The sequence below is a fragment of the Rhopilema esculentum genome, chromosome 16 (assembly GCF_057945365.1).
Source record: "Rhopilema esculentum isolate cy_ngs chromosome 16, ASM5794536v1, whole genome shotgun sequence".
Classification (NCBI taxonomy): Eukaryota; Metazoa; Cnidaria; class Scyphozoa; order Rhizostomeae; family Rhizostomatidae; genus Rhopilema; species Rhopilema esculentum.
In genome coordinates this window covers 6,882,181-6,997,136 of record NC_142830.1, presented here as the reverse complement: position 1 = coordinate 6,997,136, position 114,956 = coordinate 6,882,181, and the positions used below count along the sequence as shown (strand labels likewise).

Here is a 114,956-nt window from a genome sequence, read left to right as displayed (position 1 = left end):
TAAACATTTTGCCGCGGTATTTAGTTTAAAGTAAAGGGAGAATCCACTGTTCACTTATTTTCCTAGGTCTGTTGCCTCTTAGAGTATTTAAGAATTTTATTAAAAGCGCAGCCTTGTGTGTGTACCGCAAGCGTAGCACTGTGCGAGAGGTCCCAACATGGAGAGACTTGATCACATTCTCGTGCTGATGTAGTCGAACAATAGGTTGTTCGATCCAGTCTTTTTCGAGATCAGTGAATGTGACCAACCTCCGCCATTTTGAAACACACAACGTAGCTCATTTAGGGGTAATTCCTGATGCTCTTTCAGGTTACGTGTTCAAAATTCAAAGTGAGCTAAAAAGATCAATAAGTGAGAACCGAATGAAACGCTCACGTACACAAGCAGTAAAAGATAACGAGAACAAACTATCGATAGAAATAACTCTCAAATTACACAGCACCCTCAATTAACATGCCTCGGATGTATCTTGGATGAAAAATTTAGTGAAACAGTAATGGCAACAAAAGTGCTGACCAAAATAAACAACCGATTCGCTTCCTATATAATAAAATTCCCTAACATACAATGTGCGAAGATTGATTGGTGGCAAATGCCCTCATCCAGCCGCACTTTGATTACGCATGCTCAGGACGGTACCTTATTCTAAAAAAAACGGTTTTAAACCAAAAATTTCAAGGCGACCATTATGGAAATTTTACACGTATATTGCAATCAGTTTTCATTTCTGGTGGTAGAAAAATGCATAAAACTTCATGGGTTCGACATAAAATTTATTTGGTTGAAGCACGAGAAAATAAGTTTTGTAACGCACCAAACATAATTTCACACTTGTCTTTCATAACGGACAATTATGAAGAACGTATATATCAAGAAAAGACTCGCAAGATGAACTGTTTAGTAACAGAATTTTCCATCATTCACACCTTTGCAAAATCTTTCATCGAACTTTCAACTGCGACTAAACAAAACTTGAAACTACCAATTTTATATGCTTACTTATGATTTATTAATAAAACATTTTAAATATCAACTAAAGAAGTGAATTCAAAAAGGTAGAACAGACATAATAACACCTTGATAGAAATTGATACTTTTCAGTTAAAAATATGCGAAAAGATAGGGGCTTAGGTCACGACAGGAGATTCCAGCTAGGGAGCCCTGCTATATACAGTAAGGGGATGGTCGCTAAAGGAGATTTTTTCAATAGGCCCACTTTGAAGATGAGAACAAGATAATAATTGGCTGAAACAATTTTCGTCTGCAGTTTGTATTTATGCCTAACCATATCCATAGTAACCACGATAAAACGCCACTAAAGATGAAACGAAATAAAGAAAAAAACTGCACGAGTACCTTCACAATGGGGGCCGAGCATTAAGAAAACAATCAATTTTGCAGAAAGGGTAGTGTTCAGAGGCAACAAAAAATTCTGGAACTTCATGCTGAACTTCACAGCTTAATCGTTGAATGCTATAATACTTTTTATCAAAAACCAAATTAATTTATCGTTGTTTGAGCCATATGGTTGAAATTGGTAAGAACTGGGCAAAATATAAGCTAAGCTTTAGAGCAGTCAAAAATAGGTTGCACCAACGTGAATTGTGGTGGTTATGTTCTAGTTAAGCAAGCGAGCGTTTTCATTTCTTTTGAAACAATATACATTCTTTTTTGCCGCATTATTCCTTTTATTCGATTGACAACTCTGTTACAGAAGCCTAATACAAATATCCAAAAAGGCAAAACAAACTTCAGTAAAAGGACATTTAAAAATTCTGTGATTGAGAATAAGCTTTCCAAAATTTCCCTTTCCTCTCAATGTAAGTTTGAGGACACTCTCTGATTGAGTTTTTGACTCACAAAAACACGAAATAAAATTGCACGATTTAACTGCCAATGAACATATAAACGTATTTTACGACTTTAATAGCTTGACAAAGAAATTTGGAAATATTGACAAAACAAACGTCTAGGCACAATTTTTAGCATGGATATCAATTCATAGAGAAAGAAGGGGTCGCGGTTATCGATTAAGATTTGTTTGATTGGCTGGGATTGTTACCGTGAAATGTTTTAACATTGCCTATGGCCAGTAGAAAGGGGGTTGGGACAGAATCTTATGCCAAAGATAAATTTACAGAGAATTTACAGACACCCAATTGTAGACATTCTTAGACATTTGGAAAAGGTGTACCCAAATCAAATCTTTCATTTGAAACATTCTCACTGTGCACAAAAGGTGACGTTTGTCGGAAATTCAAAAACACTTCCTGTTTAATAAAAGTTGCATGAATTGAAGTAGCATGTCTTGCGCGGCCATAATCATCAGAAATGCTAAAGCTCTTGCAACAACGAAAGCTAGCGTACAACATATGGACAGCCATCTTTCTTCGTTTCAGCTGGAACTAACGTAGAAGAACGGCAAGTTAATGCCTGCCACGTGCGAATTCCAAGCGGAACTCATGCCAGGTATTGGTAAGTGTCCTTCTCTCCTTCCACCCTGTCTAGGTATTCCTTTTCAATTAAAATGTCGATGCATTTCTGCAAAGAAATGGCATCGTAATAAGACGAGCTGTTGTGGACTAGTCTGAGGGGGAGGGGGGGGGAGAGGACTTGTTATCTGCATTTTTCATACCTTTTGCCTTTCATGATGCGTTTGAAACAGGGCCATATATCGACAACCGAGGGTCCACAGCTTTCAGTTAATTCAGGCACTGGCTAATATTATTGTAGGACATACAGAAAGTACCAGAATACAAACAGCATAATCTTGATAACATATTCGCGATATCAGGAGCTTGAAAATATTGTGGAAAGCTAAAGGGGGATGCACAAACAACTCCAGTTATAAGGGGTACGAGTAATAGGGGGTACAGTTGAAGGGGTGCGAGTTATCGAGGGTTTTCGAGTTATCGAGGGTTTTCGAGTTATCGGGGGTTCCAGCTATCGGGGGTTCGAGTTAACGGGGGTTCCATCTATCAGGGGTTCCAGCTTTCGGGACTACACTGTTATCTCTACCAACGTAATGGTGTATAAAAGATTTTGAACCAAGAAGTTTGCAACAAAGGATTTTTGCCACTACCGCCTATGGGCTTCGAGCTAAAAGAACTCATTTGTCTATTAGACATTTTGCTATTTTGTATTCTTGCTTTAATGTCGAATTACCTTTATGACGGGTATTCGTGGCTTGAACCTCGAAGAAAGCTGATTCAAAACTTCTGTCAGCAAATTCTGATGTTTCATCATTTTCCTCATTTTCATAATACGGACAATACAAGCCTAAAACATAAGATGATAACGGAATATTGCTTATCTAGAAATATTTGCTTAATTGCTTACAATGGTGGAAAAATCGTGTACGGGAAACTGAGAGTACGAAAGCTATTGTAAACAAAACAACGCTAATATCAGCAATGCGGACACTTAGAGCTATTACCACAAAAAAATACTTATTCCTGCCTTTTTAAAACAATTGCTTTGTGCAATATCCGAAAAAATACTTGCTGGCTGTCTTACCTGAATTAGGAGTTTCCTATCTTCCTCGATGTTTCTATGGGTCTGTTCTTCTTCTTGCCTTTGTTCCGTTTTCATTGGTACATTTATGTTGACACGAAGTTTTTTACTGTAAACGAAAATTTCATCGTTGAAAATGCATTTAAGATTGAAAATGATTCGACCAAAGCCTTGATCTATGATTCTTATGTTAATGAGCTTGTTGAATAATATTACTACATTGGACGGCTTTTGAAGCTTTAGATAGCATGACATGTCGTAGGTTGCCCTAAGCAGCAACAACGAAAATCTTCAATTGGAAAGTGTATTTATCGTTAAAATGTTTCTTTGTCGAATTTATAGCAAAAATTGACAATGGTTTGTCCAAAAAACAAAATAACTTACTTTTTATATTCCTTAAAGAGGCGAATGACTGACTTAGGCTCGATGTTAGAAGATTCATCACCCATTGTTAGTTCATCACAAACCTTAAAAAGAAGACTTCATTTATACAAAAATAGCTTCTAAAAATATCAAATCACAGAATCTGTTTGGGATTATGATAAGCGTAAAGGTCATTAAATGAAAAGTTGCCCTGTTTAGTAGAAATTTTAGTAAAAGTTGATTTACTTTTCTGGTGTCCTAAATTTAAAATATTCAACAGTTTATAGTTACTTGAACGAGCTTATGAAACAAAAATGATTTTTTTCTGATGACCCTTGATTCCTTTATTTTGGACGTGACAAGGAGAAATCCACTAAAGTTTTGAGCTAAAATCGGTTGGAAAAGCTACAAATTGTTTAGAAGGTAAACTTAACCAAAAATTTAATAGTTAAAGGCTTGGACAAGGAACAAACTTAATAAGTTAAAGGCTTGAACAAGGGACAAACTTAATAAGTTAAAAGACTAAGCTCTAGGCTTGGATAAGGGTCAACCAGTGATAAAAGCAGACAACAAACATCCCTAGCAGTGAAGCCACTAAGGTAGTGTCTACAGCCTTCTACAAACGTACTTTTATCAGAATATTGTCACTATTTTCAAAGGCAGTACTTAACTGCTAATAAAAACACAAACGAAAATCTTCTCAAGCTTATAAACAAATCAAACCATACTCACCAAAAGACGAACTTTCAAAAGAATCGTAAGAACTTGGGTAAGAGTGTCCTAAAAAGTGCAAAATTACTAAATTAAAAAAAATCAGTGGATGACAAAGACTGGATCTAATACTTACAGATGATTTCCAGACTTGAAACGTGCCTGTTTCTCCTGCAGACTCTCTTCAAATTAAACTTTGCACTTAAAATAACTGCGATTTTTAACTTTAATCAGCCTCAATTGAGAAAATACCCAAAGGATGGTGAACTCATCAACAATAGAGGTTTCTATCTTATTTTCCGAACTTAAATCATAATTTGTGTACAATACCTTGCAACTGATCGTCTCAATTATTTAAATCTAGGCGTGAATTGGACGCCTATTTGCACAAATTGATTTGAATATTAGGATAAAATCATCATTGAATGATCGAAAATTGTTCAGTGACGTAGGAGTAAAGCACTTGCCATCTTCATTTGCGTATTTTCTTGAATTTGTTCGACTGTATAACTGTCAGCATGATTGTACATCAACAGCACGGAAACCTGGTAAGTTGATGCCTTCAAAAAGAAACAGTTAAATATTTACTCTTTTTTTTATTTTTTTGATATATATATATATTCGGTATAAAAACTTACATAACAAATTACCTAAGGCAGTACGTACGAACTACTAAACTACATTACAAGGACGGAACCCAGGAGGAGCAATATAACATGACTGCCCCCTGGGATATGACATGTATCTAAATATAACTAATAATACTACATATACATATACTAATTTATAATAAAACATACATATTAAAATACAACACATACATATTACACAAACATATACACTATTCTTTTAACTGGGTATGTGGCATTCACCGGTGCGAAGTTGAGCATACAAATTCATTGATGAATTTTCAGGGCCAAATTCTCTCGTACATGAAACTGTAGCATAATACAACATCATCCTGAGATTACACTGAATGAATTTAAACCAGCTTTCTAATCATACCGAAAGTGTGTTTTTACTATAGAAAGACGCTGTATTGACAATGTTTGAATGCTTCGCAGAGATGACATGTAGTTCAATAATAATGATACGTCATCTAACATCCAATCATTAACTCAATCCAATAGCCAGTTTCCAATGGCATTTGCGTAATAAATCAAAATAGCAAACTCTAAAACTGTTCTGTTTAATGTAAAGAAACACGTGGGAATTTTACCTGCAATGTGTAACGGTTTTTGAAGCAGTTTGTTACAAGTTCCCCCTGCAAAGCAAAGGAAATCCTTGAGCAGTACATTTCAGGTATATGACATGATACTTGTATATTTATAGACGAAAGTAACTTACATTGAGGACAGTATACAAGTGGACTCGATCTGGAATTGTCCATTATGGAATGATAAAATGTCATCTCCGTTGGGTTTATCCAAGGTATTACAGTTTAAATGTTTTGACAAACAAAGATAATTGACACACAAGTAGCAGCAACTGACAGTACCTACGACCAACGACCAACTCCTAAGCGTTTAAATGCTGACAGATGAAAATTGATACAAACAAAAACTCCTGACCTGTAAGCTATACAGCTTAACTTTGCTGAAGTAAAATGTTCTCGTGTGTGCTTGGTTTAAGGAAGATTAAGAAAAATAAAGAAACAAAATCGATTAAAACACGAGGGAGCTTGGTTTCAGAGCAATTTGTATACGTTTGCCATAAACACTATTTGCAATAGAAAAGGTGCATTCCGGGTACCTTTGATTGAAGATAAAGCCAATGTAACTTTCTTCCATTGTATGATGCGCCATAAAATGTAGTGAACCGTTGGTAGCTTTTTTCAAGCTAGAATGGACAACAAGAGGATAGGTAAGATAAATACACATGGGGCGGTTCAGCTCTTTAAAAACTATCTGAGACAGCTGGGCTTGCTTTGGAAAATATATCAAGAGATTTATTCGCAAGAGATACAGATACACATTAATAAAAAACCGTAAACTGAAAAACGCTTCTAAAGTAAATATATCATTTCAAACTATGAAGAAGTGTGTTTTTAAAAGAAGAAAAATGTTTTCCTAAACATTTGAAAATACCATCTTACAAATACATTTGTTAAAATGCCTGTATCTCGACATGTTGTTCTCTTGTAGTTTGTTCATTGTCCTGAAAGCATCTTATCTTGGCATGTGGACTAATTCAATCTCTATGGCTCTTTCTGGAGAGTTCACAAAAATACCTCACATGGTTGCAGACTACTCCTTTTTGTGGATTTTAGTTCCTCCATCTAATTAATCCTAAACTTATTCGAACGTTTCTTAAACTTTCAAAGGACTTTGAAAAAAATCCTTCTGGAGAATTATGTAATACAAAGCGAAACAGCTGTAATTAAACACAATACCGTACCTCTACCGGTAAGTTAAAAGTGGTTCCTTGCTGAAATGGCCAAGAACTGGAGCTCAACACTTGGACGCTGAAATCGACTAAAAAAGGCGTATTAAGATTATTTACGAGATTTCTTGGTCAATTCAAATAGCTGTATTCCAGATAATATAGGCTTGTTGAACAGATTTCGTAATTGTGCAGATAATAATACATTCGAAAAAATTCTTAAGAAAGAATGTTTATCAAACTTTCATTCTTGGCAAAAATAGACATCTCATACCCCTTGGAATCAACGACTTTCATATGTATGCATCATGGTTCATATATAACAGCTATCTATAATCGCGATTCACCATTTAAATAATCTCCTTTTTATAACAAAAATTTTCTAAAGTAAAAATTAAATGACAAATAAACTTGAGACAAAAAATAAAGTGAATTTACTTAATAATAAATCACTGTTGGGTATATAAACGATCGCGTTACTGGTTCTAGAAACAATTATAAAAAAACCTGAAAAGTCACTTACTATCCAACATCTCTGTTTTCGCCAAATGCTTTTTAAAACTATCATTTAAATCTCTACTGACATTCATGTCTTGAAACATTCTTTGCAGCTTACCAGTATACTCAAACCCGCACAGTTGCTAAAAAGAAGAGTGGTCGTAACTAATAGCTTGTAAATAATGGCTTTAGATTGGTTTTCATTCTGCTACAAAAATATGGGAAAACATGTAAGAATCCACTTGCATATGAAAAATAAGTCAAGCTATTTACTATGCACGTATAAACTAAGATAAGACTAACCTTTAGCTTGGAAATCATACTAGCTTCGGCATCATCGGATGCAGAATTCTGGTGTACGAGCCTTTTTGCCAACATACGCGAATAAAACTTTTGAAATACATCCTTGTCTTCTATGTACTTAAAAACTACCATCTACGGAGAAATGAAATAAAACTGTTAAAACTTACTCAACCATTCATTGGCATGAAAATATCTTTATCTTTTGGGCTGCTTTCAGTGACGCTGACAAACTTACATAAACGGAAGAATCGAATATTTTTTTTACGCTAACAAAATCAGAAATAAAAGCCATCCAAATAATCAACACGACAATTTAGTAATACAAATCCTAAATCTAATTTTGGACTTAGTTTGTGCCAAGAATGGGAGACATGGGTGTCAGAGATAAATAAAGAGTCTTGATTTTTAAAAAAAAACTAAATGGGAAAGGTTAAAAATGCAACTTGTACAGGCTGATGCTAAGTAAAGAGGAGCATTGCTGAACAAAACTTTGAAAATTGAAGGCATCGTTCCAAAACACTTCAGCTTGAAACAATTGTACATTGGCAATTAAAGACTCATTGCTAACAATGGGCCTTTGCGAGCGTGGCGACGATCCAAACAATGGCAGTAAACTTCTACAGATCAACCAAAATTGATTTCAGACTGTCTGAAAATGCATTATGGTATGCTTGCGCAGCGCAATGGCTCATTGTTAGCAATGAGTCTTTAAAGAATGCTCACCACTGAGTTCAGTATATCCTCAAGCTCTGTTTCTTCTGGATTCTTCGCACTGTTGAAAGAGCAAAGTATTTTGATAACAAATAGAAATAAAAAATTTATATTTCTGATTGCCGAAACTTGATTCATTTTTATGATGAAAACTAAACTACAGTGCAAACTTCATTAACATACGCCTTCAAATGAAGAACACCTCTGAATGGTAGTATTAAAACATTCGCTTTGAAACCCTTTCTATAGGGCAAAAGCTGTTTGGAAGCAATCTTCTAGCAGCAAATATGTTATTCAAGCTTCCTTCTTGCAAAAATTGATCTAAAACAAAGCCTATTGTTGTCATTAACTTGAAGGGATAACTGCTCAATTCGGATCACGTGTTCTCTTCTGTTCTTAGTTAAGTGTTTCATGATGGATGCTCATTTTGCAATAACGCAAGAAAATCTTACTTGTTTGACCTTCCATACATTCTACAACTAAAGGTAGGCTAAAATTTTATGATTTGAGAAATAAGAGCTCTTATTCCCTACATTGCCTAAAGAAACTAGATATTTACGAGGGGAGCAATCAGAGTGAGTGTTGCTTTTGGAACTGGACAAACAATTTAACCTTACCTTTTCTTAAGAACAGAATCACAGTATCGAGCCAACAGTTCTGGTGACTTTGAGGAAGAGCCTACTTGCTTCGTGACAGCGTTTGCATTTATGCATCGTCTGCAAGCCTGTTCCGAAACATAATGCGTGTGTAAGCAAAAGGTTATCTAAGTTTCAATACATTTCTTCCTTCAGTTCCATTCAATAAACCAAAAAATGACGAAAAAAAACAAATACAAATTCTAAAGAAAATCTATCCAGGAAATTGATGGGGGGGGGGGGGGGGGGGTTGGGCGAGCGAAATTCAGACAATGATCTGGTAGTGGAAAATAAATTGGAAGGGGATATGATAAAAAATGATGGGTTCAGAATTAAACGACATAAAAGATACCACTTTACACGGAAGTAGAAAGAATAATATGCGATAAACGATTTTGTGTATAGAAAAAAATTAGCTTCAACTCCAAGGCAACTGTGTACAGCTCCGTCTATAAAGCATTGAGCACTAAATGACAGACAGGTAAAATATAATTGTCATCATAACGCTATATAGATAGATAAAACAATTCCCATTTTACGTCACAAAACAAATCAGAGAGAGAGAGAGAGAGAGAACCAGTAAAACTCCTTTCAAAAAAATTCACCTTGTCAAGGGCTGCCACGAAACCAGAGTCATTTTTGAACGCGGTTGAAACTAAATTGTTGTATTTCGTATGAACATTTAAAATTGTCCGAACGTACAATCTCGGGTCCTGCAAAAAAAAGATTTGATAAACCAGGAGAAACGGTAGTCCTTAAAGCATTGTGATATTCGCAATAAGTCTCTTGTGCAGAAATTTTATATATTGCCATCGAATGTCCCTTTTATCAACAGACTTCGTGGTAGCTGCATTTCCTATTCATTTGAAGGAAAACATAAAAGGCTAACACGATCTCACGAGAGAGACTTTCAACATTTTAATAGATTCCTTCCTCAAAGAAAAATAAAGAATATATTGAAATTATTGCAGATAAATGGCATACGTTTACAGCAGTATCCACACATTTCGCTAAGGCCTTCAATCCTTCTGAATGTATGTGCTCTTCAAGAAGTTCTTTCAAGTTGTCAAGGCCATGGGGTATCCGATGAACTAAACTATACATTCTACCAAGGTCTGAAAATGAACAAAATCTAATAAAACACAGGCGTAAACGTAGGTATTAACTACACCACTCAAACAAACGAGATGGTTAAGTAAAGAATCTCTAATAAATCCAAATCTTTATCACAAAAGAGAATTGCGATGGAGAACATATTCCCAGACACATCATTCACAGTTACAGGCTTTGCAAAACGAAACACAAAAAGGATGCCAACAAACCATCGTCTTTATCATCTTCTAGAAGATTCTTAAACTCTGTATAAAACGTTTCTAGATGTTTCTGTATTAACACTTGTTCACATCGCTTGGCGAGCTAAAAAGGGCATATATTTGTAAGAATAAAGTGCAAAAGTCGGTCATAGAACTGAAAGCATGGAAATCTATGGGGCTACCCTGAGTTTAAAGTTCACGATAATATGAATAAAAAGCGGTCCTAACATCCCTTTTCATTGAAAAATCATTTAGATATCAATATTTATTTCAAGCTAAATTAAACGAACGTTAAAAGCTTTGCCACACCATCTCAAATGAAAAAGATACCTCAAATACCGACCTAGATGCTTAATACTGTTACAAGCAACAGCTAATAATGTAAACATTTAGAAAAAACTTCGATGAAAATGATCTGCTGATTCCTAAATCCAAACTTGTCGAAGTAAAGTCTGAGCATCGTAAATTTGAATACCCCTTTTACTCAGGAAAATGATGATCAAACAAATCTGTTGAAAGAGTTTCCCGACTCACTTCGCTTTCTGTGCTCGGATGAAGATAAAGTTGGACTCTGTTTTGCTCCTCTTTCAGTCGAGCTTCAGCCTGGCGAAAATTAAGTTTTGATTATTAAATGATCGTTTAGATATAACTTCCATCAGTTCATAACCGTAGTCACTAAAACCTTTGGCGCTGGTCTGAAGTCATACTAAATTCGAAATATATTTTACGATAACTTGCAATCATGCCAAAGCCAGGATTGGTATAAGATTGTTGACAATGTCATCTAATTTTCTTATTTTTAAATACGTTATAAATATGCATTTGCTTATAAAGTCAGATCAGCTAGTAACTCTGTATGGTATTATCCAAGTCTCATGATCTAATCCTTTTCCAGAAAATGTAACCAAATATAGCTGCTGGTAACACAACCATTAGGCTCTAACGAAAGAGAAATCTAGAATTTGAAATCGATTTTAAAAACAAGGGTCTGCAAGTTCTTTCGGGGGATACATGCAAACCATTATTAAGCAACATCTTTGAGTTAAAGTCAGGACAAAAATTAACCTTTTTCATGTATTCTGTCGCGGGATTTTCCGAGAGGAACTGCATACTTTCTTGACTGTAATACTCCTCCGTGGTCTGCAGGAACACCGTTTCAAACGAGCTCCGGTATACCGACAGTGATGGGCCTCCTGTTAGGCCAGACTCATCCTCGTTTATCCCAAGGTGAACTAAAAATGCGGAAAACACCTTAGAAGAATTTATTCCACTGCTGGACAAACAACATAACAAATAACTCCAAACATTTAGACGCTGTTTGGTCGCCGCGCCCAACAAGCAAATTCAGTTATCTGTGGGATTCGGATATGCAGAATCTACATTAAACTTCCCTGCAACCCTAGATTTGAAAAACAAAACACTATGAAAAATCTTTTAGGCTAAGACTTGCCTAAACGCCTCCTCGCTTTCCTTCCCTTCATAAACTTAATTGTTTCCCAATTTTCACGTCACTTGACAGATTCTCTATAAAATTTTCTTCAAAATTAAGAAAATTTTCTAACCCTCTTTTATATAATAAACACGCTAAGGTGAAAGCTCGAAAAACTGTATCAACAACTGTCAAACGCAAATAAGACAGTCGATATTTTGGTTGCATGGATTCTATTCCATCCCTCCTCTTAATGAAATACAAATGCACAAAAGAAGCGAAATAATAAGAAATTGTATCACAAAAAGAAAGGTTAGCATACCAAAACTGTCGATGACTGCAGAAACCAATCTTGTGCTTATAGTTTCACCGTTCCGCTCACGTGCAATCAGATTCAATACAGCGTTGGTTACCTAAAATTGATTCATTTCTTAGGTTTGTCATGATAATGTAACAAACAGTAAACAAAGAAATCACTTCAAAGTTACTAAGCTAGCATTAGGTTAACTGATACTAGACAGTTGATTCGTTAACAGCTTGTAAAATTTATGATCACAGATTCTAGGTTACTTGAACTAAACTTATCTTTCAGTTAGATTTCTTGCAGTGTTCTCTAATAACAGAATGTTTCTTGATAAATTGACATTAAAGGCCATTCGATTTATGTGATGATATTTTGTAAAAGCGATACTGTGAAAATAACAAAAAAAATTAAGTTGGCTAATATCCACGATGACCCTACCTTTGTATGAAGAACCTTGAATAGAACTTCTCGCCACGTGACTAGAGCAAGCTGAGAAAGCAAAAACAAAAAAAATCATTTATTGCCACTGCGAAGGAAATACCAGAAAAGTGATAAAGCATAAGGAAAAAGAAAAGCCGTCCTTTACGTTCGAGTCTTAGTGTCAAAGCATGCATCTGAGCTTATGAGCAAAGACGCAAAGCTTTTTTGCGATTGGCAGATCCTATCCGGGAAATTGTTCGTGAAAAAAATCATAGGAGTACATTTTGACAATGTGATATCTTGATTATTTTAATTGTTATATAACTTCTTTGTTATCTTTATTGTTCAGCAATAATTGATTTTCACAAGACTGTACTCGACTTGTCCCTTGTTTTACGTTGACAGAGCTGGCAATACCCATGACTGACTTTCAACTTTAACAGTAGGTGAGATCATAGTTGCAGCTAATAGATGTATGGGGATGGAAGTCAAAAGAGCCGAAAAGCCCAGCATCTATACTTAACGCGACAAACCTCCTTTGAACTGCTAGTATTATATCTACGCAAAAGGCGATCACGGATTGGAATGATTGGTATCTACCAAAAAAATCAAAGGAAGAAGAAGCAAAGAAAGACCAGGTGTTTGCTTTGTTAAGAGATTGTGCTATGGTTTGGTTGTGGAGATTCATGACAGTTGAGATTCAGCAAGTGCAAGAAGCTTAGAGAGAAAGAGCACATGTGATCTTTGTGGTATCCTTATAAAATGTAAGGTATTTTCAAAAATGGCGATAATGCCTTGCAACAACAGGAAAGGGTCTATGTACTAGCATGTACTAGCATGTGGTCTTAACCAATGAAAAACTCCCGTTGATCTATTCTGCAAGTTTTAGCATAAAAAATGCATATACAATTGTGTTGCTGCATAAACACTTACAGAGTATATCTTGTAGACACCCTTCCGCCCCTCATCACATTCTCGTCTGACCCAGTGTCGGTTGAGATATCCACATATACCATCAAGAACTTTGCTTGAGAATTCATATCCTTCCCATTGTTGTGTGTAAAATGTCAGCACTGATTCATTCATTAAGTCTTGCCCTTGCTAAAATACAAACAAAGAATTCTTGAGAAAACAAGCTTTAAGAAACCAATTCTGATACTCAGTTCCCAGAGAAATGACTTCGAGTTGACTATACGGGAATAATAACTGCCTATAAAGTGGAGAAAGGAAACCTTTTTCTTTTAGATACAACAATTCACAATAATTCCTTTCAAACTGAAGCATATCATTAGACCCGTTTATATCTTATGCACGGTTTAAATTTCCACTCATTTCAGATCTGGAAACATGCTTGATTACTTAATTTCTTATACATCACAAAATCAGCATATCAGTATGTGTTGTTTTATAGTAAAAAAGATACTGTCAAGGATACTGATTCTGAACAATAATACTTATCAACCAAAGCTAAAAGTTCTCAAACAATACAATAGTCACAGAGTAACAGCTACATTTATTACCAGTTAAAATAGACATAGAAACACGATGGCAGAGGGGACACCAACCACTCCACTTTTCAGAACAGAACAAAAGTGCTGATTTGCCCCTTATTGGGGTACCCTTTTTGCCTATGAATGCAACCACTTTTCAAATGCTTCCTTTGTCTATGCCAGTTATCAACCTATCATATTCTAACTAATATTCTACTCCACAGGTTGTTGTTTACACAAATTATTTTCTATCCAATCATAAACAACTTTGATTTTTTACACACGCAAATAATTGTTCATAGATTAATACGTTCAAATAATTATCATAGATTGTGGCACAATCAGAATAAAAGGCTTAACGCTGTTGTAAAGACATCTCATTTTATATATTTGATTCCTGTAGACTGGGCGTATAAAACGGCAAGGATAACATCTCTCCAAACGTTTTGCCACAGAGATATTTAGCTACCTTACCCTCTGGTAATGAGAGAATGAATACTTGCTGCGTTTACCAAATATGGGCATTTCCCAAACCAGGGTTACAGCTAATTTTGAATCACATGCACTGCCGCCTTTCCTGTATCTACCTTTAGGCCTCCACCCTTATTTGACTTTGAAATAACAGGATTCTATTATAGTAGATCAGATAGGTCTTTCAGATCCTTTCACATTGAACAAAAAAACACAGGGTATTCAGGATCAGACCTGCTGATAGCTTTTCTATATCCTATCAGGGCAAAAATAAATATGGGAACCATGATGGTGTCTTTAAAACTGTGATTATATTTTTAAGAACTTAATAATAACTCTTAGCGCCCTCCAGCTAAGACCTGGGGCAATCTGTTCCTTGCCACCCCCCTCTCATTCAGGTTTATCACACAAGGCAGATTTTCTGAACCACATATCTTTGTTGCAAAACACTGTATGACCAGCTCTTGCATGCAGCTTGCATGTAGAATGAATTTAAGAAATTATGGATGCTATTTCATCTCAATAATCAATAAAAATCATATTACCTTAAGTAGATTTGCCAGATAGTTTTTCATAAAATCTTTCAAGCGTTTGTACAACTCAATTCCCACAAATTGAGCTCCTGTTGACAAGAGATAACAAATTTAATAACTCGTCAAAAAATGTTTTCCTAAATCAAACCTGCAATATAGCCAAATATTATCAGGCTTTTTGCAAAAAAAGCATTATTTGCTTCAGTGCCCAATAAGCCAGCATTTTAACAACTGCACATCTTAAATAAACAAAACAAATTTGGTAGCCATATTTGCCAAGTGTCAGTCCTGAGTAAGTGTTAGATCTTTAAAAGTAAAACATAAAGGCAGAAATTCAGAGACAAATTAATGATTTCCTCTTTGGAAAATAGAACAACTGATAAAATCAAAACATTTAGCTGTGGGGCATATAGGGTTTTAGTAGTAGAAAGTGCATGTCTAATATACAATAATACATTGTGTTAATTTACTAATAAACACATAACTTTTAAAGCTCTTTTAATTTTTCTACAGCCAAATGTACAGTTTCAACAACTAATGTACTTAATTTTTGGCAGCAAAAATTTATAATTTTTGGCATTCTTCCTGATAAGACAAAAACTCATTTTTCACAGTTTCCGGAATTTAAAAAAATCATAGAAATAAGAGAACCCATCTGATATTTCATACAGGAACTAATAATATAACTTTAATGTCAAAATGGACTTCAAAATTTACCAAAATCTACAAGGTTTAGGCATGCAATCTAATAGTGGAAATACAAAGAGGGATGAGAAATTAAGTGATTTATTAAGCAAACTACACTTGCGCTTGAAATGTTGGTGAAGCAGGAAAATCATTATTGGCCTTGGATTTTGGTCGAAGGTTATGCTTCTACAGCTATTTGTTTTTTTTATTCAAATTCAATGAGATAAAATGTTGTTTTGATCAATTTTCAGCATTATTTGGTCCTTTAATATCATTGCAACAGATTGGAAAAAATCTATTTGACAACTTGAGACAATTTTTTCCCTTGAATTCTGTTGCAACATATCCAAAAGTGGCCTTGCCATTAGGCTAGTTGAAGCAGCAAATATTTCTACCCAAGAATATTAGCCTATTCACTAATAGCAGCAAGCGAAATCAACAATTAACATTTTTAGACACTCAAGCGCAAAGTAAGTATCTTTGAATTCTTTTAAACAAAATCTCTCAAATTTGTGCAAAGAACAGCATTTTTATTGCAAATATTTTACAGATACTCCTATCACCAAAGCTTGATTTAAATATATACTTTTGCAATCAGCAATGTTGTTAAGAAATAGGAGAAAATCAAGAGGAAAAACAAAACTCTTTAGTACAATATGCTACAACTATTTTAATTTGAATATATAACTTTATACAGTTTTTTAACTTTGGTTTACTAAAAAATTTAGTGGATGTACTGACATCTTGTAACAGGTGGTGCAATACTTTTTTAACATAAGTTTATATGGAAAATGAACTGATACAGAAACATTAAAATATGATGTGGCATAGCTATACCTGTTTGTCCTCCTTTCTTCTTGTGAAGTTTTCCAGCAGCACCTTGATTGTTCACACTTGTGCAATAGTTGTAAACATGGCTGATTTAAAAGTCAAGGTGCCAATGAACAAAATATTCATAAAAAACAGCACAGCAAAGTAGATAAATAGCATGCTCAGATAAATCCATACATTTCAACTGACACTCCTTAGAGCATAAATGTCAGAAAATGACTGAAGGTATATAGAAATTTATATTTGAGATGTAAATAAAAACTCAAAAGTAATTTAAGAGGAAGAACAGGGATCAGGTCTTTGTTTGACTAATCTGCATTAATACCAATTCAATTCAAAATTTTTAGTTGTTTTTGAAAATTCAAAATTTTTAGTTGTTTTTGAATTTCTGTGCAAATGGGAAGTTGGATAAGTAGAAAGCACTAGTCAGCAAACTGTTGATAGAATAAAACAGCATGTTCCAGTAAACATCAGGCAAAAAAATCAAAAAAATAGAACAGACACTGCATATTTGCAAAGAGTAGATTGGCCAAATAAAATGTGAATCTGCCCTATGTTAACATTTGCTCAAGAATATTGAGCGCACAAATATATCCAGTGATTGTAAATTCAAAAGCATCAGTCAAGCTAGGTTATCTTCCCAGTAAGGTGTTTTGGAATCTGACTACATCAAAACAAAAGGATCCCACTTGTAGAAACACTCTTGAACTCAGTGAAAAGGTTAGCAGTAACTGATTGAGAATAAACAAGAAATCTTAAAAATAAGCCATGCCAAAGGCTTATTTAGATTTAAAGCTATGTTGACACAATTTTCTAAGTAGAACTACTTGGCACATTTCAAAAATTTACAAATACCAAATTATTTACACTTTACAAGAAACCTTTGTTGGTCCTATTGAGTAATCTTCAAATTTTGAAAATAGTTTGTTTATAAAGATTAGAGTCATGGGCTATTTCACAACACTGTTACTTAACAACTACTGCAGGTCATGAATTAGGCAAATGTATTCTCTCAAATTTTCTAACATTCATTTAAGTGTTTGCCAAGCAAAAAAAGTATAATGCTTTTAGCATTCGGAACAACCGTAAATAAAACAAGCAAAACTTGAAAATTAATGTCAATGGAAAAAAAAACAATTTTCCCTTAACATAATAAAATCAATAGCTAAGTGTAAATTTATTAATTTCATCAGTTGGTACTCCCCAATTGCAGTCATTGTGAAATTTGATTCTTAAATACTTTTTTCCTTAAATACATTATGAAGTAGTTAGAATTTTATTTTGCTATTTACCTTTGTCTGGAGGGGGCAGCTACATAATGACACCTTTAAGAAATCTTAATTCATAATGGTGTTTCTAAACAAATTGGAGTTTGTATTCAACTAGCAGGGAAACATTAAAATAAGTTAACATTATTTCAGGCAATTATTTATAAAAAACTTCATTAACATTGAGTGCCTCCCTCTACAATTGCAGTTGCTAAACAAACTGAAAAAACAATTTTTAAACAACCATTTTACATTTCATTTCAAAAGAAATCAATGAAATTTTGTGACTTTCCCTTATATTTAATTGAGATATATGCTTTTCCTTTTAGTCTTCACTTATTACATAATCTGAGAAGTGACTTAAGAGTTAAACTTTCGTGGTAACAATATATTTATCAATTTAAAATGCCTTGAGACAGCTTGGATATAAATATTTGTCTTCCCTTTATTGTTATGGAACATTATAATAATTCATAGAATTTGAAATGAAAAGATACGTGTATAATTGCATGTATTTCGCTTTCCCCATGTCTTGTGTCAAGTAGATTTGCTGAATCCCTTCCTTCAGATCATCCCATATTTGATCTAGGTTTGTTGTTCTCAAACCTCTAGGATTTTGGCCAGCCATTTGTGCCTGCTTCTGAACGACTTGGACTAATACACGGCTCACTAAAGTTCCAATGTCATCAGAAGTTTTGAGTACGAAAAACCAATTTAAGATTTAGATAGCCACGCTAAAATTTGTAGATGAGAATTCAACGGTTCAATGCAGCGTTTTCTTACACTTCAAGTCTCTTTAATATTATTTTTCGAATCTTGTGACGCGGGCAAGCTGTAGCTCCTAGACAAAATAGGCCTGTCACTAGGCCGTCGACGACTGGCAAGCGGGGTTGTGTGATATTGTTAAATGAAAAGCGCATAAGGTTTGCCAAAAGAATTGCCACTTTGTCCAAGTGTGTGTGCTTAGTAGACTTCTGGTAAACTAGAAGTTGTCACTAAGTTATTGCAGGATGTTTCAGGACAAAACTTCTTTCAATCATGCTCCTCCTGTCTCCCCATTTCCATAATGGTGTGGTAACGGAAAAGAGGCTTGGACCCTACTTAGGTCTTGCTGACTCAGCGCGTTACGGCAAGCTGCTTACGTACCCTCTTTTCTATAAGAAAAACGCTATAAAAAACGAGTAATGGACAATCAGTAAAAATTTAGAATCTTCGAAACTAGAACAGGTACTGCAGAGCGTTGATAAAGGTTGGGAGGGGGTCTTAATCCGAATAAAGAGACTTGACTTGTGCCCTTTGCTTTATTCTTCACATTTTTGATAACATATGGGGAGGGATATAACCCAGACTCCACTGCTCTTCGATGCCCGTTGAAACATTAAAAAGCAATTAAAAATGTCTAGAACTCAGAAAATTCATGAAAAACGACCAATAGGCCCAATATGATTGGTAGTTGGCGTAAATTGTAGACACAAAAAAGGAAAATGTACTCTCCCCCTCTAATTACAGCACCAAAATGGAAGCCAATTTCGTAACGAGCATTTTAAAATAATAAAAACATTGACAAAAGTCTTTGTTTTGCAGTAGTGGAAACTTAGGACTCCATTGGCATGGACTCCGACGCAGGTTGGAAGGAGGGGCCAAGAGAAAGTGTGACAATCAAAACAAAAGTTTTTGTAAAAAAGGTCTATTGTTTTGCAAAAAATTGAGGGGGCCTTGGCCCCCCGGCCCCCCTTCGTTGGAGGCCCTGATTGGTAATATTCTCTATAGGCAAGCGGCATTGATGGGCAACCTCAACGGTCATGTGCTCGAGTTTCTGATTGGCCTATTTCGATTCATAACTGGGTATATATTTCCTAGCGTAGATATTTTGATCTATGTTCTGACGTTTTAAAAATTTGAAGAGTGTCAGACGAAAAGCTTTAGTTTACTCAAATGTTTGCATTTTTTAAAGCCATTTTTAAATTTAGTACAACCAAAAGACTGTTGAGTAGTGGGAACCTTCCCCCTCGAAAATGACAAGGTGAGATAACAGAAAACAAGCCGTTTCAGCAGTTACAGTGTGGAATTTATTTGCTTTATCATGAGTCTTGTGATAGAGAGCGCACAAAGTCTCTATTGAAACTGCGTTAGCTTTTTTCACTGAATTTTATATATTAGGTCTTGATATGTTTATAAACAGCTTCTACAAAATGTTTATGGGTTTGAAAAGCTTGTTTTCACAGATCGTATTTGAAACGCTTGTAGGCTTCAAAACTCCGTGAAAGATTTAAGCATTATTCTAAAGCAAACGTTTTGTTGATTATTCTTTCAATGGAGGATGAACTTTTACGTGGGTCTTTGACACTTGAGCTGTAAGCAACAAAATTTTAAAGCAAGCGTTTTGTTGATTATTCTCTCAATGGAGGATAAACTTTTACGTGGGTCTTTGAGTCACTTGAGCTGTAAGCAACACAATTTTAAAGCAAGCGTTTTGTTGATTATTCTCTCATTGGAGGATAAACTTTTACGTATGTCTTTGAGTCACTTGAGCTGTAAGCAACACAATTTTAAAGCAAACGTTTTGTTGATTATTCTTTCAATGGAGGATAAACTTTTACGTAGGCCTTTGAGTCATTTGAGCTGTAAGCAACACATTATTTTGTTTGACCTCTGAGTCTGGTAAGGAAGTCTTCACAAAAAACACTTCCGGCAAGGACAACAAAAGACACTCCATGATGGCTGGCTATTGGCCGAAGAAGTGGGTTCCTGACAATGTTGCAAAGAACTTTAATCTGGATTTTCTTTAGCAAAAATTTATTTTAACACATCGAATCAAAGATGGTGTGCGACAGCTTACTCTTCATATTTCTCACTGGCCTAATGGCTCATGGTATGTTTTCATTTTGACTTTCTTCTTATCATTATCTCTACAAGCAAACATAAAAAGGGGAAGTACTAGCTCAAGTTATGTTAATTGTTCCCATTCCATAAAACAACGTCGGGACAGAGGGATCTTGCAAATGTTCGTGAGAATTTATAAATGGTAGTGCAAAAAATTATTCGCTTAGCAGTAACAGTTGCTTAGACAGGGGCGGATCCAGAGCAAATTTGAAGGAGGGGCAGTTGGTAGTGGGGGTCCTGAAAAATTTGCTAAAATTGGTGACGAGAGTTCGCTATATACAACAATTTCAGATCCATTTTCAGAATAAACAACATAACTTTGAGATAATCTTTGAAGAAAATTAACCGGTCGGTCTCAGAAACTATTTCACCTGATTCTCATTCGTCAAAAGGGGCGCACAATTTCCAGAAAGGGGGCGCCAGACTTGCTTTAACTCTTTGAGGGAGGGGCAACTGCCCCTATTTGCCCCCTCCTTGAATCCGCCACTGTGCTTAGGAGATGTTCTTTATTTTTTCTGTATATGTTAGAGCGACTTTGAAAGAGGAGTGAGTCATTTTAACCCTGTTTATTCCGCATCAAAATGTGTTATTTTTTCCTGCAAGATAGTTCCCATTTATAACTGTGCACTTTTGAGAAATAATTGCAAACAATAATTTTTTGTTGCCGTGTATCTTAAATCATTGGTCTCGCTTACAATGTTGTTTATTATCAACCTTACATTATGAATAGTACAGTTAATCACGTCAACTTTTTTGTGTATGTTGATGTACTCAAGTTACAATTACATTTGTATTTATATTTGTATTTGTTTCTACCTAGCATCCAAAGGTAGTTTTTAAGACACTGAAAAGCATATGCTTATCTTCGTTTTGCTTTGTTGGACTGGCTGGAAGATCGTTTTGTGCATCTATTTCAAAATATTGCAGTGTTTCCCAAATCAGCGCAGCCCATAGAGAAATAAATAGGAGGCAAAATGTTTTGAAATTAACTTTAAGAGACAAAGCCAAAATTTTTGGTTGTTTTCGGAACTGAAATTTTTGACGTACACTCATTTTTTTATAAGAAACTGGCTAAAAGAAATGAGTACTGGATAGTCAGAACAAATTAAGACATTTCAGTACTCGAAGCAAAAAAATTAAGAAACTATTATATCGTAATAAAACTGTCAACAACGAAATTTTGTCAAATCCAAGAACATGATTGCCCTGTTGTCCAAGAGTTTAAGACACAAGGTATAAAGATATACTTTCCACATCTAAATACAGCATCGGAACGGAAGCGAATCTCCTGACGTGATAAAAAAGGTCACTAACATTTCAATACATCATTTGAGTATTGAAATTTCCAGAACATTAAGAAACTGGAATACTCAACATCGACCTTTGTTTATTATAAAACAAATGAGTGTATTTCAGAATTTTCGCTTTTTCGAAATGCGGCGAGGTCGGTTTTCAAAAACTTTCTTTATTTTTTCTAACTTAGGCTCTATCTTTCTCTACAACTTTTAAGTTATTGCAAAGGCATGTTTGTTTTGATATGGTGTTGCAAGGTCGATAGCTCCTTAAAGTCAGTATCATAGGTGCAGACTTGGGGAGGGGGGAACTCCGGGGCTTGAGCCTATCCTAAAGAAAATTTTGGGGACTCAGCCTTCCCTGAGAAATGGAGAAGTTGGCTATCAATTTTTTAGACTGCCTAAAACAAAAGGATTTCTGGAGATTTTCAGGTAAAACAATAGGATTTTTACGAAAGGTGTACGAGATTTTCTTAGAGTGATTTGCCCCTCGAAAGAAATCATATCAAGTGATTTAATCATGATCAAGTGATTGTTGCAAAAATTTGTTTTTTGTAAGATAAAAGATTTTTGGAATTCGCCCTTACTCTCAAAAGTACAAAATCTAATCAATTGTTAGTAAATAATCCTCCTCCTTACCTGAAACAAATTCAATTCATAAATCCTTAAGCATGGCAAGGCTAATTTCCCTCTTTTAAACTAACATTTCTTTATCTTCTGAACCATTAGTCAACAAGGGCAATGCGCAACATCGAAATAATTTCCTGATGATGTCCTCTTCGACATTGCTCATAAAAATGACATAAAAACAAGAAATTGTTCTTTTTTACAATACTTCTATAAAAGCCCTTGATGTTTATTGGAGGGTGGGTGTTTGTTTTACAAATTTGGTTAATGGGGACGTTTATTGGAGACATGAGGGTGTTTAATAGATCAAATATTGCACCCTCCATGAATACAAGCCAAGATGCAAATAGAATTTAACACATAGCTTTTCAGGCTTATCGCCAGCGGCGTTAGAAAAGAAACCTTAATCGCGAGGATATAAATTTTTGAAGTTGCTTGGCCTTCGGGACTCCATTCGGATCAACAATTCGTTTCATTAATAAAAAATCGTATATGCGACTGATCGCCTATTTCTCTGGCCCCACCCCACTATTCAAGGATTGCATCAGAGATATATCCATACCGTAAATCCTCGAATTAGCCCCCTGTGGGCTTATTTATTTTTGATATTTTTGGATGGAGGCTTATTCGAGGGGTAGGCTTATACGAGGGGGGCTTAAAAAATTACTGTAGGTATTAAGAAGACATTATTAAAAGACTTGTTTATTTTAGTAGGAATTTTTTGTGAGCATTTGATTAATAACTACCAAAATTTGGAATTTGTTGTCATAATTCAATAAAACGCTAAGGCAACCTCAAATGGCAAAAATCATCAAATTGAGAGGTCCAGCTCGAGAATTTGCGGTAGCAGTGGAGGCTTATTCGAGGAGAGGGCGGGGGGTTATTGACAATTTGTAGCTCTAGGATGGGGGCTTATTCGAGGAAGCTTTTTCGAGAAGGGGTGGGCCAGTTCGAGGATTTACGGTATTTGCATATTATCATCAATGGTCCCGTTGCCCCCTTTGACATTATGCCATTAACATTTTTGTAAGAAACATTTCTACAAGATGTTGTCGAAAGATGCAAGGGGCATGAATGATGAAGAAGGGGTCCGGCGGCACCTCTCATGCATATTCTTTGATAGAAGATGCAAAGGGGGCAAAATGCTTTTTTCTATAAAATGATCTTGACATTCACCTTCGCAATTATCAAGAAAATGTAGTTAATTCACTTTCTGACTTTCTGACCAAAGTGAAGTACTTTTCAATCGATGTGATATTGTTTGGATGAAGGCGTGTGAAGGTAAGACTTTTCAAGTGCCAAAAGTTAGCTCATTTTCAACAGATAAAAAATATAACTATAGGTTTCAAAAGAAGGCCCCTGGAAAAGATCACAAATCAACAAAAAAGCATGTTAGGGGGTGCTGTTTTGCACTTTTTGGCAAAGAACGGTGTGCCATTTTTGCTTTAGCAAATCAGTGCAGTCTGCCTTTAGATGACAGCAAAAACTGTTACCACTGAGCCAACGGGTGACAACGACAAATTTATTTGCTGACAAGTTTAAAATTCACCAAAGAGCACTCCTAGATGGCAAAAAACTCCTCGTTTTTGAGATGATCAATTGTTCAAAATGACCTTTTACAGTAGCTCAGCCTCAGGTCGTTCTTAATTTGTTCTTAACTTTTGACAAATTTCGATGCTTATGTTCTTATGAAATTGTTCTAATTAAAAAGAATGTATTCAAAGGTTTCATTAACTTCATCTCCATATAAGGCATATTCAAATCATAAAACCCCAAACAAACGAAATTTATGAAATTTGTGATTTAGTTTTCTATATGAAGATTTATATCATATAATCGTCACAGGTGTCATTAATTCATCCATGCCTCTTGGCTTCTACTCTAACATTGTCTGTCTTGGTTATTTCTCTTTATTAACAAGTTTGGTAATATCCACTGAATGCTAGAAAACGTTGACATATTTTTCTCAGGCACTGTGGAAGTCATCACTAAAATTCATTATACTTGTATCTCAGATTCCTTTGTTTTATAAAATAAAAACATAATATCTATTTTGTTTAATCGGGAAAAGCACAAATTTACTTTTCAGACCTATCGCTTGCCAAAGAGGCGTATGGAAATGCAGATCCATTCAACATTCCTGGTATGTTTAGGAAATCTTTTTTATACTATCTCTAATGCAAACAGGTTTTTCAGATGTCAGAAGATTTATTTCGCCTTTGGAACAAGCAATAGAATTGACAACAACAACATTAAAACAAAGAATCAGCAACAGCAACAACAATAACAACATCAGGTCACAATGAATTGTGTTTATATGTCTATTATATCAAATTCTACTCCAGATTGCGTTGTCTATTCTGACTTAACAGTGCTCGATGCGCAAATACACAGAGCAATAGATATAGTAGAAGATAGGCTAGAAATGAGACGTTTAGTTCTCTGTCACTCCCAGATTCGTGCTTGTGCACTCATCAGACATATTATATAAAATTCTATATACTTATTAATTGTGTGAACTTTTAGTATTGTACTTAAATCCTATCAGAGCTCAAAGTTTTTCCTTAAATTCGAAAAAGTTTTTCACAATCCATTTCAAAAACAGCTCTTTGGCAAGATGAATGCATTTTACTGGAAATTAAATGTGTAATTTTAGAAAAGGATAGAAGCGCCTTCAAGTTGGTTTTGAACTGGACAACGCCAGATGTCTCAGCATTTGCAGGAGGTAGAAGACCTGGATCTGCCACTGAAAACCATCGTTGTCATCAGATAACGGCTGTGCCAAGACATCTGACCTTTATTACCAGGTATTTTTTAAGATTATTGTTCTGGCAACTAATAATACAGGAACTTTGGAGCGTTGAAAGAATTGGGGGGGGGGTCTAGTAAAGGCCCCAAGCCCCTCCTGCTCCGCTGTACCTGTAATAAGTAGCTTGGATTTATACTCATACTTACGTTTTTAAGTCCTCATTTTTCTATGGATGTTTAAGCTAGCACTCAGCAGAACCACAGAGCTGTAACCTCCTGTCATGTAAAAAAGAGAATGCATTACTTCGATCCAGTGGTAGCACCAGCCAGATGGATTTGGAAGGGGGGGGGAGAGGGGTAACAAAATAGAAAATCTGGGCCACAATTTTTTCACTGTAAGAAAACGCTCTTTTACCATAGAATTTTAAGGAAATAAAAATTGTGGGGGAAGCGTCCCACCTTCGTTGAGTCCCAATCAACTGGACAGGACCTGTTTTAAGGCAAAATCTTTTATAGCTCTTCTATATGCAACAATAGCAGGGGGTATTGTTTATTTGAATACAATGTAAATTAGTGGCGCCGGCCACTGCCAAAAGCATTTGTAAATAAAACCCACAAAATGAATTTTACAAAATGAATAAAAATAAATGTTGCAAAACGAATCAATCATATTTGGAAAGTAATATCATATTGCACATGCATTTTATTTGTCATTATTTATATCTATTTTTGTTATTCAATAACGAAACTTAAGCATTTGAACCAATGGTTGGGTCCCACTTGATTTGATTCAAGATTAATGACAAGGACTTAGCGAATATCAAATTTGGTTTAGAGCAATGCTTTTGAAAGACAGTCATGTTCCTAAAGTAGAAAGAAAGCGCTGAAAACCGCAACGAAAAGTGCTGGCCTCTGTACAATGTTTCACGAGACTTCTAATCGAAATAGAAGACATGAAAATGAATCTATACTGAATCAAGGGCCAAGGTAGTAGGTCTCAGTGAGGCTCTTTAATTTTTCACGATTGCATTTGTAAGGGCGTTACCAAGATCCTGCACAATATTCAGAACACCTTCCCCTCAATCAGACTGTAAATGGAAAATTTTTGCAATGTTGTTTGTGAAGAATGGAAAAAGACATCTTTTCTGTTCTCCAGGTACAACCACTATCGAAAGTACACTCATGCCTACGGTATTCCAATAGTGAGCACCAGCGCCGTGCCCGATGCTGCTTTGAAGCGTGCTTGCTACGTTGTTCGCTTTCTTATGGCTGACCGCAGGGTTTTGCGAAGATATTTGTACACATACTACGGGCGTGTTGGTATAATGGGTGCGAGAGAAGGTAAGTGAAGTGCTCAAAGAACCAAATCAAAATTTATTTTCCCCTTTAGCGAGTATCTAAGGTAACTATGGGCTCTGATGCAGGTTGGAAAGTAGAAGAGGCAAGGGAAAAGTTAACAACCATAGCAAAAGATTTTGAAACAAGCTCTATTGTCTTGCAAAAAAGTGGCTGGGGGCATGGCCCTCGGCCCCCCTTCGTCGGAGGCTCTGGGGCACATGCATGTTTGAAATCTAATTTTTGTTGTTTTGGTCTAGAAAATTATGTCCAATTTTGAACTGTTCTCTCTGTGCTTGTAGTGACTAGGTTTAGGCCTGTTAATCTCGGTTACCTTTCCTTCTAATTCATTCCTTCACATTCTCACATCATAGCACAAGCATCCTTTTCGCAATTCCTGCTGTCTATTTTCCCTTTGCCTTGCTATTCACTACATTACATTCATCACCTTATTCGCCCTTCCGATCATTTGTTTTTCCCCACTTAATTTGTTTTATTTTTTGTAAACAACTGTCATTTTGAAAATGAGAATAATCACGCAAAAGAAACTGAAAAGATGGACATAAAGGGAATATTACTGGCCCAGCATCAAGCTGTAGTTTTGTGCAGCCACTGTGAATTTGCACTGAATTTGGCAGTGTTTTTTAGGTCTTTGTAAGAAAAATTACTAAGATGGAAAATGTCAATGAAAAAAGTTGAAAAACTGTCAGAATTGAAATCTTCATCTTTAAATTAGTTTATAATGAAACAATCATGTTGTTCGGACCGTTCGGTCGAGAGTTACTTTGTTTTGAATATTTAAATATTTCTTTAGATTTGACCGGAATTTGCTGCTGCAGTGGAAAAACTTCACTTGAGTCAGCCCGGGCTGAGTGGGCCCAGTTTGAGTCAGCCCGGGCTGAGTGGGCCCGGTTTAAGTCAGTCCGGGCTGAGTGGGCCCGGTTTAAGTCAGTCCGGGCTGAGTGGGCCCGGTTTAAGTCAGCCCGGGCTGAGTGGGCCCGGTTTAAGTCAGCCCGGGCTGAGTGGGCCCGGTTTAAGTCAGCCCGGGCTGAGTGGGTATTATCATACTTTATCTTATTCACACACTTAATGATTTTGCATCGATAGAATTTGCGATATAAATGCTGATGTTGATGTTATTAAATTACCTATACTATTTCTTTACAATATTTTTACTTTTATATTTGGAACGATGGGTTTTTTTATTAGAAACAATTATTTGGCAACATACTTGTAAAAAACCTGCTCCCACACAATCTTACATGGAGCCCTAGCAACAAGTGAGGTACAGTGTCCTTCAGTACTGCCCTCCAGGGATGGCACCAGCGGGGGTGCTTGGGGGGGGGGCAGGAGCTCCCCCAAAAATTCATTGAGCCCTCCCGTCGGCACTTAAATTTTTTAAAATTTTTAAGTAATGTCGGCACTTTCATAACTTCCATTTCGTGATTTTTTTAATTTTCATTGTTTGATTTTTTTTCAATTTTTTTTTATTTTTTGAACTAGAATTACCACAGCGGAAATGGTGTTGTATTACATCTTTGTGGGTGATACACTCACTGTCGGTACTCTGACATTACAGCCCCCCCCCCCCAGCATTTCTTTTCTGGCGCCATCCCTGCTGCCCTCATCCCATTCATCTGACACGGTTCTTTCAAAATAGGTGCAACATCAATTCCTGAACATAGGCATTTGGGCAGGTGGTGGGACACTCGATCAAGAGGACTTGGTGGTACACTGCACATTCCGATCTCAACTGGCGCTGAAGAAAATCTCCTTTGTTACACGAGTGATCGCTACAGAGTCGAAGATATATTTCTTCACGAGTTTTCCCATGGAATACAGGTACATTCATTATTTATTCACAATTAATTACGGTAATCACTTTTTCAAATAATTTTCTTCATTCTATTTTCTAGTTTTTATTCCTTCTAAGCACAATTTTCCATTAATTGGAGTCTGGATTTTGAAATCTACTTTGCAGCTTCACACCTTTTTCAATTTTTTTTCCATTGTATCTTCCTGTCAAAATGCTAGTGTAGAAATAATTTAACTCAGCGACACTTTTACAATCAAACAATGAAATTTTAGAATTATTATCTATTGTTCCGATACCTTGAACTTCAGATATATTAATAATGGTAAACACTTTACCTGAAGAAAGCCATTTTTGGCAAATCTGGAGATTTATTATGCTTCACCCCTGCACAGCACCGTGACTTTATAACAGCATTTGTCTGACCCATCAATACAGGAAATATCAATAAAAGGAGGTGGAATACCTAGTTACATGAGGAGATTGCATGCAGCATACAACAGTGCAAAGAGAAGGGGGCTGTGGAGAGGGACATATGCAATAAACACCGTTCAAGAGTACTTTGGAGAAGGAGTGCAAAGTTTTTTCGATGTGAATGCCTATTCAGCCAGGCCAAATGGAGTCCACAACCATGTCAACACCAGGGCCAAATTAAGGTCGTACGACCCAACTTTATTTCGACTGCTAAAGGAAGTTTTCCCCTGCATGAACATCTTTCACAAGCGATGTAATAAAGGTAATTCAATTTTGAATCTGTCTATGAGTTCAAACATCAACTTTTTTAATTGCTATTATTGCAACTTGATTACTTGTGTCCTAATAGACTATAATATCCCTTTTTCTATTGTTTCCCATCACTTTTTATTCTCAACTTTACTCCTTTATTTGTTTAATATGGAAATGGAAAAACCGACAATTTAAATTATAATTCAAATGAATTGCTAATAATGTTTTATATATCCTAGTAGTAGTTTCACGCTTTAAAGACCTTTGTTTATTCAATTAAACCTTTTAATTTGCAAAGGACAACCAGGGTCGTTTAGAATGAACTGCGATGGAGATGGCACTCCCGTAACAAAAAGACCCGTTCGGCCTGTGACGAGACCCAAGCCAAAGACAAAACCAAAACCACGTCCGACAACAGAACCGATAATGCCTCCTATACCAACCGAAGAACCAGGTTAGTCTAGCCAATCTCTTTCTGTTGCTGTTAAACCACACAAAAATATGAGTTTATTTTACCGTCAACTTATAGGATTCAATCCTAATTGTCAAGCTTGACTATTCCTTAAAAGCACCCTTCCAATGTTCTTAACCCCTTTTCTATGGCTATGAAGAGACACGAGAAGTGCTGTAGAACAGGAGGACAAAGGCTTAAGGAAAGCAATAACAAAATAAAGAAAATTGCTAAGTTTCGCAAAAGCAAAAGGGGAACCTCCCTCGTGGGCCCTCGTTTGCCTCGTGTTCCGCTATTGTGAGGCAATGCTTTAATGGGAGAGAAAGCTCATGAAGCCACGACTCTCAACAATTAGTTGCAGCTCATTTAGAAAAATATCATAGGTATATATAGAGAAAGAATGACAGGTGTTAAACATTAAAAATGTATGCGGATAATGAAGTACCCACAAAATCTACTCTTATGTTGGTCACACGAATGCAATTATTGATATGTGGTGAGAAAAAGATTTATAGCAGAAGCTCTGGTACCAAGATCAAATTCATAGAAGTTACTCTCGTTTTTCCTCGTCAAGGCACAGAAGAGTCAAATTTACATTGCTTTTAAGCAAGGTCATTCAATCTTCATCTCCGTCAGAAAAATCAGCATTCTTTAGCAAGCTTAGTGAATCTCATCGTCTCTAGCTGAAATGGATATCTTACTTGGGAAAACATGTTAAGAAATTAGGTTTCTTTCTTGTCATATTTATCTTTTTGGAGCATTGCTAGAAAGGGACGAAGCATATGTTATAAATCCAGGAATTCTATGATCAACTGGCAGCGCGTGTATTCAGTAATCAACCACCGTTGTTAGAAGCAGCAAAATCAGATTGAAGATGATCGAATTGGGTATGATGTGTGACGTAACCACAACAGAAGCAAGAGACTTTTGCTGATACCCTTCTTAAATCGTTTTTCTGAGCAGAAGCTTAAAAAACGAAAGATTTGAGAAACATAGCCATTCACTAATTATAGTTTTTATGTGTAACTGTAATCACGTGCTTCTTATCAACGATAAAGTTTTTATTAATTATTCTTTCTCCTTTATGACCGTATCTAGTTCTTCTGTAACCATTAACTAGAGAGAAGAGTGTGTACTACCTACTTATGATCATGATCAATGCTTTGCATATTGATTTCAGAAAGGTGCTCTTCTTTCTAATTTAGCTTGTGAAGATAAAAGTCAATACTGCAAACGTGGATGGCAGAAATACTGCTTGAATAAAAAGTACAGAAAGTCTATGAAGAAGCTTTGCTTTAACACATGCTGCTGCGAGCAGACAGACAGTAACAAGAATTGCCCGGTTTGGGCAAAGGCGGGGTACTGTACATCTAACTCCGGGTACATGCATAGATTTTGCAAGAAGAGTTGTGCATGTATTTAAGTTGCAAGAAACTTTGAGGGAAGTTATACTATAACCATATCTATTTTTATTATTTCTACAGTCATTAATCTTTTTGATATTAGAAAATCTGGGTTTTGAAAACATTAATGCCTATTTAAGTGTTTTTCTATATTACCTCTTATTGACTCCTGTAGAAGGAGCTGGGTATCAATTTTAAGGCGGACAATGGATATGCAGCGCTCAATGAGATGAAATGCCAAAATGAACTAAAGTAAAATTAAAAGTACCTAATTATACTTTTTGCCTCATTTTCTGAAATTATTTAAAATGATACCTTTATTTTACAGAAAATAAATCCTTAATTAAAAGTTCCATTAAAAATTGTTTTTGCAGCACTACTTCTATGAAGAAATTGCACGTATCGTTAATGTGATCAACTGCAAAATAGGGGTTAATCGATGGATTTATTCTAAAAGTTACTCCATTTCAGACCCTTGCACTCTTGCGCTCGACATTTTTAGAGCTTCTTGAATTTGACCACATTATCTGAAAGAACAGCATAAAATACCTGCAAAATCAGTAAGTGATGTTCAAAATTGGCCAGAGAAAGATTTCAAGTTTGCTAACGGATTACTGTTATTCTGGCCTGGTCCATAAAGCTATGAACCAAGAACAAATTACAGAGGTTGGATAGGGAAAGGGCATGTGTTTATTTTGCCATAACTCGGCCAATTCGTACCATATTCAACTGATTAAGTACATTCAGAAATATTTCATAATGCTCTTTCGGGATCTAGGGTCAAAATTGAAAAATTCTAAAAGTAGATTTTAGTGACGTCATCACTTCGGTAATTCTATTCGTTGGCGTCTTTAATTGAGAGAGGCTTCCTGGAGAATCCGTTATTTGGATTTAGTTGGATCAGGATTCAGACAACAGAATGTTTCAACAGGTGAACTTGTAGTATGAAAATTAGCATGCAAGTTGACGTCTGGGAAGTATGATATTTTGGCTTTCTTCACTTTTGTTTTCTTTTGACAAATCTTTTGCATCATAAAACAAACAAGAGATCAAAGTTTTGCTACTGGCGTAAGGTATGCCTTCGATTTTAAATTTAGTCAATTTCGTAGCTGTGTGTGCCTTTTGAGTTTGTTTGATAAATCAATCAAATCTTTTCCAATTGAAGCACCTAGGCTGAGATTTTTTAATTAGCAGTGCACTGTTTCGTGTGGTTAAAAGTAAACTTTGACGACGCACGAATTTCTATCAAAAGAGTAAGAGACACAAGAGCTTTTAGAAACTCGTTCGAAGCATTTATTTGCTAATGCAAGCAATGAATCAGGTCATAGAATGCTGTATTCGATCAAGAGAGAAAGCAAGCTTCAGGCAACTCTGCAAGTAGCTTTGCTCTTAGATTTGTGCAAGTTTCGTGGTATGAAAACTTTTATTCATAATTCACTGAGACAATTCTGAAAATAGTAGGCAGTGTAAGCAGCCAGATATTGTGGTCTGAAATCATTTTATTTTGATCTTTATCAACTGATGCCACAGCTTTTGTCACTAATATTTAAAGTCCTTGGTCCTGCAGTTTTTTCTACTCCTGTTTTTCTATTTTCAAAGCATTTGGCCAACTTTAGGCTGTATTTAGACGAGAAAGTCTAAAGGTTTCCAAAAACATTTACAGAAATTTGTGTGGTAGTTCATAGTTACATTAAAAAGATGAAATAGATTTTTATCTAGAACACTAGTGTTACACACTGCTTTCTTGTACAAATATGTAATTTCACAGTTAACATCTTATCAATTTTTTGAAAATCATCAACCTTTATCATAATCAGGGAAATTCTTAGATACATCTTTTTCGATGCACTGAAAAATAGTAAGATTAAGGATTTGTAAACAGAATATCAGCATTCTTTAACAAGTTTAAACAGGTGTTTGAAACTGCTTTAACGATAGTTCAAAAATCGAAACAATGTCTAGTGATGAAGGAGTAGTTTCATTGATCAAATAAGGCAAAGAAGAAACTTGGACACATTTACTTCTTAAAAGTTACGCCATCGAAGATTTGCAGCGTATTAGTTTTTCCTTAGATGATAGGGCAGGCACGGTAAATGAAGAAGAAAGCCTGTCATCATATAGAAAATGCCTCAAATTTTCTAATTCAATTTAATCTTTCTTGGAGATACAAAAAGAAGACAATGAACCTTTATCATTTTTTTCACTTTCTATCAAACATTTAATATGGAAGAAAGAAGTTGCATGGAAACCAGATTGAATAAAATCTCAAGTAATTAAGGGGCCGCAAACTTATCGATTTTTCCCCCAACAACATTGTTTGGACATTTGGGGGGGGGGGGGTTTCAAGACGTTTTTAAATTGAGATTATACATCGAAAAATGGTCTTATAAAAATAGATCACAACCTGTAAAATCTGAACGTTGTCTTTGTTCAATGTCTCTCGTTGTCAAAATGAACTATCTAATATGGTCGGATCTTAAACTTTTTTCTAAGGTTGGCCAACAAAAAAAAGAGACTCAGACCATAACATAAGAATTTTTTCTAATTCAACTCAGCAATGACGTGAAATCATTTTGCAATTGAACTCAACAATAGTACGAGATCACCTGAAACACTATCCTGGTGGCGAAGGTACGGCAACGTCGACATTATGTAAAAAGGACTTCCCGTCAATAATATGCAGTGTCATTGGGCTCGACAGGCTGCTCTGTTGACAGTGACTTTAATATGAAATCTGTTATATATTCCTTCCTGCACGCAGCATCAAGTTCTAAGGCAGCTCTATACAAATGCATTTTTAGCTTTTCAATGTGATCAACGTCACTTCTCTCACAATCGTTTAAATCATCTTCCATTTCTTCCCTGAGCAAATGATGGTCTTTGATAGGAATATCTTTGTGCTCAAAATCATTTGACATTATCATTAATCCACATGAGATCGTATTATAGGAATCAGGAAAATCGTGATCAGGTAATCATTCTCCATGTTGATTTTGCGGATTTGATGATACCCTGACACCGTAGGAGCACCGTAACGTATCTTGTTCATGTTATCGGTACTTACAATTGTTGTTTCTTCTTTGAAATATTCAGCGAATTCCCGTTGCAACTTTACACGCGACAGGATAAAGTGAGAATCCCCAATATTCCCTGCCAGTATTATCTTTCTTCAGAATTGTGGCATTGATAATAACTTTATAACGTGCAGCAGCATGATTATCTTTTCTAACTGGCATGAAGAGCCATCTAACTGTTTGTTTACTGATGCCATGTTCCTTTAGACCAGGAAAAATCTTAAGGAGATACTCTTTGATTTCATTAATAGTAACCCCAGAACTAGTTATGGTTGATGTGCACCTGCGCTCTTGCGCATGGAATCCATGAGACTTCATAAATTCAGTAGCAACATCGACAGTCGATGGAAATATTTTCTCGATTCCTCTCTTCTCTTTGAATCTCCCTTTTTGACAGTCGTCCGTTGACTGCTCAGTCAAATCACGTCGATCGTCCTAACGTTGGGTTTCAAAGATTTGGTTTAGTTCTTTGCAATGGAAGTCAATTTGGTGAACGTTGCCCAGAAATTGCTCTTCTTTAATATGCATTATGGGCAAGTGTACAATGATTTGCTTTGTTGCTGTCTGTGGAATGTATCTTTTACACCTTTCTGGGAGATGTAACTTTAATTCTTTTAGACTTACTACAGTACTAGCCATGAGCACTGCTTTTTCAAGATAATTCGCATTCATTTTAAACACAATGTAATTATTCTCGATGTCTATTAAATAACATAAAGCAGCCTCCCAAGAGCCTGTGTTGCTACATTGTATTTCAATGCCACTGGAAGGTTGAGTGTAAGAAGGGGCAGCTGTTTGGAGTTGTTGACTTATTCTGCATCTAAGACTAGCTAGAATTTTTGAATTATCTGTTTTCGCTTTCAATCTAAGCAACAGAGAGATGACATCAAGAACTTTGTTTCGTTTTTCAACCGCATTCTTCGCCAACACACTAACTCCAACGACAAATGTTACATTTATTGATACCAAGTTAGACAGATCTCTCTTAATTGACTCTGAAATACTTTTCACTTCCTCCAAATACTGATTCAATTTAGACTCACGTTTGTACTGCGATAGGTCCATGTAATTCTCAAACAGATTTGTAAAAATATTCCATGATTTCGCAGAATCAATATTTGCATGAACAATTCCTCTTCCCATATCGATTCTTCAGTCATAACATTTGAAGTAAACATTACATTACACATATTTTTGAAAATAATTTCATAACAAGGGATGAATCTCGATCTTTCAGGAATGTCTCCTTTTCAACTGTGGCAAAGCTGTCAGGGGTTGAAGGGTGAAAAACCGTTGCGGCAGATGTTGATGCTGAAGCCTGCTGTGTTGGAGCTCGTTTGTTTGCTACAGGTTCTTTTGCTTTAAAAGTGTCGAGCATCTATGCTTGACGCTCTCGCGGATGGCGCTGTGCAGCTTTTACCATGAGATCATTCAAGGCCTCTCTGTCATGCTTCAATTCCTTCCAATTCTTATTCCCTTCATTTTGATCAATGATTGCCTAGACTTTCCGGAACCATGAAGGAAGGCATATGCATTAATAAATTGTTGATACTCTCTAGTAGGTTGTTTTTAAACGTTCATCTTTGCGAACGTAATCAAAGTGCTGCTTATTACATATTACATCGCTGTCCCTGTTGTTAAGTTGTACTGTGGCTGTTAGTTTCGTTTCCAGATGATTCTAATGCAATTCTGGTGATTTTGATAAGCAATCTTATGTTATGCAAAACTGACACGTACTTCATACCTCGGATTCAAAGAAAGGCCATTTCAGTATGTCCCTTAGAGGAAGCCTTCGTGCAAGATTGCATCTCTTTGCAGATAATTTTGCTGTCAGGATCGTTCTTAGCAGTGAAATTTGATATGAATGTAGGGTCAGTACTGCATATGATATGAATATAGGTTTGTATCACCACAAAGTCCCGGCCAGTAACATGCACAAATTTCGCTTATATCGATATTCAGGTCCTGGACGTTTTGTGGGAAGTAGATGGGGGGGGGGCAGTCTAAATGAAAACGTCCAAGTGACGTTGTTTGGGAAAAATCGATTTGTTTGCGGCTCCTAACTATATATTATCGAAAGCCAGTAGGCTTTGAAAATTGTTGCACTCATAAGTAGAGGAGTAAAGAACCTGGTTAGTACAGGCTAGAAGTAGCCTGATCATGGTTTGACGTATTCAGCTATAAAATGATATCCTTTTATTTGCTCGATGCCAGTGCTGTTCAATCAGATCGATGCAAGACACGAGGTGTGATTATTAATGCTAATCATAACTGTCAGCAAACTCTTTCATAAGGCTGGAATACCTATTGTCAATATTGTGCAAACAGGCTTTATAAGCAGGATTTCTGGCACTCTATAAAAGATTTAGCTCTTTGAGATTTTCACTGAAAACAAAAGGTTTCAATCACACTTCAGACTCTGCTTGAATTCCTTGTCCATATACAATTCTACGTTGTATGTTGATGATGTTTTAGCGACATATATTCCAATCACAGCGACTTAATAAGACATTTGCAAACTAATGATTACCAAGAAATTATCAGCGACTTATTTCTTTTTTTACTACTTAAAAAGCAACAAATGAACATCATGATATGCAAATAAATTTTTAACCTTACTGTTTTTAGTTTGTTCAAGATTCCTGCAATATAAACAGATAGTTGCGTTTTCTCGTTAGTTTGTAAACAAATCTAATTGTAAACATCATATTCGAGCTATCTTGTTCCAATTTATGCAATCCAACGTCATAGCTTTTTGTCAATATTAGTGGCAAAAGGACTTATATTACGATGCTATCATTCATTCTTAGAGCTTCAACAATTCTTATTTAGAAGAAGAAGAAGAATTATAAAGAGAGAAATAGAAGACAAGAAGCAGTGGAAGAAGAATAAGAAGCAGAAGAAGACTGCAACAAGAAGAAGTAGAAAACAAGAAGGAGAAGTAAAGGAGAAGATAACGAGGGGGAAGTTTTATTGAAAGAAATGAAAGATAGATCGGCAATCAATGGCCAACAGTTATAAGGACTTTTCCTCTACTAGCCTCTACAATCAATGACTAAGAAAGTGAAAGTGTAAATCAAAACGACGTATGTCCTCCACTTCCGGGACTGATACAGTTGCTAATCATATGAGTTTGACCTATCACCGTGCCTCATTCGATACGTTGTCGTTGAAAAGCAAGCGTGAGAAGACTACATTGATATCTTAGCGAAAATACACGAAGAAGCTGTAGAAGTCCTAGATTATAAGCCACATTAGATTTTATCCAAAGACGCAAAAATCTTGAAATTGCCCCTGTGAGTTGCAATTTCGAGTCATCTGGCGCCATCCCGTTTCAAATGAAAAAGTATAAACGGATGGGATTTACTGAAGCTTACATGTAGCAGATATGTTTTACGTTTCCTTCATACTCCTTATTATTTTGATTGTGCTTTCCTTGACTGGCAACCTGCTGGTGATCCTGTCTGCTGTAGCGAATAAAAAACTACGGAAATACACACACATCTTAATCCTGAACCTTGCAACGTCGGATTTTTTAATCTCTTCTTTTTCGCTGACGCTGCGTCTCGTCCGATTGTCTGATACATACGGTTTGATAAATGTACCAAAAATTTCAACAAGCGCGTTCTGTAAATACACAACTTGTGTAACGATCACATTATTTGCTTCATCAAATTTTAACCTTCTTCTCTTGACCTTCGACAGATATTGTGCCATCAACCATGCTTTGGCTTACAAGCTATTTTTCAAACGTTATCATATGTTTTTCTTGATCGCGACAGCTTTGATATTAGCGGTGGTAGTGGGAGCTGTACCGGCGTTCGTCGAAGAAGTTCTGCGGGAAAAGTCTTTCAGCAATCGTGATTCGGCTTGTTTGTTTTCTTCGGTTATCGACCCAGGCTATAATGTTTTTATAACAATATTTACTTTCTTTGCACCCCTCATTGTAAAGATCGCTTTGTATATATCAATCGCACGAAAAGTCCACAGTTCCCATACTGCTTATGATGTCTCGAGAAAGAGGAACAAGAGGATCCGCTCTAGTTTGACGCGCGATGTTATCAAGCGCAGAGAGCGGCATATGGCTATGGGAATTCTTTTTTTACTCGGCGCTCACACTGCCTTACTAGCGCCGATTGCTATTTTGGATTTCGTACGCATATTCGGAGGGATAAAAGCACCATCATACGCAATAGAGATATGCCTTCTTCTCACTTACACGAACCCCGTCGTTAACGCACCGACGTATGCGGCAGCAAGCAAGGATTATTATCAGACATTCCGAAATCTGGTCTGTTGTTTTGGGAATCAAAGCGTCTTTGAAATCTGCACGAAAAACAGAACAACAAATGAAAACAATGTTTCTATGGAGCATAGAGGGCGCAATGCTGATGGAAATGATATTTGGCATATTTCGATGAAGAAACAAGACTCACATTCTCTTTGATATAGATTTATTTAGCTCTTCAAGGGTCTTTTTTCATTACGTTCAAATTATTCATTAAATTTAAATGGACTCAGTAGTATATATATTTTTCTATAAGCTTTTTTTATAGAAATAAGCGACATGATCAACACTGTGTTTATAGCATAAATATACTTGTTTTAATAGAACTGAACTCGTGTAAACAATTCACACGTTTCATTGAGAAATTTAGACTGATTACAAAACTATTATTATTTGATTGTCTCAAAAATTTAATGCTTGAATTTAAACAATGTTACCAAAAAACTATATTGTGGTGAAAATAAGGGAATCTTTAATTAGTTCAAACAAAAACGATCCAAGTAATTTCAAATATGCTGAAAATTAGAAAGTATTGAATAATGTTTAACTTTTATATACAGCTGTTATTTTAGGCGTTGTTTTATTTTGCAGCAACAAAAGAAAATAAAAGTTTTGTAATTTCTGATAAAAATGCGAACAGTTTCCTAGAAACTTAGTAATCCCAATAATGAATTGCTTTAAAGAAACATAGGACCAAGAAAATGAGAAACAGAGCACAACGTTCTCTTGTACCAACAGTTGCTTGTTATGTGATGGCTTTAAAGATCTAAGTGAAGAATCAGCAGTAGGCTTTATGAGTGAAAAAGCTTGTACCATAGAAGTTTTAGATACTCTTCTGCCTTACATACATAACCAGCAGATACTTCAAGTGATGTCTCCAGAAGCAATGGTCGACGCATTAGATAGCCTTTTGCTGTATATTTAGACTGAAGTAGCCATTGGAGTTTATGTTAACTGAACTGGTCTTGTGCAGTCCATAAGCTGGATACGTAATCATAATATACATAGAAGAGTGAAAAATTGTTTTAATCGATGTAATCCTATAGGACCTAACAGTGACTAAACCAGGAAATATTTGAAGGGGTGTGACTGCTTATAAAAATTTACAATATCTCCCCTTCTAAGACTGGCAGAACGAGGTTGAACGGTTTCTAAGAAATATGAAATAGAAGAATTTGATCCCTATTCATAACAGTACTTTTGCATGTTAACTTCATGAAAGTTCTGCTGGGTTTAAAAGACTGTTCTCCTGGTTTTCAAAGAGCTTGGTCCTGAATTTTTGCCAGGGACACATCGGCATACCAATCTACATGTATATCATCTTATTAAAGAACATTGCTCTTAACACCATCAGTATTCCATTATTTAACCCTTCCACGGAGTTTTATCATTTCTTAAATGGGTCTATTGATAATTTTCCTAATTTTTTCTATGACTGTGTAGATATTAAAATGTTATAGTTTGGGGTGTTTTAGAGCAAGCTTGTCAGCTTCAAACAGTTTTTTCTTATTATAAGAACTTAGAGAGGTTTCATTTTATTACACAATTACACAATTTGATGAATGTGATAATTTTATTGGACAATGAACCCATAAATTCTTGGAATGACTGACCATATGAAATTCGACAGTTATAAACGGCCATATATATTTCCACATTACATACAACCTGGCATCCAAGCTCCAGATATTCAAAGATTTAGTTGTATTGAAATATCCGCCGTTCAAATTCCTATTTTTATCACTGCAGGCAACAGCTTTCCCTTTGACAACATTTTCCCCGCTACTGTTTATGTTTCTAGTTGTCATGGTTGCCCAGTTAATAGCTTCGACAAACCGATGCGATTTGATTGGCTTGTAGTGTTTGTTGTCGGACCACAGTGCCACGGCAACAACAACATAGACAGAGGAGGACATCTTGAAGTTCTCGCTGGGCTTTAAATTACTGTTTCTAATTCGCTGGTTTATGATTGAAAGCTAAGAAGATTAGGACTTCTCTCCAGACTTTTAATCTTGATTGATTTTTAGCGGCAAAAGACAAATACTTTAACTTTAAAACTGGACGACCTGCCAGACAATCAAATTGTCTAACTTCGTTCGCGCAAGAGACTTCCAAGAATTGGGTAACATTTATTTGTTTACAAGTGGACGAGTTGTTAAAGCAAGCAGATAGATTCAAGTATGTCAGAAGAAAGTGTGAAAGTAGCAGTAAGGGTTCGCCCTTTTGTATCCTTCAAATCGCATGATCGCCATTGAATTTCATATTATAAACAACATGCTGCTACAAACTAGATGATTTGATTTAAGGCAAAAATATTGCACTAAATTACGATTTCATCGTGTTTATTAATATATTTGCCATCCATCGAATTTCTATATGGAATCAAGTTTCGTAAGTAGCAAATTTTGTAAAGAAAATTTACAAATTTGGCTCCTCAGGCAGATTTATGTGTTTTGAAAATTAAACAAAATTATGACATCCCTTTAGTACTTTAACTTGATTGAAGTATGCAAAGTAAAAATTGCATCTTGCACCTTCCAAACAATTACTTTAATGTCAATTCAAGGACATCAGCTAAAGATTTGTGTTTATAGTCTCAATATAAGAAATCAACTATTGATTATATGTTGAGGAAAAATGATAAAAAAACAATATTTGTAAGGTTTGTGTTATGTGCTGAATGCAATGCTACAATTTGTATTAGTTGCCTATAACAAGTTTTGCCTCACTTTCTATATCACTCAGGGCATTATTGATATCAGCCGGTCTTTCAAGGATACTTTTAAAAGCAGGGACAGATTTAGCAGGGTGTGTAGGGGGTGCGACACCCCCTAATATTTCTGTGTCCTTCGGTAAATTTTAATTCATTTGGTAAAAATCATTTATTGGCACACAGTAGTATCAAGGTACCACCAATATTTTACTTTATTTATTTTTTTATCAGAATTTATCTTTTTATCAGCAGCATAGTGGTGGGGAGGAATATTCTGAAACGATTTTAAGCTAATCTCAAGGGTGTCCTTGCAAAAAATTTCTGCCTCCTCTATTGAGACCCTCCTGTATATCTCTAAAGGATGTTCAACAATCTCCCTCGTTTTTGGGCTTGCAAACGTCCTTCACGTTGTTGAGACAGCCCCGAAAAAATAACAACTAAAATGCTAAAGCAGTTCAATCATTGAAAAAAACTGGATTCTAAAATGCTTGTCGTGGATTTTGCTCAAGGAGAAAGGACTTGGTTTAAAACTTTTGAATACTGTTTATTATTTTTAGATATTTGATTACAACTTTGGAAAATTACTTGTTTCATGTAGTGCTTCCCCCCCCCCCCCCCCCTGAAACAGTTCGATATAAACATTAGTGGAATAGTGAAGGATATAGACAGCTGTTGAATATGGTCAGCCACAAAATGCTACATATGACTTTGTATAAAAAGAAATTGCCACGTAAAAATGCCATAGCTTTTCCAAACGCATTTACAAAATGGGTGTTTTCCCCAATTTCTTAGCGGTCTGGTTAGCAAAAATTTTCTCCTCTTTGCTACACCAATCTTCCAACCCTGGCTACGCCACTGCTTCATATCATCTTTACCTTAAAGCTAAAAACCAAATTTTAAAATGGGCGTTTCCATTATTTACCAGTGACCTGATGGGGGGTTCACCAAGATTATTGTCTAACAACCCGCCAACCTATGTTGCTTAAATACGCCCCTGTTTAAAAGATATAGGATTACTATGTGAAAATAAAAAAATATTAAACTAATAGTCCATATCAGAATCTTTCACCTTGACGCATCAAATAGAATAAGAGAGAGCGAGGCAGGAATGCAAAACTGATCATTGACATGAAAGGAGCAACAACTACAATCTTTGATCCACAAAATCCAGACGACTTAAAAGAATTCACATTTGACTATAGCTATTGGTCTCATGATGGATCAAAGGAGCTTGAAAATGGGTATTTTGGTCCAGATGGACCAAACTCTAAATATATTGGACAGGTTTGTGCAAATTTCTGTACTTTTTAGTTAACATTTGATTATTAAATGGGGATTTTTTCAAAAATTGTAGCATATAAACTTCATAGAAGTAGAGTACTAGAGAAAGGCACATTGTCAGTGAGGGGAACAGCCATTTTCCTTTGAATGGATAAAGTGATCAGATTCTCTATTTTTCTCTTGCCCCTTGAGTTTGTAGTTTTGCTCATCTGACCTGGGGGGCTTCCAGGTCTTGTTGGGCTTCAAAGCAAAAGCGAATTTTTTTAAAAAGATGCCCAGAATATGATTGATTGGGAAAAAGAAAATGTGATAAAGAGACTTTTCCAATTGTAATTATGATTATCTTGCCAGATTTTTACCCTCATTTGGAAATCTTCATCAATTTTAGAAAGAGCTCTTCAGTGATGTTGGAGCTGGTGTTCTTGATAATGCCTGGTCAGGATATAATACATCCTTGTTTGCCTATGGTCAAACTGGCTCTGGAAAATCATGGTCTGTTGTTGGATATGGAGCAAATAAAGGTAAACTGCATTGCATGAACCACAAAAACAGTAAGGAACAAAATAAGCTTGTAAAACTAGTATATGATGAGCTGAGTATCTTTTCAAAAGTTGTGAGCTCCACTTACATTGAAAGTAGTAACTATATCTTAGTTAAAAATTGAATATAAAAATCTAGTATTGTTTTTAGATGTCAATAAAACTCATAATGTATTAAATATTCTATTGTAGGCATTGTCCCTATGTTTTGTGAAGAAATTTTTAATGGAATACAAAAGAAGAGAGATGAAGGAAGCAATGCAGAATTTGAGGTAAGGATTTCATCAATGATTAATGAAATATTCATTCAAATTTGTAAAGAATCAGTAAATGTCCTTATTGTACAACTCCAAGGCATCTATTGTGAGGTCTAAATGTTAATTTTTTTGAAAGCTTTTGATTTAGGGTTTCAATTTTTCCTTTCTCTTCAGAATCTATCTATTCCATACTATATATTCCAAACTTGAGGCAAATCTTTCTAATACCTTTTATATCTTTTTATTTTTCTTTGAATATCTGCCAAGTTCCAGTTCCAAAATTTGATTATTACATATAAAAATATTTGTAGTGGGCCTTCTACTTACATGATTTTGGTGTCTTGTTCAGTAAGAATGAATATCATATCATTCCACTTAGGTTCTGTTCAGTATGCTAGAGATTTACAATGAGAAAGTACGAGACTTGCTGAATCCATCTACTGGTAAAGGAGGTCTGAAAGTACGAAATCACCCTAAGAAGGGGTTTTATGCTGAGGGTCTCAGTGTTCAACCAGTAAAGAATTATCAAGACATAGAAATGAGGATGGAAGAAGGAACAAAGAACAGAACAGTTGCCTCTACCAACATGAATGCAACCAGCAGGTAACCACATGAATATAGATAAAAATTGATGTCTCAAACTTAATAGCGACAGGACAGTGGCAGAAACACTAAGTTGTGAATTTGTTTATTTTGTGCTTCAGCAATTTGGCAATAGCAAATAACATATTTTCTTCTTCTACAGTCGTGCCCACACAATAGTGGGAATAACATTTACTCAGAAATCAAAGAATGAAGCAGGACAGGAGACAGCTAAAAAGTCAGTTGTCAATCTTGTAGATCTGGCTGGAAGGTTTGTGAAGATTTCTACCAATTTTTGTATTATTCCTCTTTCTGCAGCATGAATGAGCAAAGTGATAGACAAGATTTCCTCGGATGAAGAGATCTTTTTAGCAAAAGGGCTACTACTTATAGAAAATGTAAACGCTGTTTTGTAATTATAGTGTTCAAACCAAGTGTCTTCCATCCTCTGGTTATCATAAAAATGTGTTCTTATGTGGCACAGCCTCATTTGTATTTGTATGTGAGGGTCTGACATAAAGCAACCATTTTTTAATCCTTGTTCTGACTGACTGGTGTTTTATTTTCTAGTGAACGAGCAGAATCCACTGGAGCCACTGGGGATAGACTCAAGGAAGGAGCAGCAATTAACCAATCACTTTCGTCATTGGGAAACTGCATTGCTGGTTAGTTTTCTTGAAATCATGTGAAATGTAGTCAAATTGTCAAAAACGTCGATGTTCTGAAGGAAATAAGCGCTGTCCATCAATAGTGTCCAATCAGAGCCTGCATGAACTTGAAATCAATGGAACGTATTACCGAACCAAACATATTACGGAACGGAACCAAACATATTACGGAACGAGGGGTCTGAAAAGTCTCAGGAGTGTCAAATAATTGCATTTTGTTTTATTAGCATTGAACAAACACATAACAGTTGTGCATTGAAACTGTTTTCACATTATCAACTTGAAACCAGCACTACACACTCTTTACATTTCCAGTATCGAGGTTGCTTTTCAACCTAAGACTGCTAATTAGTTCAATTGCTTATTAACCATTGCTCATCAGATGGTTGTAGTTTTTTTACAAATTGTTAATCGATCTAGTTTACCTCAAATGACCCTAATGAGCCTCGCTGTATCAAAACAAATATATAAGTACAGTAGTAAAACGTATTCAAGAGTTGAAGTATCAAACATTCTAACGTCTGGATTTCCTATTCTTCCTTCAGCTCTTGCAGATCGAGCCGGTGGAAAAAACGTCAGAGGTAACTACTAAATATCGAATTAACAACTTAAAAGTTTGCTTAGCTAATAAATGTATCACAATTTATTTCAGTTAAGTCTGGAGTTATTACGTAGTTTTACGATCTTGGTTTTATAGTGATTGAACGTCGGACTCATGGGTAACTGATCGATGTTACACTGGAGGCACTGGATGATGTTTTCTAACTTCTATCCTTCCTTAAATAAATTATACAGAATGCTTTGCAATGTTGCTTGATGTTGCTGTTAATGAAAAATTTTGCTTTCCCCCTGCATTTACTCCATATCTATTCCCTCAGTTCCATACAGAAATTCGGTCCTCACGATGTTGCTAAAGAATGCTCTTGGGGGCAACAGCAAGACGATCATGGTAAGTTAGACGATATTCAGTGCTGCAGACTTTCAGTTTAGCTCGAAAAAAGTAGAGCAATTATATTGTATAGCGTGGTCCAACGCCATATATCTATTTGATATTGATTTGTATGCAAAGAAATTGTTCTGCGTTTTCATGCTATCGTGATGCTAGTTTTCTGAAATAATACTGCTGTCTAACTCGAAGAGTTTGTTCCGTTATGGATAGATCTCAATCGTATGGAATACCTTTTTATTGTAGCCTTGTGATCGTAACGTTAGTAAATTGTTATTTTCGTGTTTTATTTAGATTGCTGCATTGAGTCCTGCAGATATAAACTACGAGGAGACACTTTCAACATTGAGATATGGTGAGCAATTTTTCTTGAGAAGTCTTTTCCATGCACGTTGATAATCTATAACAGCATATAGCGTTTCTGGTTAATAAGGAAAATATTGCCACACTAAGTATACTAGAATCCCGGAATCACGGTTGCACCGAGTTCTTAAAATTGGAGTTGCCTATCACTTGACAGATTCAAGCTCCTCCGTCATCTTTTCCATATTCATCCACTCCTTTGCCTGAGCCAAAAAAGGATTTTTTTTTAATTTTTAATTCAATTTTCAAGGCAAATAAGAGTGATTGATTTTTTCTTCAGCTGATCGAGCCAAACAGATAAAGACAAAAGCAACTGTTAATGAAGATCCAACAGAAAAATTGATTCGAAATCTTAAAGAAGAAAACGAGAAGTTGAAAGAACTGCTTGAAAAGGCCAGCGCAGGAGAAAAGATTGGGAGAATTGATGAGAAAGATGATGATGATGATGATGATGATGATGAAGGATTATCTGAAGAAGGTATCTATTACCTGAATACTCAATCTTTATCATTTTTGAATGATAATCCTAAGAAGTTTAGTTACGAAAGCTTTTTTTTTAACTGCGGTCAAAACTAAACTCTTTTTTGTATCTACTCACATGTATTTGCACTATCCTTTAAGGTTTTGAAAATTCAATTTGATACGTTTTATATTACAGAGGTTAAAAAGAGGGTCGAGGAAGAATTGCAAGCCAGAGTAAGTTATTTGTTTTGCTATGTTGTGAAGAAATCATTAACCAAATGGCATCTCACCTCATGTATTTAAGATCCTGATACTCTTCTAATTGTACCTAATGAATTTCAATTGAATTCGTTAATTTGAAACTAATTGTATTTTTCTTCTTATTTGCTTTTCCTGACGAAATTTTTAGGAGTATCAAGGGAAAAGATATTACTACCTTCAATTACTTTTCAGAAGAAATTTACTAGGGTGGAGCTGAAGCCCTATTGCTCTGCTCTTTTCTCTGACAGCCATGTCTTAGTCCTCAAGACTGAACTCTGGTCGACGTTTTTTCTGTTGTTTTAACTGTCTACAGTTTTTTTACAAATTCTTTCTTATCTAGATGGCAGAAAATGCTAAATCCATGGACGAGATGGAACAGCAATGGGCTGACAGACTTGCTGCAGCTGAAGCAAAGAATAAGGTGATTTACCTACGAATGATACTAAATTACAAATGTTGATTCTATATTCTCTTAGCTTTGTATTCATAGCTTTTTTTTGCATTTACTAAGTGTCCTATCTAATGTCTAGATGCATCTTCCCGTTTAGGAAGAAAAATGAAGTTAAATTTGTGAGGCTCCTAAAGACATAAGAGGACTCTTAAGAGAGAAATTAGCTAGCAATAGGTAGTTTTGTTATTTTTATAGGAGGAAATATATTTGTGAATTTGATTTAACTTTTAGGAAAGAGATGAAGCTGAAAAGAAGAAAGGGGAAGAAAAAATGTCAACACCACATATTTACAACCTGAATCCAGATCCGATGCTATCTGGGATGATTGTTCATTTGCTTAAAGAAGGTTTGTGTTTCAAATGCTAGATTTCATCAATAATTCAGCGTAGCGAGTTAGCACCCAAACAGTTTGTTCGTGTATTTTTGTAATAGTAAGAATAATATCTTGTTGGGAGAGCGTGACAAATCTTTCAAGATGCATGCAATGTTTCTTAGAAGTTTTGTAATCTTTTCAATTATGGAAGCTCACAAAATTGTTGCATTGGAGGGGGAAACATCGTTTTAACTAGAAAAACCAAGTAGCTTGTGGCAGTTAACCTTGGCAGTTAGCCTTGGCAGTTATACTTTGTAGAAGAAAATACCTTCTGTTGTAGAATTAAAACGATTTTTTGAAAGAAGAAGGTTGACTTAGTCTTCAAAAATTTCTATGCCATATATTATAGAAGTTACATCATTTTAGGTGATAACAAGATTGGGAAAGCAAAGCAAGAAAATCCTCCAGATATTCCTCTAGTTGGACTCAAGTGAGTAACATTTTTTAATGAGTAGTGTTACCATTTAGGAATCTTGATATTAGCATTGATTAGAAATTTTATATGAGCAACATTAAAAGTTTTAAAAATTGTAAGAAGTTTTCCTCGCCTGTAATTATACTTGTATTTTTCACGTAGTCAAAGAATTTATGGTTTTTTACAGCATAAGAGAAGAGCACGCGTCACTGCAGATAAAAGATGGTAGCTGCACTGTTTCAGTTTGTGCCAACTCCAGGGTCTTAGTCAATGGAGAGCCAGTTCTCGGACAAAATGTCCTACATCATCAAGACAGGTACAAAACATCCCTTTTTACTATTTGTAGCATTGTACATTCAACAAGAATGAGGATGCAGAGTGGAGAGAACATTAAATTATCTATAAATAGTCTATAATAGTTTCATTTCCATAAAGCTGTCAATATATTAGCTAAAAGCTTTGCCTTGATAGCTTTTACTTCAAGAACATGTAAGGAGTGAACATATTTTCGCAATCTTGATGGAAAATTTTTTATGTATGTCAAATGAAAAAAGAGCAATTATAACCGTGCTTATAAAGTTAAAAAGCAACGAAACACACCTGCCAATAAACTTTTCAGGTTTTCTTTAAGTATGCACATTTAATCAAACATTTCTCACGAATTCCAGGATAATGATTGGATCCAGCCATTTGTATGTTTTCTATCACCCTGCTGAAGCAAAAACCCTGAAAGAGCAAGGAAAGCTGATTGAAATTTCCTACGAAATGGCCCAAGAGGAAATCGCAAAGAACGCTGGATTTAATATGAAAAAGAAGGAACAATCCAACGGTACATATATACAGCCTTAACTTGCATTTTTTCGCGCTTATCGTAATAAGTTATTTATGTATATAGTTTATGTTTATATATGCTATATAGAAAGCATGTCTCACTTCAGAATGCCAAAGCAGGTCTTCTCCCACTTTCCTATCCTGAAATAGCTTTTAGGCGCTAATTTGATTTGGTAAGGTCTACCGCCTCAGTAAGGCAGGTTGCTGAAAATTGTTTAGAATAAGCAAGTTTATATTTAAGGGAAATTATATTTGATGTCCCAAGGTAAAACGGTAAGGTGATGTTTCTAGAAGTTGCTAGATAGGTATGTGAATGTTAAAGTATGGTGAACCTTAACAGTAGAAAACACGTTTACAGAAGAAAAATCATGAAAAAAGCCTTAGCAGAAAGAAAAAAACATAAGCAGGATGAAAAGTTTATAATTACCTAATATCGAGGATTTACTGGTATTTTCTAGCCTATTAAACACTAAAAGTATTACATTTTACCCTAGTCAATTTAAACTGGTTATCTTATTTGTGTTTGCAGAGGATCTGCTCGTTCAAGAGGACTTGGCAGATCTACTTCCGCATGTGGAGCAAGCGAATGATATTAGCCAAGAGCTCGATAAGAAGGTATTGCAGTTTTGAAGCCATGTTTTAGAACTTGATAGAAATGTTTGCAGCATCAAATAGACGGTATAAATACAAAAAATTGACGGAAATCGATCAGTGATGCCAAAGTTTCGATGTTCACCATGCTATGAACAGAGGGAAATAAGTCGAATAGTCGTTAGGATGTGTCCAATACGTCAGTGACTTTGTGAAGCGCTTTAAATCAATCTAGTTCATAAACTTTTCCTGCACATTTTTAAGGAATCTTTTACACGTTAACACCAGAATCATTGAAATTAGTTCCTTCCTTTATTATTGGATATACCTTTCATGTTCTGCTGTGTAATTATTGCTGTTATTTTGTGCATTTTAGGTAGAATTTGAACTGGTAATTCTTTCGGCCCAAGCAAGAGGCAAGCATTCAGGAAATAAAGAGGTAGTATTTATATACTCATTTGGTAATAAGTTGACTACATTTAGTTCTACTGTGTATGTTACCTAGGAATGCACCGATCACCCCTTCGAATAGAATTGATGTCACTTCAAGGGCAGCAAATTAAACTCAAATGTAAATAAGGATCTAATTAACGACTCTTCGACACCTATTGATAGCATTCTGATGACGTTTGCAATGCAACAAACTTGATATCTTTCTCTGCAGAAAATTCGTTATACCGATGTAGAAGAAACACTATTAATGTGGAAAGCTCTGCGTATCTCTTTACAGGTTTTTGTAAAGGTGAAGCAACTTGACAGTGGCTATGAATGGTTTTGGACGAGACAGAAATTCATCAATCGAAAATACGTCATGCAAGAAATGTATGAAGATTTCGAAGGTGGTGAATCATGGGATGTGCCTGCGGAGAGAGACCCCTTTGTTGAATCACCAGAAACAGAGTGTTTGATTGGCACTGCCGAGGTTTACTTGAAATGCGTGGCCTACATGGTAAGATAATGCTTAGCAAACTGCTATATGACTTGAGCCATCTGACACTAGTGCAAGAAACTCAAAACCCACATATGGTTACACACTTTTTCTCTCTTCACTCTGAATGGGTTCTTGTATAATTAAGGTTGAATGGATTGTATGAGGCTTTTTTAGTTTTTAAATTGGCCCTCATTATCTTCCAAGTTTTGAGCCATTGTGTATTTATTTGATGTAAATAATCGACTTGCTTGGATCAATATTTTTAAATGTTTTCAGCAAGAATTTATAGGACTAAATCTAAAAGTAATCTGAACATAATATCAAGAGAGGTTTTGCCTCATAATTTTAAGTAAATTGCAAACATGAACAAGTTTAGACTTGCAGTCTGATTCGGGTGTTGACAAATTGGGGTCTACTTACAACAATTCAGCTTTTAGGCTTTTAATCCATATTTTTATTACCCGTGTATGCTACTTGTAATATATTTATAATGGCGAAATAACTACAAAAGTAAATTAGCTAGATAATTTTAACAACTAATGTTTAAATCTCTTCTTAAACCTATATGTATTACTGTAAGATAGAAGAACGGTTGTCTTGAAACATCAACTTTGGCGTAATCGATGATTAGAACCTTATATTTTTTACTGTTATTTTATTTTCCTTTCATTTTTATGCGACAATCTTTTTTTGATATAGTAGATGCTGAAGATGCTTAATATTTAATTTAAACCTTCTGCTAGTGATAAAAATTGGAATAAACAATTGATTTGTTGTTTTATTGTAGATTGAACTGGAAGAGCAACTGAATGTTGTGGATTATCAAGGAGCTGAAGCCGGCCATCTGAACGTGAGTAGCTGGTTATTGAATTGATGGTTTGATGAGTTTGGCTTGCAGCTTGTTGGAGCGATCGAGTCCTGGGAATAGGGTGGTGCCCAGTCTTTCTCCCGTCGACCACTGCGTTGACATGTCTTTCGTGATAAATCGCTTCGGCACATGACCTCAAGGGTTAGTTAGTTGGCTATTGTGGCTGAATGTGTAGCCTAAGCGCATTTTTGTTACGAAAATCACATACATAATCTCACAAATGGATTTTCTCTATGCTCCGACCTAGACTTATATTAACACAGCTACCTTGATGTTGTATTTAGCTTAAATTCACTTTTTATAACAAATTTAAGCAGACGTTCTGCAACTTATTGGAGGAATAGATAATTCTAAGCAATATGTTAGTCACATAAATTTACTTTAAATTTTACCTGTTGCACATTAGTTAACAATTTCATTGTTACAGGTGATTAGATTTATGTGAAAAGGGTTGTCCTAAAGATCTTATCACCCTTTTCCAGGTCTCTGTTATTCCAGTTGACAAAGATGGAGGCCCAGTACCCGAGGACGCATGCTACGTTGAAACGCCAGATCAATTGGTAATTTTTATTTTTATTTGTCTATTATTCATTCAACTATTTGTTCAACCAATATATCGATATGATATCTCCGTCTTTTCATGTATATAAAAGGTGAAGAAAGATATTTGTTAGGTATATTACCATTGCAACTGATAAATAGAATATATAAGACTTCTACAGTGAACCACATTAAATTATAAGAATTTTGTGTCAGTGATATTAATTGACTCATTATGGTTGGTCTCTTTAGTTTATAAGTGAAGAAGTTGCTTGGAATATTTCCTAAGTGTTTTGCTATTGATACTGTAGGCGACTCAGTTTTGGTCCCAGGAATTATTTATTCGAAATTTGCTTAACTATCTAGAGGCATTTTTCTATTTTTATATTGATTTCAAACAGTTTTAGCATTTATCAGTTGATGGTTTGAATATTTGATTTTAAGACATTTTCCATTGTAGGAGGGAAAGAGAATCGACTTCAAGATTGATATTGAAAGTGCTGTTGGGTTACCCAAAAGATTCAATGTAAGTCAAGGAATTGATGCTGGAGCCTAAATTATCTGCTAACAAGGGGGAAAAGACACTAGGCTACTTTAAAAAAGGAATTGATATTAATTTGAAATGTCATAAAATTTGAGCTGCTTTCGTAAATTCAAAGTGTCCACGAATATAAGGTTCGAGGTTCATTGCTCTTGTGATGTCTTACCAAACTTCTACTTAGAGCGAAGGGAGAGTTGCCAGCTCTCTGTAATTCTAGGCGTAGGAATCACGAGATGCGACCACATTGAGAGGGTGGATCAAAATACTTCTCGAGAAACAGAGCCTCTCCGTGTCCTAAAAAAATAACCTTAGTAAGCCGGGTAGCATAAAATACAGATAAAATTCATATTTGGCAAACGGAGTCCAACCCTTTTGTTTACTGTAGCTTTTTACTGTCATTTGCATGATCAAGAAGGGCTGTTAACTAGCTAGAATGAGGTATCATAGTTTGCTCCGTTGTACTCTATTTTGAGAGCTTATGGCTATGTGAATGCTTTGTTGGATAGCATCATTTAGGGAAAATGCTAGCTTTTAACATGGATTTTTTATGCTACCTTAAAAGTGTTTCCATTTGTTTTTATTGTCTCATGTCTGACCAAGCTTTATAAACGATATTATCTTGTATTTTAAGCTAATGGAATATCACTGAATCTCTTTTGCTCATTTTTATTTTAGGAGGTTTATTGCAAGTATGACGTGTTTACATACGAGAATGTGAAGAGCGAGGCCTTTTCTGGGAGTCGAAACCCGGAATTCAAATTCTCAAAACAGATAACAATCGATAAATGCTCCAAAAAGGTTTGTAAAGTTTTTGTTTGAAGTTCATTTACTAATTTGTGAATAATCAAACTACGTTATAGCTCGATGTTGAACTAATTTTTCATATTTAAATTTTACATCACAAAACCATTTTATTGGTATTTGATGGTAGCACTAGGTTTAGGGTTTGTTAGTTCTTCTAACTGACTGAGTTGCTCTTTATTTGACGTTCATTCTAGAAATATGATTTTTTTCTCTAAACTAGCTTTTTACTATATTCCACCTCTGTAATTTAATTATATCAAGTCGATAAAGTATCAAGGCCGCTCAATGGAGACAAAGAATCAGGTAAATGATAACATACTATCTTCATATTCAAAATTACAGACTAAATTTTATTTTAGGTGCTAGATTTTCTTGCCGAGAAACCTGTCATTGTACAAATTTGGGGCAAGCAAAAATCTGAATGCAAAAAACCCGTTAACAAGGCCGCGAAAGAAGGACAAACGACTAAAGAGATCATGGCTGCAAGGATTCTAAAGAAAGGCTTTTTGGCACAAACACAGTCAAAGAAGGTAAGACCTGTTTTCTGTTTGTTGGAAAGAATCAGCGCCGAGACTCCACAGTCTATACAGTATCAAGCACTTTGTAACAGACTGGTCATCAATCATTTTCATAGCGGAGATACTTACTTCATACTAAAAATATAAATGTTATACTGGTTTCTTGTAGCCTGTGCATGGCCCTGACTCAGCAAAGCGAGTCGCTGAAAATATGCTGATGAAAAGACAACTCGAAAAGCTTCAGTCCAGGCTGGTGAGTGACTTGCTCGTTTTTAAATTACATTGTGATGAGAATTTGACATAGACATTTTGCCATAAAACTAGCAAAGTTGTGGCGATTGATTTATGTGTAAGAGGGCAAAGAACAGAGCCTGCAGACGAAACATTTTGTCTAAACTGTGACAGCTACATGCAATTACAAAAAAGATTAAGACAGAACCTTTTCCCATAAACAAGGCATATATTCAAAGAGGCCTCCTAGACCAATGGCCCGCTGGCCCCCACACCTCAACCCCACTGCTCATGCCCTGCATAGCTAGGACTAACAGCTGGCTGTCAAACATTATTGCACCCTTTCAAAAAGAGAGCATCTTTGGCGCAGTCAGATTATCTTGATTGATTTTGAGACACAGTTTGGGTGAAAGCTGTATTTTTCTGGTACAGTTTATACCACTAGTAGAGCCACTAAACAGCTGACTTATATTGGCAGCTGGTAATTTTATGTTATATGCTCAATCGGCTGATAGTTGTATTGTACAATTTATTTAGAATCAAATCAAGGAGCTTTGTGACAAAGCAGAAAAGGATGGTGGAACTACAGTTTCGGTAGGAGGCATTTAATTTTTCTGCCACAATAAGCTTTTTTGGAACTTCAAAAGCAACAAATATAAGTCAATTTCTGCCAACATGTTTTTGCCTTTATGAAAATGCTTCATATATATCAATAACTAAGGTAAATTCTGCAAAAACAGGTTTATTTGTCTTTGCTTAGTTTGTTTCCCTGCTAAATTATAAAATAGTTTTTGGTGACTTTCAAAATCAATAAATTAAAATATTTTTATACCAGAAAACCGTGATTCTGAGCCTGAAATATTTTTTGATTACAGATAAACAATTTGCTTGTTGGACTTAAGTAGCAGGGAAACAAGCTCAGTGTAAATATGTAAGTAATTTTATTTTAAAGCAAGATTAGCTATACCTGAATTATACTTAGGATGAGAAGCGCTTTTAGTTACTCTGGACTATTTTTCCTGAAATTTGTTAGTAGCGTTATGATTTGAGTTCCTGCGAAGACCTAGAATACCATAAAAGTGCTAGATTATCTGCAAGGAAAATTGCCACTAAGATAACGATGGACGGTCCTGCTTGCATTACATTAGATAGCTACTGGAGCAGCGATTGACTTTGAATAAGATTGCATACTACTTTTACCTTGTGGTGATCGTGAGACCAATTTGTGGAGCCACTTGTGTATTTGCTAATGCAAAAATTACCTGCAATGGAATGACATTGATGCCCAATGAATATTCCATATGACGTAAACATTGCTGTAGAGATACAAAGATAGACTGAAGAGCAACTTTCCCTGAAAATCTGTTACTTTTCCTAAATAACGAATGAGTTGCATCTAGTTTATCGAGCTGCTTTGTAGTTTCTACACCATGCAGGTCACTGTGAAGGCCTTTCTATCTTTAAAGAAATAGATAGCTCAAACTCTCCGCAAGTAACATCTTCAACACTTTTCCCAATAAGTTCAACATGCATCCCATTTTAACTCTCTTGTTCCTTCTTAAAGATTTCGTAATGAAAATTGATTTTTAAAACAGTTTTCTTGGACCTTTTTTTGTGAGAAGGCACTTTCTGATGATAAAAATATGTTCACTTCAAGATCGCTGATGTTCGTCGGATATTAGGAATAAACACTAACAATGCACAACAACCAACTCAACCTGCTGCAGAAAAGCCCCCAAACAATAACATCACGGAAAAGCCGTCAGGTGCAACTGAAGCTGGCCCTCCCCAAAAGTCTGTTGCTTTCGTCACGCCAGTTGTCAAGGAAGAACCAAAGAGGCGAGACTCGAACTCGAGCAGTTCAAGCTCTGATGGTTCTTCGAGCGAAGATGAGGAGAATAAGAAAGGAAAACAAGCTGAGGACAAGGACAAGAAATCAAAGCCAAGGAATCGAAGTTCAATGTGTAGTTTATTATAGACAAGGAGGATTTTTGCCAGTATATTTAGCTTCTGATGCAATACTGTCAATCAATTACACTGACATTTCTCATCCACACTACCTGTATAGATTAAATGCGGAGGCAAAACTCCCACAAGGTATCCATTTGCAATTGCACCATCCTGCAAAAGGGTACCATTTGCGCAAGTCGCTCCAGAGACACATAACTATTCTCAAGTACTTTCCCCCTTTTTTGTGGCCTTCACCTTTGCGCATTTTTTGCTGATTGGCATACATAAATGAAACAAATGAAGTCTCTTCATATTTTCTTACTTACTCAAATGTTAGATTAGAAATCATCGTCTTCCATAGATCTCCCAAGTTCGCCGTATTTTAGGAGCAATGAATGCTCCATAAATCTAGTTCATTTAAAAAAACGAGCTAACATTCGTTTTCATTTATACAGTATTTCATTCATCAGCTCTTATCTTTTTGAATGGGAAATCTCGGTTCCACAACGTTTATCAATTTTGTCAATTTATTGCACTTTTAATCTTGTAAATTGTTAAAATTATTGGGATTATTGGTTTGATTATTAGTTCGTGACATGTTGATTAATTAATTGACGAATATAATATTTTTGCAATAAAAATAACCCATAATAAAACTTGTCACTTTGTGTCACTCTTGAGAAACTGCATCTTGCGTCAAGTAAGCGAGGAGGAGCGGGCTGTTGATTGTGATGTTGTAACGGCACCCTAGTAGCAGATGCTGTCAGCCCCAAAAAAATGCATGGCAAGCCGCAGAAACTGACCATTTTAACACCTAAACAGAATGGGAAGGACTCAATTAAGAAACTTCAGAGGTAAAGCCCTAAAACACTATCGATATCAGGCTCGCTCTCCTATTCAAGTCAGTCACCAAATTCATTCAGGTCCAGTAATATTCCTAGCTCAAGAACATTCTGATCGTGTTCAAATATAATGATAACAAGGCAATGAGCTTTCGCACCACATTCGATTTGAAAGGGATGTTTTACTTTGGACCTATTTTAGCAGGAGGTAGCATTAATTTCTTAACACGAACCCTTCAGAAGTATAGCCAATATCATACAGCACACACTATGCCAAAAAAGAGATTGTGCTCCTCCCCCACAATCAAAAAATGCTTATCAATGTCTCTCTTCGAACATATTCATTTAAATAAAAAAAGTGCGCGGGCAGCAGTTGAATTTTGCACTTACCGAAGCGTTTTATACGTGGAAGGCATTCTTAAGAAAGGTTGCGGGATGCATTATGTCGCTGAATAACCTGGAAACAGTCCTCTGCCTCATCCACCTTCCAAATGGCCTATCTTCGGCAACGACACTCAACGAGTGGTTGTACTGAGCATAAGTACATGGTGTATAAATACATGCATAACCATGAAATTCACGTGCGTTTGAAGAAAGTAGAAAGCAGCGAATTGCCTTGGGAAGCGAGGATAACTAAAAACGCGTATTTGTAATAGAACGAAGTGCATGAAATGGAGAATTCTCGACCGTCCCAGGGGGAGAAAGAATTAAAAAAAACAACAAAACACTGTCTATCTGGAGGAAAACAATCATGAATAGGGAACATAGATTCCTTTCATGCTCAAAATGCATTCGTGCCTGATAACTTTATGGGAATTGGTTTCGTGGTGAAGTCGGGTTCTTCAACCACTGAAACACGCGACTTTCTTGCAGAGATTTTGAAGGAGGTAGGGCTTGGGTTAAGGAAACATTGTGAAAAGGGGAAAGGTATCAACAGGGTGAGCTAATCCATAAAGAGTCCTATTGCGAAATACTGTTAGCTACCCGTACAAAAAATATCTTTTCAAAGCATACAGCATGTAAAATATGCAATTACTTATGGCATACATTGTTGTATTAAAATGAAGATAATAAAAAATTATTAGATGACTACCTATACCTTAGAGTGTTAGCCCCACGCACCTTAAGCATCAAGGGATGAATGCCTAATAGGATTTTTTGTAGCTACCGTCAATGTTTATCTCATTGAGAAAATGTTCTAGCCCAGTTGCATACACAAAAAGACATTTTAATAAACTTGACTAGGGGTGATAAGTTGACTGGTATATTGGCGCACCAGATTCCAAATCTCATTGAAGCTCTCGTTTGGCTCTCGAACCAGGATTGGCTCTCGTATTAAGAACATAAAGTCAGCAAGATGTAAAGGGTTTAAAATTCACAACGGGAAATGAATGTAGAGAGAAATTGGTGCAAACTGAATACACTTTCGTGAAGTGAAAGAGCTAGCAGGGGGACCAAATAAGATACATAAGACACGATAAAAATGGACATGTTTGGCAAGAAGCTGGTACCTAACTTCAATGGCAATTATTTCAAGTAATAATTATACATTGGTAATAATTTATGCAAATTATAATTATCATATTATTAATTATGATAATTACATAGAAATAATTATGGCATTCTAAATCCTACTCTAAATGCTAACTGCAACAAATTTAAAAAATTCTTATTGAATATATAAATATTATTGCAAAATAATGTATATTAATGTATTTACAATACTAAAATATTCTGATTCAGACAATTGGCCCTAAGTCAGCAAACGGAGCCACTTTGGTTCAGGATTTGCATTTTATATATTTTTGTATTAAAAGACAAAGAGTGCGCTTTGCCACGTTACAACAGTCAAAAATACATCAACGTGATCAATCCAATATTACTCACTGTCAGTCCAAGCACGCCCTCGAAATGAGTTTTAGTATGCTACCATTCAATTTTCATGTTTTGGAATGTCAAATTTCATTTTACATATATGCCGAACCACCCCCCCCACCCCCCCAACTATTTTTATTTCCGTTATTTCTATAAAAAGGTGTAATTGTTGTTATTTACTTCATATTGGTTATTACTGAGTCCAGCCATTTTCAAATTAGGCCCATAATTTCAATATCATGACCATTGAGGGTGATTCATGCCTATGTTTTCTCAAGAAGCATGCATCAATGAGCGCTATTTTGCAACCATTTCTCTTCCCCTTGATTGGATCACATACGCAACTTCTTCTTTTTAAAAAAATTATCCCTTAACAGGGTGGAAAAATGGGTGGGGGTACATACTCTATACGGATGTCCAGTTCTTGGATTTTTTGTTCAGGATGGTGACGCCTTGATTGTGTTATCCGGCAGTTAATTAAGAAAGGTACAAGCATGGGTGTAGGTCATTCCAGGTTCCTCTACAAGCTAACAAGAGCGGACTGCAGAAGTGAATGTACTTCAATAATCTCAACCATGACTTTTTTAACTCGGACAGTCTGTTGACAGTACCACCTCTATGTTCAGTTTAAAGAAATGTAATTCTATATACTAGATACCGCGGAAGGAATGTTTAAAAATCTTCTCACAATGATGAAGGAGTAAATTAGTATATTATAGAGAATTCTATCCTTACCTTCAATGAATGAGTTTACAAATTAATGTAAAGAGTGAATCAAGCCACGAATAATTTCAATAAGGAAAAGTTTACATAAGCAAATAGTTGGCTTGCATATTTACCAAATGATGTTCGGGAGATCCATATATAACGGTGAATGGTTTTCTTTAGAGTGACTGAACAAGAAAATTTCAACTGGTAAAGTCAAGCCTATAAGTTAAATTTCTTCCATTCAGAATGCAATCAACCATTGGTTGAAGGAACCCAGTCTAATACCTAGAGACCAAAAATTTCGGTTTGCTACTGATGCAAGATTTTTTAATGGACGATCGGGCTTTCCGAAATGCCAACGAAAGGATCCCTCTTTCCGCAACCAGCCATCTTCACAGCTTTTATAACAGCATTCGGACCAACCCAGTTTCCACAAGTCGAAATAACTCTTAATTGGGCCAGCAACATTACTCGTGACCATTGTTGTCTGCAGGCTCTATCCGGACCATGCGATGCCATCGCGTAACACACTCACCAAGCTCGACCATATCGTTCCAATGTGCAGCCTCGCTTCCCTGCGCATTATGACCGACACAAAGTATTGCAAACGTCCGGTCTCTATTGATGTCACTGTGGTGTCGGACTTTGATAACCAGGGTGCAAAGTTCAATTTCGCTGTTCGATACATCAAACACAAGGCTTTTGCCAAACGTTGGATTTGGATCGTGTTTAACTACTGATGTCCTTTGCTTTTTGAGATTTTTGCCTTGTCTTCGCAACGAGATTGAAACATAATGGTGATCTACATTTAAAGACAAACAAAAATGAATGCAGAGAAGAAGCTTAATTGATACAGTTTTTCTGCATCATTTCTACAAGTAGGATAAGATAATATGTAAGCACCAATAATTTGAAATTCTTATCTCAAATAAATGAGGCTATTTGTAATATTTGTATTTGTGGGTTGAATGGAAATTTGTAAGCAGTGTTGCTCACTTGACTTAAGATGATTTTCATCACAAATTCTCCGGTACCTTCAATCTGTATCTTTACTTTTCATCTAATCTTATGATGGAGTTTTTAGTTGATTGCAACTTTTTATCTTGCTACAACTCAAAGCAAATTTGAATGGCAGTTTTAGATGGCTAAACCTAAGCAAGCGAATTCTACATGAAATGCATATAATTGAATCAAAAATGCACCTTCCCTCCCTATCATAACCATAACAACATTGAAAGGTGAACAATGTTGAAACGTACCGAGCCTGCCTTTTCTGTCAGCAAGAGGAAGATTTCGCGCTCTGTTTATGGTCACAGTCAGCTTCTCTGCAGCTTTCAAGTACGTCAGTGATAGCAATATAAGCATGGAGTTATCATCCACCATGTTTTTTTCCTTTTCTTTCGATAAAGTTACTTTCAAGGCAAGTTTTCTCTCAAGCTGCTCCGGCTAAAAAATAATCCATCAAAGCCTATAATTGCACCATATCCACAGTCAGTTGAAATTCTTATGCAGAAAGCATGGCGATAGCAAATTTAATGTAAAAAGAAAATAAGACATTTTGCAAAACTCAATCATTTATATAGCCAATTATCTTTTGTAGCAAGAGGAGACACCCTCTGTCAAGACAAAAGGAGACTGTCATTTTTGTAGCAGCAGGAGAATGTCAAAACAAAAATCATTCCGCAGATCTAGAAAGAGCTTTCAAATCACGGTTTCTGCCAGTGAAGTTTCCTCATTCTTTATAATAGCTTAAAGTTGTCTAAGCATATATTCAAGGGCCACAAAAACAACTGCAGAATTTAAGAAGAAATTGAAAGCAAGCTAATTTTAGGCTCATTAGAGTAGAAAGAAAATATTCAACTCTACCTACCTTGACAATCCTCTGCCATAAAATGAATTCTTTAGACGCTTTTAAAGCATCGCTGTCCAAATTTCCTACATCATATAAAACAGTACCAATTGTGTTGTGGTTTAATTGTTGACTAAAATCCAAAACTGTAAACTGAATTTGCTGGCCTCGTATTTCATACGGTGGAACCTCGAATTCAAACATTTGGTTAAATATAGGGTTTAATGTCTTTTGATGAACTTCTGAGTGATTCTTTCTTTTATAGTATGGAAGCAGCTGAATATCAACGAACGGATCAACGCATTCTCCATCTTTCCTCGGGGGCAGATTTTCAGCTTTGATCACTGTGACCATTAACAGTGCCCTGGAATAATCCGATTGAACATGATTACATCATAGTTTAAAATAATATTGAGACAAAAGTATGCAATTTTTATAACGATGAATCCACGCTGTTCCTTAAATAACTTATAAAGGCAATCTAACGCGTAATTTTACGCTTAACGTGAACGAACAAGATCAAAATCATGAACCAGAGCACGAGGAGGATTCCTAATCATTCTTAGCCATAAAGAATTAAATTATCTACGAGTTTATATGTTTGAAAGCAAACCGTCAAAATACCGTAGTTTTGTAGCATGCTTATGTCTAGTTTTGGCAGCGTTTGAAACGATCAGCAAAAATATTTACTGCGTGATAAGAAATTTTATGAAACAGCGTCATTGATCGGTTTTTGTATAAAATCTTTTACCCATAACACGAGAAACGTTTTCAGGAGTCAGAAATTGATTCAGGAGATTTACAACACGTTGACCTGTCAAGTTTGCTTGTCGTAGATTACAAGTTGTCACAAATACTTTCAAACTTTGAAGCAGAACTGGAGTATAAAGCCATCGGTCCTTGCCTATCCTTTCTATGTCAATCCTTACCAATCCCTCCCGTGTCACGATCAATCCTTACGAATCCTTACGAATCCTTATCAATCCTTTCGAATCCTTATCAATCAAGATCAATCCTTATAAATCTCATTATCAATCCTATCTTAATTACGAATACCAGTAATTCGCAGCATACCTGTCCTGTCGATATTGCAGAGAAAAGTTCAACATCCCACGATAGTCATCACTCATCAGTCTCGCTTTTTGGATCCCTGTATAACGATTCTGCAGACTTGATCGCCGTCTTCCAGTCGACTCACTCTCGAACACCTGCAAAAAGTGAATAAAGGTTAATTTAACATTATATAAATCTTCTAGCAAATTCTCATTTACGGGGGAACTGATAAGGCCAATCTCTTTGCATAAAATGCCATACAATTATCTTAAGAGAAAAGAAATTTGTTCAATTAAAAAAATACTACACAGATTGGAATAGAAAAGTTTTAGTTGTCACATCTTTTATGGAAAAACAGCCAAGCTTGGTGCAAACCATATCAAAAATAAAAGCAAGTTTGCTTGGCCTAGTGATCTAGCACAAGGAGGGCTGTCCTGGATTTTCTTAGAGATCGAAAACTGGTATCGTTAGATACAGTGCCAAATTGGTAGTGAATTATCTCCTTTCAGTAACTTATTAGAAGTAAAACCTTATCAATAACAAAAGGCAATGTGCACTTTGCGTTTTCTTGAGTGCAGTTACTTTAGAGAAGCGGTACATGTTGGATGGGAGTAGAGCAGCCAAGACAGTCTACTTTTTCAATATAATTGGCCTAGCATTCAATTGATTAACTCTATCAATGACATTTGGAGAAAGAGAAGAAGATTAAATAGTCTTCTTCTGAATAATTAAATCTTAGAATAACGCAGTTTGGTTAATTCTAAATGCAACTGAACAATACATTACGGCACTAAAACGCAGATTTACCATAACACGGGGGATCAAAGGAACTCAAATTCCCAACGTTGTTGATGAAAATGGCTTATAAAAGGAGCACAGGGACTTTAAATAAGCAAGAGAAAAATCCCAAAGAGAAATCCTTCCAAACGATTATAAACGAGAAAATCCTTAGCAACCATGGAATAACTATGTAAGAGGATGCTGTTACTAGACAAAAAGAAGGATAAAAATAAGATAATATTGAAAAACAAGTTTTGAATGGATTTTGAGGAGCATAGCATGTGGAATAATCAGTATTGGAAATAGGTTTTTGTGTCTTTTTCTACTTTTCAAAGAGGATGCAAATAATCTCAGTATAGCAACTGGTTGAAAATTAAGAAGACCTCATATTATTAATTTGAGATACACATGATAGGCAGTAAAAGAACTTATTATGACGAAATAAAGCCCCCTTTGGCAATGTCAGAAACATATGGAAAAATACTCTGGTTGCTTAAAATATGTCCATCTTGATTGCAAAAGCAATGTACACAAAATCTAACATGTTTGAAATTTACTAACTTGCTAAAATTTAGTTTGTTCTCTGTTTGAAAAAAATAAAATTGCCTCTTGAATTAGTTCTGCATTAAATCTTTTTCAAACAATAATGTCCTGCCATAGTCACTCCAATAACAGGCAAACCAACAGATACCCATATACAAAACTATAAAGACAAACAATTAAATAAAACTGGATATAAAAATACATATATACTACCATCGTTTAAAACAACGCCTGTTTTGAATATCGTCGGGGTCGACAGTATAAAGACATTATACGAGAGAACGAAAAAAGTTTTACAAATCGTAACTTAGGGATAGAAACTGTGATAGACTGCAGGAAGGAGAAGCTAATGCTGAATGAGATTCGTCTGAAAGAAATGTTTGTAATACTTCTCATTTGATAGGAACGAATCATGATATATCATAGATAATCACCTGGATCACAATGTCAAGGGACTATGAAAAGTACAGAGACAAAGGGACTAAGAAAAGTTTCTGTACTGAGAAAAAAACAGCTACTCATAAGAGAAAATGGCTAAGAGGCAAAATACTTCAAAAAATATCGTACACCTTTGGTGGAAATCCTACTTTTTCATCTGAAAATCCCTGGGAATTATTTGGTTTCATTGGAGTCCCGTACGCTATTCACAAGAGTAAACTGCCCCTTGAAAATGACAGTTTCTTCACGCTGCAGTATAGATGAAAGGTTCTTCAAGCCTGTTAAATCAATAACTACTTACATCAGTTTCTGCTGCCTGTAGGTAGGAGGTATCTTGGGTCCTTGAATAAATCTCACGGTCTAGGGTCGACTGCATTCTGCTCACTTTTCTCGGCGGGGTTTGGTTTGGTTGTATAATTGATGAGTACACTTCAGGTACCCAGAATTGAGAGTCTTGCAAAATCGGAACCTAAAATTGGCAGGTACACATTTTGCAAAATATTCATATATAAGCGAAACCTTCTTCAAACGGGCAACAAAGTAACGGAATAGATTTCTCTAAATGACGTCATCATTAGCAAACATTAAAGTTAGTAAACAAAAAATTAAAGGATCTTAGTTCTCAAGTAAAGATATCTGACGCCAGAAAAGATAAGATTCTTGGAATAAAAGAATCAAGGTAAGAAAGAAATAGGTTAAAATATCAAATAAATATAGGGTGAAACAAAAGTAGATTTTGTTTTATACAACTCATAAAACTTCTCCAGCAAACGGGAAACAAAGAGAGAAACGCGTGCTTTCCGATTCAGAGAGAACTTTTACCGGCAACAGGGGGTGATTCTATCTTAAAAATATAGGATTTTCATATATTTTTAATGAATCATCATCAAATTCCTTGTAAAAAGTATTTTGCTAGGGGTTCACAAGTTTTATAGGTCGGCAGCCAGATTCAATTGGGCGGCTAATGTGTATTCCGTCGCTAGTCAGGCGACCATGAATCAGAGAAAAACGGGAGAAAAACAAATAGGGAGCAGAAGCAGAGACATTGTTTCAAAGCATCATCAGACCGCCTACACTCTTTAAGAATGGGATTAAGTGCATGTTTATGCGGGCAGAAAACAAAAACAAAGCTTGGTATAACAGAGTAACTGAGATTCGTGCCATGTTTTTAGAGGAAGTATGGACAATGCAAATCTTTAGAAGACCGCAGATAGAAGCGTACATAAATAGGAAACGCTAATGAAAAACACAATCATGTGTAGATAACTTGCCGCGATAGCAAATAATTGATTATACTATAACCAAAGAAATATTGAAAATAATAAAGATACGGTACAAAGATTCCTCAGGAAAGAACAGAGGAAGCTGGTGCAATGTGTGACTGCAGGTGCCTGCTCACCACCGTAGGGCAGCCATATTTCAGTATCGTTCTCTATATACAGTAGTTAGTAAAAAAATAAAAAGTTTTGTCGACAGAGTGAAAAATTAGAATGAAAACCCTTCAAATGGGGAATGATATTATTTTAATTTTATTGTAGGAACTTAAATCAGATGACTTGGGCTGCTATTGAAGGTGGATTATCATGGGATAGAAATGAGAGGGAGAGAAAAAGTTTTAAGGTTTAAGGTTTAAGGTGTGTCTACATAGATAACAGCTGCACTCATGATTGTTAAAACTGCTTATGCTGACATGAATTAAGCCGGCTTGTGATTTGATTGACTTAGGCCAAGCTACTTGTATCTTGATTGGTTTAGACGAAGTGGATACCCCATTCAAAGCTAATTACTGGCACAAACACCTTTATTCAAGTGTTTCAACGAGAGGTAGACAGATTACAACAGAGTCAGGCTGTCCTGGTCAGATACAGTAGCAGCTAGTGGGAAAAGCCATAAAGAAAAAGTACAGAGGACGGAAGATGTGTTTCATTCAAAAACAACTTACGAGGAGAAAGACAGAGGAAAAAGGGTCTTACGAGGAGGAACTTTTTCTAAAAAAAATAAGATCATTATATCCAAGATTTTAAGGGTTAAGTAATGTCGTAAATCGCTAAACTGAGGATATGATAGATCGAGATTATTTAGAAAGGAATTGTTGAGCAGAATTTAGGAGGAAAGTTCAATTCGTTTATCAGCAAGTTCACTATATGGGCAGCTCGCCGTATCGTGAATACACAACCTTTCTCTTTCAAGCCTGGAGCTGGCTCTTCAAAACGTAGGAATTAAATTTGAGATTCAGAAAGTACAGCTGCTTATGTAAGCATGAACGAAAAAGAAGAAAAACAATATATAAATAGCATTCAAATCAAAACGGATTCTGAAAATTATTTTTGGACAAAATAGGTATTTGATTTGGCATTGTTTATCAAGAGTAGAGGAATAGAAACGTGAATTATAATGTTTGCCATTGGAATTAAGTTAATAAGATCAGTAAAACAAAAAAGTCCCTTAAATGATTGTGACATCTTTGGAAATAATTACCTTTTGAATTTCATTGTTTGTCTTTGTGCAAGAAAAATAATATGAATTATTATAAACAGATTACCAGAACCAATTAAGTTCATCATTATCTTGCGATATTGATGGCAATAATTGCCTTTTAATTTGTGATTGTTTGTAAACATTAGAATAATAAAAATATCTTAAACTGCTTTCACAGAATTAACCAGAACATTTGAACCAATCAGGTTCATTAATGGAAAACAATATATAATTGGAGGTGAACTGGCAGGAAGAGTTAATTTCATAAATTCTATAATTAGGAGACAAAACATATTCTTCCTTGTCATGTCAATTCAATGTTTAATCACTTTTATAATTCTTACTTAGATAATCATTATTGTCGATTTCGAAATCTTAATTTATTGAAATAGTAGCAAGTGAAGCAGTCTATTGATCGCGAAAAAATGTCCTGTCTTGGACTTTTAATTCGAAGCAGAAAAATTATTTTGCTTCAATATTTATTGCAAAACTCAGCTAGGGTGTCATTTGCACTTAAAACGTCAAAACCCACTGAAAAAGAAAGCTTTTGCCAAAGGGTGTAGACCTGGGGCCATTCAGGGGAGCTGAGACCCGTGTTAATGCCAACAGCAGCCCTTTCTACTTCCTGGCATTGCTTTTTGAGAAACATTTGGCAAGGCCCTCTTTTATTTTCAAAGCATTAAACCCCATTGAGTAATACCTAGCATCCCAGCTCAGCAACTTACCTAGCACCGCAGTCATACATTCAAGAGAGCTCGTTGAACGAAATACACGAATCAGTGATCGACTAAGGTCGGGGTAAGCTCTGTAAGAAAGATGACACTAGATGTATTCTGCTCCTTGTGCCTTTATCAATAATGCGACATAGTCGGTCACAAACCTGTTTTTCAGCAACAGCGTTGTTCTTGCGACTTCTTTTAGAGCTGCTGCGTTTGAAACTGCCGTTGCCGCTCGTCGCCCGCGTCATCGGCTCAAGCACTTCAGTCATGGACTTGCTCAATCGTCTTTTTCGGTAAAACATAAACAACACTATTGCCAAAACCGTTAAGACGACGGCCAGCGCCGACGACATGCTTACAGGAAGCACGAAACTTTTCATCTTGATAGTTAGGCTTGGGAAATCCTAAAAATAGAAACAACTTTGTCAGAACTTGTATTAAATGGCAAGAGTAGGAGAGAACGAACTTAACCACATCTCTGTTTAAAGTACTCTACTATCATCACTTTTGTCAATGAATTAAGTCTAACATCTAAAATAAGTCCGCGATGAACCATTAATTAAGTGAGCCGAGCTATGCAAACCAAAGAGTGGTTCCAACTTCTAATAAGCCCAGACACCCTTTTATACGTTGGTTCGCTTCCTTGCGCCCTGCTTTTACATAGACTAGAACGCGTTTTATGCATCTCGATTATCTCAATTTCTTTTAGCTTCAATTTTCGCATTTCCTATAGATAATTCAACAATAAAAAGATCGACATGTCATAGGAAGGAGAACAAGATACATTTGAAATTCTTCAGCTTCTAAAACTGATCCCAAAAAGCCTCAAGAAATTGATAGTAAACCACTGGCTCCTCATTTTGGTTTAAAACAAGATATAAAGGATGCTAGTTGCTAATTTTGAGTAGTTGTTTCTAGTACGAACCACCGCGACAAATGCTAAAATATTGCAACATCATTACAAAGGATCACATTGTGGTCGTTATTGTGTTCCACTGTTTCTATGCAGAATAAACATTTTATCAGTCGAATCGAAAGGGATAAAAATGATAACATACAACGTTCTCAAATCTAGAAATAATTTTCCTGGCGGAAGTCGTCTAAGATTTCTACTGGCAGCAGGATCACCAATTCAAGTATCACTGGGAGTATCATCACCGATTGTTGTTACCCGATAAGAAAATTTTCTGGAATGCAAACTTCACCGATGCTTTAAAACTTAGAACCAAAATGGCGTACGTCCCGTCCCTAAATGACTTCTGGTAGAAATGAACTCTCGGCATAAGAAGATGGAGACCCGGAAATTTAGAGGAGAGAGCGCTAATTTTCAAGGAAATATTGCATGTTGTATGGTAAGGCCTCTTCAGCGAATATATACGTGATCCTATCTCGTCCAGTAACTGGTAAGAGTTTCTAAAATATTTCATCAAAACTTTCATATGATCATAGGCTACAAGAGGTATGGAATAAACTGCATTTATTTTTAAGGATGTATATTCGAGGAACAGGCTCGTTTAGATTTTAAAGAGCTTTCGAGCACACTATATACCATTCAAATAAAGCATGGAATTGACATATAAAAAAAAACTTTTAAGGAAGTAAAATAGGACCAAACTTCCTATTTTATTTGAATATTTTACTTCCTTTGTCTAGCTGTAACAACATAGGGCCAACAGCTCATACAGTTATTAAGCTTGGACAACTTGACTAAATTTGGCAAAAAGCTTCTACAAGGCCTTCCCATACTACGAAGGAAACTTCACAGTAAAACGGAGAAAGAAAACTTTGGCGCTTACCTTACAAAGCTCTCAAAAATAGCGGATCCTCATAAGTTGCTCGCAAGTTGGAGCTGACAAAAAGGCAATAACATACAACAGCAGTTTATTGGTATGATAAGCCACGCAGAGTAGATAATGCGCATTGTGTTTGAAACAACGCCCATTCCTTTATGGTTTCACCGGTTCAGCCTGGATGCCTTGCATATGCAACGTCCAGCAAACAGTTCATAAATAAGTCACATCTTGAATTGAGCAGATTATAAAATCACGTCGATCTTAATAGCATAGAACAACTGGTTGCAGGGCAAGATAATAGCGTGGTGGGGACTACCTCATGGGTTTTATAACAAATGGGATGAAGCATTCCTACGAATTAATTGTGAAGGCACGCAACTTACATATTGATCATTAAGGGGATTGGCGAGTGAGTTACTTAACGTTCTGTTCGAACCACAGATATAGGATAATCTATTATCTCTAAGTGTTCAACACCATGATAAAGACGAAGGAGACTGGGAAACAGTTACGTCATCAATCAACTCTTTTAGCAATAGCTAAAACCACTCCTGAGGAGCAAAGTGAAGTGTACACTAACGATTCTTGTAAGAAGCAACTGAGAAGACTTTTCGCTTCGAACGATAAAAAAACAAATATCCAGCATGTGATGTTTGGTTTTGTTATAAAGAATGTAAATATGTTGAGACAAAAAAATACAGATTCAAGGACTATTTGCAAGGAATGAATTTTTATATCTTGCAAGCAATGTGATGGCCGACAAGAGGAGCTACTAGTGCCTGTAGAACGGTATTTATTTCAGCCAACCAGAGAGGAACATATATTTTTCATACACCGTGACTGTAAAGCCAGAGGGTTTCTTAACAAGAGAAAGAAAAGTGATGAAAATGGTTCTTTTATCAATGTTATTATAAAATGAAAATATTGTTGTTGCTTTTATGCTATAGGCAAAACCACTTTTATTGTGGTTTACTTTTAACAACAGAAAAGTCCCCTTTCTAATCGTTGAGGATTCCATCCATGAAACGTTTTTTAACAATAAAACGTAAGTTACAAGACGTAGATGAGGATCGTTGTGGAATTGTTTGCATCATTCACCGATATAGTACGTTGTTTCGTGGTTTATCCTTCCTTTGGGTACTTAGCGGTCAATTAATCTTCGTTATTGGCTATCATAGAAAAACATTATATTTCTTTTTACACGGGAAGAAAGTGGATCAAACAATAATCATTCCACTAAAAACGGAGTATTAGCGAATTTGTGGATGTGGTGAAGGGGTTGGTAATGTGAACAAAACTATGTGTTTGTGCTAGGTTCAACAGGCCTGAAAAATTATATACACAGCTAGTGGCAACTCAAAGCGGAACTATGTAGCTTTTGTAAACCAGCATTTTGAAAGATCAACCATTACTCAAAACGATGTAAAATGACTTTGAATAAACAATAATGGATATTTAAATTTAAGCTTAAGGGTTAACCAACCTTTACTGAACTTACAAATAAAATTTTTGGCGCAGTAATTTCTGTGTCTACAAGATAGGGCACATAATATAGGTCGTGATTATCGAAAAATAAATGTCAAACCCTCGAAAAACTTCATGATTTTCAAAAGGGCGTTGGACTTAAATCAAAGGCAAACTGAAAACCAAAAATTCTTGATAAAAAGAATAGTTTAGCTTCAACTAGAGCAGCTGTTTTTATAGAATTGTGAAAACCCAAGATGGTGTCTTCTTCGAATATCCTGACCTACATTTTCAAAACAATCATTATCAAGGAACTAATTGTTTGCGGGCAGTACTAGCAAGAGCTATTTCTAGTATAGTCTGTAATAAGTGCAAGTAGAAAGACTACTGAAGCTCCTACTCTGATGATTCTGACAAATGCTGAATCAATTATGTGTTATTGAATGGCATGTAACAGTACACAGTATGTGATTCCCGCTACAACTACAAATTGTACTAGATCACGCTAAGTCTTGCAATAAACAGGTCAGGTTGTACCAAAATAGACAGACTAATATTGTAGTGACTTACATGCGCTCCACTTTAAAATATTCAGCTATATCAAGAATCAACGTGATTCCGCAAGCGCCACAGAAGCCGTAGAACTCGTTTGAATAATGGTTTTATGATCTTCTACCTCAAACCAAGTTCTAGTGCTTGAGCAAACAATACAATCGCTTTAGTGCTATGTTAAAGTGGCAGCTGCCGGTCACTTTTACGGAGCACGTGTTAAAGGCGCAAGGTTGGCCTCTAATTGCCAGCCACTGGCGACAAATGCAGTAATTATTTACGGACAGCGTTCGCTAAGACCATTCAAAAAGCGCTAGAAAATTTCATAGGTGAACAACTAAAAGCCTCGTTCAAATTTTGTTCCTGTAAAATGTCGAAAAAACCTTTTTACATACAATCATTGCCTCGATTAAAAAAATGCGTCAAATGTATGCTTAGGAATCCAAAAGTTTAATATATAACAAGAACGAGTATCAAAAATCTAGTTCACCGTAAGAGGTCTAGAGAAAAAAGGAGCGTCAATTTTGATCACTGGGGGTTTCAGAAAAGCATTCAAGTAAATGGGACAAGTATTTCCATACAGCGAGCTAATATGACATGCTACTGTGGTTGCTATTTTGAAAGAATGGCAAATGCAACACTTGCACACTGTGATGGGGTTAGAAAACTAAGAAGAGGTATAAAGAAAGAAGATTATTCACGCTATGATTAAAATTTTGAGCAGCCGGTTGTCTTGTGATTCCTAAATAAAATTGCTGAATCAGATAGAGAAGTTCATGACATAGGACGATAGCTACAGCAGAACCTCTTTATAGCGAATACCGGTAGGGACAGAGATATTCTCCGTCATTTGGAGACTTTGTAAAAGATTTTGACTGCCTTTTTGGGGGTGTCCGGGTGTCCATATGTGCATACTGATGGACGTTTAGCTGTACTGTAATGTCATTACTGAATGCTTACTTGCTGATACAGTTTATTGCCTCAAAACATTCTTCAAGCAGAGGCGACACAAGAAAACGAACAAAACACAAAGCCATAGAGATGTTCAGGAAGACACCAACAGTTGGGATCTTCACAAACTAAGTCGAAAAAAACTACTCTCTAATTCCACAATGACCATCTTTGGTCAGAAGATGATCCTATTGTTTTCACAAGAAACTGCCTAGCTAGCATGTATCTAAGAAAGGACTCTGAAAAATGTACATAAAAAAGTAATATGAGAAAAAGGCATTCAGATTTTTGGTGAAACCGACTGGTAGACATCTATATATCGTGAAAACGAAAACTGGCACAATTATGCAACACTAAAACCACGGACACCAAATCAATGTTTACATTCAGACACAAATTTTCTAGACTGATAACCATAGTTTGAGAAAAGGACCTAGCTCCTTACGACAGCAGCACCAAGACGTCACTTCCAAATTGAACGCAAGTTTAAAAGTTGATCACAAATTTTTAAAGGCACTCGTTAAACAAGCAAACCTCCAGGTAAGACTATATTTGACATCTATTTTGCTCGCAATTAAAAACGAATATTGATTACTGAAGACAGCAGAATTTAAGAAAGACAAATGACAAACATTGACGAAAAGAACAGGTGCATTTTTACAAGGTGGCTGAAGAAAACCAATTCAGAAAGAAAAACATTTTGACAACAGGCAGTCTAAGCAATTACACATAGCTTACGTTGTCAACGCTTGGCTACGACACCAATAGGAAAAGCTTTCAGTAACACAACAGCACAGACATCATATCAAGTATAAACAGCCATAAACTCGTCAAAGCGGCACTAGGCATGACATAAGAATGTTACAATCCTTTTGATATTCTTGTCTCTTGCAAATTTCAGCTCTTCTTCCGTAATGAAGTTTTGGCGTAACCATGGAAACAGGAGCACGGAGGCACCCCCTTGCCACTTCAAAATTTAGCAATGTTTATTATTCTCTTATTGTTTTGTCCTTTTCTTGGCGCTTTGCTCCCCTTGCCCTACTTGCGTGTCTGGGCGTTACTTTATTCAAAATAAACAGATTTGACTTTTTGGTTAAAAAAGCTTCTAGTGGAGTTGGTTACACGTGTAGAATTATCAAGCTATTATATATCAAACAATCTTTCAAGTGTAACTTAAGCTGAAAATGACGTCCACTAAGAAACTTATCACCGCCTTGAAACATTAAAATTTCTCTGGATTCAAATCTCCGGTTCGATAAAGTGTTGAAACAGCTATACAACAATTAATCAATTTCAAATAAGGTTAAAGCAATACGAAGCATATTATACTTCTGAATGATAGACATAATGCAAAAACCTTAGAATGCTAACAGCTGACGGGAATATCTAATTATCTAATAATGTTTCATAATTTTCATGCCATAATTATGGGGTTAAGTGCTAGGGGCTCAAGGAGGCTCAGGAAAGGGCGAGGCTGATGTTAATCCCAGTTGTTTATACTGATCAGTCGTCAATTTCTACTTTTGCTATCATTTTTTCAGGAAAGGTATGTTTTTACCCCCTTGTTCTTTATAGCCACAGTGTTATAACACTTCACCCTGCTAAACATCTTAATTTGTGAAGATTTGACACGAGCAGCTATTTGTATGAAATCTGTTGCAAAAGAAAAGATCACCACTAATAGTAACCTGAAATGGAAGCTATTTGGTGACTGGGCAGATTGTTCCAACCAAACAACCAACTATGACTTCCAACTTCAGACAATATTGATGTTTTAAAGTGGTTCTGAACAAAAGCCAGCTTGATTTCTCAATCCAGATTACAAACAGGGTGAGTAAGAATGAAGAAAGGGGATGACGGAAAGGCCGACAAAAGCAGCGTTGTTCAATATATATACAAATCGACCGCAATTCATGCAACCCTTGGTTCTGGTAAACAAGATTGACTTATAGCTTTCTGTCAAAATTCCGCCAATTGACGAAAGCAAGCAGAATACTCCGAATGCTGCCATTTTCCGTCAGGATTTGTTTTGATAAGACTTTGTGGGTAGACAAAGCTGGAAATGGGTTTCTTGGCATCTTATTTTCATGAAAAAATACCTACGGCGTAATTCCTTATTGCTTCAATAGGATCTTTATGGTTTTAAAGCAACAGAATCCTTGGATGAAGGTAAAATTTTTGAAGATACAATAAAGAACTGAACAAAAGACTCAAAAAGTAAGAAGAAAATATCTTAACAATAAGCTGGTCTCCTTTAAAAAATAGGTTGGTTTTAGCAATGTTACATTGCATTGAAATACGACAAAGGTGCAAACTAGGCAATACTAGAATAGCAAAAACTTATTAGCCTAGTTGATAACAGAAACAAGAATCTTTTGGGTCTACGCAAACTTTACGCGTACAGAAAAGAAGGACAATTTCATACGTTGAATCAAAGAAGGTCACGGCTTACCAAAACGGGCCCAGGCTTACCTTACGCATCAAAATTCCACCTGTGACCATCAAAAATATAGGGTAATAGAGCACAGTGAGTGAGTCCACTTCGAGAAATGAACTTTAAAATTCGCCCTAAACGACAGGCTCTATCGCATAATTACCTAACTTTGTTTAAGTTTAAACTTTTATACATTAGGCATAAAAATGACTGACTTAATGAAAGATATGCAGTATGAAAAGAAATATTATCGGTAAATAAGTATCTGGATCCCTAACATTCAGCTTGCTATAAAAGCCATTTTATGAATGAGTGACTGTGTACATTGTATATACATACTCAAAGGTACCATCGAACTAGTGCCGGCAGAAAACTGTGAGTGAAAAAATTGAAGCTGCAATACGATTGAAAATAATGATTGAAAGCGTCGCGTAATTGACTTACATCTGAGCTTGATATTTGTGAAACCAGATTTGAGCTGGGAAACCGGCATTCTCATCTAGTTTGAACTGAAGAAGAATTGCGACTGTGGTTTACGGCGAATCGCCTAAAATAAGAATCGATTCATATAATCCAGATTAAAACAAAATGTCAATTACTGGTTACGAAAACAGAACAACTGAATTATACGGTAAGCTGAAGAAGACAGAAGTGCGAGATCTTGTGACACAGTCCATTTACCTAAAAAACCAAAGACTTATTTCGAGTGTTGGTGTAGCGTGCTGCACCGAATCTGGTAACAGGGCCGCAAATCAACAAGAACACAGAGACCGCAAAAGGACGTCTTTTCAGTCAAATAGGCAAACATGGGGACCAATTAATTCAAACAAAGTTCAATAAATATAAATGTACATTTAACTTTTACGAGAAAATAAATTCAAACACAATGTCAATAGGTTTAAAAAGCTTTCTACACAGCTTATAAAGTTTATTTTTGAGATTTTCTATTCTATGTAGCCGATCGATTGTAAAGATATTCAAACAGCAGCGTGCCTTTCAAATTCACAAACACTCAAAACCTTGACATAAAAATGGTACTATTCAAAGCTATATTTATGATTTTAGTGTCCTTTGAATAATCGCATTCACGATTGCTGCTGTGAAGTAAAACAATTTCGTTTAACTTCAGTCCATTGATATAACAAGTAAAATTACGAAGTCAAAGAAATAATTAAGTCTAACAGTTGAAGATTGAAAAAGTTTAGAGTAAATTTTTGCATTGTCAAGCTTTCTTTTTGAAATACATCTTAGTTAATTATTTTGCCCCATTGCCTCCTGGCTACATCTCTGCAGGTCCTATTGCTCTAACCAATATTTTTATATCACGCTTGGGTTTGATGTCAAATATTTTGTGTTGATTACTTATTACAAAGATTTACAAGCCACACTAACAGTGGTCTGGACAGTACAATAGCATATTTGTCCCTTCACAACATAATGTAATATTTCCAATTTTTCCAGTTCTCAACTTGGTGAGCTTTTTTATTCAAAATGAACAAACAGTTCAAAAGATGATCTAAGAGGACTGAACTTAGTCCTGTTGCCAAGAGAGACAAACTGATGGTTTATTTGAATTAAGATGTGGTTGGGATTAAAATCATAACTATTTCAATAGTGACATCTTTCTACTTCACATCAACCAGGCTTCTTGTTTGCAACCAAAGTCAAACCCTCAAGCAGCGCAAACCTTAACAATCAAACTCCTTGACAAATGAAAATAGAGACATAACAGGCTCCACAGAGCGTTGAGAAAAGTGAAGGGTCTAAAAAAGTGGAGGGGGGGATTAAACCAAATAAAAAGTGGTTTGACTGGTGATGCATTGGTAAAATTATTGCATTTTTTCCAAGATAGCCCCCACAGCCCCTCCTTATCCACGTGCCTGCATTAGCATAATTGTTGGCCTGACTCAGAAAGCTGTTATTGGCCTGGCAAAATATGTTAAAAATCACTTGAAATCGCTGTATGAATTTGAGAAAATGAGACAGTGATATTCAGAAGACATGGTCCTTCTTGTCAGGTTTTTACTATTACTTATATTTAAAATAGGCCACTTAGACTGCAAATTTTAATTTATTGGTCATCTAGACTAAATAAAAAATTTTCCTCACAACTATAAACCAGTAACATTGAATTGTATAAAAGCTTGCTTCGATTGTTAATGGAATAAAAGCATTTTTACAACAACCCCCAAGATAGTGTATTAACAGACAAATTTATCTAGCTTTTGGTTAAAGGGACACTGTTGCATTGATTACTGGTCGAAACAATTGTATTGGAGTACCAAAACATAACAATGCATCACTCTTACCCAGTTTGGCTTTACATCAAAAATAACGCATAAAGCAAGACATAAAGCAAGACAAAACTAGCAATACAACAGTGTGCCTTTAAAGGTAGAAAGCCAATAATACTACACCCTTTTGGCAAATCAAGCCTTGATATCTTTATAAAAAGAGCATACTGAGCCTCTGAACAAGATTTATTATTGTTTTGGTCAAAGTCACAAACTAATTGTTTTAACATAGCCTCGTGACAGTTTGACATGAGTTTGAAATACTAGAAGAATATCAAAATATATTTCCAACTACATGGTTGCATGTACTTAGACTTGCCAAAGTTCACAGAAGAATAAAATAGTATTTTTTCTTAGTTACAGTCATGCAACAGCACCCACATTACTTACCAGCAGATAGGTATAAACATATATACATCTTAGAATGAAATTATTGAATTATCTTCTTTGTATCAAACTGTCTTTATATCAAAATTTATACTACTTCTCAGAAATTTGCATGAACATCTTTATACCAGTGAGAAAGGTAAAGCCTTTTACTACCATTTTAATTTTCTTATATCTTTACAGGGCTGTTGTTCAAGAAATATACGTTAAAAAATGAATCAGGCTCTTTTTCCACTATGATTAGGTTTTAAGTCCCTTTGACCCAGGCAGGAGCTCTAAAAGATTCTTCCTGTGTGGAAGCCATTCTTAAATATTGCAATGACATTAAAATGTATTTCCTTTATGTGTCCACTCAAAAACATCATGTGTTCGTTTAGTTTCTGATGAGGTGCCGACTTTCAGCTTTCATTTAAGCTGGAAAAACTCAAGACTCACACGCTTTTTTAACATAACGGCAGTTACTTAAGGTAACTGTGTGACTTTAAGCAACTTTAACTAAATAACTTACAATATGCCGTTGCTATTAATTACATTGAAAAAGTTAACTGAGAAATGCAGTAAAACTAAAAAGCTGTATGCCAGTAATAATTACAATCAAATTTTCAAGGAAAAAATAGCAGTTGTAATTCGTAATTTTACTTTGAAATTTATAAAATGAATATTTTATAAAGACAATAGCTAACATGTCTGCCTTACCTGGGTTGTACAATAATTAACGACGCCAATAGAATTCTGGACTTGGCGGGTCTCTAACGTAATATATCATCATACATCAAGACATGGCTTACACAATAACACGGGAGAAGATAAGATACTTATTACTCAAAATCAGTTCTTTTAACTTACTTTTATCTCGGCACTTCATCATCCAATAACTTACTCTGTTTTTGCTACTCTTTCCTCTGTTTTTCCGGCCAGAAACTCACTTTAGTCATCCTGCCTCGCTCTGAAACTGAGGCAGTCATTCAAGGAATGCTTCCACTTCATGCAGTAAGCGCCACTTCAGTGGTGTAGTGCAATCAAATAACAAGGGGGTCTCTTGCACATAATGATGTTAAAAACAGTAGCAAAAGTATAATTTGTTGAATTCCACCATTAATAACAGCTCAGTTCCCTAGCTCTTCAACTCAGGTCCAGGGCCCATATAGTACTTCCCCCTCCTTGAATACTTTCATTTTTCAATCGGTGTGTTCTTTCGAATGAAGCCTTTATTAATTTTTCGACAGAATATAATATGTTTATGTTGTGTTTTCTAGGTATGTTGAACGTTTTCTTCTCATTATTATCATTTTGGGAAAATCCATAAAAGTTGTGGAATAGCCTGGCTGGGTCTATGAAGGCATTCTCTCCAAATGGTTCGAAAAAGAATCTACCCAGGGATGCCTGCACTCAAAGAGGGCAGCGGGGGCAAAATGCCAAGAAAAACGGCAAAACAATGGTAAAACAAAAACGTTCCACTTCACAAGGTGGGGGCTTATATAGCAGCAGTCAAAAATGTTGCCAGCGTAAATGCTCTTCCTCTATTTGAAGCTGCTCAGTATGTTTAAAAAGGCAGATATGTTGGAATAAGCCTTTGCTGTTGAGGCAACACCTCCGCCAATGGGTGCTTGCTCGGTGGGGGCCCATTCAAAGGTGGGGGCTCATGTGAGGATTCTCGGTAGTGCATAATTTTCTTTGTAATCATTGGCACATTGTGAATAGAATTTTAGATTGTTCTTATCGATTTAGTGGCTTTTAGCACATAGTAATTATATTTTTTATCGGTGATGTAGCCTAACTTTAAGTTTATTGACTTTATCTTATGGGACTCTTGAAGGGCTGAATATTTAAGTGAAAATAGAACGAAATATTGATGGATAACATTAACATTATTTTTAATGCATGTAACCCAATTTGTTATCATATCTTCTTTAATTCTAGAGGTTGTGAGAAAGGTGACCGCGCTCCACCTCGCCCATTTCGAGGCACCACTTATTCCTGGTAGCATTAGGAACAGGCTTGTAGGATGTAGCCTGTGTTCCAGACCCCAAAAGTTTTGTTTTTACCACATGCCTATAATTTTGCACCACTTTTAAAGTTATTGCTTCTAAAGAATAGAGTCAATGGAAGCATTCATATTGGAGTGGCATACGTAGGGAGGGACACCACGTTTCCGATAAAGGGCACTTTTTCCAAATCGAAAGAGGACACAGGTTGTACATTTCGTTCACTTAAACAGCAAAGGGCAGTCAAATGTAGGAGACGCCTACATAAGTGGGAGAAAAAGGGAGGAATCGTCACAATATTTGGTCCCTTTCAATGCCGTAAATTCCACTCAAAGTTTAATAAAGCAGAAATTGCAACGTTTCTTGGAAAAAAGCTGATTTTGGAGCTATTGTAAACAGGTGTGGCACCAGCTCCAGAATGGTGGGGTGGACAATGAAGGGTTGGAGCGTGCAACACCGTACGATAAATCGCGCTCGTTATTGATAACCAAATTTGACATATTTTGATACCCTCAATTTAGATTTATCCAATAAATATAAAGGTTTACATACATAAAAGCTAGTAACATAAAAGTTAATTCAAGAGTGGTATTTTTTAGCTAGCAATGGTTTTAAACTTATATCGAGGCTTCCTTTGTCTTTTTACCTGCCATATCGATGCTAACTTGAACAAGGTTTTCCAACCATTCGTCTGACATTGAGGCTAAAAGGTGATGAAGCTGTAACAGGTGGGGCTGCAACTATACTGTCCGTACAGCTTAAAATAATTGTGGGTACATGTTTCAAAGTTAATCATTGCCAAGAACCTTTACCAAGGAAGGAAGGCCAAGATCACACGCTAAGAACCAACTGTTTAGCACGAAAAAAAACCCGTGTAATAGATCATCTTCATTTTAGTTTCTCACTATTTACGGAACTGATGATCCAACACACCATATTCTATGACAGCTAAGATCTGAAAAGAACCGTAACTGACCATCAAAATGAAAAAAGTACCAATCTCAGAGAAGAAAACTAACACCCCCTTATGTTTTTAATCCAGTTTTGGAAAGATTAGAAAGTCGATCTTGAAAAGAGTGGGGTGGACATTTCCACCCCGTAGCGCCGCCCCTGATTGTAAACCTTTTGGGATCTGCTCTCAGACGCCAATGTCCTGTTTAAAACCTAATGAGTAATTTGATAAATACTATTGTTAAAGATTTGACTCAAAAGTTTTTGAGTAGAATCGAAAAGGTACCCTTATACAGGAACCCAACACAATAAATTGTGTTGAAACGTTTACAGCTTGTTTGTTCAGTATCCGTTCCGAAGAGTCAGTTTATAAAATCGTATGTAACAATAACATTTTCCCGTCGATTTAGCAAATCCTAGCGATTGAAGGTTGATCTGATTCATAGTTTGCACACTGCGTTTGAAGCTGATAAGGCTAAATACAGCCTGGTCAATTTGAACAACAAAAGATAACCTTGATTTTTATCATAAAGAAGGAACACAACATCTCAAGAAAAACAGCTGGTTGTAAGCAGGTACGGAGGGCATACAGGCGTTTTCAACAAACAAAAATGATATATCTTAATCGATATGTCATTACAACTCAGGGATGCCAGATTGCCCTTTATCAACCAAATTTTCCAATTTTGCCCCTTTTCAGAGTGAAATAGCCTGGAAAATTTGTTTTTGGCCTACTACTTAAATCTGGCCTTATTTGGCCTTATCAAACATTACGAGGTCGTTCCTTTGTTTGATATAAACTTTGATAGTTATAAACAAGACAAAGAAATTATGAATTGGAGGAACAATACTGCACGGTGTAAACTAAATTATTATCTGCTAACCTAGCGATTGGCAAAGGAATTTTTTTGAAGGAGAAAGCTTTTCAATTTCTTGCTTGAGCTTGGAAAATATCTTAAAGGCTCAGGCATGGAAACATATACTTCATTTTGCGCTGTGTATTTTTAGGCAATTTGTTAATTTGGCCTTTTTATTTGCATTTGGGCCTAGGTTTGTCCGACCCGTCTGGCAACCCTGCTACAACCTTGACATTTTTAACAAACTACTGAAACTTTGACACTTTTCAACAGGGTTTGGCAGCATCCAATGAACAGAGTTTTGTGAGAACAAGATTGATTTGAAAATTGAAAGGACAAAAAAAGCTGATTACAAGGATAGGTTTCTCGATGCTAAAGGGCTCGTTTTGATTTTTTGAATGATATTGAGGGAAGTAGTTTTCATTTTGTCTCAGAGATCCCCATTTATTATAACCAATGGAATTTAAGTAACCAATTAAGACATGTTTTGAATCGGTTTTGTTGTTGAAGCCTCCACCACAAAAACAGAAAAGGCCATGCAGATGTACGAAATGCCATAAGGAGTGGTCAGGAGAAATGCCTCTCTATTCGGAGCCTTGCAAACAAAATATGGTACTTGCACACAAGAGGTTTTACCTGAGCTAATGATGAACTAGACTTATTTTAAAACAGAAATATCGGTACAACTTTTCGCTAGGGTGGAACGGATGCGGCATTCAGCAAAGATAGTGTTTTATAACATTTATCTCAGAGAAGGTATATTCAAGACAAAATATTGATTCTTTATCAAACTTCTTCCTGCTTAAATTCAATAAAATATTGATTAGAACCAGGAGTAGTCAACGTAACACATAAAAATCGAAAACTTGAAGGAAAGCTGGGAATATAAATGATAATTAAATGAATTTAATCAGAGTTTATTTCATGAGGGGCTTTTGAGCTTTAACTAATTTGCTTCAGATTGCTACTATTTCCAATTCGTTATGGTCTATTTTGCCACGCTCTCTCGCTTATTTTCTACCTGCTCTACTAGTTTATGGGCAAGGCGGGGTCAGCCTCCAGAGGATTCGATTTGTAAAACTTGAGTAAAATGTGTGTTTCGTGGCTTTTTCTATTCCCTCGGTTAATCTAGGGGTTTTGCAGGTTTTAGCATAGCCTGGGTCACTCCTTGCTTGGTGAAGACTCATTACAGTCAGGCTGTTTTATTTTTCCACCCTCCCTTATTTTGTTTCTTTTTGGAAATGCCTTTTCAGTATAGCTTTGCGAGTGAGTTTCTTTTACACGGCATCGGTAAAACCTCTCATACCTTTAGGCATCTTTTTGTTGCTTAGCGTTTTTTTTATGCCATACGGTAAGACTGGTGCATCGGCTATTAGTGGGGAAAAGGCATTTCCTGTCCATTCTCTCCCAGTTATCAATCAGATTTGGGAATTATTGTAGCCCCTTTCTGTTACAATTACAAAAACTTTTACAAAACTTCCCCCAGTAACCCCTTTCTGTTAAAGATTTATGGTAAATTGAGCGATCTGCGCCGATGCACAGACAGTCCAACTCGCTCTCGATGTGACAACGTAGCATCATGAATGACTTTATAATGTTTATGGCAGTTTTTCTGAGGGAGCTTTATGCTCTTTATTTTGTATTGGTATTTAATTTCCGAGTCAGTAAATTAAATGTTCTTTCACGTCAATTTAGGTTTGAGCCTCTTACATAACAGACAAGTTGCAGGAAAACAGGAAAGTTCACAAATTTAAAGAACCTAAGCTCCGGAATTCTAGAAGTTCTATTTGGCAGAAAACACTGAAACAAATAAGCAAGATTTTCCCCATTTTTTTTAATTACTATAAGCGCGCGCATGGGAGGACCATAAAATACAGTGGATGGGGTCTACGATAGCAATACAAAATACTAATTGATAATTACTATGCATCAACAATATTAACCGAGTAAAATTCAATAGGAATGGTAAAATAAAAGTCCAGCAAACTTCTTACACAAAACATACTGGTCCGACTTCTAGACCGAAGCTGGATTCCTTGCCAACAGCATCAGCAGGGGCGAAGTCTTTAATTGGTAGGTTGATGAATTTTCTTGCCTCAAATCTGAAGACAGATTTCATCCATTGGTTTTCCCTGGTTTGGCAACCATCTACGATCTTTCGTGGCTGGAATCTAACTGGCTCCTTGATACCAAAGTCCTTATTCTGCATTCCTGTTAAGATTAGAAGAGGGGCATAAGCAAGGTGATTCTCTAAGCTTAAATATTCCAGAAAGGACGGCGTTCCAACAGCTGGAACTGTAAGGAAGTTCTTTGAAATAATTCATGTACATATACTGCATTTTAATTATGTCATCAACTTTGCATATTTGCACATCGTTTTAAGGGTTTTCTTTTTAACCATTTTAGCAGTGTTATGAACTGGGATGAATGGGGAGCTAAAAAAAGGTTCTCCAACATCCATTGGGATAGTGAACAATTAAAAGTAGCGGAGCACGAAAACACAAAACGCACCCTTGAATTTGAGAGATTTGTCGTGGTTGGCATTGCTTCTGTCGAACCATGCAACTGAGTTCTTGCAGTGATAAGTGACCTCTTGGTATGCAGCCTTGCTCAGATGACCAAGGTAGTCCAACTGCGAATCGTCAGCTTTGTATTCAATCTGCGGATGAAAACCGGGATATGTTGAAAATAATCTATCGATTTAATATGTATTTAAAAAAGCTCTTATCAGCTGCTATATTTTGAGATGCTTTTTACCCACTTCCTAATGCTATCAACAGTTTTCTGTTCCCGAGTTTCTTTCCATTTTCAAGGTGACTTTAAAAACAAAAGCAGTTTGCTAGGTTTTCTTACCTTTCCAAGCTCAAGATCTTCTCCGAACCATTTCTGTGCACTGGTTCTGATCTTCTTAGCCCAAGGAGCTTTCTGGACGGCCTAAAGCAGCAAGATAGTTTTAATGTAGAAGTGTATGCTGTACAAAGAATTCAATGTTCCGAAGCATGTATGATAACGAGCACGACTGCATTGATGCATTTATTAAGTCAGTTGAAAAGAGCAACAACACACGATAATCAACATCAATTTTATGAAAAAGAACAAAGAGATTTTATGATCTCACCATTCCACCAGCTGGTGAAACACATGTGGCGATTTCGGTTTCTGTGATGTTGCAGTAGACTCTGATTGCGTCGCTCTTGCAACCCATGTTGGGATCCACCCAGTAGTATCCTGTGCGGGATAATGGTTTTGATTTAACAACTGATAGTGAGATTCACATTGTTTCGAAGTCTCAAAACATTTTTACTTCGTTTGTTCGGCATTTTGAAAATTAGAAATTAAAGCATGCATAAATGGTTCTGCCGAACAGTGCGACTGCTCATGAGCAAGAACAGCCTTTTGGTGTAAGGATAAAATGGGCCTAAAGAGGAGTTATTTATGAAAAGTAAAAATTTGGCCAAAAAAGTCTAATTGTCCAATATTGATAGGATATTCTCTCTATGGCATTAACTTTGCAACGTTGTAGCTGTGGTTTTCATATTTGGACAGCAGTTAGAGTAGTTGCAAACTTGGCAAATCAATCACTCGAAGCTTGCAATGGCGTAAGGGAAATCAGATTAAAGATGCCACGTTACTGTTGTGCTTGATATCAGGGCAGAAATCGTAAAGGTAGCTAAAAAAACTAAGCTAGTTAAACATCATACCGCTCTTGGATGTGGGATGGAAGGCAAAGAGGTCTCTGCAAGTTCTGGCTGGGTATTCCATTGATCCGTCGGGTTTCTCGACTTTTTCGACCAACTGTTGGATCTTTGCCAATTTGCCGACAAACTTGTTATTCAGCTTATCTAATATCTCTGGGGTGGGCTTGCTCTTCTTGTCGCTTGAATAGTATCTGTAGAATTGGAGGAAGGGGTTTCTGACGGGTAGACCTTCTCGGTCTCCTTCTCCCTCTCCTTCCTCGCCTTCGCCCTCGTAAGGTCCTTTAAGATTACCTTCTCCAATATGACCGCCAGCCCATGGAGCCTAAAAAAAATCAAAATTCATTTGAGTTTTCGAAATAAAAAGATCGAAAAGTACTTTATGACATGGTTGAAACAAAAATATCAATATTTGAGCGTTGATCATTTCGACATAATTCTTTTCTCAACAATCACACGAAGAATTCTGCAGAAGTATAAGAAAAACTATACTGTAGGTTTATCCCGAAAACCAGGAATTACAATAAAGGAAAACGAAAGAAAAAAATATATATATGCAGACGTACAAAAAACTGACAGCAAGCAATAATGGATAACAAAAAAAATTGGGCAAATAATCTTGACCAAGTACTAGGGCAAAGGGCACCAACCCTGCAGATCTGGCAGATTTCATTAGAAATTCGGAGGATATACTCTACTGCTGGAAATTCTGTTTCAAAGAACGACCCTGGACAAATAAAATGAGACACATCCCAGCACAGCAAAAGTTTTGATTCCTCTACTGCCAAATGGGAATATGTCGTAACTTTTTAAACCAAAATATTTAAGAAGTAAAAGGTCCTTGCTTACCTGGAAGCTAGCACCTGGTTGTCCCTAAAACAAATTAAAAAATGATTAAGCATTGAGAGATGTTATGGAAAAGGCCTTGAATAAACTAATAACGATGTCACTAGTCGAAGGCCTAAAACAACAACCTTAGGAACCTTGACTCTAATGAGTCCTTGAGAGCTGAGTCTATGCTCTTTGCAGTAAACTCAATAATACCTTAATACTACTACAATACTACTACGCAACTATATATGATTGCCAATAACAACTGCTTTCAACGTGTCAATGAATCAACAAATGAGAATAATAATCATTTTAATAACAAATCACTTTTGCTGCCCGAAGTTCATTGGCTGGCATTGACATAGTAGCAAGGACAGTACAAAAATTCACAGAATAAATCACAAATAGTTGGAACGATGATTTCCTTTGTTGCAGAATAACATATCAACTAAGTCTTATATAACTCAGAGGAGCGAAGCTTGTCGAGCTTGTCAACTTCGACACACGCTAGGACCAATGTTTACTAAAATAATTGTTTAATTATTTAAAAAGCAAGTGAGTTCTTGTATATACCAGCATAGAAATGTACTTACTGGAGTTCCTGGTGGTCCTGGTGGTCCCTGATAAAATGAAAGCAAAACAGATGTAAGCAACGAAATGAAAACCATAAATTGCATACTAGATACGCAGTAAAACAAAGCGCAAAAGCAATTCAAACGACATGTTGCCTGGCGTTCAACAGCCAACTACCAAAAAAAGTTCTCAGCGATTGAAGTTTAATTGAACAGCGTCCCTATCTACCGTGTACGTACTTCTGCATGTTTGAAGGTAGCATTGAAAATACAGCATACTTAAGTACTTTTCAAACGACTCTCCTCAGAGTATTAACGTTTAATGTAAGCAGACCGTTATATTTAATAGTTAAATTGTCTGGGATACCAGAGGCATATTTGGCGATTTTTGTGTGTATGCCAAGATTTTATTTAGTGTAATAGCCACATAGAAACCTCAGGTGCAGGTCTTAACGCAAAGACTGTAGTTAGAGCAGAAATGGAAAAATTGCTGTAGCTGTTCCTATCAAGGCTTGGATGCAACGGCCTGTGGCCTAATGCACTCCCTTTACATACATAGATCGTCACAAAATTCATTCGGGCGAGGTTGAGCCACTTTACAAAATCATAAGTTCAAATATTTGCAGATCGGCAAATGAAAAGAAAACTGCCAAAAGACACAATTGCCTATATAAATTAAGATTGCAAAGCCATGGCAACTGACTCAAAAAGAAGGATCGTAGATAGTAACAACTTAAAAAATAAACTTACACTTTGTCCATCTTTGCCCTGAAAGATAAATTGGATTATGAATGAGAAAAATTGTTTTATAGAAAATTACCATAGAAAAAAGAGAGCAAGCCAGAGGCGAATAGATTTTTAACAAGTTGTTTCACATATCAGCAAAATTGGTCAACGCTGACAAATTCCATTAAAGGTATTAAACATTCACAAGTAATAAAAATGTGTATAATTGTTGAAAGGTTTAAAAACAATCAAAGAAAAGAATAACCAAAAGTTGGCAAATTGACCATTGCTTTTAGGAATTGATGACCCTTTAAAATGTAATATCTTTGGTTTATAGACAATCAATAGAACATAAGGTATTGTTAAATAAAAAAGTACTTACTGGGTAGCCTTTTGGGCCCTGTAAAGAAGATAATGAAAACAATTATTATTATTGCATATCTTAACTTTTAAATATCTCAAGATGATATACAAAAAATTGACATAAGTTTACGTGGAAAATCCTATGAAAATTAAATGGAGCTTCTTACTTTTTTTGAAGAAGAAGTGTCTTTCAGCAAAAGCACGCTAATGATACAAATGAACAAGATAGTTTTCAAATATCTTGCACCTTCCCTAATCGTTTTATTTATTATAATGACGCCTTATTGCACTCAAGTTAAGTAGTTACTACTTATCAAAGTGAAAAACATATGACAAAAGACTTACCCTAGGTCCTCGAACACCCTTTTGTCCTGGAGCTCCCTAGAAGACAAAAAAGGTTTAGAAGCAATAGAGAAAAAATTAGCCTTGAATCATTCTTAGTTCTTAATTCAGCCTTAAACAAAGAGAAATGCATTTTGCAGTTTTTAAAGCTTACGCGGAAGATGAAGAACTTCAACAGAAGGAAAATATCTCCAAAAGGCAAGCTGTAATTGGCAAAAAATACATAAAACGATATTAAACTAAATAAAGGACTTTAAACAATAAAAGACCTTAGATATAATACCAAGCAGGACAAAGATTACTTACCATTGGTCCTGGGATACCGTTTTGACCACGTGGGCCTGGTTCTCCATCTGGACCCTAGATATGGAAACAATTTACAACTGAAATACTGAAGTTTGTTGGGAATTATTGATGCGAGCAGCGATTGCAAAAAATTCATTTTCATAATAGATGGGACAGAATAGTTAAGAAGGTATATATTTAGAATGAAACACAAAAATCATTAAATAGGTAAAATGCATAAAGACTTCACGAACAATAAATAGTTCAAATCTACGTAATTCAGAGTAAAACAAATATGAGAGATCAAGATAATTTTGATGTCAACAGTGGTGATGACCCGAAAACTTTTTCGGATGAAAGAAAGAGAGCAATGTCAAATTGGATTGGGATGGCATTCAGTTGGAAGAGGCCCGCAAACTTGAGCAGCGCCGAGCTATGTTCAGATGTGCTGTTAGTAGAAGGTGACGTAAAATTGCAATTTATTGCTCAGGCTCAAATGTATAATATGGATTTTCAGAAATATAACAATAATCAATAAATTGGCTCAAGAAATAATACATTAGCAACATCAAGCAATTGGCTACAGGAAGATTTAGACAAAGACACTAAAGCATAGAAACTGAAGCACAGAAAGTTAAATACAGACATAGAAGCACAGAAATTAACAGACGAAGGATAACAACAAAAATTAAATGCTGAAAGAGAGCTTACGGGTCCTGGCCTGTCTCCTGGCTTTCCTTTGAATCCTTGGATTCCACGAGAGCCCTTAAATCAAAATTACAAATTTAAAGAAAGCGACTATGATATCTACTTAAAAATATATGCTTACATTTCAAGTTTTGTACAAATATTTGAACAGATTTTTGAAAAGATTTGAATAAAGAAAGGGATCAACCAATGCTTTTCTCGTGAGAGGAACTTTTTGAAAAACCATGGAAATGCAACTTGAAGTAGAGTAAATCCAACAATACCTTTGGTCCTTTGATTCCCTTCTCTCCCTTGAAACCCATGTAGCCAATATCTCCCTAAAAATGAATAATGAGTTTAATATTTTCGCAAAAATCGGCCAGAGATTATCAAGTTTCAGCAGTGATGTCAAAAATGAAAAGAAATCTTGTGCCTAAAATACACAAATGCACATTTTGTTACGAAATATTCCCAAATGAATTCAGTTACCTTGGCTCCAGCTGGTCCATCATCTCCTCTTTCTCCTGGTTCACCACGCTCTCCCTTAAAAATGATTAAATGCATTAATAAAAAGACCAATACTAAAATGTAGTCGTGAACAAGCTAGTATTATGTACAGTTTATTTTCTATCAGCTTCGGAATAGTCCTCTAGCTTTTGTTTGAAAACAAATTAGTATTTCGTTACAAAGTAATGGCTAACTCCTGAAAGCCATGTTCTTTCTACCATTTATAGTCTTATTTTTCTGAAAAAAATAGCCTATCGCTCGTGACGTAAGCAACCGCTTGGTAAAAATGTTTAAAGCAGCATGGTAGATTAGTTCTTACAGCAACTCCGTAGGTTCCTTTTGGTCCTTGGGCTCCATTCTCTCCTGATTTTCCCTAAAAAACAAGTAAGTTCATAGGTGAAAAGATTATAAGGGTAGTTCATGAACACTGGCACTGCAGCTTAAGAGATACTTCACTTTACGCTAACCGCTCGGTAAGGAATGATACACAATATTCTATAGGTCATCTGTCAAGCACATCGTTGATTGTAAAAGCAACAGCACTGGGAAAAGTTTAGATGCCTTCCACGATTTCTAGTTATTGAATGAAATATATAGAAGCACAAAAGAACGTAATGAGGCTTGTTAGGCTCTCAGCTTGATTCTACGAATGTTCTTCAATGAAACAACTATTAGATATAAAACTCAAAAACAGTATACAGCAGCTCGTATTGGGCATCACTAACATCTTATCGCAACAACAAGAGTAGCTTTATACAGTTTTACTACAGGTGCACTGAGCCTAAACGCATACCTGATCTCCTTTCTTTCCTTGTTTACCCTGTGGTCCTGGAGCTCCTGGTGCTCCTGGCTTTCCAGAGACACCTTTGCTTCCAGCGGGGCCTTGAGGTCCTTGTGATCCCTTAGGGAGGAATAGAGTATAACTTGTGAGAAAAGGTTATTTCATTCTCCCTGAACATATTATAAATCACGACAATAGCTTAACAACGAATACGAAATCAGAAGCTTCAGGTTTCGACAAAATTTTCGTGATATGAATATTATGAGATAATGCATATGTGATAATTAATATTATCCAAAGTTGCCTCAACGTTTTCAAAAAAAGAATATATACACATTAGGATCACCATAGAAAGATTGGAACATCGCCGGCTCAAGATTAAGAAAGAAAGACACAAAACTCCCTTCAAGACAGTTACTTCATAATTATAAACTAACCTTATCTCCACGTGGTCCTGATTGACCTGGGTTTCCATTTCTTCCTGGAGCGCCCTGGAAATTTGGCAAAAATAGATAATCCAAGAGGCCTACTGCCAGTAAATCAGTATAACTGACAAAATTTAGGTAAACAACTTTAACAGTACAAAATTCAGGTGATAGAGCGCATGTTAATTAGCAAAGCCTAAGAGCCATAGTTGACATAAAACACCTAAATTTATGCTAGCATACAAACATGAAAATATATGAGGAAATTGGTGAAATGACGCCATAATCAACTTGGGTCTAAATCACCAACGCTAGCCAACTCAATTCAATTCAATTCACTTTCATTCAATTCAATTGGTACTCGATCTTGATTTAGTCAAGTTCAAAAACTGTGGTTTCAGTAGTGTTGAGGGTATGAGCTCCTTAATGCTCAAAATGTTTGACATGAAAAACCATGGTATACATATATAACTAATGTTAATTTGCAATGCTGTAGAAATCAAAATCTGCAACCTGAGTAGCAGAAAGCTGAAACAGAATTTTTGATAAAAATAGATTTTGACATACATCACGTCCGGGCTTTCCACGGGGTCCCTTATCTCCTTGTGGTCCAGTTGGTCCCTACAGAAAAGAAAACTTTCGCTACACACGGTCAAAAAAACCATGAAACATGTGAAAAACTACATACATATACACCATGCAAATATTTCCTCAAAGATGAAGAATCTTTGGAGATCTAACAAGGCAGCAGAGGTCTTTGCTAGAGAATCCTTAATATGTTTATTCAAAAAGAGTATATCAACTTCACAGAAATGATTTGAGAAGACAATAGCCAACAAACCTCATCTCCTTGCTCGCCATCTTCACCATCACGTCCATCTAAGCCATCATCTCCCTGTTCAAATAACAAGCACACATTGTTTATGTAAGCATCAGCTAAGTGTTGGGCAATTTTATTTTTTGAAAAAGGTTGAATTACAGGAACAAACATACCATAGTAATTTGACGAGGTCTTATGATTTTGATGAATTATATGGAATATAGTGAGTAGTTTCTGATACAAATCGAATTTTTTCTAACGAACATACCTTTGGTCCTCTTGCTCCAGGGGGTCCACGCATACCGGGAAGTCCAGCCAAACCCTAAAATTAAATATTCAATAAATTATGCTTCGCTGATGAGTTGCTTTTGTTTCATTGATGCAACTATTTTCCTACGCTTGGTTGAACAGAGGTAGCCATGATATCTTTAGTATTTCATCCTTGATTTCTTAGTTGAACATCTTGGTTGATCATCTTAGTTGAACTGTCCTTACAAGTGATTTAAATACATTTTAAATTAAGATATACATTTATAAGAATCATTTTAATTAAGATATATTACAATTTCATATATATATATATATATATATATATAAGAAACTATATACATATATACCTATACCTATATACAGTTGAATCCCACTTAGAGTTAGTCGTACTGCAGAAAGCTATGACCTTCAGTAAAACCTATTGGAGTTTTTCTACCGTACTCAAGTCAAAAAGTTCGCATAAGTCGTAACCCAGAAAAGTCGGACATTCTCTCAGTCGAATATTTCCTTACCTATCAGATCTGACTTAACAGAACTCAGATGCACATGTAAGAAACACTCATTGTCAGACAGTCAACAAAATAACTTTACACGTTATGAAGGCATAAATGAGATGTCAAAATTGTTTTGTGAACTTACCATTTTTCCTGGTCGACCTGGAGATCCACGTGGTCCAACAGGTCCTCTTGGTCCCTAATTGAAAATGATAAAGTTTATATAAAAGGAACTTGCCAATGATGCAAACGGTGAAAGTCTGTAATAGTGTTGATGATTTAATAGAAGAGTTTAATGAAATGACAAAATTAGAAATGAATAGAAATGCAAACAATATTTCACTTACTCTTCGTCCATCTTTCCCGTCGTTGCCATCAAGCCCATTGGCACCATCAAGACCCTGAAATAAACATTTGTTTATCTCAGTTTCAATTTTATCTAGTAAATTTAAAGTAAAATTAGAAAAAAACAACGTGCTGCATAACTAAACAACTCCCTATTTATTTTTTGCATTCACAGGTCAGTCCCAAGAGCAGCAACCTGGTCAGAAACCAATATCATTGGTGCACATAGGCAAAGTATCTTTTAATGGCTCAATTCATATTTGTCGAACTAAAGATCATTTCAAATGTCAATCGCTCAAACAGATAGGAATAAAAAACAAATAATTATGTCAACGATTTCAATAAAGAATGGAGGACATTGATTCAAATTATGCGGCAGTTTTTGAAAACAGTTACTTAGCTTAATTATATATACTAATTTTCTCTTCTTCAACTGTGTTAGGATGCTGAGCAATTCACATAAAAAGCAAACATTAAAGCCAAGACTTACTGGTCTACCAGGAGAGCCTGCTTTTCCCTCGGGGCCTTGTATGCCCTTGTCACCTTTTGGTCCTTGTCGTCCATCTGGTCCTGGTGTGCCGGGGCTTCCTGCTGAACCCTACAGCGAAATCTCAGACATTGAAGCTTTTGCTGTTTCCAACAACATTTTGCTTACACTGCTTTCAACAATATGAATGGCTTCAAAAACAACCCCCCAGTGGATGAAATCAACAATGATGCTAATATCAAAATTTTTCAAATTTGAGGCATGATTGTCATAACTATCATCTAACGACTATGTGCCCGATTCTATCTTTCAAAGTAATTCTCTCTAAACTTAGACAACACTGTTACAACCAAATGAGTTACTTCCTTGCAATTAAGCATATACAAATTTTTCATTTATGATCATTGAAGACTTTTATAAACAATTAGAGCTCATGGCCTCCTTTCTAGAAATCATATCTTCAATTTGGTTGGCAGGAAGATTTCTAACTGGATTGTGATATAAAGTGCCACTTTTAAAAGAGCTAATTGTCTTACCATTGGTCCTTCAGCTCCTGGGGGTCCTGGTCGTCCTTGGGCTCCAGAGGCACCCTAAAGAAAAAGTTATCAATGATATTTTTTCCAAGCATATTGAATAACAACTTATTCCGAATATCGACAATTAAGATGAGCTAGTCGATATGTTTAGGTAAATCGTTGTGTCTTCTTTATGCAGCTTAAGTACTGTAAATTCTCTTTTTAGCCCACCTTTCAATTAAGCCCCCTCTCTTATTAGCCCCCTTTTCAGAAGGAAAAATTTAATTAGCCCCCCTCTCAATTTAGCCCTCCCCCAAATTTTCACTGATGCTGAAATAAGTAAACTTGACAAAAACAGAGAATTTCATTTTATTCATTGGTCGTTCAATTCTTCGCATCAAATTTAAATTCACACCATGACTCTAGAATTAACAATTATTGATGATAACGATGACAATATTATTGATATAGAAGGCTGGTTTGATGTTTTTTATTTTGCGAATAACAAAAAATTTTACCACTATAAATGGTTTTTTATTACAAAATATTTATTAAGCCCCCTCTCTTAATTTAGCCCCCTCTCTTATAAGCCCCCCTTGAAAGTGTTGAAAAAGAATAAGCCCCCGAGGGGCTAAAAAGAGAGTTTACGGTATGCAAAAAGCTTTTCAGAGTCTTTTCAGAACAAAGAATAAAATTGGCATAGTACTTTGCTCAACTTTAGTCCAAACAGGTCTTTACTCCCTTCGAAAATCCATTTTTACTTTAACAATGCTTTTGACTTAAAATCGCCAATCTTTTCTCTCCTTTCGACTTACCTGAACACCTGTCTTTCCACGTGATCCCTTCTCTCCTGATATTCCTGGTTGACCCTAGGATAGATTAAATAAGTGTGCTAAATGCAGTGGGTATATTCAGCAAAGAAAAATCAGACTATGGAGCTAGCTGAAGTCATGTACGTTTCCTGTTGATACATCTAAATAAATGCCCACCATCCTAACTGTGACAAGGGAAACAGCATGATAAACAGCCACATCAACTTCGAAATAAAGTTCTTTACATTAGTTACAGACTAAATTCGATCTTCCAGCAACTGGATTTTGACTTTTAAGTTTCCAGCATGTGTTTATCATTTTACTACCTTTTCTTCAATGATAACTTCACTTCTTTAGCGACAGGTATGGTGGTCCACTCAATGTAACAATGCGAATATATGTTGCTCGCCATAGGAATGCGTTCGAAGTATAATGAAATATTGCATTTTCGATTTAAGAGTTTGAAACATAATTTTTTTAACCAGAAAACTACACTTACAGCATTTCCGACGGATCCACTGCGTCCTGGGGCACCAGCAGGTCCTTTGTCTCCCTGTGTAAAAATTCACGAAATGATACCAAATTTCAGATATATACAACAAAAGAACAAACAAACTTATAAAAAAGTGTTGCTCGCCAATTTCCGTTAGAAAAAATGCTATGTAAAGCCACACCAATCAATATTTCAGACAATGTTATCAATATGGCATGCACAAAACTAGCATAGGTCCCAACAAACATGAAATCGGGTATTGCTTTCAAATTTCTATTAACAGAATCATAGATATGAAGTTACCTTTTGACCCTTGGCACCTGACTCTCCAAAAGCTCCTTTAGGTCCAGCTTTTCCCTATGCAAGAAGAGAGCTCTGTGTTAAGTAAATAATTCATATTATATTTGAATATTATATAATTAATAAATAATATAAGCAAGAAGAATTAAGCTACAATTTGGTATTCGTGTAGATTCATTAGTACTGATTGAAATTAAGCCTGCCTATAAACCAGAAACTACAGCAAAATCTACATACTTGAGTAGCAGACTGTTGATTTCAAGCAAGCAAATAACTGTCAAAGCGGATTAGAATTTGTATTTAAAAGAAAGCCTATCCGAAAATTTATATTTCACTAGCTTTGGTGCAGTAATAATTGAAAAACCTAAGATACGAAATTTATAAATAAAGTTGCTCTTACTGGTGGTCCTCGTGAGCCATGTTCTCCTGGAAGACCTGGATCTCCTGGAGGTCCCTAGAGAAAAATTAAATGCCTTTGAGCATATACGCTAAAAAAACTTTCAGAACAACTAGAAAAATTACAAGCAGAAAAGCAGAATCGAAATGAAAAAAGAACTGTATTATGTAAATGTAAATAATAACATATACTTAAGACACAACTTCAGCATGGTCAACTTTTAAATTTACCTTTCAGCATAACAAACATTCTAATGGAAATAGTTACACTTATATGCAAGTTAATACAATTACTAGATGTATATACATCGAAAAAGAGAAGACAATGAGAAAGTTTACGAGCTCTAGGCTCACTAGTATATTTTAAAGGCCTTACCTGTGGACCTTGGATTCCTGGGAAGCCATCTTGACCTGCTTTTCCAATTTCTCCCTATCATAGAATACAAATATGTTTATAGCACCTTTTTGCATTACATTTCTATATCGCAAAATTATTAACACTGGAAATCATGCAAATACGGTATCTATTTAAAAACGCTTATTTTGCAAATTATGAAAAAGTATTAAAACAAATTTTCAGTGAACAATTAAAGATGATAGCTACATCAGGATAGTGAAATTTAGTTTTTTATCAAAGCTACATGTACGGTTTGGATGGATAACCATTGTACGAGGGAATTATAATGCCAAAGAATATACATACGAAAAAATATACTGTCAAAAAAGACAACTGTTGAGGGGATAGAAGTTTAAATTTATCATCTTTAAAACAGGTTTCTATCACGGAATATGTCAAAGATTTTGTCTCTATTCACACTTCTTCCAACTTTGCATGCAATTTCAAGTTTCAAGTCAATAACTATAACTGAGATTATCTTCCTTGTGATGAACATTTTAAGCGATACTTACTGGTCGTCCAGCTTGGCCTGGCAGTCCTGGTTCTCCTGGTGAACCACGGCTACCCTAAATAGTAAAAAGAAATATGGAAGATTATACACCTGGCCTCAGGTAAAAAACTTTAAAAGTTAAAATACAAGTTTACGGCAAATTTCCACTTGGGCTGTGTAATCAAAACAGATATAAAAACAGTCCCCCACTTAAGACAAGATCTATGAAAATGAGATTGGAAGGAAATAAAAGCACCAAAATCAAGAAATTAATCTGGTTAGATAGCAGGTGTTCTCAGCAGAGACTTAAAATGGTGTAACCTATGGAGTGTTTGAATTACAGTCGAGAAACCGGTTTGTAAATTTATGCATACAGCACATGAATGTTTAAATCATGAAGCAATTTGACGGTGGAAATTATCTCAAGCCAAGCTAAGTCTGATCACAAAGATAGTCATTATACCCTTTCTCCGTCTCTGCCATCTCGTCCCATGTCTCCTGATGCACCTGTATCTCCCTAAAATAATAATGTTAAAATTACCCAAAATTCAACTGAACTTAAAATAAAAATATGATACTAGCGCATACAGCTCTGCCTTTAAAGCATCAAACACGATATAAAATTATTCTAATATATATATAGACCTAACAATAATGAATTGTACCATCTGAATAAAATGGGGAAAATCTGCCTTTTAGAAAAAAGTTTGCACCAGAAAAAATATTGAAAAGATTTCTTGTCCATTTTATTCTCCAATCTTATAGGACTTGCTAATCCAATTAGCCTATCAATGAAGACAAATTATTGCATATTTACACCCTCAAAAATGGGGTGAAAATGCAATTGGTGGGTACAAAAATGCATTTGGAGCAGGTAAAGTCAACAAAACATAGAATTTAATTAATCTTTGTAAACTTTCTAACATTAAGCTGTATGTCTAAAACTCGTTTCTGTATTCTGAAATAAAAGAAACTCTTACAGCTTCATGGAACTACAGTGGGTTTTAAAAAATCTCATAAACTGATTATTGAATATCTAGCGCAAATAAAATACCCCTGATTGTACTTACTTGATCTCCAGATTCACCATTTAGGCCTGGGCGTCCTCTTTCTCCTATTGGTCCCTTCAAAGAATAATATAAATGTTTAGGACATTTCATCATAATTTGAGGGCAGCTGTCTTGCTCTAGCTGTTAAAACTGGCTATTTTTTCAAATTTTGGTTTTAAGCAAAATCACAACTAACTGGTTAAATTACGATTTGCATACAGATGTGTAAAAGATTTTTACGTTAAATTTTACATTCTACAACAGCGAAATAATTCTTCCAAAATCATCACAAAAAACGAGCAAATCATTCAAATAAAGTCTCACCATTGGGCCTTGAGGTCCAGTGTCTCCACGAGGTCCTGCACTTCCTGGTGCACCCTAGCGGAAGAAAATTAAATTACTTAAGCGATTTTCATAATACTTTTAGTGTTTACTGGCTGTTAATTTAGAAAATCAGTGTTATGTCATTTCGTTTCGTTTGCACTGAAAGCATTTAATCTTTTATTGGGTTCAAGTTTAGTGATCCAATCGCCAAATGGAAGGTCTTTATTGGTTAATACTCAGGCAAAAACAACAAGTCCCTTCATACAGGTTAGAATTTGCCTTGGGAACAATTAGAATAATTAGAAAAAAGATTTTCTAACATTTTTAAAAATCTATTGTTCTTGAACTTTTGTTCTCTATGAAGCGTATGGTCTCTATACTGAGCTATGTTTTCTAAGTAGACCACAGATACACAATACAAAAGGTGAAATACAATGATAAATTTAAATTTTTCTTGGGTGCTCTTATTAGGCATATATCTAGCAAAACTTGATTTTCTTACCTTGGCACCGGCTTTTCCTCTGCTTCCTTTGCGTCCTACAGCTCCAGTTGGACCCTATTTAAATTGAAATTTGGAACATTAAGATTTCAGGTCTCATAACATTCAAGATTTTTTCGAGAAGGGCACTTCCATCTGCAATGTAATGGCAGACTTTTTAACTAGCCGTTATGATAACTGATTATTGATACAAAGTTACAATATTTTCAGTAACGAAATTAGAGTAAATGAAATCCAGTTCTCCGGAATGAGGAAATAATAAGCTTACATCTACTCCAGCAGCTCCTCTCTCTCCACGGAATCCACGTTCACCCTGGAAAAGAAATAGTGTCAGCTCAATACAACATCATAATAATCATTCTAATATTCATTTATACGTTTTTTCACAACATTTTAATACTCAGGACTTTAGGGAGATTGAAAAAACCTCAATTAAAACTGGGTATGGCATTAATGTTAAAATAAATTTAATCAGTGATCTGCACTACCAGTTGAACTCAGTAAAGAGAAACATCACTAATCTCACCAGTTGAACTCAGTAAAGAGAAACATCACTAATCTCACCTGTGATCCAATGCCGCCATCTTTTCCTGGCTGACCAGGTGCTCCCTAGAAAAGAAAAGAGTGCATCAGCATCAAGAATTCAAATTCTTTTATTTAGGGTTCTTTTCTTTTGCTTCTGTTGGAGCCGATCAAAAGTCAGCTTAAGGTCAATTATAAATTAACCAAGTCTCAATCGCAATATCTTTTGCCACACTGTTATTTTCAAAATACATTCACATAATTTTAAAGCAAAGGTTACGTGAAAAATTAAAAAAAATTAGAATTGACATCAACACTACAATTGAAAAAAAATCAGAGCAAAAGGAAACAGAAGTAGATTCTTAACATACTGATACTCCAGGCTTTCCTTGCCTTCCCTGTGGACCTGAAGATCCTGGTGGTCCCTAAGAGTGAAATGGTACAGTGGGATTAACTATTGGAGGGTGGGCATGATATAATGATATAACACAATCAAAAGCAACAGTCAAGAATTATGAATGCATGATATATCTTCGAACATATAAGGTATATATATTTAATAACCTTCAAGAACTAGAATCTGTTTTTGTTCATATAAATAAATACTTAAAAACTAAATTGTCAACATGTATATATATACTTAAATATCTAGATTTTCAAAATTTCTGCAATTGTAAAACAGTAGCCAATTAAATCAGCTGTGCAAAAATCCTTTGTAGAAATGGAGTGATAGCATGCTTTATGTGATATATACATAATAGAAACAGAACCCCTGCTTCTACTGAAAGTAACTTGCAACTTGACCCACAGATCAGTATAAGTATACCGGATACATATAAATATAGAATAGATGTTGTAACAAATTTTAAACTTAAGTTAACAACAGAAGCTTGAATACTGAATTGATCTCAAAAACGTATATTTTTTAATTTCAAGTTTGATCTTAGATAACTTACAATTGGACCTGGATTTCCTCTTCGTCCCTGTTCTCCTTGGTCACCACGGGCACCCTATCACAACGAGACAAGCAAAATATCAAAATGTGCTTTACAGTCTGAACGTTAGGTAGCATATAATTTTTCAAATAATGCACTTCTCCTCTGGCTGGATTATACAAAAATACATGCATCGTTTGTGTTAAAATGTATTGCTATGTTTCTGGCAAAAAATTGCCATCAATTGACACAAGTTCACAGACCCAATACAGGATAGAGTGGGGATAATAGATACACCGTAAACAGTGTTCAAATATTACAACAGTGTCAAAAATCAATTAATAACTTACTTGTTTGCCAGCTGGTCCTGCTTTTCCAGGAGGTCCAGTTGCTCCACGTTCACCCTGATAATAGAAACAAGCTACATGTTCAATTGAGGAAAGCAACACAATTATTGCTTGGTATCAACAGTACAGTCACAAAATCTTCTCAAAATTAGTCATACCTTTATGAAAATCTAATTGCATAGTGCTCGTGGCATTTCAGTTTTGAACTAATTGATGCTAAACATGACAAATCTCAGATAGCTAGCACACCTTGGATAACAAGGATGTCTACTGCCTTAATAACCTCAGATGTTTAGTAGGCTTTGGATCTAATTTAACCCTTAATTCATGCCATAATTCCAAAAAATAATGTTCACTTACAGCTTCGCCTGAAGAACCATCAAAACCAGCTTCGCCATCACGTCCAGCAAATCCTTTGTCTCCCTTTTGCCCTGGTGCTCCTGGCTCTCCTTGGATGCCTGGGGGTCCCTATGGAAATAATATTGGAATTAAATAAATTCATGAAACTTTTCCAGATTAAACACTATGAAAACATTTTTAAAATGCTGAGAAAGAAATAATCACAATCTAGCAGCTGGATTCTTCACAAATTAAATCAGATGTAAAATTGACCACAAAGCTATCAAGTTTATGTTGAAAGATGCATGAGATCTTTTGTTTGGTTAATCAGTTCTGTTGTTTCAATTGTGTTTCTTTTTTCCTCACTTCTCAAATGCAGAATACTCAGGGCAAAATGTATGAGAGCTGGTAGGCCTGTAGCTACATACCTACTGTCTTAGAATAAGCAGAAAGGTGAGATAAAATAGTCTGAAGGTTCATAAAATTGCACTTACAGGTTGTCCTGGGGCTCCAATTTCTCCATCTTTACCAGGTAAACCCTGTGAATGGTTTCAGAATTCCAATCAATTTTACATTTGTAGTAAAAAACTGACAGCAATGATTTAAGAGAAAGAATTTGAATGTCAGATTTTCTAGATTTTCTTGCAGTGTACAAGAATACTCAACTAGTTGGGACCCAAAAGGTTTCAATTTTTTACCATTTTAAGTGCAGAAGACGAGGATGCCAACAGGTACATTTAATAGAAAAGTAAATGCTTCATGTAAAAGAGGAAACAAGAATTATTATATACATACAGAGTGACTTCCAAAATTAGAAGCATTATATACATATGAAAAGTACAGCTTACAATTGGTCCATCTTTTCCTTCTAATCCTGCAGGGCCTGGTAGACCTGGTGGTCCCTAAAAAAGGTAATTTAGTTTATTCAGATGTCAAGAGGCACAACACTCATTTACAGAAAAGGGGTTTTATAGCACTAATTTCAGGCTTGATAAAACTATGATATCATTTAAAGGGGTTTTGCCCAATTACCAATTACATACAAGACTGAATAATTGACAGGTAAAGGCTGTCTGGCGAATTTAGCAGATAAATAAAAGATTTTCTGCTAATTATTTGTCTCCATTTCTTCAGATAAAGTTGCATCTTGCTTCAAGACAACATAAATTACATTAGATTTTGCAGAACAGAAATATATAATCCTAGTAACGGAGGTTTGCTTGCATAATACTTTTAACCTGGGCTTTGCTCACATTGGGCATGGACACGGGCAATCATATTATAAAAGCACAACCAAACACATAGAGATTACTACTGTAGAAATGGATTACCCTTGGTCCACGGATTCCACCAGCTCCTTTCTTGCCATCAATTCCCTAAAAAATCAAATAATAAGAATAAGAACAAAACCTGATTACAGATTTAATTTGAACATTTTCAAGATATTTGTACAGAATGACAAACAAGCTTAAGAAATCAAAGAGAAATAAAACGTTATCAATCTGATATCTTGCTTTAAGAATAAAAAGCATTAAGTAGCCTTGTTTTTATAGTCTTAGCAATGTTAAATTTCCCATTATACTGTTTTGCTAATGGCCTAAGCTGAAAGTCCATACATTCCTGGTTCATGTAAATATTATCTAAATTGCACCATTATTGTATAATCTATTGTAGAACAACTGTAGAAAAAATACAGATAGTTACCCTGTCTCCCTTTTCTCCTTGTGGTCCAAGAAAACCTTTGGGTCCTCTGTGTCCCTTGATTCCTCGGAACCCATCAAAACCTGGTGCACCAGGGTTTCCTGGAAGACCCTTCAAAAAATGACAACAAACTTTTTAGAAAGTGAAATGAAAATTATTGTCAACTTTTGAGAAAGGTTACAATAATTTTTCCTCATTGATGAAAACATCAATTGCAAACAGCTCTTCTGAAATACCTGTGCGCCATTGATGCAAATAAGTCATTTAACTCCTTTCTTATTAGCTTCCAGCAAAAGACTTTTACATACAAGCACTTAAATCAACAAACTTCTAGAATGATACATGCTAAAAATGAATTATGGTCATGTATAACATCACAATAAAACAAGCAAATTAGCCACTTACCCTTGGTCCTGGGGGTCCAGTTGGTCCTGGAACACCTGGACGGCCATCATTTCCCTACGAAACAGATATTTTATGATAAATATTGAATGCAATCAGTAATCATCTGTTTACTTTATGGATTTGAACATTTAGTTGATCTCATTAACAAATACTTTATATGGAAGTAGCAAAAGGATCAGCACATATCTTGTTGAAAAATATGAACAGAGTGATATAAAATTTGCTGAATACTACTTACTGTCTTGCCAATAGGACCTTGTTGTCCAACAGGGCCAGTCATTCCTCTTGGTCCCTAAAACAAGTTATCATAACATTAAGACAAGAAACTTAAAAAGGAAAAAATTAAATATACATAGATCTATATATTCAATAAATTTATCATCAAAAAAGAATTGAGACATGAAAGTTGAACATCTCCTCCTCAAATAAGTTACCTAGAAACACAATTGTTAATTGGCAGTTTTTCAATCTTTCAACCTGATAAAACCTTGCAGCAAAGAATGTGTTACATCTAAGTATCCGAAAGCATTTGATTTCACTGAACTGGAATTAGATGTGTACCTTGTTGCCTTTGCTTCCAGATTCACCAGTGTCACCAGGGGCACCAGACTCTCCCTTCAAAAACAAATCAATTGAAATTCAAGGGCATATATCTCTAAAACCATACAATAACAAGAAACAATCATTTGACACATTTCAAGTTTTCCACGCATACTTCAATTTGCAGTAGAAGTAATCTCAGCTTATGCTTAATGCCTAAATTCTGTATCATGCAATGTTTATGTTTTCAACTTTGCCTCAATTATGCAAAACATGCCAAATTTTCACTGCCTACATCATGTATAAAATGTTCTAATGCTTTACATTTAGGTACAAACAAGTTTTTAAATATGAATCTTGGCCACCATAAATAAAAAGTATAAACACGATAAGCAACTAAAAATAAAGCAAGGATAAAAACAAATTACAAACCTGAGGTCCTGCTGGACCACGTGGACCTCTCTTTCCAAGTGGTCCCTAAAATGAAAATAATAGACAACAAGCTCGAAATAAACATATATTTATTTATTTGCTAGAAACATATATTTATTTCAGCATTTGGTCAAAAGCCATCTTTGTATTCAGAACAATTATAAACAATTTTGGTGAATTCAGACACAAAGGTTTGCTATATTGATATTAAAAAAACTTTAAAAATTACATAGACGATGTTTGTCTGTCCAAAAAGTCATGTATAGTCAGAAAAATTACCTAAGGTGCTAATGGAAATACACATTTTATTCCATTACAGTTAATTCCATTACATGAAATACAGTTAATTCTACATCTAAAAAACAAATAAACTTTGAGGTCTATGAGTGATGCCTTTGACAGGCAAACGAATAAGAAGCAGGAAATGAAAAAAAGTTGCCAGTCAAGTTCAGCTAATACAATAACATTTATTTTCAATTCCCATAGAATCATTTTGCAACTTTTATCATGAACTTACCATCAGACCTCTTGGACCTTGATTACCACGGAAGCCAGAAGGTCCAGGAAGACCCTATGGATAAAAAAACCAGCTTTATACATCCCTTAAAGCATCTACAAAATATAAAATCTAAATACATGTGATTATCTTGATTTCTTTTTTCATGTTCATTCTTCTGTCCTAACAGCACCTTAGTTTTAATGTTCCAAAAAATGGAAATATAAAACTATCTAAGCAAATACAGGAAAATGTGTTTGGATAGCATTCTTACATTCACTAACAAGATTCCCTTACCCTTTGTCCTTGAGCTCCTGGAGCACCATCTTCACCTGGGGGTCCCTACAGTAGAAAAATAATAAAAAATATTCACACCATGCATAACATATTATTCACATTACATAAAATGAATATAAATATATTTGAAAAATGCCCCTCTAGAGAAAGAATTTCCCCAAGAGGAAAGAATTGTCTAAATTCTGTTCATAGAAAATCAGGATATTTCTTGCCTTGTACAACCTTTAAAAAAATTTGTTGACTATTACCCTTTTTCAAAATCAATCTTTGACACAATAAGTAAAATGTTTGTATATATTTCAAACTTGGCTCTATTACCGAGTTTCCTGGTGCACCTGGTTCTCCGGATGGACCTGGATTTCCTCTCTCACCCTAAAGAAAAATAAGCAACAAAGGGTTATATGACAATTCCCAGCCCTGGTCAGAAATGTGAAAAAGAAATTTTTGACAACAACTAAAATCAGCAAAAATATAATCAAATTAGACAGAAAACTTACCCTTCTTCCATCAGGTCCCTGAGTACCATCTGGACCTGCATCACCAGGGGCTCCAGTAGGTCCTTGAACACCAGGAGGTCCATCAGGTCCCCTTGGTCCTGGGGCTCCTGCAGGTCCATCTGGGCCATCTTTTCCAGCTGGACCCTAAAAATTTGTTCTCAATCTTTTATATCAAGAAGAAACATAATTTCGAATAAAGAAAAAATCAAGGGGAAGAAAATTATAGTAGAAATATAAACAAATAGAATATCATACATGGTAAAAAAGCTTGGTCCTGCTTTTTGTGTAAAGTTAAGCCAATAGTTAGAAGATAAAAACATAGAACACATTGATTTAACATCATTTCATCTATAATGGTCATAAAAATTGTCATAAATTCAATTCTAAAACCTAAATGTCTGACACACAAAATCATATCATATATACTTATATTTCTTTCAAAATTAAAATACATTACTTATAGCTGTTTCTCGTTCAGCAAATTGGTACCCTTTCTACAGTGAAACAATAACCTTCAAATGTTTTATCACATCATAAGAACAAAGAAAAACTTACAATGTCACCAGATGGTCCTCTAGCTCCTGAGTAGCCTTGTGGGCCTTGTGCACCCTATCAATAGATTAAATATATATATATATGTAATGTATCAATTCTGCAGTCTAAAATAACCAAACACGAAGAACAGAATGTTTTTAAGAACTATGAAATATACTGAAAGTCAATAAATATATACACCAAATAACTTGTAATATTTTCTTTATAATTTAGGCTGATCAAATGAACAAAAGACAGTGTCAAAATGTTAGCACTACAATGTACAAATACTTGCCATCCAGGACATAGTTCAATAACTATGGATTTATTTTGCAAGTATTTATTTGATTCAGCAACTTGATTTCAGCCTATTCCTTACAAACGTTCAAATATACATAGAGAAAGACGATTATAAAAATATACAGAAATAGTCAATAATTTGATACATACAGTATCACCTTGCTCTCCTTTAGTTCCAACAAGACCTGGAGCTCCCTATAGACATAGATAAAAATAAGCTTCTGTTTCAAACTAGATTTGCAGTGGTTGTCTCAATGAAACATGCGAGTCATTGCTTGAAATTCAAATCCTTCTAAAAAGAAAATCTACTGGAGAACAAAGAGTTCATTTAAAAAAATGTGGTAGCAAATAGACCCCATCTCCCTAAGTTTTTAAATTTTTTGTCATTTTGATTATATAGGCTTTTGATATTGATCATTATCAAAGCGAAAACATCTGGATTTTAAGGCCTCGTAGAAATTTTGATAATCTTTTTGTTTTAAGCTTTTTGGCCAACCTTAATGTTAGTCTGGTAGAACATTACTATGAAATATAAGTTAATCTTTTTGATAATCTTTTTGTTTTAAGCTTTTTGGCCAACCTTAATGTTAGTCTGGTAGAACATTACTATGAAATATAAGTTATCAAATCAACTGAAAACCTTGCGACATTACTGATTCTTATGCTTTGTCACTCGCACTCATTGTTTTTAAAACCCCAAAAACAAACTTTCCCGTGCAAATTTCCGAGTTAATTTTTGTTTTATATTGCAACAACATGTAGAAGTTTCAGTTTCTTACAAAAAAACTATATGTATAATATCGTTTCATAGGCACTTAAAGAAATGGGGAAGAACTAAATTATATAGATTTGGGGCTGCAAAACCATGAAAATAAAGACATGGCTAATAAAACTTACATCCTTTCCACGCCTTCCAGCGTCTCCTTTTCCTCCTTTGGCACCTGCACTACCTGGTTCTCCTTTGGCACCCTTGACACCCCTAGCACCACTAGAGCCAGCCAAACCCTGTCCAAAAATACTTTCACTATTAATATGCTTTATATATGCAAGAAACATGAGAAACAACATACACAAGGCTTCCAAGAAAAACTGTGCCTCAATTATCTGAATTTCACTTATCCAAATATAAGAGTACCTATTACATTAACAATGACTTTGTTCATAAATTTTATTATCTATTTTTACAGATGCCATTTAGAATACAATGTGAAGTGACAAAATAATTGTGTCAAAGAATAAGTGGCAATTCGTCCCTAAAATTTGGATATTTCATAAACGTAGAGTAGAAAAGATAGCTAAAACAAGTGACCTGGATATAGATACACTCCTCTCACAAAAGTATTGCACCACCTCGAAGGAGGGAAAATGGCACAAGAATTATTGAAAGCTAATGTTGCGCAAATTGATTGTTTTTAAGTGGCGAATGGGAGTGTGTCGGAAATGAAACAACCACCAATCAAAACTTTAATCTTTTTAGAGCACTTTTTTTAAAATAACACTTTCAAAACCTCTTCTAACAGTTTCAAATTTTAATATTTTGATGAGAGCTATGAACTTTTGAAACCGCTTGAGTTGGTTTCATAAAATTGGGCAATGTTTTATTGTGGAATTTCATTCCAGACCTGAAGAATTCTTTTGGTTCTCCAAGAACCTTTTAAATCATGGTTCGTGATGTTGTTCATACAAAGCCAAACATTTTCAACGATGTACAAATCTGGACTTGAACGACGCCACGGAAAAACTTGAATTCTTTTTGGTTTGGAAAATAAATCGTTGTAAAAATGGTTTCCTTTTACGCAAGTGAATTTTTATTTTATATTTGTGTATAACACTCATTATTTTTTGTTTGGGAGAATTTTGAGCTGCAAAACGTTGATCAGTGTTGAGTTTCATGTCTTTTACTGTCCCTTGGTGAATACATGGTGAAATAAAACAGACAAAATTGCTACCCCTTCTCGGTTTATTACTACTGAAGCACTCTTGAGAAACCTTGTTCGATTTATTGAAGCTGTTGTGTGGCTGCATCTTACATGGTCAACAATTTTCAAAAACTTAAGACCACTTCCTTGTAAAAATTTTATAGGGACTTGCATCTCATTTGACAAATTTTCTCCCTTAGGCGTGGTCTACATTTTTTCAAACAATAATGTTTTTGCGTAAAATTTACATTTCTAACTAGATATTCTATGGTGTCAGCAAAATTTGCAAACTTTTCCTGCCGAAATTCGCTATAAAATATGCCTATTTCACCCAATTCATGCATTTAAATGTTTTGTATTGTAAAAAATTGACAAAAAGTGCCGCCATTTTGAACAAGGTGGTGCAATAACACGTTGGTGGAACAAGGGGAGTGTAAACTAAAAAAGCTGAATTTCTGTCATTGAATTACTACTGGTTGGTACTTCTGATTACGTTGCATAAAAACCATATAAATTGCAATTTGATATATATATACTTCTTGCATGGGTTACATGTAAATCAATTGATGCTTACAGGCAAACCAACTGGTCCAACAGGTCCTTGTCTTCCTTTTACTCCAGCTGGTCCCTAAAATTAACACAGACATCATAAACAAACTCTAGGAATGAAATATTGAACAATAATTGTTTGCATAAAAAACTATCATGCAATCATACTTATATCAAATTTGTGATAAAAATAATTAACGGATAAGGCATAAAAGTTCAGTGAAGAAACATACAAAAAGCATGCTTCAAGACTATGCAAAGCATATACCAACCTCAGCACCATTAAGGCCATCAGGTCCAGTTGGTCCTGCTTCTCCCATGGGCCCCTAATTTGTGTTAAAAAGAAATTGTTATATAATAAAAGCATCAAGATGGTTTATAATACTTCAATATATACTTTATAATTTAACTAAATTAATTTCATATGATAACAATAACTGATATCAAAACTGATTGCATAAAAAAACCTAACCCAAACCTTAATTCTGTGAAAAAGATAAACTAAACCAAAAAAGCAAACTGATATAAATGGAGAACTAAAGCAAATATATGAACAAATTCAAATTTGAATTTTATTATGATAAGAAAAAAGATCCAAGGTGAAACATACCGTTGGTCCTCTGGGTCCTGGTGGGCCAGATTCTCCTTTTTCACCTATAGGTCCCTGAAAGGTAAAACCATAAATTATATATATATAGTTATTACACCAATATTTTTTCATTGCAAGTAAGGCATGTGCACAGTTTTGATCAACTCCCAACCCTTCCCTTTTGAAAGTTGGTGCATCATACTCTACGATCAGAGATATCAACATTGAATGGGGTGAGAGGAGTAAAAAGTCCTAATAAAATCTGTATGGGATGGAAAATTTCAGAAAAATTAAAGCAACACTATGACTGACCCCAGATGTTGAAAAATCTTTAGCTATAATTAAAGCTGTTTATCTGATCTTAAATTAACTTTATCTCTTCAAATATTTTTACCAAACTCAAAAATCTTGTTTTAGGTTACAATATGTTTCTGAGCATAAATCTAATGTAGCAAAAGTTTGTCACTTAAGTACATAAATTCTAACCAAGTAATATATATATAACTCATCAATTTTTCATGCCAGAGTCATTTAGAGATTTCATGCATGTTCTGCCTGCTTTTAACAAAATACAGAAACTGCAGCAAAATCAGGACACTTCACTAATTTTAACTAGCCTTCTATATGAGACAACAAAGATAAAAGAAAGAAAAGTAGCTGTCTGTTTATAAGTTGTTCTAGAGTAAACTGCAAAATTACCTTGCCACCTTGGTCACCCTGTGGGCCAGCAGGTCCTCTTGATCCCTTATAAAATTTTAACAATTTTAAAACTTGACATTTAACATATCTAGATAGTCACACTCAAAAATGCTTACTTATAAGTTGCAGATTAATATATTGTATAAGCTCTTTGTATCTTGGGCTAAAAACAAGTAATTTTGGCTGCAGCACAATTATCTAGAACTTTGTCTTTTGTAAAATGTATCAGCCTTGCGCTTTTGCTATCAAGTCTTTATTACGTGCTTCAAGTTGCTCATATGGATCAATGAAATTGACTTTTACTAGGCATCAACAACAAGCATTTGGATTCTTAAGATTTGATATTGATTTGTAGCAATCCAAGTAATGATCGAATAACGTAAAAAATCAACAAGTTTTTAACAAAGGCAATTTAGTATTCTTTTTAAGGGGATAAAAGGGCTTGCGAATAATAAGTTTTACATCTAAACTTAAAGGGAATATACTTACAGGTGGCCCGAAAATGGTGACTCGAGTCTGGAAAAAAGTATACAACACATGAGAAGAAGGAAGATAACAAAAAACATATTTATTTAGGACAATCAAAAAATTCAGCAACCATTAATCTTGTTTGTTTTGACACTTAACCTCTTGTTGATAAAGTTGGTAAGTGGTAAAAACTCAAGCCTGATAACTTCTTTAATTGGTTTGCATTCATTCAATTTGAAATTTGACTCAAGCATAGAAATTCTGACTTAAGCTTCAAAGAATTAACCTATTAATAACAAAAACCTGAACATATGTAGTACTAGCATATTTTCTCAAGAAAAATACACGGAGGATGCTTAAGTTCTATAAAACATGTTTGAGTTCCTTTAAATGTTCTATGTCTTCAAACATTTAGTGTTCTAATATACTGAAGGATAATAGTCTTTTGTTCTAAAATAATGGGGAAATGTGACATCATCTTATCAAAACAATAGGCTCCTCCCAATATTTGACCAAGTGTCTGCCCCTGGAAAATACTGAAAATGCTGATAAATGTTTTCATTACCATTTTATTCACCAAAACACTCTACTATAACCACCAATTTAGAGTAGAAATTCAAGTGGAACAAAACAAGCCTTCCTGTCATATTTTCAGGCCTGGCAAAAGCTTAAAAGACATTGCCTAGAAGATTTAGTCAAAAACTCACTGTCTGGTTGCTCCCTGGAGGTCCTGGGGGTCCAGGTGGGCCAACCTCTCCTTCTTCACCATCTGTGCCATCTCCTCCAATAATTCCCTACAGAAGAAATATTATTTTGTTTAAAGAAAATTGTAGACATGAAATAAAAAATATTTTTAATGGAAACATAAATGTTTATCTGGAAAATTTACAGTAACATCAGTTTGAAACTCACTCAAAGTGCCTGAAACAACAAATCTAGATCAACATCAAAATGTAATTTAGCAAAAAAACCAAACAAAAATTAGCTGAGCATCAATATTGCAAATTAACATGGGGAAAATTTACAATGTTATTTATCATGGACTAAAGCCCTGCATTGTAAAAATTGACATGTTAGTATAGGTGAGGGCTTATTCAGTGGAAACAACTACCATACACTATGAAAAAACATTTAAAAAATTTTCTCCCACATTAAAATATTTTATCTGTCTTGATAGGAAAATAAATTATATATTTATTCTGTAACATCCAAAGAAACTACATTTTTTGATACTTTGTCTTAAAGTAGCAAAGCCATTTCATTAAAAAAACTGAAAACATACTTGAGGGCCTTGATCTCCTCCATCTCCTTTTGCCCCTTTGGGTCCTGCTGGTCCCTAAAGAAATGATCCATGAAAAATTTAACCAAAATAAACATCAAGAGAAAAGCTTGTACAAAGCAGTGTAAAAAAATGCAATACTACAGATTTACAAGTAAAGAATTGTACATCATTTTTCCACAAAACAGCTGAAAACATCAGATGAAATTTAAGAAATGCTTATGAAGCCATGAGTCATCACCAATTGTAGAATAATAAATAAATATATATATATATAAATTGTAATCATAAGGCAAGGACTGACAGGAGGAAAATCTTTCCACAAGGGTGCTGCCCAATTGTATCAAACCACACTTTGTCAGACAAAAACAATGAAAAAAGACGATATATATATATATATATATATATATATATATATATATATATATATATATATATATATATATATATATATTGTCTTTTCTCATTGTTTTTCTAAAACATTTTTCTTTATATTTATATATATACATTTAAGAACATTTAAGATTGCACTTGACATACCTCATCTCCAGGTTGTCCCTTTACTCCTTTTTCTCCTTTTTGTGCTGTTTGCTATAAAAATTTGAATCATCTTTAAGTTATAGTTTCCTTTGCAACCAGAGAATCTCATAAATACTGAGGCTATTGAAGCACTGAGAGGGTTCAACAGAGGATAAATGGCATAAATATTACATTATCATGGAAATTTGAACAACTTCTTTCAAATTTGGCTTCAATCAAAGCTTAAAGCAAGCAAAAAAATCCCACAATATTGACAGCATCTCTACTAAGAATCAGTGAAGCTACTTTTAAAAAGTTTATGCCTTTGTTTGGCAGTCTTGAAGATTTGCTATTAGCAAGGTAGAAAAATGGGAAAAAAAGATATGTGATGCATTTGATGAATGTTGCAATCATTTATTTTAAAGAACCTATCTATTTAGTGAATACTCATTGCTTTAGCTAGATGCAAACAAAATTTTCTGCCAAGCTTGATAGGAGAGGAAACATCTTTATTCGTACTACCTGTCAGGTACTTGTTTAATCATTGCTCCACTGTCAGCATGTTCAATGCAAAATTATCTTTCATTATTCTGCCTTGCTGAATTTTCCAACATTTTTGTCTTAAAAAATATAATCTTACAACTTGCTACTCATCTATTTTAGTTTCTTTGGAAAAAATTGCTTCAGGCAGTACGTACAATACATCCATGCATATCTTTCAAAAAATGTTTCCATCAAACTCACCCTAATGGTTAAAATATTTTGACACAATATATTATGCTCCATGTAATTTAATTATTCTGCCAGTAGGCTCTTTAGTGGGAGGGTATGTTCCAATATGTTGTAAGACGGAGAGAAACGGGCCTGAGTCATCAAATAAGACCAAATTATTGAAGTACGCTTTGAACTTACTACATCAGCAGATGGTGGTCGTTCTTCTATTTCTTCATCAAAATCTGCAATAAAAGCACGAGTATTTTAATATTTCGGTGTTTCCATCTTGCCAACACGGAAAATCGCTCAGTGCGAATTCGAAACGGGGCGCCACTACATGGCATCTGCAAAATTCCATTTTGACGCTAAAGTTTTGTGTTGTCTTGTCATCTTACCACAGTTCTTGCACTCCAGGCTTGTCCGAAGTTAACAAAAGAGATTGTTATTTCATAATCTCTTCCTTGTTCTTGTCGAGCAACTATTTCCGGTACATTGTTTAAAAAGCTCCAGCTGAGGCAATGTGGCTGAGATGAGGATATCGGGATGAGGTGAATATCCCCCTCGGATACAGTTTCCAGTATTATTGTATAGTTTAAGAGATTCCAGTTATTTCTATTTTCTGCATGGGGATCAGAAACTTTGCCAGAGTTAGATAAATATATAGACAAAGCTAAGCTGCACTGAAAACAAAGCCCAGCCAGTTATATGCACGAGGCGTGGTGAAAAAAATTGCCAAACGATGAACTATTCATTTGAACTTTATTACATTTGAATGAGTTTAAAAATATGTAATTTTAATTTATTTGGGTAATGTATTATGAATTTAAACCAAATATTGTTACTGCAAGCTGACTCGGCGGTGAATTATTATGGAGCGCTCTCAAAAACCCATAAATTTAGTATAATAGAGGCACAATATGAACTCATGATCCTGGTTTACAAAATTGCACCGAGAATTTGAAGCGGTTTGATTATTAATGCAACCATTGAACTGCGAGAGCGAATCTCATAACAACAGAATAGCCTTAGGGTTGCAAGCCTACGGGGCGAGAGCGAGTCACAACTTCGCCCCAAGATATTTCTCCGCGCACAGTCGCTTTTTCATCACGTTTCAACAAACGATCCCAATACTCCTTAAAAGAAACCATGTAGCCACTTTAAATAACAACTCTATATCCTATGTTCACATTTAAATTAGAATTGGGACACAAAACTGCTAACTTGAGGGTTTGAACGAAAAACCGCAAGTGTTCAGCTCTTCACCGGAAGTTGCAAGGAGCTCCTCTCAACTTTTAATAATTAAAACCTGAAAGGAAAAGTAGAACAACGGTGTTCTTTCTAATGCCTAAAGATAAAATGTCTTCAGTAATGAACTCTATTTTGATCTAGTTTTGGAGATCGCTCAAATTCCTTTAATATCTCGCAAAACTATGAGCGACACTCAAGGTCCCTCCCTAAAGAAATTAAGTCTTGTCTAAAGCTACTTCTGCAAGTTTTAAGCAAAGGAATTTAACATTCTATAAGAAATATATTGCCTTTTTTCCAGCCCTTTGGCATTCGCATGTGACCCATTATCCGACGCTCTGAACGATATGGTTGAAAACGTTGCCCAAGGCCAAAAAGACGTTCGCACTTTCGCAGTGCCAAACGGTTGATATTCCCAACAGATGAGATTGGGTATGCTCTTTCATCAGAAAGTATACGATCTAAAGATTACTTGGGGCAGCAGGCTACACCCTCAAAGGTGAATAACTGGGAAAAAACAGCGATATGCTTTCACGTGCTTTAAAATCATGCTTACCTTGATTTTGGGCCAAAGCTCCAGCGATAATTGAGAATAAAAACAGCCAAGACAAGAGCTTGATTGAAACGTCCATCTTCCCTTTAAACTGCCAATGTGGCAGGGGGAAATATACGACGCTTGTCTGTGTCTTGCTCCGTTCCAATGCGGCCCGTACGCTCGGAGCTGCGACCACAGTGACTCTCCAGTATTTAAAATTTTCATAGTTTATCTTTATATTGCGGTATAGTATAATGGCACCCCACAGTGACAAGAGAGAGAGAGTTTGGTACAGAAACGGATGTGAGATTCTAATCCATCTGTTGGTGTCTCAGCTTCCCTATTGTTAACCGACCCGCCCTGTGTACAAGTGCTTCCGATGGTTTGCCTTCGCAGCCCCAGCTTTCAGTTACTGTAACTCTTAATAATAAAACAAGGGATGATTTTTGGGGCGTAGGGGCAACATCCCCCATTCAAAAATGTTCATCTGGTATTTTTTAAGGGAGCTCAAACTGCTTTGTTAAAGTACCATCTATAATTGACACATTTCTAAGTGCCGAGCCGACGAAACACGGGGTCTGGGGACATTACATGGCCTTATACACTCTTTTTTTATAAGAACCAGTAAACTTCAGTTCAGGCTGGCTGTTCTTATTTTTTTTCGAAAATCTGAGGCTGGATTGTTCTTAATTTGTTCTTGATCTAATAGGGTGTAAGCAGTGCGAGTGCTAGCTTTTTCGCTCTAGGGAGGTGTTCAGGCCTCATTTGCCAACAAAGTGAGTGAGACAACCTTCATTTGCCGAAAAATTTGAATATTCGACGAAAAGCACCCACACATGGCTAAAAATCCTTGTTTTTGAGAAAAAACGTTGTTCAAAATTGCATTTTGCAGAAGCTCAGCCTCAGCTTGTTCTTAATTTGTTCCTAACTTTTGACCAATTTTGAGGCTCGTGTTCTTATAAAATTGTTCTTATAAAAAAAAGAGTGTACTTTTCTGCAGAGCAAAGAAAAATGTGAAAGAATATAGTCCAGTGGTGGTGCACTTTTGTCAAAGCATGGTCCACATATTTCTTCTGGAAATTGATTAAAAAGCGCTACAATGCCTGCCATAAGTCTTGGAACACTGACATCAATTTCCAAGGTCAAAATCAATCATTCCCCTCTCCCCTACAGAACAATGTTGGTTTACTATCAAACGGGTTAGGATTTTAGGAAGCACTTTCTTTTGTGCTTCTTTTATGATATTTCTCTAAATCGTCAACATTGTTTAAGGGGGAAGGGGGTAGAAGTAGCAATTTTTTTCATGAAATGAATGAAAGATATCAAATGCAGCGTAAATTGCTGGGTGTTCCAAGTCCTTTTGGCAGGCATTGTAGGTAGGGGTATTATCGTATTTTCACCTAAAGAAAATTCACCTGTTACAAAACGCTGAAACGAGGCGAAAGGGGCATGATCTCACTGGACACGCCCATTACCCTCCCACTCTGCAGTAGCTGGCGCCACCACTGTTGTAGTCTACCATTCTGTAGGTTATTGTGTTTAATATTACTTAAAATTTCCTCTTAGTTAAATTTCCATTACTATCTCTTTAGGACATGGAATATCAATCAAGGAAACAGTTG

The 114,956-nt window shown here is 35.5% G+C and overlaps 6 protein-coding genes across 11 annotated transcripts; 3 read left to right on the top strand and 3 right to left on the bottom strand.

Moving 5' to 3' along the window:
* Window positions 1–889: 889 nt before the first annotated feature.
* LOC135682761 (cullin-1) lies at window positions 890–18,942 on the bottom strand. Its single transcript, XM_065197784.2, has 24 exons — window positions 18,360–18,942; window positions 16,601–16,680; window positions 15,089–15,165; window positions 13,516–13,683; window positions 12,601–12,651; window positions 12,181–12,271; window positions 11,495–11,661; window positions 10,964–11,032; window positions 10,439–10,532; window positions 10,101–10,231; window positions 9,722–9,829; window positions 9,099–9,205; window positions 8,494–8,542; window positions 7,771–7,902; window positions 7,493–7,610; window positions 6,985–7,061; window positions 6,340–6,426; window positions 5,807–5,851; window positions 5,055–5,147; window positions 4,609–4,656; window positions 3,898–3,980; window positions 3,517–3,622; window positions 3,166–3,279; window positions 890–2,541 (listed from the first exon to the last, which is right to left on the bottom strand). Exons 1-24 carry the CDS (start codon window positions 18,488–18,490, stop codon window positions 2,461–2,463), a joined length of 2,307 nt encoding a protein of 768 aa, XP_065053856.1. The 5' UTR covers window positions 18,491–18,942; the 3' UTR covers window positions 890–2,460.
* A 1,647-nt stretch (window positions 18,943–20,589) lies between these two features.
* On the top strand, window positions 20,590–31,274 carry LOC135682518 (uncharacterized). Its single transcript, XM_065197441.2, has 8 exons — window positions 20,590–20,734; window positions 24,754–24,807; window positions 25,321–25,471; window positions 26,569–26,753; window positions 28,408–28,589; window positions 28,999–29,296; window positions 29,585–29,740; window positions 30,943–31,274. The coding sequence occupies exons 1-8, from the start codon at window positions 20,683–20,685 to the stop codon at window positions 31,158–31,160; spliced, it is 1,296 nt and encodes a 431-aa protein (XP_065053513.2). The 5' UTR covers window positions 20,590–20,682; the 3' UTR covers window positions 31,161–31,274.
* A 148-nt stretch (window positions 31,275–31,422) lies between these two features.
* On the top strand, window positions 31,423–40,262 carry LOC135681992 (adenosine receptor A2b). Its single transcript, XM_065196687.2, has 2 exons — window positions 31,423–32,551; window positions 37,025–40,262. The coding sequence occupies exon 2, from the start codon at window positions 37,603–37,605 to the stop codon at window positions 38,659–38,661; it is 1,059 nt and encodes a 352-aa protein (XP_065052759.1). The 5' UTR covers window positions 31,423–32,551; window positions 37,025–37,602; the 3' UTR covers window positions 38,662–40,262.
* Window positions 40,263–40,401: 139 nt separating this feature from the next.
* Window positions 40,402–56,034, top strand: LOC135681990 (kinesin-like protein KIF28). 2 transcript variants are annotated; one of them, XM_065196682.2, is made up of 29 exons: window positions 40,402–40,727; window positions 42,302–42,499; window positions 42,885–43,017; window positions 43,228–43,307; window positions 43,672–43,895; window positions 44,038–44,145; window positions 44,445–44,539; window positions 45,088–45,123; window positions 45,421–45,491; window positions 45,783–45,843; window positions 46,132–46,329; window positions 46,510–46,547; window positions 46,915–46,995; window positions 47,257–47,371; window positions 47,765–47,828; window positions 48,001–48,129; window positions 48,482–48,642; window positions 49,174–49,259; window positions 49,612–49,674; window positions 49,966–50,184; window positions 50,954–51,016; window positions 51,517–51,594; window positions 52,035–52,100; window positions 52,791–52,913; window positions 53,279–53,449; window positions 53,607–53,690; window positions 54,206–54,262; window positions 54,544–54,599; window positions 55,326–55,463. In XM_065196682.2, exons 1-28 carry the CDS (start codon window positions 40,683–40,685, stop codon window positions 54,571–54,573), a joined length of 2,877 nt encoding a protein of 958 aa, XP_065052754.2. In that variant the 5' UTR covers window positions 40,402–40,682; the 3' UTR covers window positions 54,574–54,599; window positions 55,326–55,463. The 2 variants fall into 2 exon arrangements, with proteins under 2 accessions (XP_065052754.2, XP_065052753.2); XM_065196681.2 differs by lacking the exon at window positions 54,544–54,599 and having other exon boundaries at window positions 40,403–40,727; window positions 55,326–56,034.
* A 1,918-nt stretch (window positions 56,035–57,952) lies between these two features.
* On the bottom strand, window positions 57,953–77,748 carry LOC135681991 (synaptotagmin-1). 5 transcript variants are annotated; one of them, XM_065196686.2, is made up of 8 exons: window positions 77,622–77,748; window positions 70,731–74,641; window positions 67,065–67,307; window positions 64,008–64,175; window positions 61,967–62,100; window positions 60,914–61,256; window positions 60,303–60,489; window positions 57,953–59,845 (listed from the first exon to the last, which is right to left on the bottom strand). In XM_065196686.2, the coding sequence occupies exons 3-8, from the start codon at window positions 67,281–67,283 to the stop codon at window positions 59,511–59,513; spliced, it is 1,386 nt and encodes a 461-aa protein (XP_065052758.2). In that variant the 5' UTR covers window positions 67,284–67,307; window positions 70,731–74,641; window positions 77,622–77,748; the 3' UTR covers window positions 57,953–59,510. The 5 variants fall into 5 exon arrangements, with proteins under 5 accessions (XP_065052758.2, XP_065052755.2, XP_065052756.2 ...); XM_065196683.2 differs by having other exon boundaries at window positions 74,539–74,641; XM_065196684.2 differs by lacking the exon at window positions 77,622–77,748 and adding an exon at window positions 74,776–75,983 and having other exon boundaries at window positions 74,539–74,641.
* Window positions 77,749–82,387: 4,639 nt separating this feature from the next.
* On the bottom strand, window positions 82,388–113,556 carry LOC135681906 (uncharacterized). Its single transcript, XM_065196552.2, has 65 exons — window positions 113,356–113,556; window positions 111,753–111,796; window positions 110,862–110,912; window positions 110,325–110,378; window positions 109,750–109,836; window positions 109,064–109,090; window positions 108,575–108,619; window positions 107,897–107,950; window positions 107,559–107,612; window positions 107,312–107,365; window positions 105,716–105,823; window positions 104,969–105,013; window positions 104,540–104,593; window positions 103,985–104,128; window positions 103,806–103,859; window positions 103,488–103,532; window positions 103,212–103,265; window positions 102,695–102,739; window positions 102,284–102,337; window positions 101,961–102,014; window positions 101,723–101,776; window positions 101,321–101,428; window positions 100,948–100,992; window positions 100,465–100,518; window positions 100,111–100,155; window positions 99,638–99,745; window positions 99,281–99,334; window positions 98,952–99,005; window positions 98,367–98,420; window positions 98,038–98,082; window positions 97,742–97,786; window positions 97,477–97,530; window positions 96,975–97,028; window positions 96,672–96,725; window positions 96,065–96,118; window positions 95,624–95,677; window positions 95,091–95,144; window positions 94,719–94,772; window positions 94,322–94,375; window positions 94,025–94,078; window positions 93,529–93,582; window positions 92,735–92,788; window positions 92,202–92,309; window positions 91,714–91,767; window positions 91,512–91,565; window positions 90,871–90,924; window positions 90,624–90,677; window positions 90,350–90,403; window positions 89,795–89,848; window positions 89,370–89,477; window positions 88,896–88,949; window positions 88,559–88,612; window positions 88,354–88,407; window positions 88,094–88,147; window positions 87,404–87,457; window positions 87,101–87,136; window positions 86,775–86,792; window positions 86,417–86,434; window positions 85,688–85,714; window positions 85,113–85,136; window positions 84,270–84,588; window positions 83,687–83,796; window positions 83,422–83,502; window positions 83,080–83,227; window positions 82,388–82,779 (listed from the first exon to the last, which is right to left on the bottom strand). The coding sequence occupies exons 1-65, from the start codon at window positions 113,429–113,431 to the stop codon at window positions 82,559–82,561; spliced, it is 4,275 nt and encodes a 1,424-aa protein (XP_065052624.1). The 5' UTR covers window positions 113,432–113,556; the 3' UTR covers window positions 82,388–82,558.
* Window positions 113,557–114,956: the final 1,400 nt, after the last annotated feature.

Excerpts from the sequence above, each read along its gene's own strand:
- LOC135682761 (XM_065197784.2), bottom strand. The coding sequence starts at position 18,490 with ATGGCTGGCCAAAATCCTAGAGGTTTGAGAACAACAAACCTAGATCAA. Across the intron at positions 16,681-18,359 it reads AAATACATGCAATTATACAC|CCATGTTTACAACTATTGCA; the intron begins GTATCTTTTCAT and ends CTTTTAAATCAG. Across the intron at positions 10,533-10,963 it reads ATCCGAGCACAGAAAGCGAA|CTCGCCAAGCGATGTGAACA; the intron begins GTGAGTCGGGAA and ends TGCCCTTTTTAG.
- LOC135682518 (XM_065197441.2), top strand. The coding sequence starts at position 20,683 with ATGGTGTGCGACAGCTTACTCTTCATATTTCTCACTGGCCTAATGGCT. Across the intron at positions 24,808-25,320 it reads AGATCCATTCAACATTCCTG|AAAAGGATAGAAGCGCCTTC; the intron begins GTATGTTTAGGA and ends GTGTAATTTTAG. Across the intron at positions 26,754-28,407 it reads TATAATGGGTGCGAGAGAAG|GTGCAACATCAATTCCTGAA; the intron begins GTAAGTGAAGTG and ends CTTTCAAAATAG.
- LOC135681992 (XM_065196687.2), top strand. The coding sequence starts at position 37,603 with ATGTTTTACGTTTCCTTCATACTCCTTATTATTTTGATTGTGCTTTCC.
- LOC135681990 (XM_065196681.2), top strand. The coding sequence starts at position 40,683 with ATGTCAGAAGAAAGTGTGAAAGTAGCAGTAAGGGTTCGCCCTTTT. Across the intron at positions 43,018-43,227 it reads TGGATATGGAGCAAATAAAG|GCATTGTCCCTATGTTTTGT; the intron begins GTAAACTGCATT and ends ATTCTATTGTAG. Across the intron at positions 44,146-44,444 it reads CTTGTAGATCTGGCTGGAAG|TGAACGAGCAGAATCCACTG; the intron begins GTTTGTGAAGAT and ends TTTATTTTCTAG.
- LOC135681991 (XM_065196686.2), bottom strand. The coding sequence starts at position 67,283 with ATGAAAAGTTTCGTGCTTCCTGTAAGCATGTCGTCGGCGCTGGCCGTC. Across the intron at positions 60,490-60,913 it reads TATGGCAGAGGATTGTCAAG|CCGGAGCAGCTTGAGAGAAA; the intron begins GTAGGTAGAGTT and ends ATTATTTTTTAG. Across the intron at positions 59,846-60,302 it reads TGACAGAAAAGGCAGGCTCG|ATCACCATTATGTTTCAATC; the intron begins GTACGTTTCAAC and ends CTTTAAATGTAG.
- LOC135681906 (XM_065196552.2), bottom strand. The coding sequence starts at position 113,431 with ATGGACGTTTCAATCAAGCTCTTGTCTTGGCTGTTTTTATTCTCAATT. Across the intron at positions 102,015-102,283 it reads CTGGAAGCAAAGGCAACAAG|GGACCAAGAGGAATGACTGG; the intron begins GTACACATCTAA and ends AACTTGTTTTAG. Across the intron at positions 82,780-83,079 it reads CAAATCTCTCAAATTCAAGG|GAATGCAGAATAAGGACTTT; the intron begins GTGCGTTTTGTG and ends TAATCTTAACAG.